This window comes from Gymnodraco acuticeps, unplaced genomic scaffold (genome assembly GCF_902827175.1).
Source record: "Gymnodraco acuticeps unplaced genomic scaffold, fGymAcu1.1, whole genome shotgun sequence".
In the NCBI taxonomy this organism is placed as follows: Eukaryota; Metazoa; Chordata; class Actinopteri; order Perciformes; family Bathydraconidae; genus Gymnodraco; species Gymnodraco acuticeps.
The window spans coordinates 2,464,927-2,609,105 of NW_022990214.1; the positions used below are offsets into that span (position 1 = coordinate 2,464,927).

At 41.3% G+C, this 144,179-nt stretch overlaps 6 protein-coding genes across 12 annotated transcripts; 2 read left to right on the forward strand and 4 right to left on the reverse strand.

Annotated features, from left to right (window-relative positions):
* Nucleotides 1–820: 820 nt before the first annotated feature.
* Nucleotides 821–9,094, forward strand: kiaa2013 (KIAA2013 ortholog). 2 transcript variants are annotated; one of them, XM_034218495.1, is made up of 4 exons: nt 821–1,476; nt 2,753–3,439; nt 5,037–5,890; nt 7,488–9,094. In XM_034218495.1, exons 1-4 carry the CDS (start codon nt 1,206–1,208, stop codon nt 7,536–7,538), a joined length of 1,863 nt encoding a protein of 620 aa, XP_034074386.1. In that variant the 5' UTR covers nt 821–1,205; the 3' UTR covers nt 7,539–9,094. The 2 variants fall into 2 exon arrangements, with proteins under 2 accessions (XP_034074386.1, XP_034074385.1); XM_034218494.1 differs by having other exon boundaries at nt 822–1,476; nt 7,485–9,094.
* Nucleotides 9,095–13,684: 4,590 nt separating this feature from the next.
* On the reverse strand, nt 13,685–22,066 carry LOC117547691 (polyhomeotic-like protein 2). 3 transcript variants are annotated; one of them, XM_034218463.1, is made up of 7 exons: nt 21,850–22,066; nt 19,564–19,719; nt 18,823–18,901; nt 18,331–18,442; nt 16,108–16,234; nt 15,758–15,959; nt 13,685–14,809 (listed from the first exon to the last, which is right to left on the reverse strand). In XM_034218463.1, exons 2-7 carry the CDS (start codon nt 19,696–19,698, stop codon nt 14,655–14,657), a joined length of 810 nt encoding a protein of 269 aa, XP_034074354.1. In that variant the 5' UTR covers nt 19,699–19,719; nt 21,850–22,066; the 3' UTR covers nt 13,685–14,654. The 3 variants fall into 3 exon arrangements, with proteins under 3 accessions (XP_034074354.1, XP_034074355.1, XP_034074356.1); XM_034218464.1 differs by having other exon boundaries at nt 21,731–22,066; XM_034218465.1 differs by having other exon boundaries at nt 14,780–14,904.
* On the forward strand, nt 22,022–39,944 carry LOC117547690 (atrial natriuretic peptide receptor 1-like). The gene is made up of 9 exons (XM_034218462.1): nt 22,022–22,151; nt 23,736–23,999; nt 25,035–26,165; nt 37,043–37,177; nt 37,452–37,626; nt 37,786–37,884; nt 38,156–38,247; nt 38,545–38,685; nt 39,618–39,944. The coding sequence occupies exons 3-9, from the start codon at nt 25,704–25,706 to the stop codon at nt 39,801–39,803; spliced, it is 1,290 nt and encodes a 429-aa protein (XP_034074353.1). The 5' UTR covers nt 22,022–22,151; nt 23,736–23,999; nt 25,035–25,703; the 3' UTR covers nt 39,804–39,944.
* A 1,510-nt stretch (nt 39,945–41,454) lies between these two features.
* stk38a (serine/threonine kinase 38a) lies at nt 41,455–71,401 on the reverse strand. 2 transcript variants are annotated; one of them, XM_034218460.1, is made up of 14 exons: nt 71,284–71,401; nt 61,940–62,077; nt 60,025–60,076; nt 59,714–59,836; nt 58,157–58,240; nt 56,214–56,337; nt 49,475–49,629; nt 48,583–48,700; nt 48,367–48,428; nt 44,355–44,472; nt 44,146–44,269; nt 43,870–43,965; nt 42,969–43,063; nt 41,455–42,890 (listed from the first exon to the last, which is right to left on the reverse strand). In XM_034218460.1, exons 2-14 carry the CDS (start codon nt 62,068–62,070, stop codon nt 42,754–42,756), a joined length of 1,419 nt encoding a protein of 472 aa, XP_034074351.1. In that variant the 5' UTR covers nt 62,071–62,077; nt 71,284–71,401; the 3' UTR covers nt 41,455–42,753. The 2 variants fall into 2 exon arrangements, with proteins under 2 accessions (XP_034074351.1, XP_034074352.1); XM_034218461.1 differs by lacking the exon at nt 71,284–71,401 and adding an exon at nt 70,766–71,033.
* A 3,539-nt stretch (nt 71,402–74,940) lies between these two features.
* On the reverse strand, nt 74,941–110,264 carry LOC117547692 (DENN domain-containing protein 2D-like). 3 transcript variants are annotated; one of them, XM_034218466.1, is made up of 16 exons: nt 110,006–110,264; nt 102,462–102,525; nt 102,252–102,338; nt 102,012–102,071; nt 90,220–90,315; nt 83,800–83,972; nt 83,090–83,202; nt 82,925–82,994; nt 82,754–82,831; nt 81,539–81,679; nt 79,274–79,422; nt 77,719–77,890; nt 77,581–77,631; nt 77,393–77,474; nt 77,058–77,303; nt 74,941–75,877 (listed from the first exon to the last, which is right to left on the reverse strand). In XM_034218466.1, exons 1-16 carry the CDS (start codon nt 110,027–110,029, stop codon nt 75,810–75,812), a joined length of 1,674 nt encoding a protein of 557 aa, XP_034074357.1. In that variant the 5' UTR covers nt 110,030–110,264; the 3' UTR covers nt 74,941–75,809. The 3 variants fall into 3 exon arrangements, with proteins under 3 accessions (XP_034074357.1, XP_034074358.1, XP_034074359.1); XM_034218467.1 differs by lacking the exon at nt 110,006–110,264 and adding an exon at nt 98,393–98,673; XM_034218468.1 differs by lacking the exons at nt 102,012–102,071; nt 102,252–102,338; nt 102,462–102,525; nt 110,006–110,264 and adding an exon at nt 100,249–100,710.
* Nucleotides 110,265–116,656: 6,392 nt separating this feature from the next.
* On the reverse strand, nt 116,657–117,055 carry LOC117547707 (surfeit locus protein 6 homolog). Its single transcript, XM_034218487.1, has one exon. The coding sequence runs from the start codon at nt 117,053–117,055 to the stop codon at nt 116,657–116,659; it is 399 nt and encodes a 132-aa protein (XP_034074378.1).
* Between the last annotated feature and the right edge of the window lie 27,124 nt (nt 117,056–144,179).

The following is a 144,179-nucleotide window of genomic DNA, read 5'->3' on the forward strand; positions in this document are numbered from 1 at the left end:
TCCTTTATTAGTATAAAAGTGCTTCGTTAATAGTTCTAACGCTCGAAGTGGAGTCGAAAGAGATTAGTTTTACAGGCGATGACGTCACCTTTGCGCGTCCCCGCGAACAGGGCTTCAATCCACGGCAGGGCTTCAACCTACGGCATAACACCGGCATTTCCTGTTTCTGCTGGAGAGAGGGGAGGCCGTCCCAAAGATTGCTGCTGTATTTACTCCCTCCATCTGACAGGAGGGAGCCTCGTTGAGCTGCGAGTGTGGCTACAGACGGCGTTCACTCCGTCACGGAGGGGTAGGGTCGAGGGAGTGGTTTGAGATTGGGCCTTCCTTACAGAGCCCCTCCTCCAACACACACAAACTCACACATGACCAATGAGGCCAATGTTTCTGAAATAAATTACATACCCCACCTTTAAAGTACCGAAATTGTACAGTACTTGGGTAAATATACTTAGTTACTTTCCCCGCTGGAGAGGGGTAAGTAAAGTAACCCAAGTATGACAAGCTAGATTTGTTTGGGATTGCTGTTAGTAATGAAAGGTGCTTTAAAAATCGAATTTATTATTATTATTATTATTATTATTAATTCATACTACGGAAGCCTCGTTATAAGAGGTTTGAAAGCATTTTCATAAAACGAATAATAAGGAATACAATCGTATAATCAATATATCGTATAATGATATATATATTTGTAAGTTGAATACATAAAATATTAATTAGAATAAATACTAAAAAGTGTTTATACAATCTTTGTTTCCTTGACAATGTACTTTGTTAATTTAAATAAATCAACGTACAGTACATATATGATTTTGCGACATTTCCGGTCCTTGCTGTGTCGTGTTGCTTTACGACAGTTGTGACAAACCAGAAGAGTTATTTAGGAAGTCTATGATGTTTTCAACCTGAATGCTGTCGAGAAACCAAATGGCCTGAGAAACAACAACTGGACGAATATCATACACACCCGTTGAAGGATATGGCAATAACCACGATGCCAGAAATAATAACACATTCTATATAGTTTTCCTTCTCAACGCTAGCTAGCTAAGCTACATTAGCCAAAACCAGCCTTCATCCTGTGGAGCCACCACAGAGTCCATCGGATCAACATGTTTTGAACCTAATTCGATGTGACAGCCTAACATTTCTGGGTGCCTTCTTCTGACGCTGACTCCTATCTGGGCTCCTGCCATTTGAACACCATGTGGCTGCAGCAGAGACTGAAGGGGCTCCCGGGCTTGTTGTCCAGCAGCTGGGCGAGGAGGCTCCTCATCGGGCTGCTGCTCTTCCTCATTTTCTACTGGTACCTGGGAGCGGAGCGCAGGTGGAGCTTCTTCAGCGGCTCGGCCATGCCCGGCGGGGCAGCCGGACAGTGCCTCCTGGCCGAGATCCACCGGTGGAAGTCCCTGGTGGAGCGGGGAGAGGGGATCTACAGCACGCCTCAGGAACAGCTGGATACTCCTTTTGTGTCAGGTAACCAAGGGTTCAAAGGCTTTATTAATGTCATTATGCAAAGGAGCGACAGTGGAGATATGCAATGGAAAGTCACAAGCTCCTCCAACAATGCAACATCAATATATATTAGTCATAAAAACAAACAACAAATAGTGCAAGAAGAAACAGAGTAGAAATAAAATAGTTAAAGTGAATGTTGCTAGACTATTGTGCAAGTAATGCATGAGAAGTTAACTATAAGCAAGTCAAATAGAATAAGATGAGCTAATAATAGAATGTGAAATGCTGTACAGTGAAATACAATAGTGCTTATTGTTATAATAGATACATATGTGAGATGCAAACAGATGGATGAAGGCAGAGATCAGGAGTTCAGCAGTCTGATGGCCTGGGGTCAAACTGGCCCTTATGGTGGGATGGAGTGAGTACATTTACTCAAGTACTGTACTTAAGTACGATTTCTGGTAATTGTACTTAACTTGAGTCTTTTTATTAATGCATTATTCTTTTCAAACAATCATCTAATGCAAAATATAGATACACTTTGTCATAGACTGAAAACTCATCTCTTTCGACTCCACTTCGAGCGATAGAACTATTAACAAAGCACTTATATACTAATAAAGGACTGGATTACCTATAGCCAGTTGAGTAGCACTTGAAATGTTTGGCTCTATGAAACCTGATGTACTTATATGATTCTGTTTTCTTCAAGGTTGTGTCTTCCTGGTCGAATGTACTTATTGTAAGTCGCTTTGGATAAAAGCGTCAGCTAAATGCAATGTAATGTAATGTAATGTAATGTACTGATAGGTTCAGATATCCAGCAGCAGTATATCACGTATTTCAAACTAGCTGCACCTTTACCAGCTGTGATGAACGCATGCATCAATAATCATAATCAAGTATTTCAATATAAAGTACATGTATATTTAAATACATATACTTTAAGTATATGTTGATGCTAATACTGTTGTACGTTTACCTAAGTAAGATGTTGAATGACCTTTACTTGTAGCTGAGTACTTTTACAATGTAGTAGTTCTACTTTGACTGAAGTTAAATATCCAAGTTCTTCTTCCAATTCATTTGAAAAGACTTGTATTGGTTTTGAAAGCTCTTAATGGTCTCGGACCTAGCGGATTAGCTTGTGACCTATGAGCCCTCTAGACCTAGAACCCTCAGGTCTTCTGGTGCTAGCCTTTGAATGAAAGGATGCTTGTATTTGCAAATGAAGCTTTGTGTATGAATAGTGCTATATGAATCAAGTTTGATCTGTTTTCCACCTCTGCAGGTAACGGCCACATTCTCCTTGACATTGACTCTAACAAGCTGTGGGTGGCGCTGTCCTCCCAGCCCGGCTCGGCTCCGGTCCACCAGACTGAATACTCTCCCAGAGTCAACGTGCATCTGGAGGGGAACCGGGCCGAGGTGCAGGCCACCATGCTGTGGTTCCGGAAAGGAGCCGTGCTGTCGGTCCGCTGCGCCTCACCAACCGAATCGCAGTCAGCCCGGGACTGCGTCTCCATCAGAGAGGAGTTCGTCGCGCACAGGAGCAGACCCAACGTCTTTCTGCAGCGAATCCACATCAACAACCCATCTGACAGGACCGTGTCTCTGGACGTTTCCTCTGACAACCTGCCCTCTGGGAGCAAGTTCTCCACCAGTGTGGAGAAACTGGAGGACAGAGAGATCATGCTCTCCTCCGGCAGGGTGCCTGTGGAGAACAACCGCATGGTGCTAGTGGTGGTGGTCACCAAGAAGCTGAGCAGCAGGATCCAGGTCCCCGCTAAGGTAGAGCACACGGAAAACATCTTGTCTGTGGTTTGGACCTCGGAGCCGATCGAGACGTCTATGCTGGAGGAGACCTTCAGCGCCCTCAGAGAGGGAGCCAAGAAGGAGCTGGGGGAGCTGCTGAGGGCCAGCCTGGAGGAGCTGGTGGTGGATCACCAGCAGGCCTGGATGGACCTCTTCATCTCAGGTGAGCAGGGGTTTCACCTAACTGTAACTTTCTATTATTGCTTTCAACTAACCTAATACAGTTATGTGAAATCTGTTGACAGGATACATTTAATTACCAAAAACCTACATACAGTATCACAATATAAATGTGAGGAAGAACATTCAAAAACGTAAAACAGTCTCAGAAAGTAATCGTCTAATTGGCTAAAACATACCAATACACAGATGTGTACTTTTGAAGTTCATAATGAGAGGGAGGGAGGGAGGGAGGGAGGGAGGGAGGGAGGGAGGGAGGGAGGGAGGGAGGGAGGGAGGGAGGGAGGGAGGGAGGGAGGGAGGAGGGAGGGAGGGAGGGAGGGAGGGAGGGTGGGTGGGTGGGTGGGTTAATCATTGTGACACAGCCTGTTGTGTCTGTTGAACAGGCTAAGCAGGCTATTAAGCACGGTCCCTCAGATCCACCGCAGCCGGACTCCTCTCCATTCCCACATCCACACTCTGCAGCTTTGGGGACAGAGCCTTCTCAGTGGCAGCTCCTAGGCTCTGGACTTCCCTCCCCCAAGATCTCCGTGACTCTGAGTCCCTCTCAGTCTTTCAGTCCCGCCTCAAAACACATCTTTTCAACTCTGTCTACCCATAAGCCCCCCCCCCCCCTCTCAATCAACTTCCTCTTGACTGCCTTTTGATTTTTTACTTACTTGTTTGCCTCCCCTCCCTCATTCTGTAAAGCGTCTTTGAGTTGTGAAAAGCGCTATATAAATCAAATGCATTATTATTATTATTATTAGCCACATTCAGAATGTATATAACACCACCTCACTTTACCACAGCTTGAGGGATTCACTAAACAATGGTTAGCTCACTAGTTATCTTTCAAAGATAAGAATAATTCTTACATGTCAAATGTTATTCAAACACAAGCATCCTGACGAGACCCGTTACTTAAATGCATGCATCCAAATTGGCTTCATTTCAATTCTCTCTCACAGATGGAGGTCGTCAACGTTAAATGAGTCTACATTAGTTTACATTAAAGAGTGCAATATCTGGGTTTTTTACTGCACATATTTTATTCCATTCTATTTGAATGTAAATACTGCTATATATGTTTTTACTATATTTTTTAATGTCATTATAGTTTTCTTAAAATAGTTCTCTATCTGTGTTTTACATTTGAGTTTCACTTGATGTCTGCACCACGACATCAAGTGAAACTCCTCGTACGTGTCGACCTACCTGGTAACAAACAAATGAATAACAATAAAGAACATTATTAAAGACAAGTAATACAAACCAAACAGAAAGGGTTAGATCAAAACATAAACTTGAATAATGCCACCACCCAAATGAACCCATATTTAAAGCCAAATGAAAAAGATACATCTTCATTTACTTTAAAAAATCCAAGGGAGTGTGCTGTTCTAAGATCTGAGGAGAGGACACAGGAATTACTGTATGTACTTCTAAAGCTTTGTGAACGATAATCACGTTGAAAGCTCTGGAAAAGGTATCAAGTAGACGTAGACCCTGAGTTCTGACAACTCTTTCAAACCAACCTCAAGAATACTTTATAAGGACATGCCAGGTGTTTGTAAAGGTCTGCCTCTTTGTTCCCTCAGGTGTTGAAATGAGGAAGATCACAGACTCCCACACCCCGTCGAGCCGCACGGTGAACACCACCCTGTACTACATCCTGTCCTCCTCCCCGGCCCCCCTCCTGGACCGCAGGCTGAGCGGAGAGGAGCGCGTCCGCCTGGAGTCCAGCCTGAACTACGCCGACCACTGCTTCAGCGGCCACGCCACCATGCACGCAGAGAACCTGTGGCCGGAGAGGGTGAGCAGCGCGGCGCAGATCCTGCAGCTGGTCACGCTGTGGACCCTCACGCTGCAGAAGAGGGGCTGCAAGGTGCTGGTGGCGGCCGGGGCCCACGGCAACATGCAGGCCATGGCGCTCAGCTTCGGGGGCCTCCAGTTCACAGAGAACCACCTCCAGTTCCAGGCCGACCCGGACGTGCTGCACAACAGCTACGCCCTGAGGGGGATCCACTACAACCAGGACCTGATCAGCCTGGCGGTGCTGCTGGACGCCGAGGGGAAGCCCTTCCTCCACGTGTCGGTGAAGCAGCAGGAGCAGCCGGTGAAGCTGTACGCCTGCGAGGCCGGCTGCCTCAACGAGCCCGTGGAGCTGACCTCCGAGGTCAAAGGTCACACCTTCCCCGTGATGGTGACGCAGCCCATCACCCCCCTGCTGTACATCTCCACAGACCTGCGCCATCTGCAGGACCTCCGCCACACCCTGCACCTCAAGGCCATCCTGGCCCACGAGGAGCACATGGCCAACAGGTACCCCGGCCTGCCCTTCCTCTTCTGGTTCAGCGTGGCCTCGCTCATAACGCTCTTCCACCTCTTCCTCTTCAAGCTCATATACAACGAGTACTGTGGGCCGGGAGCCAAGCCCCTCTTCAGGAGCAAGGTATAACCAGCTAACTGGAAGCAGAAGAACTGCAAACTGATCCTTTCTTGTTTTGATTTGTGGTGGCAAAGATTTCCTCTCGCTCTCTCGGCGCTCTCTCTGTGGGTTGGTCTCAGTTTTCTCTGAGTGAACTTTATTTCCCCATCTCACAGGTACCTGTCTGGGGTGGGTTGGCATACTCGCCTTACCCCCTCTCTAAAGTGATTCTTCAGTTTGTGTTCCGTGTCCAAGGAGGTGATCACTGGAGCTGTTGCCTCTAACAGACTGTGAGCAGCACCATTAGAATAGCACCCTTCATTCAAGAAGTCTCATTTGACTCTCTGCTCTGTTTCCACATCTTAGCGCCTTCGACTCGCCCTGGTGGGACGTTCGGCATGTGTTGAGTGCATTGGAAGAAAACAAGCACAAGTTAGGAGCTTACTGTTGAACTGTATTCAAAGTTATTTCAGATTGTTCGGACTGTACCAATGTTTTTGCATTTATTATAAATCACAAATATTATACTTTAGTGGAGGAACCTTTTAGTAAGTGCAATAAGGTAGTCGATGTTCAGATGTCTTCTCCATTGCTTTTGATTCCTTGTTTGGGTAATTAAGTTGACAACGCTTTTATTTGAGTTAGTAGGTGTCAGACAATTCAGGTCAATCTTGCACATACATAATGTAAAGATACCCTGTTTATTTAAGCACCTTTTTAATAGTTCTATGGAGCAATATAGTGCAGCCACATACAGTATAGCCATGTGTTTGCATCTGTTGCATCACGACCGCTAAGCTAAAGGCGGCTAATGTTCAGCGTGATGACATTTAGTCTCATTCAGACACTTGTTGGCTGTTTCTGACGTCACACAGAAGCTCTGGGGCATTCACTGACACGGCTGATGTCGTTGAACTAAACGTGGTCAAATGCTAACTCATTTCCATTTGGAAGGACTCATTCCCGCACCACTCTATAATGTGCCAAGAAAGATTGCCCGCCAATGTGATGAAATGTGTCCTGCAGAGAGACATTGTGTGTTCCACCCCAAGGACACACGCTTGAATTGAGATGAGGAACAGTGACGGGAAAGTTCCACAGGGTACCTTTTGACTTTGGAACAGGAGGAGCTTTATTGTGATGCAGGGAAAAAGAATGCATTGTGAAACCTTTAACCTAAAACACACGACTGGTTCTCATTAAAGTGCCATGTGACTTGTACTAACTGAGCCTTAACATTGGTATGGTCCTGCCAGATGATTCTTTAAGAGAAAACAGCTTGGATTGAATTGTCACAGCTCGGCAGAAACATCTCTTACTACAACAGTTATATAGTGGAAAGTTCTTCCTGTGGGGGGGGGGGGGGGGGGGGGGTGCTCTCTGATCAGCCTGGTCTGTGTGCTTACCTTGTCTCTTCCATCCCTTTGTTCCCTGCGGTTTCACCATGTTTTCTATTGATTCACTCAATTAAATTAACAAGAAATCTCTGGGTTGGCTTTGGCTCTTCACTCTTTAACCTGTCACCTCAGCATGTGTGTGTTTCTCCTCTGCAGTGTGGATGGGGGGGGGGGGGGGGGGTAGTACTGTCAGTGGTTCTAATGCTCCGCTCTGACTCCAGCAGGTGGCCAACAGGACTGAGGAAGTCTGCTCTGACACCAAGAGTGCTGTTTGAAGTGCAGTCCAGTGTCTGTGCTTCCCCTGAGGCAGCATGCCAGATAATAACATGGCGCTCTGTAACATCATTTGCTCTTCCTGGTGGAAGTCAGGTAAAGACTCCTAACAACAGAGAGGTCTCTCCTAAGTGATCTGCTGTGAGGCGTGCAGGGTAAAAGTGGCGCCTACATAACATTCAATGATCTGCTCCTTATTTCTTTTCAATAACAGTTTACAAAATCACCCAAAAATGCCCAACACAAGTACGCATTGAAATGCTCGTTTGGCCGAACAACAGTCCAAAACAGCACATTTAAGGGACCGGAACTAGACAGGGTTTTGCATATGGAAACTGTTGGCATAAATAATCCATAGATGATAACAAAGCAGCATTAAAGATAATATTTGTACAGCAAGATGTGACTGCATTCCTCACCCATCAAGCCGTGTGGTTTCTCCTTTTAAAGCCAGTGATCACTTCTTTGACATCAGGGTCCAGATGCATGCTGAGAAGCAGACATGTGTTGTTTGCAGCTGCTGCAAGTGAGGCAATCATTTCTTACTACGTCACTCCACATTGTCCTTAGCCAGTCAAACAACCAAGGGCTCAAGGGACACCACTAGAGGTTTGTACCACTGATAGGACAGCTGATGCTTCTGGGTAATACAAAACAACAAACTCATCTGACATTCTCAATTCACACACAAAGCTTTAAAAGTGCACAATATGGCTCGAACTGTAAGAAACATTATCTTCCTCCTCGTCAGTGTGCTGCTGTGTGTAACACTTGTTTCTAAATCCTGTAACATGTTCTTTAAACTGATCTCATACCTGTCAGCCATGTCACATCATGCGTCAATTGACTTTCTCCTACTGCTGCAGTCATCAAGAACATCGGCCATGTTTTGAAGGAGACCTGGTTTGTCACAGCTTCACGTTTTGAAGTTAGTTTCTTTCGGCTACATTGTACACAGCAAAGTCCTTCTTAGACATACCAGTAGTGCCAGATCACTCAGTTTGACTGGTGAAGAAACTCAAGCTAATCAGCAAGTTCTATTGTCAAACATATGAGAAAATAAAAGTAGTCAAATGTTTGGGATTCTTTGATCCCCAAAAAAAGCCTGCTCTTCTGTTGTTTTGCTTAAATCTAGCATTAATGGCTGCTCTTGGGTGTTACTGTTCTTTTGGGCTCTGAGATTCTTATGAGACACCCAGTGTATTTGATTATACAAAGTAGTTCTAAACAAAGACCTTTTTTAAATACCAATGACACAAATAACGTTAGCGACTGTTCACAAGTCGATGGGGATTATTGACATGTCAGTGTTTATGATTTACACGTTTTCTGATTCAAGTTTTTCCTTTTAAGTGTGTGGGTTTTATCCAGTGTCTTTATTTCATGTGAACTACTGAGTGTGTTTGAATTCATTAATTTAATAAGCCATTTCATGGCTATAAGCACAATTTGAATGGTCGTGTGAAATTGAGGCAAAAGATATTTAAGATGATTTTACGTTGGGGAGAATAAATCAGTGGATGAATGTGAAAACAATAAATAATTGTGTTCAAAATCATTTCATATTTTTCCTTATGTTTTTATTCTGTTAGAAATAATCAATTTAAAGCTGTAAGACTTTGATATGAACACGTGTAAAGTGAAAAGGATCACTAGGGTTTTAGTATTTAGAAAGAATATATATCATTTTTGAAGGATACAATTGTTCAACTGCATCACAACTAAAGAAACCAGCTTTTAAAACATTGTAAACAAATGAAATGACACCTTTGCTCACAACAGCATTTTCAAATCATATTATAAACGCTCTTTCCAGTGAACTACATTTTTTTTTATTTTTCCCACAAACAGATCTTGGACATTTTTAAACAACCTGTTGGGGTCATTATAGTGAAATAGCATGTATTTTTCGGCCAAAAGTAGTATGGTTTGGAATACAACTTTTCAAATGTAATATTAAGTGCAGTAAGATACCAAGTCCTATTTACTTTGACCCCTTCATGGGGTCCTCAGCTGCAACATGTTTCTGGTGACACTGGACTTTGGAAACATAAAAATATCCATAGCTTAAACATTCTCCAATTATTATCTCAAGCCTGACTCATACTTCTGCATCACCATAGGCACTTCCTGTATGCACACTCTGTAATATCACTGCTGCTACTAATGGAAGTGTGGCACATTGTCAGATAGTGAAAACATAGTGAATGACTTCAGACAACGTCCACACACACTATCAATACAATAATGCTGCATCTTTGTATGTGTTCACGTTGTCCTGTTCAGAGACCCACACGCATTCATTAACAGTTTTACAGTGTTTATACGATTTATGTCCAAAACTTAGTGGAATCATTCATATCTTTTTTCAGAAAAATGCTATTTATTACACAAAATCAACTGACCATTTAATCAAGCCGTTCCTCACAAGTCTGCTGGGTCTCCTGATGCCCTGTACAGAGGCCCAGGACCCCCTATAAGAATGCAAGAAGAGACAGATCTGCTTTGGTCTTACATCAATCTGCCTTGTTAACACATCTTTGTAATGTTTAAGTTAAGTTTGAGTCAATAAATATTAAACCAGTGTCATCAGACAGCTGTTGAGGAGTTACGTTTACAGTGTGCTTCCAGCCACTTCCTGTCTCAACATGCAATCTGGAGATATTGGGTGTTTCTCAATGTCGAGTAGGCTTGCTTGGTAGCACAGCAAGAATATTTCCTGGCATTCGGAAAACGAAGAGTGGAACAGGCGAGCAAGTGTGCAGGTGTGCGTCATATGAGAGGCCCCGCCTTACATCTTCCGCCACAGCTTTGGGGAAATTGGTCCGTGCGCAAAGCATTGTGGGGATTTTAAGACCGCGGAGTCTACACTCCGCCTGCAGCCTCGAAATTTCTCGCTACGAAGTACGCCGGGCTCGGTAGAATTCCAAGTATGCTGGACATTGGAACAGTCCTTCGGCGGCACTCGATGACGTAGTATGCTTGAAATAGTGGCTCTGGAGCAGCTTTACTCGACATTGAGAAACACCCAGAGAAACACCCAATATCCGCGTTCACACCGCAGCACTTTTCCCACTTTAGTTTATGAGAACTCTTTAGTTCTCATCAGGGGCGGATCTAGACACATATTCATGAGGTGGCAGGAGATTTTGAGGGGTGGCATCCCCTGACAGAAGTATATGCTGATTTAAATCGCAATCATATCAATCAATTAGGGGTGTAACGGTACCCGTACTGAAATTATTCGGTACGGGCCCTTTCGATTCGGTACACGTGTGTACCGAACGAATATAGCGTTAAACGTAAAAAATTGAGAACATGAACAACTTTCTGGAAGTAATCTCAGGTATATATATCATAGAGCGACCAAGTCATTTCATTGGACGAGAGGCATACTATGAGAGCTGGTCACAGGGATGCGTTCAAATGTAGTCAGTAATTTGAGGAACTGTCGAAATGGCGAACGCAGATAAAGTTGAGCTCGAAAATCCTCCAGCATCATTGAAGTCTCCGGTTTGGGAACATTTTGGTTTCGCAGTTACGTACAAGGATGACGGACAAAGACAGGTGGACCGAACCAAAGCTGCTTGTCGGCATTGTTCAACTAACATTGGTTACGCGGCTGGCAATACATCACACTCATTTGAAAAGGCATCACCCGAATGTGAATATCACCGGTACCAAAAGAAAAAGACTGAAGTGCAAACCCAACTCCCACTACCATTTAAGCCTCCACCACTCGCAGAGAGTTCAGACCGAGCCAAAGCTATTACAAACGCCAAATGTCCTTATGTTGCCATGTTAGCAAAGCGCTACCTGGCTGTATCTGCTGCCACTGTCCCTAGAGAGGGTGTTCTCCACAGCAGGAGACATTGTTAGTGCAAGCAGATCTGCCATTTCAGCAAGCAATGTGGACAAGTTCATCTTTCTTTAAACAACATGAAAATAGAATGAAAAGCAAGTCCTAATGTCAAGCTGGCTGCTTAGGTACTAGTACAGTTCAAATACAGATTATTTCAGTTCATCGAAATGCTGCACCTTAATGTTTATTTTACTATATTTTGTATTTATTTGAATACATTAGTCACAGTTTAATAATAATTTAAAAAAAATATTTAATGTTTTGTGATAATTTTTTCTGCTGTACCGAAAACGTAACGAACCGAACCGTGACCTAAAAACCGAGGTAGGCCTACGTACCGAACCGAAATGTTTGTGAACCGTTACACCCCTACAATCAATGTTAACTTGGAAAGCCACAATATTAATATTTTAACTCAATCACATAGGTGATATTATTGTGGCACATCAGTAAAGCCTTATAAGGTGGCAGACGTAATTTAATGAATTTTAACTGAACAATAACTGAATGAGTTTGTTTCACTCTTAGACCAGCAGGGGTACCAAATCTATGCAGACTGCTGCAATAAGTACATTAATTAACTGTCTCATCGATGTTTGTCTGAATGAATATGATACTATTAACAATCATATTATTCCTATCAGCTGTCAATCACTGTTAATAAATAATAATAATAGATTTAATTTGTTAGCGTTTTTACAGGTGCTCAAAGACACTTTACAGATATAGTGAAGAACTGTTATGATTCACATATTCATTTATTATTGAATAAACTATATTTTTTGGAGGAGTTAATGATTAATGTTCATCAAGATGCTTGCTCACCCTCCTTCAAATTTGAAAACAAGTAATTATATCATTATTGATATACAGTTACAACCTTGACTTTACATCAGAAAGAACAAATATTAAAGAAGTGACTAACTGCATCAGTTAGGGTTAAAAAACGTGTATTCAGCTAAAACATCGCTGCAGTTATTATCCAGTGGAAGGTCCTTACCTACTGGCCTAGTTCAATCAAAGTGGTTACTTTCTGTTGGCTGGGCAGTGTAGTTTTACACACCGTCTTATTTTACTTTCTCAGGACTTAAAACTGTTTTTTGGGGGCAGACCCCCTCAAAGAAAACAATATATACACGCATACAAGGTCATCATCTTAACAGTTTGTTATTCTCATCGAGTCATCCGTGAGCAGAGCATCAAGTTGGCATGTCTATTACAGCTGAATGCGGCGATTACTATTTTGTTCAGCAAAACGCCTCACAAACGTATTAAGATCAACAGCTGTAGTGCGTTTTGATTCCATGCTGAGTACAGCCAAACTGACAGTCTCTTCTCTGTCATTGTAGACCGCAACTACCTCATTCCTTCAGTGCTTTGGTCCGAAAGGCTTCTCGTTTTGCGCCGTCCCCTGGTTCAAGTGAATTCGCCACCAATCATATTTCCACTCTCGCGCCAGGACCGGGGGAGGGGTTACATGACGTGCATCTTGTGCTGCATTCACTTGCACTCGGACATTAGAGACTTTCTCTCATAAATGTCCGATGAGCCACAACTTTTCTTTCAAAACAAAGATGCCAACTGGGGTGGCAAGGCTATTGTTTAGGGTGGCAGTTGCCACCCCATGCCACCCGGTAGATCCGCCCCTGGTTCTCATGAACTAAGTACAGATCGCGTTCACACCGGGATAAATTCCTGGGGAAGGATAACGGCCCGTCTACACTACAGGCATCAAAAAATCTTGAAGCTGGGCATGTCTGAAGCTTGGCGATTTTTTGCGAGCAACGCGACCAACAACCAATCACATGAATCTCCCGCCCCCGACATACAAAGCAATAGCAATGTTAAAACGAAGTAAACTGGATATACAATCCCCAAACAGGCGAAAACCTACCAGTTTCACCCACTGCCTCTGCCACCTCCCTCCATGCCTGGTTCCTCCGGTTTGTATCCCGGTAAATAGTTCTGGTCGGAAAGAACCGGGTGATTTACTACCGTAATTTCTCGTTTGGAATATGAGGAAATGAACTGCGGTCTGGCTCTGGGAATTGCAACAACGGGATTTGATTGGCTGACGCCAGCTTCGAGCCTCAAAAGTTGAACATTGTTCAACTTTTGACGCCGATAGACGCTCGCGATGCTTGCAACGCCTTGCCATGCTACCCACAATGCAGTTCGGCGAAGTTTGAAAATATCCTACGTCACCCCATTCAAATGAATGGGCGAAGCGTTGAAAGCATTTGTTGACGCCTGTAGTGTAGACGGGCCAGGCAAATGAAGCCACTGACGTCACTTCTTCTTCTTCGGGTTTACTGGCAGGCCACAAACAACTTCACGGCGTATACTGCCGCCCGAAGTCCCCGGCCGGAAGTCCCCGGAGTTGGAGACTGGCACAGTCCCCAACTCCGGAAGCCTTCCGAGTAAATCGCCAGAACGCCGACACCTCTTCATCACTCCACTGCTCCCATGTTTTATTTTGTGTTGCCATAAGTTAGTCTCTGCGTTTGTGCGCTGGGCTAATGCTAATAATGCTAATGCGCGGACAATAAAATGGCGGATTCACAACATTTTTTGGGAGTTTTACGGGGCGTGGTTTGCATTCCGCCCAACCAATCAGACATAGGAGCCTTTTTCTCCCACGAAAGTCCCTGCTCTCTAGCAGGGGTAAAAGGGGGTAAAAAAGGTTCTGATGAACTCATTTTAGTTCCGGCTCTTTTTGGTGTGAACGTGACATTTCTGAACTAAAGTGGGAAAAGTACCGCGGTGTGAACGCGGCTATAGTATGTGACCCTGATCCAGGACTGTCAAGCTGCAGCGCCATCTCCTGGGAGTCTTTCTCCATTTTCTTTTCCTTCTGTTTTGTGTTGCCGAGTGAATGAAATGACGAGCGTTTTAGAACATAGCAGTGCAGAGCAAGTCCTGGATCAGAACCACAGGTGGGAGGCTCTGCACAGGATTCACATAACATCCACCTTGTGAGGAAGAATGTTAGCCTTGAACGGCACAGATCTGAAATATTCACAGTCACGCTCCTTTGTGAAATCCTAGAGGAGCTGCTAACCTTAAAAAAACATGATGAAAACAATATGTTCTCAATAAAACACTTAGACACAGCCTACCTAACATTCACACTATGGGCTCAAGTTTTCCAGAAGGAGCTATGAGTTGTGAAGGAGTATCAAAAAGTCCCAGCTGATGTCAGAACGTCCATCAAACTAATGTGGCACCACAGCTCTGTCAACGTGTGTTAGATGGGCTACGAGTCTTTGAGCGTGCTGATCTGGGCGTAGATCTTCAGTGCGGGCCCCAGTTTGATGTTCATGGTGGCCATGAGGTGGTCCTCCTTCAGCAGCAGCAGGGCCTGCCCATCGATCTCCTGAGAGCGGAACTCCTCAGCCACCTGCAGACAGTCTGCACACACACAGTCAGAACACACACAGCAACACACAGTCAGAACACACACAGCAACACACAGTCAGAACACACAGTCAGCACACACACACAGTCTGCACACACACAGTAACACACACAGTCAGAACACACAGTCAGCACACACAGTCAGCACACACACAGCAACACACAGTCAGAACACACACAGTCTGCACTCTTACTGACTCATCAGAACCACCATCATGGTGTGTGAAGCCCCAGAAGGCCACACAAGCACAATTTATAACAGAACCTTAAACGGATCAAATCCAGAGTAAGATAACAAAAAACAATGATAATTTTATTTCTGAAATTTGAATTGAGTGAATAGATCAATCCTTCCCATATAAATTGATCATAATAATGTTCAGATGTTGAGAATGCTCTAAGTGACATCACTACAGTATGTAACACTCACGTTTCTATTGGCTAGCGCTCTAACACATTGTACGTGATAGGCTAAGGGGCAAGACATCTCTAAGCTGTTGACCAATCACTACAGAGCCGTCCAGCTAACCAATCAGAGCAGACTGGGCTCTGGTTTCAGACAGAGGGTGAAAAGAGGTGCTGCAGGCAGTATGAGGAAAATAAAGAGCTTTCTGAACATTAAAGCATGGAGACATGTCACAGGAGAAATACTGATAGGAAGCTGAAGAAGAAGAATATGTCCTAGTAATTAATGAATTTGGCAAAGGATTTTCTTAATGTATAGTCATCCCCCACTGCTGCGATGACAAAATAATGAAAATACTGATTGAATTCCTTTATATTAGAATCGTTAGGTTTGTCCCTGCCCTCTCAACTCTCTTTTTAACAGACACTCTCACAAATGAATGAAATGAAACTCTGCTGATGGAAATAGAATCCATATGTAAAGTATTCCTAATGAGACACAGTCCAACAGATCAGTAAGAGCAGAGGCAGCCCCACCTGGCAGAGAGGACATGAACTCGTACACCTCGTCTATGTTCCACTGGCCGGGGTCAGAGGGCAGGAAGCAGAAGGGCTGCGTGGCTGACGGGGGGGACGGGGGTCTCTTGTACCCAGGCAGGTCTGAGCATTGGCTGGACTGTCCCTGAGCGGGGTGGAGCGACTGGCCGGTGGAGGGAGAGGCAGCAGCAGCAGCAGGCTTCTGCACAGAGGGGAACACATCTGTCAAACACTGCCTCTGACAGGAGGAGAGCTGCACGTCACATTCAGAACACTAACTGGATGGACTTCAATGAACCGCACGAAACAACATCATTTATTAGTAATACAAAGTCAAAGTGTTGCCTCGCCTTCTTCTTGGGCTCCAGGCTGCAGTGATTCAGCTCTCCGCTCAGCGCTCTCTGCTTCTTCATGTTCTCCAGGGTGGCTTTCCGGTTTGGGAAGAGACCCACTCTCTTTGTGCATCCCACATTGTAGCTGCATACAAAGTGAACATTAGAGTTATTATCAACATGTTAATCATTGTATATTTTCACAATTGTTTCTCCAGAAGGTTAGGGTTGGGTATCGTTTGGATATCCGATTTCGGCTCTGCTTATCGATTTAGGTTATCATTGATTCTAGATTTGAGCTTTTTGAGGAGGTAAAAATAAGTTACAAAACCTACAATAATAATCTTCCATTGTTTTTGCAATCACAAGCAATCGGCTGAGCAGCATAAGAACCTGCAGTCCTTTCGGACCGTTCTCCTGTCCTCTCAAGTCTTACAAATTCTGCCATAGGGTCGAGACAAGACACAAAGTAATTGTATCGCTATGCCGACAGCCTGTCCAAAGAGCGCACCGTTGCTAAGAAACCGAGAAGCTGAAAAGAAATTAAACTTTCTGCGTTAGGTACCGGGCAATTGGATTTTTGACCCTATCCCTGATAGACCAATACAAATATTATTTACCTATTAGGAATGAATTTATACTGACTATGCAATAACACTGCAATGGGCATTACACACTTTTCAATGTATTCGTTTTATTACACGCTACTACTTAAATGCGACAGACTTTTAAACCACTGTTGAGTGATAACTGTGCTATATACTTTTTACACTTTATTAATCACTGGCTGCGACCTCATCACTTCTATATGTTCCCTTATTAATTTGTTATATTATTTTATCAACAGATTCTGATTCATTATTGACCAAAAAGTCATGTGCATCTTAAAGTGTAAAAGCGACCGTCATATTACAAGTGCTAGGAAATAGTTTTTCTACTGGCATAGAATCCATAAAATATCACGAAAGACCATGACACTCAGGATATTACATCTAAATAAATGAATATACTTTATAATCAGGTGATGGTGTTGGTTGCAGAATGTCCTGAGCAGCATCCTTGAAGCTTGAAAAGCAGGCTTTAAATGAGGAGGTGAGCTCCATCACTAACTGTTCTCCCTCCTGTCTCTATCTCATCAGCAAGCATCAATGTACAAAACATTCAGGAAGTAGCTTCTCCTTTTATCTGATGCTGGTTTTAAAGGAGATGTCATTTTATTTACAAAATAACTCAATTCAAGTGGAGAAACTTTGGATTCATGCGGGCGGTGATGAGAGACAGAGAGCTTGACAACAGAGTCTGGCAAAAATAAAGACAAAAGACAGACAGGAAGTCAACACTAAAGGGATGAGCTCATACAGTGAGGCAGTGTTTACAGACTGGTTCATGGAAAACAAAATGGAAACACTTTTAGACTTACAAGGCTGAAAACCACCATCTGCTCTGCGGTCATTTGATGCATGTCTTCAAAAAGAGATTTGTTTCTAGTTTGTTCTACTACATAAAATACATCAGTAAATACTCCACTGGTGAATGACACTTCTATGTGTCATAGAAACGGCGTTGTTAACAAGTGACTAGATGAGACTAAATGTCAACATGCCGAACATTAGCCGCGTTTAGCTTAGCGCTGACCGTAATGTCCGTTGATAGCGTCACGTTAGCTTTTCACTTTTGGTGATTGCATGTACGCAAATAAAAAGTCATTAAAGCTGTTTTAATATGCGGAGATTATCCTGCTGAACAAAACGTGTAAGTATTATAAATGGGTGTTATATGAATATTCCAAAATCCAATGGGAAAATCCCATTGCCTACATCTCGTTCTCTACGTTCTCTTGACAGTGACTGTTTGACTCGTTAACTAAAACCTTTCTAGGGTTTGATCTCTGGTAGTAGCTTCTACCAAAGATCAAAGAAAACATGTTTTTAATGTCATATTACAGTGTGGTTGTGCAATGAACAACCTGGTTCACAGGTTCCTCAAAATATAAGACATAAAACACATTAAAAAAAACACAATAATAGTAGTGCACGCTCAGGAGTTCAGCATGGTCAACTTTTTTACTTATTTTGTTAATATTATTAATATCTACTTTTTTTTAACTTAATCTGCACTCTGTTGTAATACCGTAACTTTCCCCGTTGTGGGAGCAATAAAGGAATTGTGATTCGGATCAGTTTAAACTCAGTTGGTGCAGATAGATTCTCACCCAGGAGCATCTTCCCTGCTGGGCCTTACCGTTTGGCGCACACATTGGAACAGAACCTCTTGGACCTTTTGAAGACGTAGGAGAAATCCACCCTGCCACACAGCTCACAGGTCAGCATGGGCTCCTGCTGGGCCTTCAGCTCTGAGGGGAGACACACACCGTCAACCACAACATCAACAGGAACACTGGCGATGCAGAATGAGCCTGGATTATTTGATATTCAAAGCTATTTTAAGAACAAGTGCTAAAAGCCAGACTTGTGAAAGTGAAGCTTATTGACAGCTAAAGGTGAAGCCCTCACATTAATTCATTGTGTGAGCGATATGTCTCACTTCCTCAGATTTATAAGAAAAGAATGTGGATGTCAATAGGATTTTTAGAAGAGGAATTTCATTTGAGAAACAATGATGTGTTGCAATTATCACAATATAAATCATACATTTATCATCCTCTCTGTCCTCAGTAGAATGTATGAAACACTTCAGCATGTTGCTATTGCTCTGAGAACTTTCAAACGTTACCCTTTGGTGAGAGGAGGTCCATCTTTGAGTCTGCAGTGTGTCTCCTCAGGCTCTCCACTGAGAAAGAGGGACGCTCCACCTGCAGACAGGACATTAAACATGCCATTACTGTTGCTGAAAAAGCCTGAAATGAATCCCAGGAAACTACAAGAACACATATACAATTATGGACAGTTTAAACGGTTCTTTTGTTATATTTGAGCTCAGTGGTTAGAGCTGACCATATGCAGTGTCCACTGACAAGCAAACATTTCAGTCATCTCCTCTGTCTCCCACTTACAACGTTTCCTCTGTAATAAAGGCACTGTCTGGCTCAAAAGAACCTTTACAAAATATTTTCTCAGAAAGATAAATAATAATTTTTGATAAATGACAGTAAACATAAAAAGAAAGGGTTGGGGGGCAAAATTGTTGGCATGACTGCAACTTGTAAGGGAGATCAAGAAAAGGGTATAACATGTATTGCGATGTGTAATGATGTTCGGTGTCCTGACTAAACTTCATGGTTCATGGAAACTAAAACAGGAAAGGTTTTGTCCCTAGTTTCTACATGTAATAACACTGCACTGCACTCACCAAGTTACTAGCTCAGGTCTGGGAATCATACGTCAAACAGAAAGCTTCGAACAAATCACCTTCAGTGAATAGTCGATATGGCCAGTGTATTTAGGAGCAGTCCACTCCCATGTTCCTTATGGGCCATGTTCTGTGTGTGTTTTAGGGCTCTGGAGCGGTACTCACAGGGAACGGCTCGGCCCCCTCCTGGATGACGAAGCCCTCTATCAGGTGGGTGAGGATGTGGCACCTCATGAGAGCCTGGGCTGCTCTGCTCTCTCGGCTGCTGTTGCTGTTAGTGTTTCCATTCCCAGAGGTCATGACTGGAGCGCAGCCTCTGACCTGTGAACACAAGCAGCATGGAAGCTCAGCCTGGGACCTGGAGCCTCACATCAATGCACAAACCATGCAACTCATACAAACGTGGCAATATCGCATTATTAGTATTATTTATTAAGAGTTCTCCTTAATAACCAATTCCAAATTGAGCAGATATAATGCAGCCTTTTAAAAAAGAAAATGTCCTATTGTTTATTTGTTTACTATGTGGGGATGTAGAGAGTGGCTCACAATGTGCCACTCAGATCTTTGACTTGGTGTTAAAATACTCCACTACAAGCTATCCCGTAAGAGCATTTTTGGAAATGCTGTGTAGATTAGTAACACAGTACTGCATTATACCATATCAGCATATATGTGTTATGTTTACAATGTTACTGTGAGTGCTAAATACATTTATTGGAATACAAAGTACAATATTCACCTGTAGTGGAGTATAAGTAGCATTAAATGGAAGTACATAAGTAAAGTACAAATAAGTCAAAAAAGGACTTAAGTACAATACTTGAGTAAATGTACTTAGTTACTTTCCATCATTGGTTTTGAGTAGTATGTTATGACTTCTTGCAATAACCATAAATGGGCAGATCTCAGATTGAAGTCTGGCGGACAGTCTACCCACAGTGACTGTACTATTTTTTTTACTTTTAAGTAAAAGTACTGCATTCGAGTAGCATTAAAAAAGTATTAGAATCCAAATATAGTTAAAGTACCAAAGTAAAAGTAGCCATTATGCAAAATGGCACATTTAAGCACAATATATATATTTTAAGTATTGTATTATAATTATTGATACAATAATCCCTTAATCACTTCAATGTTGCACTTTGTAAAGGTGGGGTTCATTTGAATTACTTTGTATATTACTTGGTAGCTTAACCTATAATAGTATATCAATATGTATTAAGTGTTTAAATTGTGCATTTATAATCTAAATGTGCAACATTGTTAGTTACTAAATCTGTGAAATAAATGTAGTTGAGTATAAAGTGTAACATTTGCCTATATATGTAGTGGAGTAAAAGTAGGGTAAAGCCCTCAAGGAAAGTACAAGTACAATACTTGAGTAAATGTACTTCCACCACTGTTTACTACCTGCCATACACATGATCTGGAATCAAATAAATAGCACTATTTCTTATCAGGTTGTCTGGCAGTGAGTTATAATTGAGTTATTAAGAGCAGGTAAACACAAAGCTTTTCCCGGTTTAAAAGCATTCCGTTTTTATGTATATGAGATTAAGTTAGGGCTATGCACACCAGAGGTGGGAGAAGTATTCAGATCTTGTACTTGAGTAAAAGTACCAGAGTACACGTAGGAATACTCTGTTACAAGTAAAAGTCCTGCAATGCAAATGTTCCTCAAGTAAAAGTAGAAAAAGTATTCTCATCAAAATATAGTGAAAGTAGCGACAGTAAAAGTAGTCGTTGTGCAGATTGGTCCATTTCAGAATAATATATATGATATGTTTTATAATGATTGATCATGAAAGTGTTCTCAAAGCTGGTGAAGGTGCAGCTAGTTTGAATGACTTTGTATACTGCAGGGTAGCTGGTGGATTTACTCCAGGTGGAACTAAAGTCTGATTTAACACTTGATTAGATTTTATATTTCTATCTGTAAAGTAACTAAAGGTATTACATACATGTAGTGGAGAAAAAGTACACTTTTCACCTCTGAATTGGAGTAGAGTAGAATTACAAAGTAGCAAAACATTGAAATACTCAAGTAAAGTACAAGAACCACAAAGTCGTACTCAAGTACACTACTTGAGTAAATGTACTTCGTTACTTTACACCTATGATTCTGTCCAAATCTGCCTCAGTATATCAAATACTGCTAATATCCTTTTGGTAAACTCACAGCCTGCCTAGAATCAAAGCACTGCTTCCCAGTGTGAACGTTAGGGGTTTGCTGGTTGTATTGTGAATGAATTAAAGTATTCTGCATTAAAGCCCGCGTTTTTCAAGCCCTTTTAAAAAACAGATATACACTTTGGAGAAGTTAGCTTACTTTAACAGTCTAACAGACTTCTGAATTGAGTTAGAGAGCAGGCGCCGGGCTCGGAAACAATGGTAAGAGAAGAGGAGCTCTTTGTTTAACGGCTCCAAACAACGCTTTCATTCACTCACACTCCCGCGAGGAGCCGCTCCGCCACTTGTAGCCCGGACACACCGGGAGCAACACACCGGGAGCCGCTCAGCGAGCCGGACCGTGGAGCCAGCCGGTTCCCTCAGACACTGGAAGTTACAAGCGGTTCATATCCTCACTGTGTTTGGTTTTCTCATGTTCTCTTGTTCAGCAGCAGACACAACAATCCCCCGGCTGCGCGCGTGCTCAACGACAAACCCCGAGAGATTCACGTGAAGGACTTCCGGCAACAACCTTTAAAATTAAAGCCTCCACACACTAGTGTAAATACCCGGGATACAAAGTCAGTAAAGTGCGCATTTGTCCGTGCAACAATGTCTCCTGCAGTTTCATACATGTATTCAAATATCTTAAAATGTTACTTTACTGGACATTTCAAGGGCTTTAAGTTTAGAAAATGCACATCAGAATGTATTAGTGTTGTCCAAGTGACACTCTGAGGTGATACAAACTAAATAAAAAATACATTTGTGGCAACAGGCCTTTTCCTTTTAATTTAATCTGAATTTGAAGAGTATTTAACTCAGATATTTTAGTTTGAAGGGCTTTCATTTTAAAATGTCACATCAGATAGTCCTGACATTGCCTGAAAGACACAGGTGTTCTAACCTACTATCACTCTGAGGTGAACATATTCTGTGGCAACAGGTCTCTCTTTAAGTCTTTTTGGAAAATTATCTAAAAAGACATTTAATAAGACATTTTAAAGAGCTTTTTTCACATCAGAATGTGCTGATATGTGTCACTCTGAGGTGGTCTGTTTTCAATCTGAAGAGAAACCAGGACCAGGCAATAGGCTGTTTCCTTTAATGATACTCTGGAACTGCATTAAAAGACACTTTAAGGGCTTACATTTTAATTTTAAAAAGAAAATTATGTTAGTCTCTCTGTGATACTCAAAGTGATCTACTGTCAATCTGAAGTTATATCAGTTTTAGTTTATTTATGTACCTGTATGTTTTCATTTAAATATATTCATTTTAGGTGTCTTTTCAAATGAATGTGAAATTACCATATCCATAGTTATATCCAAATCAAGATTTAACATAGAAACACTATTTTAATGCATCTTAAAAAACACAACTCAAACAATGTCAACCATTGATAATTATTGAATTTCATTACATTAAAGGTGGGGTATGTAAGTTTGAGAAACCGGCTCGAGATACACTTTTTGTTATATTCCATGGAATGCTCTTAACATCCCGATAGCAATGGATATCTGAAGTGCTTTGACAAAAAATCCATTACAAAATGTCATCTGTGGAAGCCGTAGCGCTGTAAAAAGCACGACCAATCATCTGAGCCGGCCCGGCTAAAATAACTGGATGGCCTACCTGCCTGTCAGCCTTCCATCTGTGCACAAACTTATCTCGTGCCCTCATTGGTCATGTGCGCGTTCGTGTGTGTTGGAGGAGGGACTCTGTGAGGAAGTGGCAGATTTGTTCCGGCTGTGTATTTTCAAATTCTAGCGCACTCGAGCTTGTTTCTCCAAAATTACCTACCCCACCTTTAATTATGACCAGAATAATTAGAGCATGTTGAATGTATTGCATACAATGAAGGCTGCAGATTAGCAGAACATCACTATTTTCCTGAGGATTATACTTTCAAAATAAGAACACATTACAAATACTGAATCAACTATAAGAGGTTAGAAGCTTAAATGATTGTAATATAAAACAATGCCATGTCAACAAATGAGAGTCAGTTTAAACAAAGTAACGTTGAATGTGAACCGTTTGATTTTAGGCAATCATTTCCTGGCCCATTCAAAGCTCAGCTAATCAATGAACACTTGTTAAAACTTGGTTAAAACCGACAAATACATATTTTAGTGATTGTTAACAAGGCTTTTATTTTGAAGGATTCTACCGGGAGAGAAGCAGATGCTGCCGCGGACTTGGCGGCAGGGACCTCCAGCAGCGGGACTCTCCTCTCAGTGCCTGTCCTGGCGGCCCGCTGAGAGGCTGCTCTCAGACCGGCTCATGTCCTCGCTGGCCTTGATGAAGAAGGAGTGTCTCCGGTCTGGGACCCTGTCCTCCGCCTCCCTGAAGAGAAGGTTCCTGAAGAAGAGGAGGGTCGCTCCGGGGGCGCAGCAGGACGCGGACAGGGACTGCCAGCTGTGCAGGTGAGACGCTAAAAAGTTAGAATTTACTGGAATAAAAACTAATCAACCTGATATTATAGTGATGCATTTGTTGGTACCGATTATCACTCTTTTTGATCGTTTTTAAAAGGAAACATTATCATAACGGGTCCCTAGAAAGTACTATTTCTCAATTTTGTTAAAAATAACTATTTTGTATTTCTGTCAATACATCTACTGTCGACTGATTAGCTGACTAATCATTTGTTTAATTATTAATGATAATTTCTATAAACAAATAAAAAGATAGCAAGCTCTTCAAACGATGTAACCTGTGGTTCCATGTGTATGGAAGTAGGGACTAGCCTAAGGGTCATGTCCGCTTTAACATAAATAATACTGACCATAGTTGGATTTGCTAATCCTGGGCTTTCATTTTTCTGAAGCACACATGAGATGCAGTTCAGTTCAACTTAAATTAATAATTTATGAATCAATAAACTCTGGTTGACTTTCAAAAAAATATTAAATGAATCCACAATCCAAATATCACTATTCTGATTAGGTCAACTATCAAAATAACGTTTAATAATGTATTCCCTAAATAAAGCGGCAGAAATAAAAATATAAAATATTTAATAAAATAATGTGCAAAATAAAGAAAAACATTAGGCCCTCCGCAATCTAACCGATTTGTCTACAAACATTTCTCTCATCTATTTAAAGCCTGGCCAACCACAGTTTGAGCCTGATGCTACAAAAAGGTGCCCATTAACAAAACATGTACGCCTATACAATAAATTATAGATTACATAAGTATCTTTACAGTTCTACATGTTATATTTCATAAATCATACACCAGATATTCTCATCATAAGTTTAAAGCAAAAAGCCTTTTTTTTTTTTTTTTAAACTAAATGTTTCCCTCTGAAGATATAATGTCTTTGACTTAAAAAATGAACCTGCCCATTTATGTGAGGGTTTGCCTGAACTGTCCACCTGTAGCCCAAAATGTATGACATCTGCAGTTGTGCGGCCTTTCCCATGAATTCACCAGTTGTATTCCTGTTTTCCCAGGTGCTCCATATTCTCCCGTTCAGGTGGTAGTCGCACTGTTCGCCGGATTTTGACAGCCTGCGTCCTCTCTTTCCTGGCCCTGCTTGGCTCTGTGTCCATGGATCTCAGCTCCAAGTTCGACCTGCTGCACACAACGGAGGCCGCTTATGAAGAGCTCACTTCATGCAGGACAATAGCCATCCTGCAACTCGTCCGTAAGCTCCAAAAGACAAGAGGTTTATTCACCAAAGACATGGGCAATGAGACATTGGAGCCAAGTTTTTCCGAGGTAGTGTTTCCTATGTTGGATCATCTCTGTGGTGAAATGATGGATCACAGGAACGGCCGTGGGCTTCTTTGCAGTGTTGAGTTGGCTGAATTTTGCCAGGAGATAACGTGGAGTGTTCAAGGACTTCTAAATGCTTCCTTGGATACAAACGGCACAAGTGCAAATGGTACTTCTGTTTACTCCGTGGCCATTGGAAGACTTCTTGACATCTGGGGTACGGTAGAAGAAACTTTTGTCCAAGTCAAACAGGATTCCAACTGGGGAGATGTTCTGTCTGCAAGACTTTTGGTAAAATTCATAGAGCTCAACTACCAGTTGATGGACTTCCCCACATAGCAACTTACCCTGACTTCCAGAACGAGTGGACTTATGTCCTAGGCTACCTTGGCTTTGCCAGGGTTATGACGGGACATCTTAACGACTGCTGGTTACAGAACATAAACTCAAGCCAGCGTGTAAAAACGAATGATATATTTGACACAAGTCGGTGGCAGATCTCTGGAGACGGATCAGAGCTTCTGTCCGGGTCTCACATCGGGATTCAGTCTCTGACAAACACTCAGCAGTGCTTGTTTGATCGTGCGGGGCCGGCTTTGAGGCTGGAGTCTCGATCCATGTCTTCAGGTCTCAGCATGAAGGTCTGCCTGCTGGCCATAGCCTGCCTCATCTACCCGGTGGTGCTGTTCTCATTCAAGCAGATGACCGAGTGGATTCAGAACTACGCCCAGAGCTTGAAGGAGAGGACGGAGGACCTGAAGCGCCAGAGGCAGCGGGCGGAGGACCTGCTGCACCAGATGCTGCCCAAGTCAGTCGCCAAGCAGCTCCGCCAGAATAAACATGTTGAAGCCGAGAGTTACGAAAAGGTTGGTGGAATCAGAAAGAGTGATTTAACTTCTGTTTCTCTCAACGTGGTGTAGAATGGTACAAGTAGACATTCACCAGGAGGGTTATATGATAGACCAGGGGTATTCAACTAATGTCTAACTTGCTTTATGAATTAATGTGATATATATTGAAGTAGCTGCAGCTTTCTCAACGTCTGCATGTAATCAACAACTGACTGCCAATCAAATAGAGAAAGTACAATTCAAAAACAACTATTTATTGTCAATTAACATTGCACTATACAGATATACAGTAAATACTGTGGATATGTATAATGTTCCTCTCGGGCTGCATTTACAAATAAAATAGCTTTTGAAAATATGTGCATCTTAAAAGTGCTTAATTTTAGATAAATAAAATAAAGTGTAGCAGCAGCTTGAGTTTCCCTTTTTCTTTGTTAACCGTTTCACATCATGACTTAACAGTTTCAGACGATTATCGAACAATATCAGTCTTTACACATCATAACAATTGAACAGTTTTAAAGTTTCTCTTTCTCTCCCTCTTATATTGCAGTCCCTCACTCACTTTGTTTTGTTCAGTGCGAGAATTGAGCTGGAGCTTGTCCTGCCAGGAGTTTAGATCTGGGCTGAAATGGTGTCAGGGCCATTCTCATTCACATGCAGGTGCTCATTGGTTAGCCTCGGTTAGCCTGCCCTGGAACGATATTTAGTTTTAATTTTGATCCTGGTGGACTGATCATATTGGGCTCTGAGACTGCTAATTTTTTGTGACCTCAGTTCTGACTTGAGAGGGAATGTTTGGACAAACATTTTGTGTTTTGTCTCATAGTGGCGTTTTGGCACTTTTAATGAGCGCCACGGTCTCTGAACAAATGAGACACACTGGCTCTGTGCTCCCAGTGGGAAGGATGAACATGAATGAGTCCACTCAGGGTTGAAAGCTCTGTTCTCACTGTCCACTTTCCTCTTCTTGGAGAGCGCCATGTGTAATTATCTGTCTCTCCCAGTCTGCCGCTAACACGCCTGTTCACTCTCCTCTCCGCTTCTCTCTGCCTGTATCGCTAATTATTCTCTTCACTCACTTTCCTCTCCGCTTCTCTCTGCCGCGCTCTCGTCTCTTCTTCTGTGTTTCTCTCCCTGTATCGCTCACTCGTCTCTTTCGCCCCCTGTCGGCAGCGGTTACAATTACGGAGTCCCCTAGGGACATGGAGAAGGAAAAAAAATTGGATCCGGACCGCGGTCCGCCTGTTGCCGACCCCTGTGATAGATGATTGAAAGTGCCCAAACAATGAAATAGACCATGGTGCTACTCGCTGGACTGTCATGGGTCTTGTCCTTCGGAAATAAATCAGCTATTTTGGAAAGGTTAAATCCTCCTAAGCTATTTAACAAATCTAGTTGGATACATTTGAGATTACAGTTGAATATGCAAATTCAAATTTTCGATTTCTAGTGATTAGTTGTTGAAAAGACAATGAATGGGGATTACGTTGTTGTCTGGTTCATGTGAACAATAGACAATAGCTTAGGGGTGACAATGCTTTGTTAAATTCCAGACCAGTATCCCGGTTGATAAGGAACAGATGTTTACTTGCAGGGTCTTTGGAAGAGGTCAGGTAGGCAGCCTGGGTTGGCAAAGATGACTCAATGCTGACTATGAAACAGGATTGGTTATTACTTTGATCCCAGGACATGCAGGGTACATCTGGGCTGGGGGTGAGGGTGAATGAGGATGTCGCCCTTTGCCTTTATCTCACACTTTGGCCATGCACTTATCCAAAGCTGTCTCGGGCAGTATTACTGAGCAGCACTGTGTTCCAAAGGTTTGAATTTAAGGCACTTGATTGGAGTCAAAGAATTGGCATTTTAGACATGAACTAATGACAAAAATACTCGTTTTTCCTTTACAGTAATGACTAGAGACTTCACTTAAACGTGTCCTTTTGACTTGGAATGACACAACACAACACTAAGCCCTTGACAAACAATTACAAATGTGTTGACAAAGAATCGGCTTCTTGACAAAACATGTACAGTATCCTGCTGCTACTGCAGCCACCAATTACGTTACAGAAAACAGATGATACCCATCATTTGGATCAGACCGCCTGGTGGTGTGATTTTTACAAATAAGAGACGGTTCCCCTAATCTGCCAGCTGATAACAATTAAGTTGCATTATTTGTGGTGAACAGTGCATAATATCTTGTTTAGGATCTGATAAACAGTGTCGTTAGTACTTTACCTGGGAATTGTTGGTTGGACTTGACTGAGGACTTCATAACTTAAAGGTCCCACGTCATGCTTTTCTGGTTATTACCCGTCCCCTTGTGTGTTATGTAGCTTTTTCTGCATGTAAATGGTCTGCAATGTCACAAACCCTCAAAGTACACCCTAGAGCAGGGGTGCCCAACCTTTTTTGAACCGAGAGCTACTTTTAAAGTTGCCAGTCTGCCGAGATCTACCAGTCCAAATAGAGAGGCGTAGCCATTACTGACAGCCTACTACCAGGTAAATACACACTTCTACTTGTATAAAACTGACCTTTGTACGATTAATACTTCATAAAATACTGCAGGTCCTTTTTCTTACCTCTTTCTAATCTACACACATACAAGTATTCAACTGAAGTTACACAACAGTGTTGTTGATACAGAGTTGGAGTTTATTCATACGTCACTACAGTGGGTAATGTTTTCAAGAAACATTGAACAGTGCTGCCACATATGATACTGGAAAAAAAGAAAAGACTCTGAACCCTTTCTTTGCCATTATATAAAAATAGTGTTGCTACAAAAGTATACATTAGGCTTACTAATAAGACAACTCAGATCTGAAGCTACAGGAATCTGCTGCCAAAGTGCAATAAAAAAGACAAAATTAATAGAATCAAATCCTTTTTTTGTTGCATTTTAGTCGATTATAAAAAGAAATGCCTTTTAAAATAGGATGCAAGCAACACTAGTTTCTTAACCTGAATTGATAATAGACTATAATCAATTTAAGTTTGCATTCTTATACCATTTTGTACAATAATTATAATGAATAAGTTCAAACAAACTAAAACTTACAGCAGATTAATAACGGTATCTAACTTGAGTTTTTATTATATCAAAAACCTGTTGAAATGCTACTGTTATTTTTACTGTCCCCAAAAAGCTCATCGGCAGCCTCCAGGAAAGCTTCTTTCATAACTTCGCCGTCTTTGAAAGACTTCATGTGTTTCGCAAGAACGTGACTGGCACGATAAGATGCTATGGTAGCAGCCTTGCTCTTGTTGTTGGGCCTGGTGGAAATGGACTGCTGTGCATTTAGCTGTCCTTTCAGGCCCCTCCCCTTTTGGGAGCGTAGGGCAGAATTAGGAGGGAATTCCGTCTCGTAGCGTTTGTGCACTGTTTTGAAATGCCGCTCCTAAATGACCCTTCTTCGATAAAGCCACGCTCGCATTGCAGATGAGACAGATGGACTTTGAATTGGAATAGATACAAAAATAATCATCCTCCCACTCGGAGTGAGAATTATATATGTTTTGCTTCTGCCATAATTGCGGTATTGTGTGTGTGCGGACTGTCATTCCTGTTGACACTAGTGATGTGTCGGTCGCGAACGAGCCGGCTCTAAGAGCCGGCTCTTTTAAGTGAACGACGGGAGCCGGTGTTATGCCGTAGGTTGAAGCCTATTTCTTAAAACCTTCTCTGTTGTTTAAGTGTCTGATAACCACGAATAGTAAGCAATGATATAACAGTAATGATAACACATGATCATGTCAGACACTGTGTTATTTTCAATCAAGCCTAAAAGATAATGTGTTCAAACTGGCTTCACTCACTTGAATTGCTCCTTTGAATATCATTTTTATATATCCCTACTATGTTTGTATTGTAATACCACTCCTATTTTTTTAAAATTGTATTTTAAGGTGACATTGAATGCTTTGAAAGGTGCCCTAAAATAAAGTGTATTATTGGTGTCAATAGGGAAGATCTGCACTGTTCTCATACAAAACATGTTCAGAGCAGGTATTTCTCCTGCCGGATTTGGAACCCCCCCCCCCCTATATCTTTTCTCCAGGATAGTCACAACTTCACCAAAATCACACTGGTGCTTGCTGTTCCCCTCTAGTTTATGCTCACAAAAGCATTTCACTCTGGGCCCACCAGTGTGATTTTGGTGAGTCTGTGACTATCCTGGAGAAAGATAAAGGGGGGGTTCCAAATCCGGCAGCACCAACACCTGATCTGCCGGATTTGGAAGCCCCTCTTTAGTTTTTCACCTGCAGGGCCCAGAGTGAAATGCTTTGGTGAGCATAAACTAGAGGGGAACAGCAAGCACCATTGTGATTTTGGTGAGTCTGTGACTATCCTGGCCAAAATTACAGGGGGCGCTTCAAAATCCGGCAGCTCTAGCATATATAAGATATAGGGGGGGTTCCAAATCCGGCAGGAGAAATACCTGCTCTGAACATGTTATGTAGAGAACAGTGCAGATATTCCCTATTGACACCAATAATACACTTTATTTTAGGGCACCTTTCAAAGCATTCAATGTCACCTTAAAATACAATTTAAAAAAAAAAATATGAGTGGCATTACAATACAAACATGTGTTGAGTAGGGATATATAAAAATGACATTCAAAGGAGCAATTAAAGTGAGTGAAGCCAGATTACACATGATCTTTTAGGCTTGATTGAAAATAACACAGTGTCTGTCATGATCATGTGATATAATTACTGTTATATCATTGCTTACTATTCGTGGTTATCAGACACTTAAACAACAGAGAAGGTTTTAAGAAATAGGACTATTGACAAATCACATATTATCCTGTCATTGTCTGTTCTGTGGAGGAACATAGCAGAGTGGGACTGCACTCAAAAACGGAAGTTTGTTCCAATACGAAGATTGTGACTATCTGAAAAGTGTCCTTAAAACGAGTCTCCTTGCAATTGTATGCACATTATTTATTCAGCCGTTTGCTGTTTAATCTGATGGGAAATATATCATTCAAAAGAGAGAGAAAAGCTTTTTAAACTAGACGAACACTCAATACAGGCGATGACGTCACGTTTGCGCGTCCCCGCGAACAGTGCTTCAATCTACGGCAAGGCTTCAATCTACGGCATAACACCGGCTCTCGCCCGCGAACGAGCCGTTTTTTTTTTTTTTTGCGGAGGGATCTAGATCGGCTTGAAGGCACATTATGCAATGTGCACATTATCCCGCTTATTACATGGCCACATTCTCAACAAAGTAACGACATAACTCCCAATATTAATTGAAATGCTTTTATGGATTTAGAAAATGATTTTATTGATTTAAAAAATAATTTAATGTATTGATTTAAATTGACATGCATCCGCTAAGAAAAGTAGTCCGTTGTTACTGTTTGAAGTAACGTAGCAACAGCAGGAACTGCTTCGATAGTGTTTTTGAGGAGCTTTTTGATTACAGATTTGAAAACATTGTTGCTTGCTTTAAAAGTAGCACAATTCATTATGTCAAACCTTGGAAAGTATCTAGATATCCCTGCCCTAATGCCAAAGGAACTGCACACTGAATATGTGTCGCCGTTTGATGTCTATGTCTGGACCGCTGCGTAAAAAGGAGGGTTTCTGCCCCATTACTTCTCTTCTTACTTCTTTAAGAATAAAACACGGAGGACGGAGATCTCTTTTTCTCCCCCTCTTCTGACAGCCCAGCAGCTGATCTCAAAGCACGCTCCCCTCTCCTGCAGGGGGGCGTGGTCAGCTGCAGCTCACAGAATCAGCCCCCTGCCAAAAACAGCGCTGGATGGAGCAAATAGAGCGAAATGAGGCATGGCTAAAATGCAGGATCTTTTTGGTCTATATAGTCTATATTTTTGTATATAAAAAAAGATATTTATATACTTTATATACTTTATATAGGTCGTTACAGTAACCCCTTATCTGTTTTGTGTAGCGTGGTTCTACAAGCAAATCAGTGCATTCATTGGGTGGTATCAGAGAGTTACAAGGGTCTGTAAATGCAATGAAAACAATTGGCCACAGCAAATCATTTATATTAAACATGTAATTTTTACTTTTGAATACTTCAGTACAAAGGATGTATTGAATAATTTAAGTGATATATGTGTACACATATAAATCATTAGTCAAAACAGAGCTACATTTGATTTAATTAAAAGGTATAATATGTGGTAAACTGAAGAGCCGTTTGGGAGCCGAAAGAGCCGGCTCTTCTTGGTGAGCCGAGCCAAATGATCCGGCTCACCAAGAAGAGCCGGAATTCCCATCACTAGTTGACACTTGACACGAACAACGTTAGCGAACTAGTGCACACTGCCCACTGCACCAGCCACGCCCCGACACATGGGGTCACGTCGGCCAATCACAAAGCTTTGATGCGTTCAAGTGCATTATTCTGGCACAGGAAGATTATGTTACAGGACATTAACGATAAAACAGAATATTGTTGTTCTATTTTTAGACACATCTCTCGATCGACTGGGAATCTCCCCGCGATCGACCGGTCGATCGCGATCGACTGGTCGGGCACCCCTGATCTAGAGAGTAAAACTCTAACACAGAGAAGCAGAGATGTTCACAAGTCTTTTTTTGCAAGTCCAAGTCAAGTCTCAAGTCTTTGGTCACGAGTCCAAGTCAAGTCTCAAGTCTTTGTGGGGTGAGACTTGATCAAGTCTCAAGTCTTTGGTCATGAGTCCAAGTCAAGTCTCAAGTCTTTGTGGGGTGAGACTTGATCAAGTCTCAAGTCTTTGGTCACGAGTCCAAGTCATGTCTCAAGTCTCTAAAAAATAAAAGTCTCATGTCTCTTCTGGTTGTAATAAGCCTTCTTTTGTCTGCTGCTATCCAGTCTGTTAAGAATACTGCACAGCTATATCTAAGAAATTCAAAGCATTTACTGTATTATTATCACTCCTATATCTATTAGCATACAGTATCAGTACTGATTAGTTGTTTGTTATATGATCACTTTAAACAGGCTATTGCAATGCAATATGAGGAAAAACATCACACTTTAGCTAAATGCAAACAACTTATAAGCAAAACACTTCAGAATCAGAAATCAGTATCACAAATACTTTATTAATCCCCCGCAGGGAAACTGTGTTAAAAGTACTTAAAAGTAAACATTTGTTCTGTGCCATTTGCAACTAAAAAACTATTGCTGCAATAGTATCTGAAATATACTGAACTGGTGATATTAAAACATGACATGTTCCAAAAGAGATATCTACCATTAACACCATTTACCAGCCAAATGCAGGTAAATCATGCAAGTGGCTGGTACTGTATGTTGCACGCACCAGCCACAAATAACAATGGCAATCTATTGAGTGGCTGGTAACATTTCAACATTCACTAGGCTAGCCATTTGGCCAGTGGACAAAAATGTTAAAATTTGACCTCTGCAACCGTATTGTTTAATTACACTGGGTCTCTAATGACATATTTTAAGTCTACTATAAATAAACATATTCCTCTATCCTCTCACTCAAACCCAGTGTAATGGTAACCTGATAAACCTGTAACATTAACGTTACGTGGTCAACAATAAACCTGTAACCTGCCTATAAACCGACAGATGTATGTATGTATGTAACTATGTATTTTTCTACGTTTAACGTTAGCCAGTAGATGGTGGCAGCGGAACGTAATGATTAACGTTACCGTTACCGACCTTTTTTATGTCATGTCAAGAGTTGGATGTCAACGCCACTCAACGCAAACAAGTGTGACAAGCAAACATTCACTCATCTTTTCAAATATTCAGTTACAAAGCTAGTAGCAAGCTAAGTTAACATTACATAGCTGATGCTGAGCTAAACATGTTTGCTAACCGTCCATATGCGTTAATGTGACTGACCTCTCCGGGTGAGTTTTCAAGTGCCTGATGAAATTTGACGTTGTTGCACCAGCATCCTTGATTTTAATATTGCAGACTTTGTAGTGTGCGCTCCTTTTGTTGGTGCCGCCGGCGTTTTGTTCGAAGTTTTTATAGTTGAACCTAATTACAAGCGGTACAGCTGCAGGTGTGCGGCCGGTCGCCATGGTGTTACCATGATGTTAATGTTAAAGGTGGGGTAGGTAAGTTTGAGAAACCGGCTCGAGATACACTTTTTGTTATATTCCATGGAATGCTCTTAACATCCCGATAGCCGGCCCGGCTAAAATAACTGGATGGCCTACCTGCCTGTCAGCCTCCATCTGGGCACAAACTTATCTCGTGCCCTCATTGGTCATGTGCGCGTTCGTGTGTGTTGGAGGAGGGGCTCTGTGAGGAAGTGGCAGATTTTCTCCGGTTGTGTATTTTCAAATTCTAGCGATCTCGAGCCGGTTTCTCAAACTTACCTACCCCACCTTTAATACGCCAAAAATAGAAAACACAATGATTGTTCACGAGTCCCAAAACACGAGTCCAAGTCGAGTCCGAAGTCTTTTGAGCAGGAGTCCAAGTCAAGTCTGAAGTCTCTGTGTGTGCGACTTAAGTGCGACTCGAGACCGAGTCACAAACTCGAGTCCCCATCTCTGCAGAGAAGACCTGACTATGCTGCCCCAGAACGCCTCGTTGGAGATTTCTCTTTTTCCATTGTTTATTTCTTGGGTATAGTGACGTATTTCGGGTATAGTGACGTATTTCGGCTATAGTGATGTAACGTGACCAATTTGCGGAGCCGTTACGTTTGGACCAATCCGCGGACTTCCTCACACACACACACACACTCGGCGGGACGTTGCGAGCCTCGCTGCTGCGAGGAGCGGGACACTGTGAGCTGGCTCACTGGTGTGGGGTCGGCGAGACACCGCGGAACTCAGCCTGGGCACGCACACAAACTCCCAGCCAGGCTGCGGGTGTTTGTGTGTTTCGGGCTAGGTTTCGCTGTCTCACAGACGGCCACTGGGCTCACAGGGAGGGGGGCAGGAGCTCCAACAAGCTGTTTAGGACAGAGAGTGAATACACATACTATACAGAGATGCTGTATGAGAAACCAATGTGGGTTTGGAAAATTGCACAATATAAATCTATTCTAGTAGACCTCAACAATGGAATTATGATCAGTAGAAATGGCCATGTCATGGGACCTGATTTGTCTTTGAATTTGTGTTTAATTTGGAACTTGACTTTGACCTGTTGCTCTCTACTTGGGACTTTTATTTCTTTTTTTTTACATTGCGATAAACAATACGATATTACTTAATGATCAGATCAAGTCTGAAATTTGACTTGCAACACAGCAGGTCCATTTGCAACATTAACAAGGGCAGATATTAAGACACAATACAAGAAAAACAAACACTTACTGAGAGAAACATGCTCAAAGACCCTTGAGGGTGCATTTGACCTGGGATATGTAGCTCTGTATTTACTGTGAGGATTGACTGGTTTACAAAGGAGAGCTTCAGTCTGACCTCATTAAAACGAAGGACCCTGTATCTCCGATTAGATGGTAACAGTTCATATTCACTGTTTAGAACATGGTTTGGGTCGGAGACGATGTTGTTGGACAGCCTCACTGCAGGTTATTATGGTATGCTGATACATAAAGACTCTGACAGGGTTGACCAACAATCTTTGAGCAGATATTCAGCTGTTGGAGCAGTTTACATTTTAAAGCAGTTGATAGACATAAAGATGTAAAGAACAATATTAGAATGTGTCGACTCGCCCCAAAAGACCTGAGGCGGCAGAGAAAATAAATTCTTTGTTTTGTCCTTTTGCACAGATAATCAATCTGGTCTTTCCATCACAGAAGATGGTCAATCATTACACCCAAGTATTTGTATGAAAGTATCTGCTTGACTTTTTCAGTATGAATTACAATGGAACCTTGATATGGAACATCCCCCCCAAAACGATTTTTAAAAGACAACTGCTCAATTTATTCATGTTACCTTCAATAGCCATGGAACAAGGCTCAACAAAAGCAAATATAGACAAACCTTAAAGGCAGAATGACTGGGACTTGTGGGTTTGTCAACGATGACCAACAAACTATGTTTTACCTTTAAGAGTAACAGTCTTTAGGAGACGGATAACACAAAAACCTTTTCCCTTCATACTCCTCACCATCCACTTCTAACATTCAACCAAACACATTCAGAGGTTGTAATGATGCGGGTGGAGCTGCAGGAGGCTACCTCTGGAAGATCTGCACTCGTGATAAATGAAGGTGTGTGTTGGCTGCCTTTGTTGCTATTGTTGGCGTAATTACCTATAATTGCCCTGTTCCATATTCATCAGGAGATAAAACAAGTTATTCTGGGGAAAATTGCGTCTGGCTTATAGAAGGGGTTTGAAGCAGCTGGGGCTGCATGGGAGGGGTGGGGTGGGGGGGGGTGCTGTTAATACAGCACAGGACCATAAGCTCATCTTTAACCGGAAATGGAAAGAAAATATAAGTTCTTCTTCTTTTTCCACTACACAGAAAACTATAGCATGATGGCTGATCCCTGATGAGGCTCTAACACTTGTCAATCAGGGGGGGGGGGGGGGCTCTCACATGAGTTAAAAGATGCCAATTATTGTTGAAGGGTCTGTATGGTTAGGACAAAGTGAGGCTGAAACTCAATAAGGAGATTTGTGTATGATTCATTCCGAACATAACATTTAAGTTTCTTTAAGGATTTTTTGAATGCAGAGCTTTCACTTATAAAGGTATATTTTTCCAATGCTGTATTATCACTTTTACATAACTAACAGCAGTGTTACCTCTATGACAGAGAAAGATGTGGATTAAACTTTGTATTTGTAGCATGTGGTTTCAGTTTTACAGAGGTGTTTGTGTTATAAAGCCTATGATTTATTGTAGGACTGTTGCGGTAGACTATATTATTTGTATACTGTTCTGTCCAGCAGACTGATGGAGTCACCTCTCTCCATTTTGGTCCAGGTGACTATTTTTTTCTCGGACATCGTGGGCTTCACCTCCATCTCTGCGTCCTGCGCTCCTCTGCAGGTGGTGGAGATGCTCAACAACCTCTACATGTGCTTCGACACGCGCATCGACTCCTACAACGTCTACAAGGTGCAATGAAATGTTGTTGGCCTTATGATGCTTTTATTGGCTTTTCCCATTCCTGTAGTGATCTACAGGTTTTTAGGGTTAGGGTTAGAAAGAGGAAAATCCCTGTGTATCTGTGGACTTGTGCAACTGATATCTGACATTTGTCTCCACTCAGACAACAATACAAACCCATTCTACCACTTACCGGACCAACTTACTGTGCTGTTTATGCTCTTTGCTTTAAATGTTTAAACTGGAAGCACATGAAAGCTAGTATAAACATCATAACGTACAGGTGGAGACCATTGGGGATGCGTACATGGTGGTGAGCGGTCTGCCGGAGAGGAACGGGGACAGACACGCTGATGAGATCGCCAAGATGGCGCTGGACCTGGTGGCCGCCGTCAGGCAGGTCTCCATCCCTCACATGCCCAACGAGAGGCTGCAGCTGAGAGCCGGCATCCACACAGGTGAGGTAGCTCTGAGGAGAACTGTCAGAACCACAGGGTCGTTTCTGATCCGCCTTGTGGGGAGGGCACCAGGTCCCTTAGGGCATTACAATGACAAGGTTACCATCAGTTAGGGTTGAGCGTCCTGCAGAGTGAAGCAGCTGTCTCCTGGCTCTGCAGGTCCCTGCGTGGCGGGGATCGTGGGCTACAAGATGCCCAGATACTGTCTGTTTGGAGATACCGTCAACACGGCGTCCAGGATGGAGTCCACCAGCCTGCGTACGTGTCCCTTCACACACAGCACACACATCTGAAACACAGTGGTCTCACAAAACAGTTGTTCTGTGAACTTCAAGTCCTGCTGGAGCTTCACCTCTGATGGTTATTGTTGTGCTGGCATTCAAAAAAGATTGTATATTTCTACAATTGTACTACAAGTCACTAGATATCAGACTTTTTGTAAAATAGTGATAGTGCTGGCAAACATGGCTTGTTTGACTTTGGCCACACATCAGTTGTGTTTCAAAGTGTGTTGTTGTTTGTGTGTCAGCTCAGAAAATCCACGCCAGCTCAGAAACCTACCTGGCTCTGATCAAAGACAACGCGTACGAGCTGCAGCTGAGAGGAGAGATCGAGGTGAAGGTAAAAGATCCCAGCCGTGGTTAAATGGTCAAAGATATGAACTTGATTTCTAATTATCAGGGTCATTTAACAGTCTTCCATTCTGAAAACGCCATTATCTTTTACAAGTTGCTGTATTTTATTATTGCTATTCTTTTTACAAGGCATGTGGAATAATCTTTCTTTTTGATTTCCTCTGATGTTTCTCCAAATAATGTTTTATTTAGAGAAATACCAAAACGTGTTGATATTTCTCTTAGAGCGTCTTCCCTAAGAGTTCTCACTAACTGACAAATTGTTTTGTCCCTCCTCCTGCAGGGTAAAGGCAAAATGAACACCTACTGGCTGGTGGGCCATAAGAACTACAGCGTGCAGAACGACAGTCTGGTGTGCCACTGGAACCCCGGCATGGCCCGCAAGAAGAAGGCGGCGGCCGGCAGCCACGCCTCTGTGGGCGACGTGAGTTTACCCTGCTGGGGGGGGTCTCTCTCCTGCTCCGGGAGCTGATTCCCTCCAGTATTTGACACTTATGGCCTTTGTTACTTTTCTGTTCTTCAGTTATACTGTTTGCTCAGTCGGATGTAAAATAGCTTCGGTCTTGTTTTTCTTTATTTTTTCTGATTCATTTTCTGCATTGTCCCTTCTCTATTGTATTTACATATATAAATGTGTTAATTTACATCTAACTATGTAAATCAGAGGAATCTTTATTGTTGGTGTTCTTGACATTTATTGTCACATGGGTGTTAAAGTTATTACTACTTTCCAGCCTGTAAATATTGATATGAAGTTGTAATAATCATTAGGACGCTTTTTTTAAAGTTTAAATATTACAAACACATTCAATAGATAATGTGAGCTTCTGTGCAATTATAACAATTATAATAATAATCATACATTTCATTTATAAAATGTTTTTCAAGACACAAAATGACGCTTTACTAAAGTCACAGTGCTAAAAGAAAAACAGACAATGTACCATTCAGATTGGCGGAGTTATGCCATGGGGGTTCCAAGGGAAAAGCAAGTTTGAAGAGGTGGGATTTGAGGGCTTGTTTGAAAGTGGTTGACTGTTCCTATTCACACACACGGTGTTTATGCTCCAGGACAGTTCTGTCTGCAAATGTTAACAACAAAGAAGTCTTTCTCAGCACAACTATAGCAACACACCTATTGCTCAACTAAGCTAGTGTTAACAATTTAGACGCAGAATACACTCGTCATGGATCAAATCATCTTTAACCTACTTTTCCTCAGCCTCTCGGGTGACTAGCTCCACCCAGTGACACTCTGCAGACTTTGTCTGTCTTTCTTTTTAATTGACCAGCAGCAATATGGAAACTTGTAGAACATTGATGTTATCTTATGTCATTAACCTCCCTCTGTGCCAGTCCTCAGTGACGGTGCAGAGCCTCGGTGCCACCACCCCCGTTTCCATCCCCCCCTCAGTGTTGGAGCAGCCCCCCCCAGCCCTGAGCGTGGCGGCTCAGATGGAGCCTGACGGAGGAAGCAGCGGGACCCTGGGCTCCATGATGGGGGGGCTGCAGGGGGGGGAGCAGAGCCCCCTGCCCAGCTGAGTCAGAAAGACCCTCCTGATCTCAAAGCTTTAGTGTTTGGGATGAGTAGTGATGATGTAAAGCATGTGCGTGTTATGCTGTATTTGAACATGTGTACCACAAACTGTCCAATAAAGCTACTACAAAACATCCTGCAGTTAGTTACTGTCATTTGTTGGTGTTATATGTCATTTACAATAACTCTTTTTATTTGTATTTGGCTAGTTTAATGTTTACACATTAGCAGTAGTGCTACGTTAAGTTATACCGTTTAATTCATTTGTATTATCTGTTTGTGTATTTCTTATGTATTCTTTCACTTATTCAGCGGTTGGAGTAATTCATTGTATTTTAACCATCAATGAATGGCTCTTTGATTTGACCTTTGTTTTCCTTTGAGCGTACTTTTAACAAGCACGCAAGCAATGTTGCAATGTCTGTTTTCTAACATGGTGCAGCCCTAATGTGTGCACTGTAGCAGTGAAAGCATTGCTCTGTTTCATTACATGTGAATACAATCAAAATGTCTGGTCACTTACACCAGTGAATAATCCTGATAAATAATGGTGCTCTCAATATTATCAAAAATAATCGTGATGATCATTTTTGGCAGGATAATGTGTACATTTCTTTAGCAAGATTGCAAGGAAAGGTCATTTTGAAAAGTAATGGAAAGGCTTTGATATCTGAAAGGGTGTGTGTATATTGCAATATTGTAAATGAATTTAATGTAACTATTAAAAAGACGTTTCTTTTCATATAACCCCGACACGTTTCTAAGGAGGACACGACACAGTAAGTGCAGAGCAATTCATTGTCAAATAGCAGAAAACTATACAACAGCCACGCGCTAAAAAGTGGTTTAAATAATGTTCACCCAGCTTCCCATAATCCCTCACTTCAGGCTCTCAGATCACATGACTACATGAGCAGAGCATACACACAATGGCGCATCACTTGTAGAAAAACACACACACCAATCCAACATTATTTTACCGATCACATCCTCACCCACACAGGGTGACATCATCAGTCATCCCATGTGCTCTATTGCTTTAAGAGGACCCATCTGCTGCTGTGAGACATGCAGAGCAGGTACAAATAGTGACCCCCCCCCCCCCCCCCCGCCATAGAAAAAAGCCCATTGCATGCTTTTCTGAAATGCGCTTCCAACACACACACACACACACACAAGTCCATTCCTGCCCGTGAAAGTCCCGATCATAAACACCGACTCTTAAAGATCTATTTTAAAAAAGAGATACTTTCAGTCATTTTAATAAAACAGTAAATCTCTAAATATGGCGATGAAACTCAATATTTGTTATGAAAAAAAAAGTTTTACTTAATTAAATAAAAAAGTAATTGTATTAGGTTAGTTGGATATTAGGTTGATATTTTTTCTTTCAACCTAATATTATTGCTTTCAACTAACATCATACAATTAAGTCTAATCTGTTGACAAAATGAATTTAAAGTCAACCTCTAAATGTTTTGTGTATAGACATATTTATAAATGTTACTACAGTCAATGGTTACACATACAATTTGACCTCTTAATAAATCAAAATTCTGAGTCAAGATTAAGATTAAAATAAATATTTGAAGGCAAATTTAGCAACCTATATTAACTTACATTTATAAAAAGGCCTGTCATAATTTTGACTGAATCTAAAATTAAGATTCTTTAGGTCAATAAAAGTTAAAAAAAAAAATGTTATCCTCGCTAATTCTCTTTTTTGTTGAAAGTGTTTTTTGCTAACATTCTTGAGTCTCATTTCTGGGTGGTAACGGGCTTCCATATTTCTACCTCATGTGCCAGGACACTTATAAAAAAGAAAAAGATATATTGTATGGTCCAGGCTACATTCACACAAACAGCATTGTGGAATTATTGTGGCAAAATAAAACATTTTGTCCATAAAATCTTCATTTACATTCATTTGAAATGACAGCATTTTGGATATTGTGTTCGCTGGAAGATGTTTAGCCCTGTGCTTCCATTTAAAAAGTCCCTGTCCGGCTGCAGCGACTCGGCTGTACACGTGTGCATCATTCTGTATTCTGCTAAAGAGTCACACAGCTGCTAAGTCTACAAGAGTTGCATTGGTTTCAGAGTGCGTGGGATGTTTTGTTTCATGATGACGGAGGCTTCCCTCCCTGGTGAGACTTTGCATCATATTCAAGGCGTTTCAACAGTAACATCACTCTTCCAGTCCAACACACACATTCATGATCTGTAGGTTCATTAAAGAGCTGGAGCAAACATCTCGTAAGGTGCTAAAGGTATTCAACATAAGCGGTGAACATGTAACAAGACTCTTGTGTTTGTTCCACAAAATGCATCACTCATATATTCACACATTTCAACGAGCACAATATGCACCTAAAAAGTAAAAATACATTTCTAAGAAGAAGTTAGGTGATAGAGAGATGAAGCAGACACATCATTCAGCTCAGTCTTTGGTTAGGTGAGAAGCCAGCAGCACTTTAGAGAAGCCTCAGAAACATTTGGACAGGATCCCTGAAGAGCACCTGATTCACTTCAAGTGGCGAAGAGTCAACAGAGAAAGGGCCAAGGGGAGAGGGGAGAGGGGGTCTGGTTTGGAAGCCCTTGGTAGGTCAAACTGCTGGTTTACAGAGGGAATGTGATGGATGCTGGTGACGGCAGGGAGAACATCCACTGCATCCACTGGTGGAGAGTCAGTTCAGTCTTCACGCGTGAGCAGGAAGCGGAAGGTACCCTCGGAAGCATCGGAGAAAGTGAAGACCTGCGGAAAGGAAGGCGGCGGCTCCTGCAAAGCAGCGGATGAAACGGAGTCCCTTTATTATTCGCAGAGTGCTGGGACTCCTCAGTCAGGTAACAGAAAACAGAGTTCTCCCTCCAGGGCCGAAGCTCCTCTCACAGCAGAGGGGGGGGCGACTCTTTCAGGTTCCGTGGTGGTGTGGGTCTGCAGCCTGCTGGAGGCCTTCATCTCTTCCCTGACTTCATGTAGGACGGGATAGCCCCTCGGGCGGTCAGGCCTTCGAAGCGTTTGTAGGTGTAGTTGATGAAGACCCAGTCCTTGTTCTTCAGGTCGGCCTCCGTCTGGTTGGACACCGGAGCGACTGGGGGGAGAAGATGCTTTAACTTATTGCAGACGTCACAACAGAGGAGCAGACTGTGCAACAGAAAGAGCAGCGTACCTGTTGGGGTGAGGATATCTGAATCAGGGAACTCATCAAAGTTGGAGGTGTCGTCGATGCTTTTGATCTCGATGGGGATGGCAGCAGGTCTCTCTCTGAAGAGGCGGAGGTGATGTGAGAAAGGTGAGTGGGACAATCACCAAAGAGAAATCATGCATTGGAGAAGTGAGGGAGCTGGTGAGGATCATGTTTGCCTGGAAACGGTTAACCAGGTTCCAAAGCAGCTGATTTGGAACCTGGGTGGCAGTTCCTATTGTCACTTGAGATAAAGCTGCTATTTCTGGCAAGCAGCTCAGGCAGTTTAAGCAAGCAATACGAGCATTGCAAAAATAATTCTGAATCAATATTTAGTATGTAGCCGTGTAGTTGAAGGGCCCTGCTCACCCTGTCGTGTTATTTTCTAATGAATGGCTGCTAGCTACACTTTATCCTTCACTTGATTGTCCCGAATAATGCAACATTTTCTCGAGCTGAGAGTTGAGCACATATCTATACCAAGGTCTTCTGAAAACCCTGAGGTTACCAACTGAACCAGAAGTCAAACGTTTGTTTCTGATTAATACATTGAGCACATTCCACAAAAGTTGAAAATAAAAGCACCCCGATAGAACGGCAGTCTGTCCCCCTTCGATTTTTGTACACTGAATTATATTTTTATTATTATATTTATACAACATTGTACATTTAGAAAAACTGGTATCAAGGTAAATGTATTGTTTGCAATAATGGCCACCACTACTGATGAAAAGTAGTGGTTTAAATACATGTTGTTGCACTTTGAGAACCTACTGAAGTCAGACTCTGTACAGACACAACTCCAAGCTACAACATCTCTAAGATAAAGAAAATATTTGAAATGTCTCCTTGTGATAACTGTCCTTGACCATGTAAAAGCCCCCACCTGATATGGTCGTAGTCCACCCCCTCAAAGAAGGGGTTGGACTTGATGTCCTCCACCCCCACAGCACCGATCCTGTGCTCCTCCTCACAGCAGAACCTGAGAACAACACACGTCACATTAATATCACACAACTCATAACTCGGAGCAAACCTTTCAGGTGCCCTTCGACATGTTGAAGAAATAAAACGCCCTCATTGTCATTATACAATACTAATAGATACTGATATGTGTTATTAATGCACAGTGAGAGAGAGAGATGAACACAGGAGATCTTGCCTGAGGATCAGATCTTTGGCCTTCTCTGATATAGGCACTTCTGGAGGAAAAGTTAGCGTCTCTCTCCAGTTCATCACTTTCCTGTACGTCTCCTGAGGCGTCTCTGAGCAGAAGGGGGGGTAACCTGCACACAGGGAGGACAGCAGAATCACCAACTGTCCCTTTCAACCACATCAGCCTGAGGGTAAACAAGCTCGAGACAGCCTTACCTATCAACATCTCATACATGATGACACCCAGGCTCCACCAATCACAGAGCTTGTTGTATCCATTCTGCATGAAGACCTCTGGGGCGATGTAGTCGGGGGTTCCCACTGTGGAGAACGCCTACGAAAGGGACGGGAAACAACAGTTGGACTATTAAAAGCTGTTTGCTCTGAGCTAAAAGATGAAGATAAAATCATTTATCCAATCTGACCCTAACTTCAAAAAGGGGCCGTTTTATTCATTTTGGGGTTTTCCCTCTCCTGTAGTGTGTTCTATAGGTTTTAGTGCATGTAAATGGTCTGCAAAGGATACAATCCCTGTGACACTCGCGCCTCTATTGGCTAGCGCTCCAACACATTGTACGTGATAGATGATGTCCTGCCCATGGATGATAATAACTGGATACAGCGTGGGAGGCGGGGCCTCATTCATTCCTATGAGAGCTGCTCATTAGCGCATGATGATAAAATGGCCCAACTTTTGAGAGAGCGAAACGTCACAGATTACCCAGCATGCCTGAGAAGTACCCGTATGTGCACTCATAGCGCATGCGCAACTTTAAAATGCTCGTTCACATCAAGCACGTCAATTTGCGTACACGTAACAGCACCGCGCGTTCATGACAGCATGGTAATGGTTTGTTGTTATCATGGATTTTATATGAACGAGGCGGCAGTTAGCAGCTAGCGGCTAGCTAGTCATTATGCTAATGTACACATCAATCGTTATGTACTTATATTACGCTGTAACAGGATCTAGTGATATCCAACAGAGCTTCATTTAGCATGAAATAATTATTGCACTGTATTTATATAATAATATATACTTATATAATAAGTAATATTAACTTTATTTAATACAACATTTACGGTACAAGATTTAATCATACAGCCCATGTAGTATGATAATGAATTATAGCAAATATATCCATGATTACAGCTCCGTGGGGTGGCAGTAAGACGATATGGGTCCGTTCTTATTGTGCATCCATGGGTAAAGATAAACGCAACTCACATTGGTTTCTCATACAGCATCTCTGTAAACTACGTGTATTCACTGAATTTCACTCTCTGCCTTTAACGGCTCGTTATAGCTCCAATAGCTCCAGCCCCACCCTCCCTGTGAGCACAGTGTGCTCTGATTGGTCGGGGTCGGGACACGTAACATGAACGTGCCGGGCGGCACGGTCCCGTGGGTTAGATGCGCGTTCATAACGCAGAGGGAAATAACTCTCAGAATAACGTTATTAGCACATTTTTACAACTTGAGGAACGAATGTTTTTAATAAGGGCTATACAAGTGTTCATACTGGGTAGTTTATTTAGTTTAAAAAAAATTATCCAACGAGTTACAAACCACTCTTTCCCCATGTAAGTCAATGGGAAAAAGTGTTTCCGGGCCTGGCAACCAAACGGAAGTGTAGTACCGCCGTTTGGCCAGCACGAATATTTTCATCAGACTCCGGCGCACTTCCTGGGGGCTTGGTCCTGCCCCTTAGCCTAAGCGGTTGACCAATCACAACAGAGCCGGCCAGCTAACCAATCAGAGCAGACTGGGCTCTGGTTTCAGACAGAGGGTGAAAAGAGCTTTTTGAACATTAAAGCATGGAGACATGTCACAGTAGAAGCTCTACATACTGATATACACCTGAACATCAGCAGGAGAGGACTCTTTAAAGTAGAGACACTACATACTGATATACACCTGAACATCAGCAGGAGAGGACTCTTTAAAGTAGAGACACTACATACTGATATACACCTGAACATCAGCAGGAGAGGACTCTTTAAAGTAGAGACACTACATACTGATATACACCTGAACATCAGCAGGAGAGGACACTTTAAAGTAGAGACACTACATACTGATATACACCTGAACATCAGCAGGAGAGGACTCTTTAAAGTAGAGACACTACATACTGATATACACCTGAACATCAGCAGGAGAGGACTCTTTAAAGTAGAGACACTACATACTGATATACACCTGAACATCAGCAGGAGAGGACTCTTTAAAGTAGAGACACTACATACTGATATACACCTGAACATCAGCAGGAGAGGACTCTTTAAAGTAGAGACACTACATACTGATATACACCTGAACACCAGCAGGAGAGGACTCTTTAAAGTAGAGACACTACATACTGATATACACCTGAACATCAGCAGGAGAGGACTCTTTAAAGTAGAGGCTCTACATACTGATATACACCTGAACATCAGCAGGAGAGGACTCTTTAAAGTAGAGACACTACATACTGATATACACCTGAACATCAGCAGGAGAGGACTCTTTAAAGTAGAGACACTACATACTGATATACACCTGAACATCAGCAGGAGAGGACTCTTTAAAGTAGAGACACTACATACTGATATACACCTGAACATCAGCAGGAGAGGACTCTTTAAAGTAGAGACACTACATACTGATATACACCTGAACATCAGCAGGAGAGGACTCTTTAAAGTAGAGACACTACATACTGATATACACCTGAACATCAGCAGGAGAGGACTCTTTAAAGTAGAGACACTACATACTGATATACACCTGAACATCAGCAGGAGAGGACTCTTTAAAGTAGAGACACTACATACTGATATACACCTGAACATCAGCAGGAGAGGACTCTTTAAAGTAGAGACACTAAATACTGATATACACCTGAACATCAGCAGGAGAGGACTCTTTAAAGTAGAGACACTACATACTGATATACACCTGAACATCAGCAGGAGAGGACTCTTTAAAGTAGAGACACTACATACTGATATACACCTGAACATCAGCAGGAGAGGACTCTTTAAAGTAGAGACACTACATACTGATATACACCTGAACATCAGCAGGAGAGGACTCTTTAAAGTAGAGACACTACATACTAGGGGTGTAACGGTATCCGTATTCGTCCCGTACCGTCACGGTTCGGCACACGCAGTCACACGACGAATACGCCTTTTTTTTACGAGTGGGAAAAAAGTCTGTCATTCAGGGCAGTATCCACTACACTATATATAATCCAGGGGGCGGTATTGCGCCTAAAAGCTGTTTGCCAGCCGCCCTTAAACAACAAATGAAGAACAAGAAGAAACACAACAACAAAACGAACAAAATACAAGAAGAAAAGTTAGTATGACGATTTCAGATAACACACAGGAGCTAGAACCCACCTGCTTCTTTTAAATCAGCTGTGTGGGAACATTTCAGGTTTCCTGTGGACTACAATAACGGTGGAGTACGAGTGGTGGATCGGACGAGTGGTGGATTGGACGAGGACGGTGTGTCGGCGTTGTTCTACAGCGGTGCGGTATGCTAATGGTAACACACGCCAAACATGCTAAATCATATCAGAAGGCATCACCCAGATTTGCCAATCACCGGAGCCTGGCAAAAGACAACAGCAGTTCAACAGCTGATCCCTGCTGTTTTTAAGAAGCCAAGAGACATGAGAGCTGAGAGACCAAAATAAATAACGGAAGCTTTTGGCATATGTTTTTCAACGACTTTGCGCTCTTGAAACACTTTCTTATTATTTATGATGTCATATTTTCAAGACATTCTTTTTAGTTTTACAGCTTGATGAAACCTTTTTGTTTGTCAGCCATTATAGATAATATGGCCATCTGAGTGTACTGTGTATGGTTTGTTTTTAACTGTTTAATACAGTTAATTATTCAAAAAAGAGTTCTTTATTTTTAAACTGAAACTTGCACTACTGTTCAATCATAAATAACAACAAACCTGGAATTATGCATTTGGGACTTTTTTTTGCTTTTTCTTGTTGTACCGAACCCGTACCGAACCGTGACCTCCAAACCGAGGTACGGACCGAACCGTGACTTATGTGAACCGTTACACCCCTACTACATACTGATATGAATGGACCTGAACATCAGCAGGATATGCCCTCTATAAATTGAGCTGTGTTTTTCATTTGAGTCATACATAATTAAAGGCCGGTGCCAAACTGCTGTCGAGTGTAATGACATCTGTGCTCAGACCTACCAGCTGCCTTCTGTTCCTCTTCCACGTCTCTGCTTTCCTCTTGGAGTTCATGTTCTGGAAGGCTGAGGACAGAGAGCGCTGATGCAGTGAACAGGCTAACATGTGGTGCCAGCTATTTCAAATACTTTTTTATTATGTAAAAAATAGAATAAACACATATTGATAAAAAGATAAACAAATGTGCTAGAGATGAGATCAGTGGAAGGTGTGCCCTACTTTGTTTACTGAGGTCGCTGGCGCTGGGCAGGCTGTGGTTCAGGTTCTTGTAGAACTCTGTGCGGTGCGCTCTCTTCAGTCCGGTGCACAGCCCAAAGTCTGACAGCTTCACGTGACCCTGAGAACACAACACACACTGTTAGAGCTGCTGTACACTGCGAGGGTTAAACAGTATGGCCGCCCTGACTCTCATTCATCTCTGTGAGGAGCAAAGTATTCATATCATAAAGAGCTCATTTAAATGTTCTGTGTTTGCTAGCGGTTCACAATAATGGCCAGAATGATAAGAATTATTTAGATGTATAAAGATTCTTCATCACAATTATGAATCGATTTTGTGAAAACAATGTATTGCACTTTAAATAAATGTAGCACTGATTTATTTTTCATATAAGAAAAAAAGATTGCAATATTGCTATTTCTGCAATATGTATTGTGATATAAGATAAATAAAGTATTATTTAGGAACGATGGATCCAATTTAAAGTTAAACACAGCGACCTGGTGCATTTTAAGAGTGAAATAATAGAGTTGGAGAGAAATAATGAGGCTAGATTAAGTCAATGTTGTGCTCTAATCATAATCACATTTGTTCAAAGGAATTATACATAAGGTCACACTCTCAAAAGTGTGGTAAACTAGAAGCTTCGTGTTTCAACACGGGTCGGGTGGCCGTTTGCCCACACCGCCTCAGAGAATGATCGCATTTTTAAATTGGATCCATTTTGCAGCACTTTTGTATGCTAGACTTAGGAGGGTAAAAAAGCTGATATGTTTTCATAAAGGGTTTTGAAATGCCCTTAAGTTCACAACACCAACTCATGGGAAACTGCCGTAAAGTAAGTGTAATAAAAAGCTGAATATGGTGTATGATGATGATGGAAGGCCTCACCCTGGAGTCCAGCAGCAGGTTGTCTGGTTTGATGTCTCTGTGGATGAAGCCCAGCTGGTGGATGGAGTCGATGGCCAGCACCGTCTCAGCGATGTAGAACTGAGTGGCCTCTTCTGTCAGAGTGTCCTTCTTCATCAGCAGGGTCATCATGTCTCCTGCAGAACAACAGCACACACAGCAGGATGTCAGAGGCATGGACACAACGGACAGACCCTGCCGTCTGACTCACTTTACACTTTAATACTGGACGTATATGTTTATATATGTATTTTTTCTTTTAATGTTTATTTTAAATGCCATTTTCTTAATGTCTTTCATTTTTTGTAAAGCACTTTGAATTGCCTTGTGTTGAAAAGTGCTATATAAATAAACTTGCCTTGCCTTGCTTTTAAAAAACATGCTAATCGATGCTTTTATTACATATAGGCTGGATTACTGCAATCCCCTATTATCAAGCTGCCCCACCACATCCATCCAAAATCTTCAACTGGTACAAAATGCTGCAGCCTAGGGATGCACCATAGACTGTATATATAAAGGGGTGCACCGATACATCGGTGAGACATCGGCATTGGGATTTTTCCGCCATCCGTAAATAAGGTATATACAGTAAAACATCGGTATCGGCAAAATTGTTACTCCAAACATCGGCGGACATTTTTTATATCGGTGCATAAAAGGAAAAAAGGACCATAGCACTGCAATTTTAGCAGCTCTACAGTGGTTTCTTCTTCTTCTTCTTCTTACTTTCAAATCACTAAACGAACAGTCAGGCATCATTGTACCTGACAGATGTTTGAATCCACTACTGCCCCTCTAGAACAGTGCTTCTCAAAGTGTGGTCCGCGGACCACTGGTGGTCCGTGAGCGCCCCCTAGTGGTCCGTGAGTATATTGGTAACATTTCACATTTGAAATAAATAAATAAATTTAAGTTTTCCGCACTCTCGCGGGAATATCTCCGCAATGGAACGAGCTTAAGTTTCACTTTCTATTGCATGATAAAGCCCAGGGCAACACCTTCGTCACACATGTTGTCACTTGTTTGTACCATTTTCAGGCGATTTAGAATCTGTTCTAGAAAAACGATGTGTTTTGGGATATTTGTAGCGTTAGGTGGTCCGCGAGTGTTTTTTTATTGGTTAAGTGGTCCTTGGTATGAAAAAGTTTGAGAAACACTGCTCTAGAACACTACGCTCCCAGGGTGCAGGTCTGTTAATGGTGCCCGGAGTCTGCAAAATTCTTAAGTTTTTACTTTTAAGGGTGCGCTCAAGACCTTCCTTTTTAACTATGCTTTTACTGGAGCTGGTTTCAGATTATTCCTTATGTTCGTCCTCCTGGTTCTTACATTTTATGGTATTTCATTTGATTGTTTCATTGGATTTTTTGTTGTCTTTTGTTGCATCTTAATTCATTCTATTTTACACTCTATCTCAGCATGCGGCTCTTTGCCTAGTTTTATGCGGCTCTTCAGTTCATATCGAATTTTATATGTGTGAGTTTGGGGGAGAGACACTGACTCCTGACTAGTGTTGCACGGTGTACCGATACTTGAAAGGTAAACCGCGATACCCTGCCGTTAAAAACGTTACGATTCCTCCGTTTCATTAGTATCGGTACTTTAAGAATGACGGGGAAAAGTACTCCGGTGAGAAAGCGCCGTTTTAATAAGAGCCGTGTGTGTTCAGCGCTGTGCTTCCACTCCCTGCACTGCAGCCGTGCCTGCAGTCCCTCCCCTCTCAAGCACGTTCTAAGTGCCTCCCCTCTCTCGTGCACTCGCTAGCTGCCAGAGCTTAAAAGTTTGTGTTATGGTTATAGTACTGGTGTGAAATAAAGCACAATAATTACATCTAAGACTGTTTACCTTTTTTAAAGAAAAGTATCGAAAAAGAATCGGAATCGCAATTCTTGACTTGGTATCGAAACCAAAATGTTGGTATCGTGACAACACTACTCCTAACAATTAAACCTGATATTTAGTAGGTCTGTTAAGTATTGAATGCTGATAATTCTGACGTCATTTGGCCGGTCAAAGTTGTTTGGGCTCGGATAAAATCACTCCGTTACTTTCGTCCCGTGTTACTTTCGTCCCGGCTCTCCCTACGTGTGTATGTGTGGTGTCGGGCAGGGGCGGACTGGGGGGAAAAAGTGGCCCGGGGATTAATTGACAGACAGGCCCACTTAATGCGCGGCATGTATCGGCCGGCCGGCAACAAAAGTATGTTACTTAACAAAAAACCCTATGCATTTTATGTTATTTTGGACCATTATTCATATAGTAATCACATTACCTGAGCCCTTGAGTTGCCTAGAGCAAAATAGTTACAGCATATATTTATCAAATCAAATCAAGTTTTATTTATATAGCACATTTATAAACGATTTTTGGTCGATCCAAAGTGCTGTACATATAATAAAATTAGCCTACAGTAGAGACACTTTACAGCAAATACAACAACACAGATTGTTCAGATTATCAGTATGAGAAAAACGACACCCTCTATCCTTAGACTTTAGTGATTTTAATGTTAACAGATCATTGATGCAATAACATTTGGACCCAATTTGCCTGACTTGACACATGGAATAAAACATGGACGTAGGAAGCATCCTCAATGTGGGTGAGACAATTTAACAGGGAGTGTGGGCAGGTGATGGACCTCACCTCCTCTAGGGGGGTCCGGTGGCATGCTCCCCCGGGAAGATTTTTTTTTTTAAATGTTGAAGTTAAATGCATCAATCTGGTGCACTTTGAGAGCAAAATTAGGGACTAAATCTATGGATACATCTCTCAACACCCATATGAACAGATTTACTTTTTCTTTCAACATTTATTTGAACAGCAAGTGGAGGCAAAAGTGACTGCACCCAAAACAATAAACCTGCTAGCTAACTAGCGTAAACTCAGTAACAGAATGTGGGCAACACGTTCTTCTCCACAGCCGCGCGACCTCTGAGTCAGACGTCACTTCCCCCTTTTCTATCCTACGGGTACAGCCACTCCCCCTGAACCCCGTTTCCCTGCCAAAAAAAAAGGGAGTGGCCGGAACACTGCAAATTTGGGCCGGTAGGATTTAGGCAAAAAAAAAATAAAAAATTTATTTTTATTTTTTTGGCCCTCCGGCCCACGCACAGCACCGGCCCACCGGGAAAACTCCCGGTATTCCCAATGGCCAGTCCGCCCCTGGTGTCGGGTGTCAGTATGAGAGGATGACAGCGCGTCTAATTTTGATGTGGCCCAAGAGCCAATCACAATAATACCTGCGATGCAGTGAACCAATTTGAGGGGGGGAAACCTATCGTTGATTAAACACTATCCAGTGTTTCCCCTACCATTGTCTTGAAGGGGCGCTGCGCCCCGCCAACGGAGCCCCGCCAACGGAGCCCCGCCAACGGAGCCCCGCCAACGGAGCCCCGCCAACGGAGCCCCCCCTGAAATTCAAGGTGTTTAAAAAAAAAATATATATGATTTTTTTTTCTTCAATATACCGTATATATAGCACCAAATTGCAAATAATCTATGACTACTGTCACTTTTCACATTGAACATGTGCTCTTTTATTAAATAAACTAAACGCTTTCATTTGAAGTTGTGGGTTTAGTGTTTTTGACCCTAAGAAACACTGATGCATTAATCAATAACAATAATCCACAGCTCCTCTCTCTGCTCCAGAGGATTTAAAAAATATATATCCCAATGCCACAAAAACGCATCAGTGACGTGGTTGAAATCTTGTCTCCAGAAAACAAAAAACTGAAACAAGCGGTATCAGTGACTGTGTGTTTGATGTGGCTCTTTGCAGTAACATAGAACAAATGTGGCTCTTAACCTCTGACTGGTTGGCCACCCCTGCTCCATCTTATCTTTTCATTATTTTCCTGTAATTTTATGTTTCTGTAAAATCCACCGAGAATGTGCAAAGGGGAGTCTCCCTCCGCAGCCGGTTGGCGTAGTTTTGGCACAAAAACAGCAGCCCCGCCCCGTCTGTGCACACGGAGTCCGACTCTGGAAAAGCTTCACAAGTACGTCGGTACGCAAAGGCACGTAGTGACACAAGTGACGGTACGCATTTCAGATTTTTGCCGCACATGCCTACCTGCGTATCAGTTATGTGCACCCCTGGTTATATTATATTGCTGTGAAAATATAACTGGATTTATTCAAGTTCTCATTAGTGTTAATTTCGTCAGCTATTTTTTTATTTAGTTTTAGTCTAAGTCCTGTGTTAAATTTCCTTTTTAGTTTTAGTCATATTTAGTCACCTTCATCCTGTTTTTATTTAGTCCAGTTTTAGTCGACTAAAAGTCTGAGCATTTTAGTCATATTTTAGTCAAAGAAAACTAATTATTTTAGTCTACTTTTTGTCAATGAAAACAGTTGAGTCTTTTTTTAGTCATCAGATTATATAGAACATTTCAGTCAAACTAGTCTAGCCAAAACCAATCATTTGTCATTTTAGTCAAACGTATTTCACAATAAGATTATATCTTGTCCTTATTTGATGAAAAACACAGGTTGAATGATTAAGAATGCAGCTTTGCAGAGAGTATCTGGTCAGGTGTGTGGTGTTTTTACCAGCTGTGTTATGGCCACATTGCTTCCCTTCTGATGAAACAATGCATTCGCTTTTTTTCTCCGCCTCATTGTAGCGAAAATGGGCCCAAATATCACATCGTTTCTTTCTCCCAAGCAGTGGTGGCTTTAGACTTTTTCGTTGTCAGTCATTTTGACGGACAGGATCGTAACATTTCCGTCATAATCCATTATTATCCGTCGAGTGCACAATTTATCACTCACTCGCGCTGACGGGGGGGTATTCGGTTAACGCGACCACTGCTCCCAAGCCCTGTTGTTGCCATTTTATTTTCTGTTGAATAAGGTTAGTTAGACCATGAGTTAGACCCGAGTCTTCCTGACAGTTCATATTGTGCCGCTGCCCGGTGTAATTCAAATCTACCGCCGCGCGCAGCACAGACACACAGCTGCCGCCCTGCCGCAGCACCGGAAATGGAACTGCTGGGAGAAAAACTGACTATCAGAGATGTAACGTTATCTTTGATAATATTTCGTCTCCTCATTTTTCGTCAACGAAAGTAAAGAGAGATTTTGGCATAGTTTTTATTTAGTAAACTACATTTTCGTCTCGTCACTTTTCGTCAACGATATTGCATGATGATTTCGTTACAGTTATTGTTTACTGCCGTCGGTGCCGTCTCGTCATCGTCTCGTTTTCGTCATGGAAAAAAAGGTCGTTGACGAACATATTTCGTCATAGTTTTAGTCAACGAAATTAACACTAGTTCTCATCAAAAACTACATTTGAAACAGAATATGGTATAATTCATGTTGGCCCAATACTATTTTTTATAATAATATAAATTATCAAATAAAGTCAACATTTCACAGTCTTTACTGAGCTGTGTGGTTTGTTCAACTTTTAAAAGATGTTTGAATGGTGATATACACAGTGATAGATGTTAAGGACTAACGTTTATAATAAATACATCTGTATTGATTTTAAGATATTTTAATAGTTCATACAATCATACGGATTGGGATCATTTGTATTAATGTGGACCGGAGGGAGAGGGTGACGAGCAGAAGTTTCACTTTCCTTTTTTATTTCAATTCCAACTTTGGTCCTGAAGAATATGTTTCTCTGTTGTCCACGTTCATAAAGCATACAGCAACAGCATCAGAGCACGGTGCAGAGTCTCTAGATGAGTTTACAGTAGTCCCTCGTTCTTATTAAACATCCATGTTGTAGTCCGCTGTATAGAAAACTGTAGTTTCCATAGTTTCCCCACAGCAGCAGACGCACATTCATGACGTCCGCTGGCGCATCAGAAACACGTGGGATAGTGAAAGTGCAGTCGATTCTCTAAAGTACCGCGGTCTCTTCTCCTAAGTCCTTTTGAATTATCCTATCCACTATCCCTTAACCCCGTGACGTTTCACTCAGAGGTCAAGGAATAGGAGATAGGGTTAGAACTTAGGAGCTGATTTTTGGATTATCGGAACGCAACCCTGGTATTTAGTCAAGCTGGGCTGCTGCCAACTGGCTGCTAACAGCTAACATTAAAGCTGCAAAGCCGTTGTGTCCTTGGGCAAGACATTTCACCTGAATTTGCGCCTGTGGGTATTGTCCACAGTACATGACCATTACATGTATGTCTGATATGTATGTGTGATGTGTATCTGTAAAGCGCTTTGGGTCATGGAAAAAGCGCTATAATAAATATAAGGAATTATTATTATTATTAACTAGTTCTACTCGTGCCAATTAAAACACAGATCTGTTGTTGACAACGTAGCTTTATCAGGGTCAATCCTGGACGTTTTCATTTGAGTTATATAGCGTCCTTTCAGATTGTGACACTAAGCACTGTCTAGGCACGGTTTATGCTGGAGTTTCCAAGCACGGATCCCCAGTACCTGCGATACTGTAAAGAAAAGAGTAACTTCGTATTTTCAGTGACATCAACTTGGTATGTGAGAATTGGCTCTTCTGACATTCCTACTTGAGGAAAGGGCCCAGAATCACTGTTTAGTTTTTCAGATAGTTTTATCTAATTATCGTACTTATCTTCATGGGGGAGTGGAAACTAACATTAGTTCCTCCAGTTGGAAAATTCATCAAACGATGAGTTAAAAATAATGATTAGACGTTGACGATCTAACCTGGTTGGAAGTCACTTTTGTGTTAGCAATGTCAGTGGTCTGAGTCAAGGCGTCATACCTCCAGGCAGGAACTCCATGATGAGGTAGAGGTTCATCTTATCCTGGAAGCTGTAGAACATCTTCACCACCCACAGGCTGTCTGCCTCTACCAGAATGTCCCTCTCAGCACGAATATGACCAACCTGAAGACAGAGAGCAGGGTATATGCAGGAATCCTGAAGTCAAATTTAATACCTTTTAAGACCCTTTCCATACATTTTAAGACCTCATCGCCACTTCCAGTTCTAACCGGTTACATTGGTGACACACTTTACCTCACATTTACTATATACAGTATGGATTGTAAGATAGCACAACTAAACAGCTTGTGATAGAAAAAAGCACAAGAGAATGAATTGTGTGACTAACCCAATGCAAGGTTTATTAGAAAAAGAAACCATTAGATTTAGGCATTGTTCCCAAGAGATAAAACTAAAAACGATATATATGTTAAAGGTCCCATGTCATGCTTTTCCGGTTATTACCCGTCCCCTTGTTGTTATGAAGGTTTTTATGCATGTAAACGGTTTGCAGAGTCAAAACCCTCAAAGTACACCATGTAGCGAATAAAACTCTAACACAGAAAATACCTCCCCAAAACGACTCATTGGTGAAACGTCATCATCCATTTGATTCTTCCGGGTACGAGATTACGTACCCGGAACTAAATGGACCAATCCGTGGAGCCGTTACGTTAAGCCCCCGCCGATTGGTCCAAATTGACACACACACACACACACACACACACACACACACACACACACACACACACACACACACACACACACACACACACCACACACACACACACACACACACACCACGACACACACACACACACACACACACACACACCACACACACCACACACACACACACACACACACACACACACACACACACACACACACACACACACACACACACACACACACACACACACACACACACACACACACACACACACACACACACACACACACACACACACACACACACACACACACAACACACACACACACACACACACACACACACACACACACACACACACACACACACACACACACACACACACACACACACACACACACACACACACACAGTGTCTCTGCAGACCCATTCTCACAGCGTTTATCAACCTTTTTCTGACTCAATATCAAGCCACACTTATTGTTTTTACTTCGGCTGTGAGTTTGTGTGTGCTCAGGATGAGTTTGGCTGTGTTTCGCTGTGTATCGCTAAACAAGGAAACAACACCTCCACGGAGTTTAGCGCGATTCACAACATCCCGACCAATCAGAGCACACTGTGCTCACAGGGAGGGTGGGGCTGGAGCTATTGGAGCTACAACGAGCCGTTAAAGGCAGAGAGTGAAATTCAGTGAATACACGTAGTTTACAGAGATGCTGTTTGAGAAACCAATGTGAGTTTGGAAAATTGCACAATATAAATCTATTCTAGTAGACCTCAACAATGGAATTATGATCAGTGGAAATGGCCATGACATGTCTCCTTTAACACTTTTCTCGTTCTTAATATAGACTATATTTAGGGTCGATATGTGTTGACTTTACTTTAAAATAGCAGATCACTGTGACCGGATATAGTTCGGCTTAGTGAACGTGTGTCTCTTCCTTGGAGGAGCAGCATCGGCCGGACTCCGCTGCTCCTCCGCGCAGAGACTCTGCAGCGGTGCGTGTCAGCGACTTGCAGTCAGGGGAGGCAACGTGTTGTTGCAGTAAATTAAAGGGTGTTTCATGTTGCCGTTGCTGTGGACCTTCTTAATACCTTGGAAAATGCCGTTTAATAATTTTGAATAGCCTTAATTTTCGCTAAATTGTTTTATCAACTTTTAATACTTTTGAAGACCCCGCGGACCCCCTGGAGAGGGACACTCACAGGGTCAAATATGTCGTCTGATGCAGCAGCAGCATCCTGTCACACAGAGTTCTGCCTCACCTGTTCCTTCTCCAGCATGTCTGCTTTGCGGAGGATCTTCATTGCATAAACATGACCGGTGTCTTTCTTCTGCACCAGACGAACCTGGAGGCCAAAAGGACAATGTTAACCAAAAAACTCACAGAAAGTTGATCAAAGGAAAAAGAACCTGTTAAAAAGTAGTATTGTAAACAGATTAATGTAATAAGAAAAGGGTGTTTGTGACCTGCTCCATCAAAATCAGTCGCATTGACCCAAAGACACATTTTGAGTTGTATACACTGTTGGAAAGAGGAGATTCCTAGCTTTCTAATGATATCAGGATTGTTTTTGCACTCCAAATATTAAGCAAAATATGTCCCATATGACTGTCACCGAGTCATCATTTTGAGAAAAAGGCCTTCAAAGTTTTCTCTTCTCTGGAATCCATCGATCTGATTGATTATTAGCAAATGATCAAAATACTACCGAGGGAAGATATTTTCGTTTGGATTACTGGTCTGGGGGGAAGCTCGCGAGTGTGTGTGTGTGTACGTGTGTTTGTTTGTGTAATTTTGCATTTGTGTGTATTGTGTTTGTTTCCCGGGGAAAACACTCACGAGAAACACCGGCTGTTGTTATGCCTGCTGTGACGTAACATTACATGTTACTTGTTAGACGCTTTTATCCAAAGCGACTTACATACTCAATACTGTGGGCAATCCCCACAGGAGCCATTTGGGGTGAAGTGTCTTTCCCAGGGACACAACAACATGCTGACTGCAGTGGGGTTTGAACCTCTGACCCCCTGATCAGAACACCAACGCACTGCGCCACACGCCTCCCACTGTGACGTTAAGTTACTCCGTTCTCCGCTTGTAATTATGCTGAAGCTTCAAAGTTGTATTTATCATCTGAATTTGCCGAAACAAGTTTAATATTCTGAAAGCCAAGACTTTGTTGAATTGAAATCAGATGAAAACAAACTGTAACGGACCCTGCCGTGTTATCTATGATTACTATACGCCTTGCATTCCTAATTTCAGCCGGAGGGAGGGGGGCGGCGCTACGGAACAGCAGATTGGCGAGGGAGAGGTGCCTGTCTTCATCCCTTTACAAGCTTCACAAATGTATTTATCGTGTGATTTTGGAAATAAAAGCTTCATATTCTGAAAGCCAAGACTTTGTTTATTTAAAATTTTAAAAAACACTCAAACCCCGAAAAACTATTTATTTACGTAAATCCACGTTTATTCTGAAATGAGCCGTTGCGACTTCCGACTGATTTCGATAGAGCGCGTCACATATGTGCATTTCAGACACAGGATGTACGGAGCAGCAGACAGAAATAATTATTTCATTACAGCTGTCTGTCACTTAGGAGGCAGAGTGCTATTATACACCAAGGGAAGCCATGCTACTCATATCAGTCAGACTCAAGAATGATCTTCCTGGTAATATTAACCCAATGCCGACAACACACATTATAATATATAGATAACATTTGTTTTCCTCTTTGTGATCCAAGAGTTTGATCTTTAATGCTTTCAAAACGCACACAGGAATCATGTTCTAAATATTTATGTAAAATATGTTTACCTCTCCAAAAGCTCCTCGGCCAATCACCTTCAGGGACTCAAAGTCCTCTAGACCCAGTCGAGTGCGTTTCAGCCGCAAAAACTCGGTCTCTTTCCTCGCATGCTGAGAGCGCCGGATACGTTTCTGCAGAGCAAAGGTCATGTCAAATAGAAAATGATATAAAGAATATTTTTGCACAGGTGACAGTTCAAACACCTACAGCTGTGGTCCAGCAGATCTAAAACTCTTAACACTATGACAGGAGAGAACAAATGATGTTGTACAGCCACAAAGCATGCTGGGAAAAAAGTGCACGTGTGTTTGTCACTCACCTCTTCATCTGCCAAGCCTTCCTGATCCATCACTTTCTCCAGCTTCTGCTGCCTAAAGAGATAATATGACACACATTAGAACATCCCATCATATTAGAGGGCCCTGCTACGGATGCTTCTGACACTATACACGTTTCATTGTTAAACTCAGAGATATCCGATACATATCAGTCAAAAGGATGAATTGTAATACTTGAATCACTAGACATATAATTAAACTCAAACAAGATTTTTTCTATTGATTTAATTTAATTATTACATTTCATCATTATCTCAGAAAGACAATTCACATTTCTAACAGTACGGCTGTTATAAGCTCGGGGTCTAGAGTTTGAACTCTTGCCAGTGAGCCGGTTTTAATGTTAAGCTTTTAAAGTTATCATTTAGAGATTTCCCTCTATGACCCTCAAACCCACATCTGTACGAACTAAACTATTGTGTCATCATCTTAAAAAAAACGTTAGCCACTTATCTGCTCCAGACATGAGTATACTCTGATGAAACTTGTCACAACAGGAAGTGGTCTTGTCTCATCACAATTCTGACACAAGCCACCCCCCCCCACCCCACAATGAAATGTTTATATTGTGTGTGTTGCTGCGGTGCCAGTCAGCTCAGGCTTGATCATTTGGATACTCTAACCCTACAAATGGATCAAAATAGCAGGTATAAATCTGATGGCCCCTTTGAACATTGCAATACATCTATTTAAACCGGCCTAAATCCACGGGGGTGGGTGCTATAACGGTTTGCCCCATAATTGACTTTGCAACACTGTTGTTACTGTGATAAAAGAACGTTTTGCTTCTAGCACCCACACAAGGGCGAACTACTTTCCACAATTCCCCGTGAACTGCGTTAACATAATAGATGGGCTGTACTGTCGGTGTTTGCCAAGAAGCGCAAACACTAGGTTTGGGAACCGAAACTCGGTTCCAGATGAGAACCGATAAGAAAATGCTGGGTATCGGGTACCTATACAAAATACACAATTTCGGTTCTGCTTAATGGTTCCTCAACGCGGTAGACCCTGTATTCCACCGGGTCCGTCTGCGCCGCGGTGACCCGGTGGAATACAGGGTCAGGGCGGACTGGCCATCTGTGTTCTGGAGAACCACGGAACAGCCGGTCGTCAGCGGGCCGGCTCGGTTTGCTGACGGCCGGCACCGCCCTTAGTTTTTTTTAACGGCATCATGTAGGTTGCGCCGACAGGCGACAGAGGTCCACAGTTGCCCCGCAGCGAGGCTCCCCCCGTAGACAGTTCACGAGCTCAGTCACTTCATAACACCAAAGATGGGTCGCGGTAAACGCTCTAAAGTGAGGCTCCACCACACTGAGAAAGAAAAGGACAAGGCACAATGCTATGCCTGTGGCAAGTTAATAGCTTGCCACAGGCAAAGCTCAGCTATTGTGTAATACATTTGGATTGCATGTATTTTTTTTTATTTGTAAAAATGTCAGGGTTAGGGTTAAAGCTTAAAAGAATAAAGATATTTTTGTTATCTAAACGTTTGACCTCTTTCTTTTACAATTTTGGAATCGAAACGGGGAATCGATAAGAACCGGAATCGATAAGCAGAATCGGAATCGATACATTTCAGACGATACCCATCCCTAGTCAACACGCCACGTTACGCCAAGATTAAGGATACAAATCGTAATGATAAACTATACAGAGTCTATGATCCAGATAGACTGTGTATAGTTTATCGTTACGATTTTGATCAGCTTTCAGTTGTCCCTATAGATTTAAACTTGGTGTAATTCCCATTTTGGCTTGTTGTGGCATGTCAGATCACAATTGATGGGGCACCTCTATTTAACTAACTATTATTCATATTATTCATTTATGCAAAAGTTCATTGTGCAGCCACAGGAGAAAGACTTGTGTAAATGTGAAAATGGTGGGTCTTACCTCATCTCCCGCTCCTCGTGCTGGGCGATGAGGTTACTGTAGAAGTTCTCCAGGGTCACTTTGGCCATAGTGACGCGCTCCTTCGTGTGGTTACTCATGGAGGAGCACGAGCTGGGGCTAGTCATTGCCATGCTTTACCTGGAGAAATACACAGACGATAGGTGAGCGGATAGCATGCGTGCGGTAAATCACAACCCTGGTCAGACACGCTGTGGAAGCACACATCCAATCAGGAGGTTGCCACACAGCCAGGAAAAAAACACTGCACCACAGAGTGAGAAGGAGGGCCTTAAAGAGCAGCAGGATAGGCTGTCATGCTCAGATGCTAAAACCCTTAGCTGGACGCTCAAAGATTTGAAGTATGAAATGACATGACAGTTGGCCCTGAAAAAGAGGAAGGAAAGCAGCTGCCTCTGCTGTCTGAGAAAAGCAATGTTGATAACATTGTGCAGTTATGAAGAAATAATGAGGAAATCGGATTTGTGCAAGCACTGAAGGTGGAGTCCCTCTGTGAGATAGCTAGGGTTTGCGGCACAATATGTGTCTAATACTAATGCAGATTAATGGCAGTTAAACAAGCATAATCATGAACATAAATACTTCAGGTACAAGTATCAAGTCACTCGTTTGACAAATGTGTATTTTGCAATAGTGAAATGAATAGAAATGCTAAAAATAACTGCACAATGGGAGCATTTAGACCTGCAGCCTGTGCAGTTTTCCACATTTGGAGAGTCCCTTGTGAATATGGAGCCAACCCATTTGTAACTCAGTAACAGATTGTTGACTGGCCGAAACATGTAACTACTGGAATACATTTTGAATTGTATTCCTGCTTCAGGCGCCTGGGCAGGGTTGGAAGTCTTCCCAAAATGTAAAAGGTACACCCTTCGTAAGGTTGCTGGCGTGACTTCATGTTAAAGCGTCAGACCTCCCTGCCTCGCTTCAGTGAGCAGAGGCATCTTTGAGGAGGGGAACTCAAAAGGTTGGTACACCCTCATTAGAATGGAACAGATTTCATAGTAGTATCTCGCCAAACGGAGAACTTGAAATGCTTGTTCAGATATGATGAGCTGAAAAGGCATTACGTTGTTAATACAAATGTAACTCAATGGAAAGCGTGTTGAAAAACCTGTGTTTTTACTCTCCCTGAATAACACCTTCAGCAAATATTTGTATGAGTTGATCAATAGTCAAATGTATTTGCAGTGGTGTATTCTAGTAGACGACATTTACTCAAGTATTGTACTTAAAGGTAAGTTTGAGAAACCGGCTCGAGATACACTTTTTGTTATATTCCATGGAATGCTCTTAACATCCCGATAGCAATGAATATCTGAAGTGCTTTGACAAAAAATCCATAAAAACATGTCATCTGTGGAAGCCGTAGCGCTGTAAAAAGCACGACCAATCATGTTAGCCGGCCCGGCTGAAATAACTGGATGGCCTACCTGCCTGTCAGCCTTCCATCTGGGCACAAACTGATCTCGTGCCCTCATTGGTCATGTGCGCGTTCGTGTGTGTTGGAGGAGAGGCTCTGTAAGGAAGTGGCAGATTTTCTCCGGTCGTGTATTTTCAAATTCTAGCGATCTCGAGCCGGTTTCTCAAACTTACATACCCCACCTTTAAGGACGATTTTGGGGTACTGTTACTTTACTTGCGTATTTTTATTTGATGCTTCTTTATACGTACGTCTACTCCACTACAATTTGGAAGCCGATATTGTACCCTTTACTACACCACAATTATTTGACAGAATTAGTTTACAGAGTCACGTTATTGGCTAAAACAAAAATGTAAATAAACGAATAAACAGACATATGATATATTTGATTTATCATTTTAAATAACTATATTATAGGTTAAAGATATTCAGCAGCAGTCTATAAAGTAAATACAAGTGGCTTCACCTTTTACCGGCTGTGATGATTAATATAATATCAATAAACATAATCCCTTCATTTAACATATATGATCCTAAAATGGGATATTAGCAAGATAAGCAATTTTACTTTTGGTACTTTAAGTATATTTTGATGCTAATACGTTTGTACTTTTATTTAAGTAACCTTTATAATGCAGGATTTTAGCAGACTATTTGTACACTGTAATATTTCTACTTTCACTTAACCCTCCGGTATCACTGTGGACGTTTTTGTCCATATGGGTCATTTTTCACTTTTCATTTTGCAATAACTTTGGTTGTGTTGGTGCAAATGGCCTGATTTTTTGTAACAAGGCTATTTTCTCGATCTATTTTGGAATTCCAATTTTTCAAATCGGTCTTTAATTCACTGTGTAACAAATCGACTACGCAAATTAGTCATTCGAGACAAAAATGTCCACTGCAAAAGACTTTGATAAAAACATTATATTAAAAGGTTTTTTTCACAACTTTTTTGGGGTCAATCTTTAAAGCAACTTACGCCCTAATAGAAAATACCAAAAATGTAATCATTTTCAGGATTTTAACCCTTTAAATGCCATTTTGAATACATGAAACCGCTGTTTTTTTTCATGATGAAAACAGAGAAAATTAGTTATTTTCCAAAAAATACATATCTGAGGACTGGCTCTTTTTTTTTTATAACAGTCTTGGATATGTCAAAGATTAGCAACAAAATGGATTTTTTTGCATTATTAGCTTTTGCACAAAATCAGATTGAACAAAAAAGTTACAAATTAGTCATTCGGGACAAAAAACTGCTCTAAAATGACAACAGATTAATATTTTTTAAAACTTTTTGGGGTTAAATCTTTCAATCAACTTCAGTCCTGATCAAAAATACCAAATGTTAACTTATGTTCATAATTTTAACCCTTTAACTGCCAGTTTGAAAACATAAATTTGCGTTTTCTATGAAAAACTTGCACAAAAAGGCAGTTATTTTCCATATAATGAATGTTGGGGGGGGGTCGGCTTTTTTTTATTATTATCACAGTCTTGGATATGTCAAAGATTAGCAACAACATTGATTTTGGTGGATAATTAGTTTTTGCACAGAATCAGATTAAACAAAAAAGTCACACATTAGCCACTCGCGGACAAAAATGTCCCATCCACTCCCATTATAACCACATCTTTTGATCTCTCCGCCATACCGGTATAAAATCATGCATTTTGTAATGTCAGGGTTTTATATTGGAGGAAAATAGTTCAATTTGTCCTTTTTACTGTAAAAACCAGATGTGACATTTTACCATTGAATTACATGCTTGTCATTTCTTGGTTTCTTTGCCTGTTGTATAATGGGGCCCTGAGAGCCATTGGAATACATGTCTGCAACTAATATGATGTAGGTGTGTTGGTATGGATGTGGAAGAGTGGTATCAGCTGAGAAATGTGTGTGTGTGTGTGTCTGGATGTACAGTGTGTGTGTACAGTGTGTGTGTACAGAGACAACAATATACAGTAGATTTGGTTTACAGCAAGTCGCAGTTTTCGCCTCATATCTTTCTTTCTTTTTCTCTCACTCCCAAACTCATACACACTCTTACATATGAAACCTCCTTATACTGTGTGTGAGTGATTATGTGTGAGAATGAGACAGGACTAAGTGTGCTCTCATGAAGTTTTGTTTTTCATTTGTGCTGTTTCATGTGTCTTTGAGGTAAACAGATGTATGATCTTGACCCAGCTTGACCTCGATGTTTTGAATTGTTTGAACTTCAAAGTCCTTTGATAATGTCTCTTTAGCAAACAGACATACACAGCCATACATACACTCCTTGAAGTAAATAAAAACACCTGGCTGCAAAGCCAAAGCTTCAAATATGTGTAGTTTGGCTGGATGGTCATTTCATTCCTGTGATACGCAACAAGCAGTAAGATGAAGAGGAGCTTCTCTGTGGGACAAGAGGTATCTGCTCATGCAGCCCCTAACTTCAGCTGCAGGACTCATCGTCTGAAACAGAAACACCCTGAGAAGGAGAATCTGGTGTGGATCTGAACTGTGCTTGAAAGGAGTCAGTACAAAGATAAAACACTTTTTTGCCAAACATGAGAAGGAGAATCTGATGTGGAGTTTGTAGTGGAGTCTGATCCTTCTTCGTCTGACCCTTCCCCTGAAAGTGGAGAGGACACAGAGGATCCCATCCCGTAGCTGCGCTACATTCCTCTGCACTATCCTATCCGGAGGATCGTGTCCATCGTGGCAGTGGGTGTCCATCAAAACATTTTCAAATCTGGTTTCCCTCTCACGAGGAACGCTGCGCTATATTCCTGCTGCCAGAGGTTTGGTTTCAGGTCCCACGCGTTATGCCATTACGAGTGGCATAAATAAGAATTCATGATGTGGAATCCTTCTTTGATTTATTCTTTACCCCTGAGATCATCAGCAGTATTGTTGACATGATACACCTGCATGGGGGACGTTTGGTGGCAAACTGGAAGGATGTTGATGCCACAGATGTTTGAGCAAACATTGGATAGGATAGTGCAGAGGAATGTAGCGCAGCTACGGGATGGGATCCTCTGTGTCCTCTCCACTTTCAGGGGAAGGGTCAGACAAAGAACGATCAGACTCCACCACAAACATCTGATTATTTCTCTAAGCATGGCTTCACGCGGCGGCGCAACGAATATTCTTGTTACTCCTGTGGCAATCTCTGGTGCTATCATCCCCTTTGTGGTGTGATTGAGGAGGAGATCACTAAGCACTTTTGTGAACATCAGGCTTTTTTCATCCAAAAGGTTTTGTAGTCCTTCATATATCTCAATCTGATCACCATCGTGTTGTTCCTCAGCAGTTCCTCAGCAGCTCCTCTGCAGCTCCTCAACCTCCTCAGCAAAGGACCTCATCGATTCCTCTGTATCAACGTGGGATTCGGGTCAGAATTGTTCCTTCTTCTCTGCCCCCATCTGATAAATGAACTGTTTGGCAAACTGTTTGGCAAAAAAGTGTTTTATCCTTGTGCTGACTCCTTTCAAGCAAGGTTCAGATCCACACCAGATTCTCCTTCTCAGCGTGTTTCTGTTTCAGAGGATGAGTCCTGCAGCTGAAGTTACGGGCTGCATGAGACCTCTTACGGCCCGTCCACACAGCAGCTTTGAACAAATCTTGAAAATCTTGGAGCTGGGCGTGTCTGACAGCTTGGGGATTTTTTGCGAGCAACACGACCAACAACCAATCACATGAATCTCCCGCCCCCGACATACAAAGCAAAAAAAACCGGGGATTTTATGCGAGCAATATATATATATATATATATATATATATATATAAATAACTCAATAACTCAATAACTAATAAATATATATAACTATATATATATATAAACTCCCCAAACAGGCGAAAACCTACCAGTTTCACCCACTGTCTCTGCCTCCTCCCTCCATGCCTGGTTCCTCAGGTTTGTATCCCGGTAAATAGTCTGGTCGGAAAGAACCGGGTGATTTGCTACCGTAATTTCTCGTTTGGAATATGAGGAAATTAACTGCGGTCTGGCTCTCCCAGCTTGCACGCGGTTTGATTGGCTAGCGCTTCTACTGTCAGATTTGCATAAACGGGATTTGATTGGCTGACGCTTCCAGCTCAGCTTCAAAAGTTGAACATTGCTAAACTTTTGAATCCTGAACATCCTGGAAATCCTGGAAATCTTCGCTTCGCTCCCCCACAATGCAGTTCGGCGACAAGCGAGGAAAAGTGACGTCATCCCCATTCAAAGTCAATGGGCAGAGAAGCGTTGGAAGCGGTGGAAGAATCGTCTAAAGCTGCTGTGTGGACGGGCCGTTATCCCACAGAGAAGCTCCTCTTCATCTTACTGCTTGTTGCGTATCACAGGAATGAAATGACGATCCAGCCAAACTACACATATTTGAAGCTTTGGCTTTGCAGCCAGGTGTTTTTATTTACTTCAAGGAGTATATGTATGGCTGTGTATGTCTGTTTGCTAAAGAGACATTATCAAAGGACTTTGAAGTTCCAAACAATTCAAAACATCGAGGTCAAGCTGGGTCAAGATCATACATCTGTTTACCTCAAAGACACATGAAACAGCACAAATGAAAAACAAAACTTCATGAGAGCACTTACGGCCCGTCCACACACAGGCATGAAAAAAATCTTGAAGCTGGGCGTGTCTGAAGCTTGGCGATTTTTTGAGAGCAACACGACCAACAACCAATCACATGAATCTCCCGCCCCCGACATACAAAGCAATAGCAATGTTAAAACGAAGTAAACTGGATATAAAATCCCCAAACAGGCGAAAACCTACCAGTTTCACCCACTGTCCTCTGCCTCCTCCCTCCATGCCTGGTTCCTCCGGTTTGTATCCCGGTAAATAGTTCTGGTCGGAAAGAACCGGGTGATTTGCTACCGTAATTTCTCGTTTGGAATATGAGGAAATGAACTGCGGTCTGGCTCTCCCAGCTTGCACGCGGTTTGATTGGCTAGCGCTTGTACTGGCAGGATTTGCATAAACAGGATTTGATTGGCTGATGCCAGCTTCGAAAGCATCGGGAGCATCAAAAGTTGAACATTGCTCAACTTTTGATGCTCACGATGCTTGCAAAGCCACGCTCCGCTCCCCACAATTCAGTTCGGCGAAGATTCAAAATCTTCTACGTCACCCCATTCAAGTGAATGGGCGAAGCTTTGAAAGATTTTTTTCATGCCTGTGTGTGGACGGGCCGTTACTCCCGTCTCATTCTCACACACAATCACTCACACACATACAAGGTATAAGGAGGTTTAATATGCAAGAGTGTGTATGAGTTTGGGAATGAGGGAGTGAGAGAAAGATATGAGGCGAAAACTGCGACTTGCTGTAAACCAAATCTACTGTATATTGTTGTCTCCACACACACACACACACACACACACACACACACACACACACACACACACACACACACACACACACACACACACACACACACACACACACACACACACACACACACACACACACACACACACACACACACACACACACACACACACACACACACACACACACACACACACACACACACACACACACACACACACACACACACACACACACACACACACACACACACACACACATATTAGTTGCAGACATGTATTCCAATGGCTCTCAGGGCCCCATTATACAACAGGCAAAGAAACCAAGAAATGACAAGCATGTAATTCAATGGTAAAATGTCACATCTGGTTTTTACAGTAAAAAGGACAAATTGAACTATTTTCCTCCAATATAAAACCCTGACATTACAAAATGCATGATTTTATACCGGTATGGCGGAGAGATCAAAAGATGTGGTTATAATGGGAGTGGATGGGACATTTTTGTCCGCGAGTGGCTAATGTGTGAGTTTTTTGTTTAATCTGATTCTGTGCAAAAACTAATTATCCACCAAAATCAATGTTGTTGCTAATCTTTGACATATCCAAGACTGTGATAAAAAAAAAAAGCCGACCCCCCCCAACATTCATTATATGGAAAATAACTGCCTTTTTGTGCATGTTTTTCATAGAAAACGCAAATTCATGTTTTCAAACTGGCAGTTCAAGGGTTAAAATTATGAACATAATTTAACATTTGGTATTTTTGATCAGGACTGAAGTTGATTGAAAGATTTAACCCCAAAAAGTTTTAAAAAATATTAATCTGTTGTCATTTTAGAGCAGTTTTTGGAAGTGGACATTTTTGTCCCGAATGACTAATTTGTAACTTTTTTGTTCAATCTGATTTTGTGCAAAAACTAATAATCAACCAAAATCAATGTTGTTGCTAATCTTTGACATATCCAAGACTGTGATAAAAAAAAAGCCGACCCCCCCCAACATTTATTATATGGAAAATAACTGCCTTTTTGTGCATGTTTTTCATAGAAAACGCAAATTCATGTTTTCAAACTGGCAGTTCAAGGGTTAAAATCCTGAACATAATTTAACATTTGGTATTTTTGATCAGGAATGAAGTTGATTGAAAGATTTAACCCCAAAAAGTTTTAAAAAATATTAATCTGTTGTCATTTTAGAGCAGTTTTTGGAAGTGGACATTTTTGTCCCGAATGACTAATTTGTAACTTTTTTGTTCAATCTGATTTTGTGCAAAAGCTAATAATGCAAAAAAATCCATTTTGTTGCTAATCTTTGACATATCCAAGACTGTTATAAAAAAAAAAAGAGCCAGTCCTCAGATATGTATTTTTTGGAAAATAACTAATTTTCTCTGTTTTCATCATGAAAAAAAACAGCGGTTTCATGTATTCAAAATGGCATTTAAAGGGTTAAAATCCTGAAAATGATTACATTTTTTGTATTTTCTGTTAGGGCGGAAGTTGCTTTAAAGTTTGAACCCAATAAAGTTGTGAAAAAAACCTTTTAATATAATGTTTTTATCAAAGTCTTTTGCAGTGGACATTTGTGTCTCGAATGACTAATTTGCGTAGTCCAATCGAATGATACCGGAGGGTTAAGTTAAATATCTGAGTACTCCTTATACCACTGTGTATTTGGGTTTGGAACAAAACGGTTTTAAAAAAGCTCATCTATATTCGGACAATGACAGTAAGTTAAGCTGGTAGAGTTGCTATTTTAATCAGACAGTGAAACGCTATTGGAATCGCTATTTATCTAACATTTACAAAATAATAATGGCAATATTAGAAAATGTAACGTCAAGTGTAATATCGCCTGAAGATACAGTTGTAATTTACACAGAATGTAATCGTTTGGTGTGTTTCTCTTGTCAAAAACAGACTGCCCTGGCAAGTGTCAACAACACGGAGCTAGCTCCCCAAGTAGTTAGTTTCGGTTGCAACGTAGCCATACGTGACATAAACTTACGTTACCTTAAGATATAAGATAATATAGAGAAACACCAACTTACCTTAACGTAACTTTGATTCAAATATAGTTTAGAATATTAGTTTCGATTTTTCTTTAACCCTTAGCCTCATAAACAAATGCTTTACCCTGCTATATTAGTTAGCTTGCTAGTTAGCCATTAAAGTTCCTGGCTGCGTCAAGTTACGCAGAGAGAGTATCAACTACACCGGATATGCGTTTCAAAATAAAACTGTCATTTATAAGAATGACTGTTTCGTCGCATTTTCGTTATTTTGAGTTTTATTTTGAAAACCTAAACTAGAAAATCTATATTTCCTTTTGCACGTACTTTACAACTTGAAGTTACCCAAAGCGAATAGCTAAGGGAAAGTTAGCAAGTAAACGTTAGCCACTTCTCTGCTAAAATAGCTTGAGTCCTTTGTTTTTAAACTGAACGTCATATAAAAGAGCAAGTTAGCAGATCATTTAGTAAGATAATAAACTAAAGAAAACGTTCAACATATTGTCTTCTAGTGCTTTAATCCTGTATGTTTTTATAGTTGGTCTTTGTTCACTTACCTTGGTCGAAGGTGCGGTATCTGCCGTCTCTTCCTCTGCTCTGCCGAGGGTTGCGTCACCATCAGTTTGAACTCAGTGTGACACCTAGTGGACAATCCTCCTCCTCCTCCTCCTCCTCCTCAGGTTTAGCCATGGATGTATAATAAGAACAGCAGCTTGCATTAGTGTTACGCTACTGCCATCTTCAGGAGTTGGTTGACTCCTCAGTGTGCGGTATGTCCGTTTCCTCATCAGTCCTGTTCTCCTTTTAAACCTAACCTTTTTATTTCTTCCATCATATCATTTCCCTATAATACGTATTTCCTGCGACACATGCCCTAAGATTTGTGGTAACTAACATTTTTCACTCAAAACGGCAGAATTCTTCCCTATAATCAGAGGTCCAAGAACTTGCAAGAAGTACACAGATTATTTACTTGAGGAAAAGTAGCAATACTACAGTGTAAAAATACTCTGATACCAGTCAAAATCCTGCATTCAAATGTGTACTTCAAAAGTATCACCATATACTTCAAGTACCAAACGTAAAAATACGCAGTATATATGATATTCTGTACACGCAAAAAGCTAAAACAAAGGGCCGGCTGTCACAAAACAGACATATCTAGAGACCTCAAAAACTACGCTAGCGACGAGGCCTTTAACCTAGAACTGGAGAGCCTGGACTGGTCAGATGAGCTCAGTGGTACACAAGTTGAAGAAACATGGCTTGGTTTCAAAAACAAATTCTCTGCAATACTCAATGATTTGGCCCCCCTAAGAACAACCAGGGTAAAAAATCGCGCTGAGCCGTGGATGCACTCCGGCATACTGACCGCCATGAAAACCAGAGACAAAAAATGCTCTGAGTTTCATAAAAGTCAGTCAATGCTTTCCAAAAGCACGAGCAGTGAACTCCAGGCCCACGTGACTGAACTAAAAATTGAAAGAAACAGACTAAGAAATGACGTAAGCTCCATGATCAAAACTGCCAAAAAGAATTTCATCAATGTCAAAACTGAGGAAAACAAAAATAAACCCCGTGAACTTTGGAAATTACTCAATAACAAGCTTGGCTGCAGTAAAAAACTCAAAACGAGATTTTCTAACTTAAACATAAAGACAAATAACAGGCTCATCACAGACAAACTGGATGTGGCCAAGTACTTGACATTTTTTTTCACAAACATAGCCACAACTCTTGTAAATAAATTACCCTCCCACTCAGGGCTTTTTGGAGTAGATCACATCATGACCTACTACAAAAACCTAGGGGTACGCAAAGATGATTTCAGTCTAGCAAGGGTAACAACAGCAGAGGTACTCATTAAACTGAGCGCCCTCCAACCTAACAAGACCACTGGCCACGACAATATCCCCTCCAAATTCCTCAGAGACACAGCAACCGCCATCTCACCAGTCATAGCTCACATAATTAACCTCTCCATAAAACAGGGAAAAGTACCCAAAGACTTCAAAATTGCAGAAAAAGGGCAGCAAATTGGACCCAGGCAACTACCGCCCTGTTTCTAAACTTACCTCCATCTCGAAAGTCATGGAAAAAATAGTATATGAACAGGTCGAAAAGTACCTCGCGGAAAAGAAACTAATCTATGAATTTCAATCTGGCTTTAGAACATCCCACTCCACTGACACATGCCTTCTTTATTTGAGCGACCACATCAAACAAGAGGTGGACGAGGGCAAATACTGCGGCATGGTGATGCTGGACCTACAAAAGGCTTTCGACACTGTCAATCACCCCATTCTGATTGACAAGCTAAAAGCAATTGGTTTTGATAAACTATCGGTGAGCTGGATGCAATCCTACCTGGAGGGGAGAGAACAGATGGTGGAGGTAAACGGTACTCTTTCCCCCCCCCCCTCCCAGTGAGCTGTGGTGTTCTACAAGGAAGCATATTAGGTCCGTTACTGTTCCTAATTTATGTAAATGACATGTCATCAGCATGTGACTGCAACTTGTTCCTGTTCGCGGACGACTCAGCCCTGCTAGTCTCTGACAGGAACAGGTTGCAGGTTGAAAAAACCCTCAGCTACGAGCTCGGCAGAATCTGCACCTGGCTCACCGATAATAAATTATCATTACACCTGGGTAAAACAGAGTCCATTCTCTTCGGTTCGAAACATAATCTCAGCAAATCCGACGACTTCTCAGTTGCAGTGGGCGACATTATTGTCACAAGTAAGAAGGAAATTACATACCTAGGATCTATCCTTGAGGCAAACCTCTCCTGTGACAAAATGGCATCCAATGTAATAAAAAAAAGTCAATCAAAGAACTAGATTCCTATACCGGATCTCCTCTCTGGTAAACAAAAACACCCTGAAAACTCTGGCAGGAGCACTCATTCAAGGGTACTATGACTATGCTTGCACGTCATGGTACCATAGCACCTCCAAGGCGCTAAAAATAAAACTTCAAACATCGCAAAATAAACTGGTCAGACTACTGCTTGAGCTTTCATCTAGAACCCACCTCACCTCTGCCCACTTTGACAACCTAGGATGGCTTAGAGTAGACGACAGAGTACAGCTACTTGCAATGGGCCTGGTCTACAAGATCCACTACACCTCTATGGTACCCATGTACATGTCAAAATTCTTCCCAAAGGTCAAGGAATACCATGATCATAACACCAGAGGGAGCTCCACAAATCATGTGAAACCCAGATTTGGCACAAAAAAGGGGGAATACACGTTTCGCAATTATGCCACATCAAGGAGGAACGCTCTTCCCACAACTGTAAAGGAAAGTAAAACTATACTTACCTTCAAAACCTCTCTTAAAGAGCACCTTCGGGGGAGAGCATTGCAAAACTGGCCCCGATAATGGTACAAATCTCAACCTGTCGTTCAATGGACAGCTTCCCCCCCCCCATCTATGTATATACTCGCATTTTAGACTCTGTTACTAACTGTATATCTGTAGACTTGGTATGTCTTAAATGTCCGGTTAGGATGTATTAGAACAAAATCTAAAATGAAAATTGTAAATAAGCAATCTGTATGTAAAAAAACACCTGTATGTAAATTGTAAATAAGCCATCTGTATGTCAAATATGTCTTATATGTCTTAAATGATATGATGAATTGGAAATGGGGGACCCTGGTGTAAACAAGACGAAAGTCTTTCTTTGGTCTGCATCCCCTTAACAATTGTATGTTTTGAGCTGTACTGTACTGTACCCAATATACAAGCTGTTAATAAACTTTTCAATCAATCAATCAGTCAGTAAGATATTATGATGAGAGGAACATATAAACACTAGATATGTATTTAAGTTATTTAACAATAATAGTGTATGTAAACGTAAGTCTCGATTTATATTTTAACCTAAATCAGCAAAGAAACTAGTAACTTAATATTTAAAATAAATGTATTGGAGTCAAGAGTACAACATTTGCCAACAAAATGTAGTGGAGTAAAGGAATACAGTAGTAGAATTTGAAAATACTTTATTACTTTAGGTTACAATACAACACTGCCTATGTGAATGTGAAGATTACTCCCAGTCATGATAACCTCCACTTATTTATTCCCTCCTTCATTTCTCCCAAAACCAACTGTGCAGCAAATATGACAAGTGTTTGTTGTGAGAAAATGTTGAAGCATCATAGGTAATAACTGTTCTAATTCATCAAAAAATATATTCCATGTTTTATGATATATTTGTTTTTAATAGTTTACTGTACAAAATCTATAGGACAAAAATACAGTGTGCATAACCCTATAGCACCAACGCAGGATGCTACATGGACCAAACTGCAGGCTATGGCAACAGGCGTAGCAGTTGTATGATAATAATAATGATAATAATAATAACATAAAAGCATTCATAATAAATGACACACATTCATAAAGAAACTTTCAAAAACAAAGCTTACAAAGAGCTTCTGTTTTGTCATGTTTCTCTTGGAAAATGTTTCTGAAATATTCTTCAATCAGTAACTTATTAATTTATTGAGGGAGGCCCCGGTTATTATTAAGAATGAGAAACTAAGCCTGCATAGAGACACCTTAATAACTACATGTTGTCCTTGATTGTTTGTATTGTATTTTGTCATACATACCCAACTAAATTGCATAGATTATAGACACTGTTTATATATGTTTAGTAAGCGAACTGGAATGAACTGCTCTGATCAATTTCTGCATTTCTGTTCATAGAAAGTAAGGATGTTTAATTATGTGTCAGTCAGAAAGAAAGACGTGTTCAACAAACACAACCTTCTTCTAGTCATTGAGGCCAAAGATTGAGACTGTAGATGCGTGGACTTAAAAAACTAGTCTTTATTTGAAATGATTTCCTGCTGATCAGCGTCGGACTGCGGCCACAGGCTGAGAACACGAGGAACTGCAGTCTCTCATTCTGCCAGTGTTTCACAGATAGCAGCAACATAGCCATACAGTAATTCACACATTGTTTAAAACCACACTGACACAGGACATAAAACACACAGTGCAACTTTCACATCTGACATTTCCTATCAACTCCCCTATGTACACCCGGCCCCCCCGCCCAGAGCTAGTGTTTCTTTGCCTTCTCCTTTTTCTTCTTCTCCTGGTATTCGAGGATCTTTTTGTTAAATATTCCTAAAGGGCAAATGACAGGAGCTGGAGTTAGTGCACTGTAAATACATTTCAGCTAGACGACTCAGTAACACGATGGTCAATTATGTGCATGCTATGAGTAGAAGAGAGTGTACCGGAAATGTAAATCACTATATACAATTACAGTGGAGTGGATTTGATGTAGCTGATAGTGTGTGATGCACCTTATTGTTGCTAATCCTGTAGTGTTTTTGAGATTACAGAGGAGAACAACTGTGACATGTATTCTTGTGTGTGGTGCAACCTCATTGCAGAACCATGTAGGATTTCCAAACTCCTGAAGACTTAGCCCGGCTTCATAAAAAAAAATTGAGGCAGCCCTTATTTCGTCATATGGCCCCACCCAAGTTGTGTGTCAATCACAACGTTGACTTTGGAAGGTCCCCTCACAGAGAGACAGAAACATGTCTTCTTTCCAAGCTGTTTTGCCCTCATTTGTTTTCCAGATGTGAGCAGAACTCTCTTTGTGCATGGCATTGTGGGACAATAGTCTACACCACGAGCACACTCAAATGTGGAAGGCCTGGGGAGTTATAGATTACATGTAACGGTATTACATAATCAGGTAAAAAACTAAAGTTAACTGCATTCCCTAAAGATGTAATCAGATTACTGTTGCATTTCAATTACAATGTTAGTCAAACCTAAAAAGATCAGATGTTCTCTCTTCTCTGTGAGCTGTAATGTTCTGTAGGCTAATACTTGAAGTGTGAATCTATACGCCTACATCTGCTTTATGGTTTCACTTTCTGAATATGCTTCATGAAAGTCAGCTTTTCCTATCAATACAATGATAGACTTGATGTCTTCTTTTCTAAGGTCAAATTGTTCTGTCTTACATAATACTACACTTCAGTATAAAAACATCTTATTCTTGTATTTATTTGCATTGCATCTGATATTGATGATATCCAAAAATAAAGTAATCAGGTTACAATACCCCTGTTTTGATTAGGTTACTGATTACATTATTGTTCAACACTTTTTTACTGGTCTGATACATAACTACTGAACTGATTCTGGATGAAACTGGGCTGCAAGAGATGCAGTGAGGCTTACGCCTGCACCCAGCACAAACATGTGATTCACGTGTGTGTGTGTGTGTGTGTGTGTGTGTGTGTGTGTGTGTGTGTGTGTGTGTGTGTGTGTGTGTGTGTGTCACCTTGCTGCGGTCCAGGCTGCTGCTGCTCCACCTCCTGGATGAACAGGTCGAACATCTGCGTCTGGAGGAACAACTTGACGAAGTGTCGTGTAGTTTTGGAATCGATGGCCTTGTAGAAGCTTCTCTTTTCAAACACCCCTGGCCCCCCGCCGCGACTGTGTTTCACGTAGGATCTGAAGTGGCCCACTGTTTTCACAAAGAAGAGCAGGAAGGCTTCCGACACCACCCGGTTCAACTCCTCCACCGCTGAAGCAAAGCACAAAAAACATTCGGGGATGATGGAGCCATCACTCTGTTTCTAACTGATACACCTGTGTTTGATTTCTGTCACTCACTTGATGCTTTTTGTCTGGCACCAAGAGCCTCTAGGATTTCACTTTTGAGCTTCGGGGGCAGAATAGAGCTTTCATCACCAACCTGGAAAAGGAAGGTAATACACAAATGTTTGAACTTTTACTAAATGGTTGTTTCTTGTGAATTTGCAAAGAAATGGCCACTAAAAGCTGATTTTCTAGACACTTACTGAAGCAATGAAGGTTTCCTTTTTATTGTCAGACAAGTCGACCACCAGCAGCTGTCACAGAGAGAATGAGAATGAATCTTTTTGCAATTGAAGTAACACTTTGATTATTAAAAACGTTTCTTCTCCATGTGAACTCACATCAGTCTGGTCGGTGACCAGGTCCAGCAGATGCTTCTGGACTCCCAGCAGGTAGGGGGTGGGGGCCATCACCACGTCGATCAGGATCTCAGGAACAATGGAGATCATGGTGTGCTGCCAGGTGAAGGGGTACAGGAGGGCTGCCACAGCATGTATGATTTGTGATAATGTGCTGCAGAGAGATCAGGTCATACATTCAGTCAATAACATGAGGGGGGCTTTTAATGCCATATCAGAAAATCACCTTTCAAGCCTCTCAACTCTTTGAGGAGCATTTTTTACCTATTGACATGCACTAATGGAGAGGTGTCAGAAGGAAGGGGCTGCCAGGCTGGCGCTCAGGAGCAGTTGGGGGTTCAGTGCCTTGCTCAAGGGCACCTGGTTAGTACCAGTCCACATGCTGTGTTTTGGTCCAATGGCAAATTGAACCGGTGACCCCTCGGTTCCCAAGACAAGTCCCTAAAGACTGAGCTCCTGCCGCCCCGATACAGACACGTTTCTGTTATATGCTAATGAATATTGACAGGGGTTGGTTTACTTTATGACATAATTGATATTTAATACGATATAAATTGTAGACATTTGTTATTTGAAATATCTAATTTAAAACATGATGAATTGTGTATTTTTTACTCCGTTTTATAATCAATGAACTACCTTTTCATGCTTTGTGTTAAGTAAATGGATTTATTATTATATTTTGTTATGAGAGGTCAATATGGAGAGGCCAGAGCTATACTCCTTTTCCTCATGTGTCCTTATAAGGGCATGAACACAGAGCTCAGATGAGCTCCCGGTTGAGCGGTTACACAGTTTTTCGAACCACACTTTTTCTTAGTATCAGTCATTTTGTTGAAGCATTTCATTTTATTTTGTAGTTATAGCCAGCTATTGGGGCTGTTGTATATGATATAGTTTGCATTCAAATTAAACGTTGCTTATTTAATAAACCGGATTCTCTTCTCTTTTGTTTGGACTGCAATATAGCATCATAACTGGAGACTCAAGGCAGGCTTCGTGTTTGGAGTTTGGATTGCCTCGATAGTACATTTGTGACTCATCATAATCTTTGTAAACAGATATCTGTATGCAACATTCTGGTGTCCGTGTGCAGTCGGAGTAATTACTGACCAATCATGTTCTATTGGGTTTTGGTTGAATGCAGGTAAAGAGTCTTTGTGGAGAGCAACTGCATTCTGGGAACACATTGGCTATTGCTTGACAATGCTTTGTTCCTCCTTTTTTAAAAGATATTTTCAGGCAGTATCAGTTCCTTAATTTAAGAGACAGCGTTTAAAGATAGAAGCAAGTTATCAGTCCTAGGCCAGATTCAAACCCCAGACTTCTGAATGAGGACTGAGCCCCAGTACGAGGGCCTTGTTTGTTTTTCATGATTTAGAAATAAGCTGGTAAACGGACAACAATCTGGTTGTACAATTCGTCTCTCAGCTTGTACTCCAGTCCTGCGTCTAAAGTGTCTCGAGAGCTGGACTTTCGGTATGATTGATGAATTGATAATGTCCTCGTGGAATCTACATCTATGAGTGTGTAGTACCCCAGTTCCTCAGCGATGAAAACGATCCGTCTCTCCAGGACGGCGGCAGCGAACACCAGCAGCACCTCCTCGTCTGTCAGGCAGTCGAAGAGCGTGGCGAAGTTGACGTGCTCCAGCCAGGAGTCCAGTGGGCGCGTCAGACTGATGATCTGGGGGAGAGTCACATCTGTCACACACATGCAAACATCACCCACCACCTCCAACTCTGAGGGTGCTCACTTAGCCCTGAAATAAGGGTTAAAATGCAGCTATCGCTTTTCATCATTATCATAATATGAATGCCTTCGTGAAGACAGCCAGAGTGTGTCCTTCCTCCGGCCTGAGGGACGCCCAACGAAAACACAGCAGCATCAGTGACAGCTGGAGATATTGGAATGCGGCCCGATGGGGGAGGTGTGAGGTTTCAGCTCTGAGCTAAAAGTTAGGTAATGCAGGACAGGTCCAGACACCACCACAGAAGCACATCCACATGGAGGATCTCACTCCTACATTCTCACTTTACATTACATTACATGTCACTTGGTAGACACTTTTATCCAAAGCGACTTACATACTCAATACTGAGGGCAATCTCCACAGGAGAATTTGGGGTGAAGAGTCTCAGGGACACAACGACATGCTGACTGCAGTGGGGTTTGAACCTGTGACCCCTGATCCGAACACCAACGCACAACCCACTGCACCACACGCCTCCCTACGCCACTTTTAAAGAGCATGTTCACATTTTAACTACATTTTTACAATTTTCAGAGAAATTGAGTCTGTTTACATGAACATTCATAAACTGTTTAAGATCTATTTTTTACTACCGTTTATGTATTTCAACATTTAAAGACCAATTTCCGAAACTCAGATAAGCTCTTAAACCCCGTTCATGAGAGCCTGCATATGCTAGGTGGAGTACTGCCAAAGAAACCTGACACTGGTGCATATGCACACCTCACCTCGGTTACTGAGCACCGCCGAACACCTGAGCGTGTGGATTAAGCAGGTGACGTCACAGAGTGTGAGGAGAGAAAAATAACAGGTCGCTGTTTTTCTATCACAGATGTATGCATGCACTAAGCAGGACACTCGTATTGATCCTGTGCTGCAGGAATTACTAATAAAACCCAGAAACGAGTCAGCATTTTACCACTTCCTGTTCCCTCGTCTCAAAGTCACTGTTTTCTTTTACGGGTTTTTGGATGGATGTCTGAAATAAGGTCTGTAGTAACACAAGCTGAAGAGATTTTGTTCTACCACATCAAATATGTCAGGAAACACCCCACACGCAAATGTCTGAAGCTTTTATCTTTATCTTTCATTAATGGAGTGGCGCAGTGGGCTGTGCGTTGATCATCAGATCAAGGGGGCGTTGGGGAACTCCAGTTCGAAATCTTAATTTCTGGCTGAATCACGTTAGATTCTGTTTTGAATGTATAGGTTTTATGGAAATATACTTATTTTATAATACCTCTATTCCCTTAGTAATAGAATAGGTAATAGCCTTGGAATAATCACGTAATCACCATTACCAAGAGAAGTGTTTGTGTTTCTGTTTGTGGGGTGAAGATCTGGAACAATGTGAGTGAGGAGCTAAAGGGATGTCCAAACATCAAACTATTCAACAAGAGGTATAAAGACACAATTCTCACAAGGTACAGGGAGGACACTGCTAAACCATAACTGTTTGTATTCTATTTATGAATTTGTGTTTGTATGAATTTGTGTATGTACATATGTATATATATATATATAAATATATAGAGACCATTCTCCTAACTTGCCTGTATATATTATATGAATGATTATATAAATTATTCAAGGTTAAAGTATACATTGATATTGTATGTTAACATATATTAAGATGTAAAAAGAAAAAAAAAAGTTTTAAAAAAAGGGAGAAGGAGTCGGATTAAATAAGTGTAAACTTCTTCCGACCCCTTTTCGGACGTGTAATTAAAGCTAAAGCTTTGTTGTTTATTGTTATCAGACAATGATACTACAGATTATTCAATTATTAATTAAATATTTCGTTTTGTTATTGCATTCATTTGTATAGTACTGTATCATGTCTGTATCATCTTTTGTTTCATTTGTATTTTCTTTGGTTTTACACGCTCGAAAAAAATAATAAACTAAACTAAACTATTACCAATTGTAATATAAAATACAGGTCAAAAAGGAACATTTAATTCCTTAATATGTACATACATTTTTTTTCACCTTTCACTCGGGTGCAAAAAAAGGGTAAAAAGGGGAGGGGGGGGGTGTTTGTCTGACCTCAGTGCCCGACTCTGGAATGAAGCTCTTAATCTCCACAGTGTGTCCTGGGGCTGGGAAGGGAGCCTCCCTCAGCTTCTGCATGAACGGGTAGATCATGGCTGTGGAGATCTGCCGCCGCTTCTCCACCTCCTCTAATATCTACACACACACACACACACACACACACACACACACACACACACACACACACACACACCACACACACACACACACACACACACACACAACACACACACACACACACACACACACACACCCACACACACACACACACACACACACACACACACACACACACACCACACACACACACACACACACACACACACACACACACACACACACACACACACACACACACACACACACACACACACACACACACACACACACACACACACACACACACACACACACACACACACACACACACACACACACACACACACACACACACACACACACACACACACACACACACACACACACACACACACACACACACAGTATTGTATTATTGTATGAGAGAGGTTCCAGGTTGAATTGAGGCGAATATTTGTAATGTTCAGAGGATGTTGTGTTTAATATTCATGAGAATATTTGTCATTGTTCAAATGATAATAAACATTTGCATAAAGCATATTTGTCCACTCATATGTTGATAAGAGTATTAAAAACTTGAAAAAGATTCCTCTAAGGTACATTTAGAACAGATCAAAAATGTGCGATTAATTTGCGATTAATCGCGATTAACTATGGACAATCATGCGATTAAATATTTTAATCGACTGACAGACCTAATATATATATATATATATATATATATATATATATATATACACATTGTATATATATAGCTTATCTGGTTGTCCCATTTCACATGTCTCCATTATGACTTATCATGGTGCTTATATTTTTACTTCAACTTGTAAATGAATACGTTGGTGATGATTCCACTACGTAGTTTGGCAAGTTGCCATATCCCAAAGTCTTAATAAGAAGTACTGAAGCCGTCACTATATGCAACTGTTGATGAAGGGCAGAACACTGCAAACACACTATTCAGAATGAAAAGGCTAGGCCACGAGTACAATACACCAAGTTTCCTGTTTAGATGACAGCTTTTATTATATATATTTTGGAAAGTCAGAATGTCTAAAGAGAAGCACAGTTGAACGATTTCCCAGCTTATGAATGTTCATTTGAACGCACCTTGGAGAAGAGGCCAAAACAAGCCAGGGTGCTGATGATGCAGTAAGCCTCCGGGGGGCGGGCTCCTCTCCCTCCGGGCTGCGAGTGGAAGCAGAGGATATTTAGTGAACACTGGAGAATGAGATACAGAAGATGGAGACACAGGAGAGAAACCTTCACGGGCTCACTGACCAGTAACCTCCTGCAGTATCCATTCCTCCTGCTGCCGTCAATCTCCGTCAGAACGAAGGAGAACGTCTCACTGGAACACACAGAGAGCGACCATGAACAATGACCTGAAACATGGATACATGTGATCACGGTGAAAAAACGTAGACGGGGGGGTGGGAGCTGTACCTGGGGTATTCTGTCAGAGGAGCCCAGTTGATGCCCTCTGGGAAACAGAAGAGAGTGATGGCCTTCAGTGTCTTCTCCTCCTCCTCCTTCTGGTATTTAGCCATCCCATCTTTCTGAAAGTACAAAACCACACCTCTGTTCTTTAACACATAATATACTTTCTTTGTTGCACTGATAGTTTACAAACTACTCAATATCTCCACTCTGCCTACAATATACCATAGTAACAGACCTCCTCTCGGCATGATTTATGTGAGATGAATTATGATGCTGACCACTGTGAAAACTATGTGGGCTGAACAATCATGAACCACAGGTCAAAATGACAACATTTTGCATGAGTAGAAGCAAAGCACACATTCAAATAAACTCTACGGAGATAAGTGATTGATTTTTATTAGATATTGTTTCTGAAAATGTTGTTTTTATTTTAGGAAACTCTGTACTATATCATGTTACATTTAAGAAGAGTATGTTCATTTGGAACTTTTAAAAAATAAGCCATGTCCTTTGCAGGGGACACAAGGGCATTTTCCATCTCATTTTCAACCATCTTCCATACTTGAGAGAACTGAGTAAATACTTAACTCATCAGATGATATTACAATGTAATATCATCTGATGAGTTAAGTATTATTACATTGAATGAAAATGCTTTACTTGTATCATCATAAACTCATCAGGCCTCTGTGTTCCACCCTCAGACTGACCTTGGGGAACTGGTAGGTGATCTGAGGTTCGTAGCTGCTGCCGTCTTTGGTCTTCTTGAGGCTGACCACCACCAGGTACTCGAAGAAGTACTGCCCACTGACGTAGCGGTGCTGCCGGGACGAGTTTTCAGCCGCCGGGCCCGGCAGCTCTGGAGGCTCAGAGTCTTTGAATCCTGCACAGAATGAAGAAAGACATTGTGCTTCAGCATGCAGGGTACCACTGCGATCCAGGTGGAGAGGTTTGCAGCGCCATGTACCACTGCACGCTGTGACGGTTCACTCCCTGCCGTGGAGATTAGAAAGGTTATGATTGACGGAAATTAACAAAAACACCCTAAAACAAGACAATAAAGAACTATAGTTTATCTTCAATGAAGGGAAGAAACACTACTCTTCCACTTACAGCCATTAAGTGGTTATATATCCCTTTAAATTATCTCTACAACTTAAGTCATAACATCCAACATGTTGGTCTAAATCAGGGGTCGGCAACCCGCGCCCTCTGCTCTGGCTCCCTTGAGCTTAGACAAAAATAAGAAGGAAATAAAATAAAAGTATTTGTAGGACTATTTACATTTTGTTGCACGGTTGAAAATGTTTTGTATCTTGTACTTTGAGGTGATACTGTGACAAACAAAAAATAAAAAAAATGGTTTTAATTAGGTCAACTAAAATATGCGTCACATCCTGCTGCGGTCCCGCGCGAGCGTCTTTTGCCACCGCTCACGAAGTTGCTGCCGGAGCCTGAGAAACTCCACCGGCGGTCATACGATGGCTTAAGATGCCCTCACGAATGGCCCGATGTTGCTACGATCACAGCCGAATTTGAACATTTCCTTTATCGTGTGTCCATCGGGTTGTTTTATTGCACAACAAAATCATGTAAATATATGATGTAAATAACCCAATTTGTGTTCTGTGAAACTAAAAAGGATATAATATATTATTTTGAAGGACAGTTGACAGGAAGTTGTTGTTGTTATGGAAACAACAGTACGGAGAAAACGTAATATTTTCTACATATAAAGACGGATAAAGTAAAGAACAAAGTCTGAAGATATCAGTACAGTATCATAGTACTGTAACACAATTGTTTTTGGTACTTTCATTGCAGTTGTATGTCTTAAATGTAATGTAAATGTTGCCTTCGTGTGTGGTTCGGGGCCATCTTCGTGCGAAATTCACAATTCCATATTTGTGTGTCCATCGGGTGTCAATTTCGGGACAGTGTGACAGGGGCTTAAATGATAACTAAGGCAAACAATGAAAAAGAAAAAAAGAGCATTAACTGTTTGATTTAATCGTCTAACTGCCATAACTGTCAACCAGTCTGTATGGATGCTCATAGAAAGTGCTTATGAAGTGTAATATAACCATGTGGTTGTTAGAATGAAATGAATACTATAATAAGGTCATATTTGGAAAGCCTTTAAGGAGCCATAGGCTGATTTCTATATATCCACTATGCTGAATGTTGAATAAAGTGATGTTATATGTATCCTCTCTGTAGATGGAACCTCTCCTTCTGTTAATAGAGTTGTTTACAGAGTAAATGTTTGCCTCCAGGCCCAGACGTCTCTCCTGCTTTGTGCAGTCTCCTTCACTGCCGGCCTGTTCACGTGTTGGCTGCTGCATTCCTCTCTTTTTGTCTAAAATAAAAGCACAGCAGCGGGGTTTTTCTTCTCAGGCTGGCAGCTTTGTGTGTGTGTGAGTCCTGCTGCTGCCACTCCCCCCACACTCACAGGACATGCACAAATACTCAGTTAGCTGGTGTTTAATGATGGTCAGAAGGCGTGGTTTGCCTCCAGTTGAAAAACCTGTTCCTCCAAATTGAGTGTTGTGTGGTAGCTAATACTCAGCTGAGGAAAAAAATAATATGGTAAAAACTATACAGCAGCAACCATTGACTTTTGCTAACGCTGCTGTTTTAACCACTGCCTGTAAAGAAAATAAACTTATTTTTGTTGATAGTTAATCTGCAATGCGTGCTGTAAACAACTTGTGCTTAACTGCCACTCAACGTTAAGGTGCTTCCAGGGGGAGAACATGTTGGAGGCAGGGGGCCGGCAGAGGAACTGAACAGGGGTCTTCCACCTGACATAAACCTATCTCGTCTTTGCAGGAATGAAAGCCTGTTCAGCTGTGTCCACTCTGTTCTTCAGAACCCTGAGATGACTTGCTTGTCATACATACGAGCCCTATGGTCCTCAGCAGCAGGATTTAAAATAATTGCTAAAGTCCGCCAAAATAAAATGGGTTTTATCCACTGCAGTCGCACACTTTGGAACACCCTACGAGGGAATATTAGAGAGGCAAACTCATGATGCATAAAGGTTTTAACTTCTAACTCAATTGGTGGGGACGGGGAGTTATTATACCCTGCAAGAGGAATCTGTATCGTTCCTGACTCAAACAGCGTCCCTACATAGTCATGTCATTGATATATACTTTGTATATAGGTGATTAAAGTTATTTGAGCTAAGCCTAAAAATGTACAATGTTCACACCTACAGCATGTCCGATCCTTTTAACACAAGTTGTTTTACTGTCCAAAAGTAGGTGTTTAGGAGGGCAATGCTTAATCAATGAACGCTGATTAAGATATGTACAGTGTTGTAAAATAATCTCTACAGTGTGATCACTCAGCCAATAGCAGACCCCGGAGGATATCAACACTTCTTGCTGTGTCTAAAATAACTCCTTATTTTATTTGTGGAAAACCATATTTACTGACCAACATTTGATTTTGTTTTGCTCTGTGGTAACCCCATTTGTGTAGACAAATGGATTTCACATTCATTAGAGGCAGAAATGGCCTTCATGCAGTCAGTGATGATGCAAAGATTCATTCTGAGGTCTTCTGAATTCTCTAGTTACTGGTCACTGTTAAACACAGAGTGTCTGTTCTACAGGAAATAACTTCAGACACAGCCCAGTCTTTGATAAAACAACATAAAGACTAATCTGTAACCTAATCTGAGTATCAATATATAACGTTATGTAACCTGATTACTTTACGTTGCTTTTGGATTACCTCAATGTCTGAATAATGTAACCTTAGGAAAGAAGAAACTAAGACATTTAGTTTGAAAAACGTGCCCTCTGCTGAGAGATTTTATTCAACCTGCCTTTCATTAAGCATATTCAGTCATGTTTTTGTGTCCGATTACGTAATCCCATTTCATGTAGTGAGTTATTCCCCAAGCCTGCAAGTACAATCTTATATGAAAAACAGCTGTATATTACATCAAGACAAACACAATTAGTGACGGAGCATATTGAGTCAGTCAATACAAAACGTCTCTGGGAAATATATTTCCAGATATCACCTACTCGAAGAGAGGAGAGGAAAGTGTGCTGTGATTGGTCTCTGAGTAAAGCTTCTTCACAGCCTACTTCCTGTTCTGATCGTTTCTGCTATCATTAAGACTCTATATTTATAGCGGTGGTGGAATGTAACTAAGTACATTTACTCAAGTACTGAACTTGAGTACAATTTTGGTACTTGTACTTGCAAAGTAACTTTTACTCCTCTACTTACTTAGAGTAAGGTAACTCTATTTTTCAGCAGCTACTTTGCATATGAAAATATCAACACAAGATCGAATGACACTAATAAATGATGATGTATTATTATAGGTTAAGCTACCCAGTAGTACATCAAGTCATTCAAATGAGCTTCACCAGATGCAACATTAAAGTGGTGAAAACATGAATCCATCAATAACTCAAATACAATAGTTTAAAAAATATGACTCTGAAATTAGCAAAACTGCATAGTGATTACTTTTACTTGACAAGCTTTAAATATATTTCGATGGCGATACTTTTACTTTGAATGCAGGACTTTTGAACACTGTGGTATTGCTATTCTTACTCAAGTAACATATCTTCCTCCACCTCTGGCTGTTTGTATCCGTCATGACACACGCTGATTACAAAAAGTTCCGTACAAAAATGTCCTAGTAAACTGCACAAACTAAGATACACATTCAATATTGTCATACAGATGTTAACATTTGAAGGTTACGTTGTATATTTATGTTTTTATTTAGGATGATATATAGCTGTGTCCAGTCGGAAAAACACGTTCATTTGATTGAGAAGATTTGTATATAGACAGGGTGTCTGAATAAAAAACTAGAAGATGTTGACAAAAATGGCCACTGAAGAATGTTTTTATTTGATTCTTGTTTCTATTTTTATGTTCTGTTGACATGAATGTTGAAACCATCATGGTCAATGAATGATGCGCCTCATCCCTGAAGTATTTTGCTTAGTTTATGTGACTTTTTGTTAACTTGAATCAGGCTAAAAACAACAGTAGGAAGTAGGAACTCAGTGCATGTTATGTATAGTGATTGGTGGTGATTCAATGATAAATCAGGTTTATTTCACACTGGCTGTTTCCCATCATTTTGTGGCTGTATGGTTCATGCTTTATCTGAGCAGCAGGAGCTTTACAAACAACTCTGATCTCTACATGATCATTTCAAAAAGCTTGTCTCTGAGTCTGCCTCAAAGTATGCACAGTATGAACCTGCCTGGCCGGCCGGTTGGTTTGTTTACATGTGTGATGCTGTGGATAGTTCTATATCATATAGGCTTCGCTGCGCCTATACTCATAGAAGCTGGGTTACAGTACGTAACCCAGCTTCTATGTAGTGTGTGTTTGTGCTAGAGAAGTAGCTGCAAAACTAAATAAAATAGTTCATGTCTGAGAGTTTCAAAATAGCTAGAGTAGAATGTTTATTAGTTTTTATTATTAGACGGCTTAGTTGAATACTTGATTCTGCAGTCATATGAATCCACAGAAAGAAGTCCGACCAGTGGCAGTGTTTAAAGACTGGTTCATGGAAAAGAGAAACAGAAAACCTTGATCAGTGCTGCCGTCATTTTAAGTTACGTTGCTGACGCCACATTCACATTTGTTGATACGCAGTGGAGCGCACTATTCTTTTCACAATACATTTTTTTATAAATTAAAGGTGGGGTAGGTCATTTTGGAGAAACCAGCTCGAGTGCGCTAGAATTTGAAAATACACAGCCGGAAGAAATCTGCTACTTCCTTACAGAGCCCCTCCTCCAACACACACGAACGTGCACATGACCAATGAGGGCACGAGATAAGTTTGTGCACAGATGGAAGGCTGACAGGCAGGTAGGCCATCCAGTTACTTTAGCCGGGCCGGCTCAGATGATTGGTCGTGCTTTTTACAGTACCACGGCTTCCACAGATACATTTTTGTATGGATTTGTTGTCAAAGCACTTAAGATATCCATTGCTATCGGGATGTTAAGAGCATTCCATGGAATATAACAACAAGTGCATCTCGAGCCGGTTTCTCAAACTTACCTACCCCACCTTTAAGTCATTTTAAACCAATTTTCTGAAGCAAGACGTTGGTTTATTTAGTATGTAGGGTCATGTTCATCCTGTCTGTTGTTTTTTCATTAATGTCCGCCATGCTGCACATTAACCCTTACTTAACTAACACTACCTCTGGATGGTAGAGACTCCAGCAGTTGACAGTTTCTCTGTGTACTCTTATCTACCACTGTATTTGTGGATCATAGTGGGTCAGGGAAAATGTAAAACCAGAAGCTATTTTAGAAAGTGTTTTACTTGTTGTTATCGCCTTTATTCCTGCAGGGAGAGCTGATCGTTTGGCACACCGGCCTCCACCTGACAGCTGACTTTGGGGATGTGAAACAGAGTCTGCAGGACCACACTGTGGGTAAGTTCTGCAAATGCATTTTCTATAGTAACACAGCTGGGATCACTTTTCTGTGGGCGGATCTATTTCATAAGTCTGGCATCAACAGTAAGTGTTAAAGGAATTAAGTCTAATTTAATATAGTATAAGTTTGATACTCAGAATAATAACTTGGGAGTGGAGGTGCGTCTTGCTCGTTGGTAATACAATCTGTAGAAACTTCCTTTGTTTGTAGCACAGGTGCGTTCTTTCCATTTTGTTTTTCACTGACAACAAAAACAAACTGTAAGCGACTCCAAAAACCATTGCCCTTCCGGTGTGACAACAATTCAGATTTTCTGACCTATATACCTGATCCTAGGATATTCCCACAGTGACACCCAATATGCACACAGAGAATAACACAGTGAGTGCAGGAACACTGACAGTTTCCTGACAGTCATCGTCCTGTTGTTAGTGCGTCTGCCTCCATGCTTCCTACTCTGTACTGTGGTGCGAATGACTACGGTTAACCATCAAAATCAAACAGCTTGTGGCACGATAAAGGGAATTGAGGAGCTAAATGAAAAATGCTCCAGCAGTTCTCTGATCACAGCAACTGTCTCTTCAGTATATGCTAGACACTCCAGTTTCTGTTCTGACTTGGCACTAAGGTAACAGTGAAGAAGAAGTACAGGGGATTATTTTCTAATGTAACACTCACCATCTCTTTTGTGTCTGCGGAAGGACGACCACATGGCACTTAACCTCTTGAGGGCCCCCGGTCGTCCAGCCTCATCTTCACCTGACGGGATGGCAGCTGCAGAAAGAGAAGCAGAAGCTGCTCAATAATAACATTAGAACAACATTCACTTCCTCTGAGCGTTTAAAGGCCAAGCCTCGTAATATTAATGTTTTTATTTCTGCTCAGGTTGGAGTAAAGCGACCTGAGTTCAAATGATGCAGCCAGCATCCTGATCAAACATGGAGTAGTGGAATTTGCTGCAGAAATAAGAATTTCCGATGTTTATATTGGTCATCAGACTCGAACAGGTGCTCTCCTCTTCAAGTCGTTAAGACTTATGAGACGTAAAATGGCAAATACTATAATGAACCCTTTATTTGACTATCCAATGCAACATGTTTAAAGAAAATATACTCACAGTCAAAAGAAAATAGAATGATTGAGAATGGAAACACTGTTACCCCAACTGCTGTACCTATTGTTTCTCAGAAACATCAATGATGATATTACCTTTGGGCTGCTCACCCAGGAAAAAAAGAATAACACATTTTATCACGTAACTTAACAGATCTTCCACAGACTACCTCTGACATTTAAAAAACATGCTTGCTAAATGCTGTACATGCATCACAACAAAAATAATAATGTAATGTTCTCTTGGTTTCAACTTGTACTTTCAACCAAAGAGGGGTGTAACACACATGTAGGGTTTAGGAAGAGACAGCTGATAAATCCAGCACTCCTCCTCTCTGTAATATGAGTTTGTTTTCCATCACAAATGAAGAGAATCAATGAACAAGATGTATAAGGTGCAACATAACATTGAACAACTTCCTACGTTAAAATAAGAGTTTATTTATCTGCTAAAGCCCCTCTTACCTGTGGGGTTCCCCAAGGCTCTATCCTGGGCCCCATCCTCTTTTTACTGCCCCTAGGTTCAATTCTCATTAAACACAATATTCCCTTCCACTGCTACGCCAACGATGTACAGATCTATCTGCCTCTCAAAGCCAATGTCAAACACTCACTACAGCAGTTGATGGACTGCTTGATAAAGATCAAATCCTGGCTGAGCAAAAACGTCCTCACCCTCAACGAGAGCAAGACCGAGGTCATCTTTTTTGGACCCCGACCTCCAGCCTCTCCGGTTGATATTCTGGGCTCCCTCAATAAAAACATCCTCTCCTCTGTCATGAACCTTGGAGTGACCTTCAATAGCGCTTTTAAATTCGACAAGCAGGTCAGCACCGTAGTCAAGACCAGCTTTTTTTTAAAAATAAGACTATTGGCCAAGACCAAGTAGTTTTTATCTTTTAAAGACCTATAACGGGTTATTAATGCCTTTGTTACCTCAAGACTGGACTATTGCAACGCTCTGTATGTGGGTATGGACCAGGCCTCAATTAGACGCCTGCAGCTAGTCCAAAACGCAGCTGCACGTCTTCTGACTGGCCACAAAAAGCGTGACCACATCACCCAAATTCTGGCCTCACTACACTGGCTTCCAGTCCGGTTCAGAATTGATTTTAAAATCCTTTTATTTGTATTTAAAGCACTAAATGGGCTGGCTCCGGCTTATTTAGCAGAACTCCTCCATCGCTACACCCCAGGCAGAGCCTTAAGGTCGGCTGACCAGCTGCTGCTGATAGTGCCCAAGACCAGGCTCAAAACCCAAGGTCACCGAGCCTTCGCAGCAGCTGGCCCCAGGCTCTGGAACACTCTGCCCCTCCATGTGAGGTCGGCCCAGACACTAGGGTTTTTTAAATCGACACTAAAAACACACTTCTTCTCCCTGGCCTTCTAGTCAGAGCGGAGAGTGACACCTGACTATTCCCTGTGTTTTTGCTTTTTATATTTCTGTTGTAAATTATCGGCTTTTATTGTGATTGTAGTAATGTGTTTTTATTACATGTACAGCACTTTGGCTCGACCAAAAATCGCTTTTAAATGTACTATATAAATAAAACTTGATTTGATATTTATGATTTTCCTAGTACCTAAAAGTCGGATTTTATTATCTGATTTGTACTAGTGACATATAGGTGCCATGGAAAACCCTTCTTAACAAGAGTATTAATAGGTGTATGTTTTTCTTCATTTGAATAAAAGAGGCCCTTTTTTGCTTTTTGTGGTTTTCCCTCTCCTGTAGTGTGTTCTAAAGGTTTTCGTGCATGTAAACAGTTGAAGGCTGAAATCCCTGGGAGTCTCTCTCCCCCCGCCTGAAACGGTTTCCATTGGCCTCCTTTGTTTACTTCTATAACATAGTGACATCACTATATAACACTTGCTATTCTATTGGCTAGTGCTCCAACACATTATACGTGATAGGCTAAGGGGCGGGACATTTCTCGACACATTTCCAAGCAGTTAACCAATCACAATAGAGCCGGCCAGCTAACCAATCAGAGCAGACTGGGCTCTGGTTTCAGACAGAGGGTGAAAAGAAGTGCTGCAGCACAGGCAGTAAGAGAAAAATAAAGAGCTTTCTGTGTTATGATTCTGTTTAGTTTTGTTTTTGTTGTGTGCTTTTTTGTGTTTTTTCCTGTCTCACCCCTCTCTTCTCTGTGTTCCTCTGCAGGGCTGGCGTGTGACAGGGAGTTGGCTGGCTCCTCCCAGTAGCAGACGAGGCACACCTGTTTTCACTCACCTCTTCACCTGTAGATATAAAAGCCCGGTCCTCATGCCACTTCCCTGCCAGATAATTCCTTTGTGTTTCGACTCTCCGGTGTGTCTCGCTGCTCTCCTCGTCTTTTGGATTTATTGTGTGGATTTTTGCCTCCTGTCCCTGACGACTCAGTGCCAGCCAACTTCCTGACTCCACTGCCGTATTTTTCTGTTCTTCTGCTTGAATAAAGTTTTTTGTTTTTTACCATCTCTCTCCAGCCGTTTGCTTTGGGGTCCAAAATTCTATAGGCCGTAACATTTTGAACATTAAAGCATGGAGACATGTCCCAGTAGAGACACTAAATACTGATATACACCTGAACATCAGCAGGAGAGGACTCTTTAAAGTAGAGACACTACATACTGATATACACCTGAACATCAGCAGGAGAGGACTCTTTAAAGTAGAGACACTACATACTGATATACACCTGAACATCAGCAGGAGAGGACTCTTTAAAGTAGAGACACTAAATACTGATATACACCTGAACATCAGCAGGAGAGGACTCTTTAAAGTAGAGACACTACATACTGATATACACCTGAACATCAGCAGGAGAGGACTCTTTAAAGTAGAGACACTACATACTGATATACACCTGATGTTCAGCAGGAGAGGACTCTTTAAAGTAGAGACACTACATACTGATATACACCTGAACATCAGCAGGAGAGGACTCTTTAAAGTAGAGACACTACATACTGATATACACCTGAACATCAGCAGGAGAGGACTCTTTAAAGTAGAGACACTACATACTGATATACACCTGAACATCAGCAGGAGAGGACTCTTTAAAGTAGAGACACTACATACTGATATACACCTGATCATCAGCAGGAGAGGACTATTTAAAGTAGAGACACTACATACTGATATACACCTGAACATCAACAGGAGAGGACTCTTTAAAGTAGAGACACTACATACTGATATACACCTGAACATCAGCAGGAGAGGACTCTTTAAAGTAGAGACACTACATACTGATATACACCTGAACATCAGCAGGAGAGGACTCTTTAAAGTAGAGACACTACATACTGATATACACCTGAACATCAGCAGGAGAGGACTCTTTAAAGTAGAGACACTACATACTGATATACACCTGAACATCAACAGGAGAGGACTCTTTAAAGTAGAGACACTACATACTGATATACACCTGAACATCAGCAGGAGAGGACTCTTTAAAGTAGAGACACTACATACTGATATACACCTGAACATCAGCAGGAGAGGACTCTTTAAAGTAGAGACACTACATACTGATATACACCTGAACATCAGCAGGAGAGGACTCTTTAAAGTAGAGACACTACAAACTGATACACACCTGAACATGAGCAGGAGAGGACTCTTTAAAGTAGAGACACTACATACTGATATACACCTGAACATGAGCAGGAGAGGACTCTTTAAAGTAGAGACACTACATACTGATATACACCTGAAAATGAGAAGTATAGGGCCTCTTTAAGTTTACATCTGTAATAAGAAGACATTGTGACTATTAGAGCTGCCCCCAAATAGTTGGCTAAACTTTAGTCGGCCCAAACAATACCTAGCTGTTTTAACCGCTGATGGACGGACCGCTGCGTCCATGCGGTGCGTTGTGACTCTCACACATTTTCCGCGTATAAGATTTTATTAATATTTTATAGGTTCATTATTACAGCTTTATTTTATATTATATATGTAGAACAACGTAACATATTATTATATTATAATAACTTTCTTCTCAGCTCTTGAAACTGAAACCATTTTGTGAGAAAACTTTTATAAATAATATTCATAATCATAATTTATCATAAACATGCAACGATTAGTCGACTAACAATATTTTTGCCTGCATTGACAACTATTGGTCGACTAACAAATCTTTAGTCGAGGGCAGCACTAGTGACTTTACAGTGCAATACTACAGTAACTTCACTTTCTACTACTATGCTCCGTAAAAGAAAATGTCCCAACAATTTGGTTTATTACATGTATAAATATATGTATTATGTATATGTACAACCCTCATCAACAACGCAGGACTTCCCTAATAATCCTCTGTGGTTACTGATACTACATTATTACTATTATTACAGTGCTGAATCATTTGTTTACTTGAGACTCTGAGGAAAGAATGTTCATACTGCTGCATTCAGGTGCTGTGGGAAAAAACTGCTTCGTAAAGACAAATTCTGTCAAGCTTTTAAATATTCAGCATTAGAAAAAAAGCGTTTAAATACTCAAAAAGTGCAATTCATGTTGCGCATCAGTGTATTTGAATAAAATATAATATGTTTTTATATAATTATCTAATATGCTATATAATGTATATTATATATTTAATAAACTATTTGAAGAACTTTTTTTATCTCAACTTTGTAAACCTTGAATTTTTAGAAACACATCGACAGACCTGTATTCTTCTATTCATTTTAGCCCATAGAAACGATTGTCGTATCGTGGGAAATTATACTGTGTCAATTGTATTTTCATGTTAAATAAAGTATGTAAGTATTAAGTTATAGGATCTTATAGGATTTCCATGAGCGTGTATGGAGAGATGGAGGAGGAAGACGTGCAACACATCTACCCCGCCAGAAGAACAGTCCACTAGCTGTTAGCTTAGCATAAACACTGCAAACGGAGTGTGTCTGTCCAAAGATAACAAAATACACCTACCAACACCTCTAAAGCTCACTAAATAAAACAATATATCTAATTTGTTAAATATAAACAAACAAATGAAAAATTGGCTTCGGAGGGGGCCGTGTCCTGGACGGTTTCTTGGCACCAGGCAACCTCATGGTGACAACAAGACTTGGGGGAAATGACTGGTCTTCTGAGAAAGCAAATTTGGGTATTTCCCACAATCTATTGGACTATTCTTTTAAGTCTTCCTGTCTGAAATTAATTCATTTCCCCTTCATCTGTTTGAACTAGACATTTTCGCTAAAGACCCAATGTTTGCAAAAAAACGCACTTTCTGTTGGATATTTTTAAATACACTTTTGAAAGGTTTTGGAAGTCTTTATTGAGGTCTTTATTTCGTTACGAGGGCGGCTCCATTTTCACAATCAAATCTAAAAACTAAAGTCATTTGGGCAAGTGTGCAAACAAACATTGCATTCCTACTTTGTAGAACAGAATGTAACAAATAAAGAGAAAGATATACATTTACCAAATTGTTTCTTAGCATTATAAGAATAAATACTTATTATAAGAATAAAACATTTGTAAATCTTTGAAATGCAGAAACAAAATCAAAAAGGAAGAAACATTCCAGTTGTATACTAACAGAGAATTGAGTTAAACAGATTGGCCCGTTTTTACAAACACAAGATGCAGATATCTGAGTCAGTATCAGCCTGATACGGACACACACAGTTCAGGGTAAATATGGGTTGAAGGTGTGTCCTCATCATGGACAATATTAGATCCTGTTGAAAGTGTTGAACTGTGTTAAAGGGAAGGTCGCCACACAGACACTGGAGCTCTGATCACAACTGAATCACAAACTGCATCTGTGTGTTTGTCACTTCAATGGGTGGTTCGCTGTCAGACATGTTGTCACATTTATGATCTACTTCATCTGTGTGTTTTAGTTCACAAACTGAGCAGATACTGTTCAGTACATGAAGAATATGTTGAACTTAATGCATCCAAGATGACATACAACTGGAGTAGACAATAAGCAGACATTTCCCAGGTTTCACTTTCAGTCTGGCTCTGCTCCCTGGGTCCTGATAACCTTTTACTGAAGTCAAAGTCTGCCATGTGAATCCTCTGTACAAGTACCAGGTGTTTGACCTGTGTCAATAGCAATGGCAATGTTTCTCCACCCAGCAATTTGCAGTTGCACAACATTTGCAGTTGCGCAACATTTGCACTCAGTCAACTTTCAAATAACATATGCAACTTTATTAGATTGTAGAGTCAGGTTTGACTCTTTTACTCGTTTCTGTTCAGACTCCATGCTACTGCCTAGCTGTGCTACTGCAGATCACCTGCGATGGGGGTGTAAATACAAGTTGTTTAAAAAGCCTCGCATGCCCTGAGGCTTGTGAACATGTTACAACACCATGCTTTCAATTCTAAAAGAAAAGGGATGGCGCAGTCACCAAGGACTAACTAAAACTGCTTCAATCCTGGTCATTTTCACTCTGAAAACCTGCAGATTTCAAATGTCATTGTATATGTTTATGTATATGTCCAGGTATATCTAAAAATAGCAGTTCTTGGCTTTTAAATCTTTCAACAGTGATCATTGTCTGTGTCAGCATAGCAGCACATTCCTGGCTCAGCCTGCCATGAAGAGGCTCACATGCTCTGCTGTGAAAGCTCTTCCACCTCCAACATGAAAGGCGGCTTGGTGTTTCTGACTGTTCCAAAATGACAAAGAAGCAAAACACATATTTTAAGTTATCAAACCACTAATTATAAATGGATTTATAGATAATAATAATAATAATAATAATATATAGCTTAGCTGATGGAATAGGATATCAAGATTTATTTTGTGTAGATTGGCACATGCTGAAGTCTGTTCACTTGAAAAGCCAAAAATCTGGCTTTGGCAGTGGTGGGAAAAGTATCCATATACTTTACTTGAGTAAAAGTACTAATACAACACTGTAGAAATTCTCAATTTCAAGTAAAAGTACTGCATAGAGAATTAAGTTAAAATATTTAATTACGATTAGGAAAATGTACTCGCAACGTTTTTGTGGTAAGTATTTTGTGTCAAAATCTGAATTTATAAAGTAACTAGTAAATTAATCTGTAAAATAAATAATACAATATAATAACTACAAAATTGGCATCCAAAATGTAGTAGAGAAGAATTATAAGGTAGTATAAAATGAAAACAGTCGGGTAAGTACCTCAAATGTGTACTTAAGTACAGTACTTGAGTAAATGTACTTAGTTACTTTCGACCACAGGGATTTGGACTGTCACAGTAGCACATACTACAATCTTTTTTTAGCTGAACGGGATTCAAAAATATCTTGAAATTCCAATATCCGCCTTGTGCCAAATCTGTCCATAGAAAACATTGATTTCATGTTGTTATGTTTGAAGTAGCACAAAACCAAGCAGTTATTCAATTCGTCATGTTTGTATTTCACCACGCTGAACTTTATTCCACTTTAGTGCTCCATATTAGGCTTTCAACTACAAAAACATGCAGTGGGGCCGTCAGTTCAGCAGCAGAGCAAACTTGGTCTGTTGACATGGAGCGCTCCAACCTGACACTAGAACCCGCTCGAGACCCTACGCTCGAGACATGTCAGCATCGTTCCGACAGGTAGCCTACATTGGCCCGCGCGAGTCAGTAAACATTAAACAACACGTTTAAAAGTGACGCAATACTTTTTGTTAAACTTATTTAGTGTTTTAAATGTGGATATCACATACTGGCTTCACCCTAACGTTACGCAGATAAACTGAGTGATAGTGGATCCTCGGCTGTGTCATACTCACTCCATCTGCTCTGGAGGTTCTTCGGCCCCTGACCCTTCCTTCTCCTGGTTACCGTTTCACTCATGGCTGCTTCACCCCACAGACAGCCCGTCCACCTCTCAGCTGGTTCTGTCGGAACACTCTCTACCACAGCAGCGGCACTTTATCGCGTCCATTACCGCACACAAACCGCATCCTGGTCGCTCCCCGCCGGCTGTGACTGCTCTGTCTGCTGGGACAAGCCGAGCGGTGCTTTCTGTGGTGCGTTCAAGTCAGCTCCGAAAAACCGCTCATTGTATTCCCTAAACGGTTGGATATTATATTCAGAGGTGGATGAAGTACACAGTTCCTTTACTCAAGTACAAGTATTAATTCCACATTGTAAATATAATCAGTTATAATCAATAGTCTTTCATTTAAAATATTATTAAAGTGAAACTATTAAGGGGAACAAATATTAAAAGTATTGAAAGCAAAAGTACTCATTCAAAAACTCCTGAGTGACTGAAATAAAAGTACCTTACATTACAGGTCCCTTGTTAGACGCTTTTATCCAAAGAGACTTTCAGTACTGTGGGTAATCCCAACAGGAGCAAAGTGGGGCGAAGTGTCTTGCCCAGGGACACAACCACATGCTGAGTGCAGCAGGGAATGAACCAGTGCTCCACTGATCCGAAGATCATCCCACTATTCCACTGAGCCACAGCCTCCCAAGTAGATATGCTATCATAAATAATAATTTCCAAAAATCATTTATTTTGTTTATATATATTTATTTATTTATGTATATATTTGTTTCTTAATGTTAAAAGAGGTGCTTTCGGTTTGAGGCATACAATCTTATTGTTGTGGATGAACTACAGTGTTAGTTTTATTAGATCTTAGCGTTGCATTTGACACTGTTGACCACAACATATTACTAGACCGCACGAACGCACGCACGCACGCACGCACGCACACATGCACGCACGCACCCCCCTCGCACCCCCCCTCACACACCCACACACACACACACACACACACACACACACACACACACACACCACACACACACACACACACACACACACACACACACACACACTGTAATGGTGTCTTTACAGGTCTCACTAAAATATTATATTAGAACGCTTTAGCTGACTCAGAACGCTGCTGCTTCCTCACTAACACTAAGAAAGTGGATCACATCACTCCAGTTTCTCAAAGAATTGATTTAAAAATCCTGCTGCTGGTTTATAAAGCATTGAATGGTCTAGTGGCCAAAATACATTTCTGGCCTCCTGCTAAAGGATCCAGAACTCTCCGGTCTTCTGGGACTGGTCTGCTTTCTGTCCCCAGAGTCAGAACTAAACATGGTAAAGCAGCGTTCAGTTATTATGCTCCAAATATCTGGAACAAACTCCCAGAAACCTGCAGGTCCGCTGCAACTCTGACTACTTTTAAATCCAGGCTGAAGACTTTTCTTTTTGCCGCTTCTTTTAATTGAACTATTCATATCTCACACTGCACTGTAACTTTTATTCATGTATTTTGTATGTTTATTGTATTATGCCAAATGTCATTTTATAATGTGTTTCCACTGCACTATTTTCTTAATGCTCTTAATGTCTTTCTTTTTTGTAAAGCACTTTGAATTGCCTTGTTTTGAAAGGTGCTCTATAAATAAACTTGCCTTGCCTTGCCTCGCCTTGCCTTGTTTAGTTTATACTTTAAGTAAAAACATGAGTTTGAATGGACAAATCAAGTAATTTAAGCGGTCAGATAATGAAAATGGAATTACAAATTTATTATTTCCCTCTGAAATGTAGTGTAGTAGAAATAGAAGGTGGCATGAAATTACCCAAGTAAAGTACCTCAAAATTAGTAAGTGTACTTACATTCAATCTCTGATTATATTTGTTCAACCTCTTTTGTCTGTAAGGGAAGATCTTCTTCAATAGGCTTTAACGAAATCAAGTAAGTCACATATCAAGATAAAACAACGAAAATACGCCATGGAGGTTCAACAGGTCAACTTCAACAGAGTCTGTTGTAACCAGCTGTAATCCTGAACATCCAGCACAGTGACTAAAACTGGTTGAGTCAGTTCAGTCCAGAATAGCTTTAACCTTAATGAGAACCTGTTCATCGTCAGGAGCTGACTCATGCTTACTTTAATGACTTTTCATCCACTTTTACAAGACTGTTAAACAGGTCGAGACTCCTGGAAAAGACTGTTTATGATTCTAGTAGCCTACTTTCAACTGGAACAAGTACTCAGATCTTATACTTAAGTAAAAGTAAAGTAGCCTACCAGTAAACAGAGTAAGCATTTACTTCATGTTTTTTAAATCGGGCCCTATTTTGCTTATTTTCAGGTTCATATTGTGTTTTGTGTCTCTACATGTCGAATATTTGCTTCGCTCTAATCGCTTTTATCGCATCACTCTAATGCTGCGTTCAGACCGGACGCGATGCAATGTTTGGGACGGCGTGATTACATGTAAAGTCAATGCAGAGACGCGATCAGACGCGAATTCGCTCCTACGGTGCGCATGAAGCGGTGGATGCGGCGTGAATCACGCGATTGAGGCGATTGAAGGGGGCCGCGTCAAACGCGAGAGTTCAATTTTTCACCGCGGCTGCCAGCCGCGTTGAAAAATTCGAGCGACTAGAGAACTCGAGCGACTAGAGCGATGCGATAGGAGGAGCGTTTAGAGCGAAGCGAATATTCGCATCGCGTCCGGTCTGAACGCAGCATAAGCACTCGAGTTTCACCGCGGCTGTCAACTGTGTTTACTCGCATCATTCAAACAAGAAGCGCTACAACTACAACCAAATGAACATATTTTACCGTGATTTAATTGTAATACACGTTTCAAAATGATGCCGAAGTAACAACATACTGATACCGGTTAGTAAAAACCATGAATTCATGCTTTGACAAGTCTGCAGACAGACGGCAGGCAAAAAACCTTTTGAAATGTGTGTTTTCTGAATGGAGATCGGATCGATCAGGCTAAGCTAACGTTGTATATGCTCCACACTCATAACAACGGCCTACAGACATACATAAACCAGCGACTGTATTCGCCATGACACAGACAGTCTGTGGTTTGTACTTGTTTAACTTTTGTCTAGTTTCTGAACAGATATGAGGAGCTGTGATCTCTGTGTGCTAACAGCTAACGGCTGATGTTTTGGTTTTCTGGTTCAACGTCAGTGACGGCAGGCTGAGATCCTCACCGCTGATTAGCTACCGCGAGATCGCGTCACGGGAATTTGGCGCTCGAGTTGATACAATTGAACTCGAGCGGTTGTCGTGGCCCCCTCCAATTGCCTCAATCGCGCCGCGGCATTCGCATCAACTGCTTCATGCACGCCACCGGAGCGAATTCGCGTCTGTCCGTGTCTCTGAATTGACTTTACATGTAATCAGGTGAGGGGGGGTTGTGTGGGAGAGAAACTCCCTCTGGAGGGAACACAGGGATTTTAGCCTTTGCAGACCATTTACATGCACAGAAACCTATAGAACACACTACAGGAGAGGGGAAAACCCCAATAGGCAGAATAGGGCCTCTTTAAGATTTGTAGGAGACTTGCTTGTGACTTGGACACGTGTGACATATATCCACTTCTGCAGATCTGCTATCCTTCATACCTGTCTCGTTCTCCTGGTCCTCGGTACAGTGGAGCTTTGAGGCCTCATCTTGGTCTGACTCTAGGATTAGAAATAAAAAAGAATTAAATGTCTACAAGTTTTAACTTCTAATCTTCGGCCAGTTGGTGCTTTTCATGGGGAAACAAATGAATGTTTATTTTATTGTATGAGAATGTCTATGGTTTTTGGCAGATTGTAACAATAGTGAACTGTAAGGAATTATGACAGTATATTGTATACCCTTTCTCGAGGTCTCCCGTACTGATGAAAAAGACATCAACCCTCTCTGCCGAGTGAATCCTCCCTCTTCATTACTGTGGTGCCTTTCTGCAGAAATTCACATTGATATTGTGATGCATTATCAACAAAATAAAGGCTAAATGACAAGCAGGAATTGTCTTTATTTAAATCAAGACATTTGACATCACTTGTATCGCATGATTCACTTACTTTTAATACGCATAGATGAGAAGCTGAAACTCCTTGAGTTTGGAGGCAGCTGCGTCTCCAAATGCTGAGAGAAAGAGGAATAAAGATGGGTTTAAATAAATATAGAACTAAGAATAAATGTGTACCATCAATTAATGGTTTAAAAATATATAATAACAATTTTTGAAAAAGCATGTCAGTATCTGAACAGCTACTGGTCATGCAAGTTGGATATATATATATCACATGATTCCTGAAGATGATTCATCTAGTGCTACTGTTGCGTCACAATTTTCCCTTTTAAACCAACATCGCTTCATTGACCCCTATTTGCTCATTGTCAGGTTTCATATTAGTATTTACTGTCTCTATGGTCACATGTCTCCATGCTTTAATGTTCAAAGAGCTCTTTATTTTTCTCATACTGCCTGTGCTGCAGCAACTATTTTCACCCTCTGTCTGAAACCAGAGCCCAGTCTGCTCTGATTGGTTAGCTGGCCAGCTCTGTTGTGAGCCCCTCTGGAGGGACATATAGCTGTCATGAAGTTATGTACAGAAGATGAATCCTGATGTTTAACACTACATTTCAAATGAAAGTAACCTAGATATTACTGTTGCTAAAAATCTTCCAGCCACCAGCGGAAGAACTGATCACTCTGCAGATGCATCTTTAATCAGATGGCAATTGTTTGACTCAAATACTGTACTTTTTTTGCTGTGTCAGAGTCTGGGTATGTGTATCCTGATCACCAAACATAACTAATACAAGCAAATAGAAACCATTTCCTCACTACCATTAGTGACTGGTGTCGGTGTGTTGATGCAGGTTTCAGTCAGTCGGGCTGCTGACCCTTGTTTGAATATTTAACTGGAGGAGGCTCATACGGCATGAACTGTAAGCTACATGAGCCTTAATGCTTCTGCATGGGAAGACAGAGGTACTATTTATAGCCAACCAAAATGACAGGACATGATGATGCCCTCTGGGAAAACTCTCGAGCAATATAAACCACCAGTGTACAATTGGAATGCATCAAGGCGGGGTAGGAGTGGAGCACAACATAAAGAAAAGCATCTTCTAATATCAGTAAGTTATTTAAAGTTGATAAACAATGTCTGTTTGATTTTGCCATGAGTGGAATTATTTGCATTTTGAGAAAGTTATGGGTTTAATGTCTTGTACACAAAACTAAAGCCAAAAGTAAAATGATAGATTCCACTGTACAGTGACGGAGACTCATTGTCATATCCTCACAGCGGATATAATTTACAATCACAATATATTCAATTACCAAAAGAAAAATGGCCCATTTCAGAATCATGACTATACTGTATTAAATGACCGGATTATGATTATTGATGCATTAATGTGTTCACCACAGCTGGTTATGGTGGAGCTAATGTTATATACTGCTGCTGAATATTTTAACATAACATTTATATCAATGTTTATTTATTAGTTGAGTTATAGTTAGTATAAGCCAATAATCTAAATTAAACTGACAAAACACTTACAATTATGAAACAGACTAACTGTGCCAACAGGGACATATTATTGTCCCCTGGTTTCCGTTGTGTTTTGAGCTTCCTGCAGCATTTTGTGTTTGCAACATTTCGATCAGGCAGCACTTTCAGTGAATATTTTCTAAATGCTGTGCATGGGGTGTGGAGTTGGTGAACATGTTTCTTAATTTGCATGTGTTTTGGCACATTAGTTTTTTATATATTCACATCCTTTTTAAAACTGCAACACGTTCCTCCCAATGGAAGTGTTTTGGGCTGTTGTAGCGTATTTGCCCCTGTCGGCCACCATACAGTATATATCAGGTTATTATTTAGCACAAAACATCTAGCCAGGCTCTGTAAGAAATATAAAAAACCCAAACCAACAGCTCTGAAGCTTTCGGATCAACATATCAGTACACAAACTGAAGTGTAAAAAGGGAGATGTACATAATGGAACGATGGGTTACGTATTGTAACATTAGTTCTATAAGCACAGGTGGAGCCCTCTACTGGACGCCCTGTCGTCCTACAACATCGACCAAGAGATAAAACCTTATGAAGGGGCCTGGCGTAGACCAAGACGCCGCCGGCGCCGTGCATATGTCCTCCACACTCACGCCGTTGAACAAGGCTGTTGACACAGCCATACCACGTGTAGGTTGTGCACGGACCCCAGTGGGGAAGGCTCTCCCCGCCTGTCCGTAGGCATGTGAAATGCAATCGCAGAGCCATCCTGTCAGGCGTTTCTTGGACAGAGCTTTACCGGCCACACCATCCCCAAAGCACACAAACAGCTGTTCAGTGTGCCTAATGTAAGCCTGCGCCCTACATAACATGCCAGCGTACAAACTGGGCAGAGGAGGTGAAATGTTGCCTCCCTGTCCCCAGTATGGGGCGGAAGACTAAACGGTATGGCCCTCGAGGAGGGGTTCGGTCTGAGTGTCGCCCCGCTACGGTCACCCCGAATCAAAAGGCAACTCGGGTACACCGACAGAGCGGTCAGCTCGCACACTCTCTTGGCCGAAGTCAAGGCAAGCAGCAAAGCTGTTTTCATTGATAGCGCCTTCAGGGAGGAGAGCTCCAGAGGCTCAAATGGTTCTGTGACCAAAGCCTCGAGCACCTGTGACCAGAGCCTCGTACACCTCGCTCTCGATGGGGGCGTACACCTCGCTCTCGATGGGGGCGCACCTCTCTCTCTGGATGGGGGCGTACCCCTCGCTTTCGATGAGGGCTGCATTGAGCAAAATCCCCAGATACCCCACCTGCTGGTGAGGTATGGGACTGCTCTTCTTCCAATTGACCGCAAACCCCCAACTTGGTGTAAGATCAATTGGGCTGTGTGGAACATCTGCCCATTCCCTGCACCTGGCCATGACTATGAGGTCGTTGAGATAAAATAAAACCTGTGGCCACACATTTGCTGAACGTGCGTGGGGACAGGGAGTAGCCGAACGATAGTCTGTTGTACCCGTAGGCTATCCCCTGGAAGGCAAAAACGCAAATACTTCCTGTGTTTTGGCTTTCTAGCTATTTCAACATGAAAGTAAGCGTCCCTCAGGTCGATGGTTTGTGAACCAATTGCCCGGCTGTACCAGTTCCAGTAACTGTAGGAATCCAAACCACTTCGTCCTGTAACAGGCTGTGGTGGATTCCGCCCTTGCTGCCTGGACAGTCTGTATAACTTTGTCAGACAGTCCACCCCTTCTCAGCTTGTCCCTCTCAGGAGCCAAGCCTGGAGAGGTTGGCCCAGAGTGGGTAATGCCCCTATTGCACCTGCGGTGGAAAGGCAGAATGGATGGACCGGACACTGAGACTGGGTTACTCACTCCAGAACTGGAGTGAGTAACCCAGTCTCAGTGTCCTGTCCATCCATTCTGCCAGTACACAGCTGAGCTTCCATTGCCCATAAAACTGTGTTAGGGGACACGCAAGCAGCTGTGGAGCGGCAGCTAAGAAGCTGTGGTACTCAATTCATGTGATTGGTTGTGGGTCGAGTTTCAGACACGGCAAGCTTCAACGCACGCCGCTGTGTGGACGGGCCGTTATACCAGACGAGGTGTGTTTTTTGACAACCACACGCCGGCTATAGTGTCCCTGAACCCGCACAGTGCTTCGACAGCACTTTCTGTGGTTCATTACACTCACGTGCGCGTGCCCACCTGCTGCTTCCTTTACTGGAGTTTTCAGCGGGAGTGGCGAGTGTGCTCACAATAGCGCTGCTTTTTAAATGCTGCGTGACCGAGGCTATCGATCCAAAGAGCCCCTCCGTAGACACTGGGGCTCCCAAGAGATCATACTTTTCACTTGTTTTTTTCGAATGCTTTTCTGGTCAGGTGTTGTCTCGCTCGCTGAAGAGAAAAGGATGACAGTCAGGAGGCGTAGCAGCCTTATACTGTGAGCCTGCGCGCGCATTCAGGTAGGCTCGGAGTCACCCTGATTGGCCGGCTACGTTTATACTACTTCAGTGTGGGAACGCTCGCGTATCATTGATGAGAGTAGTACCCATAGAGTCCAGTAGAGGGTGGAGCCTGTGTGAGATAGAACTACACTCAACATGTCAACAAAGCAAACTATCTACTGTCACCTGCATTTTATCTCCTAAGCAGTGCTGAACATTTCATTTTTAGGGACCTCCCAATGGAGAAAAGACAGTGGCAAACAAAACAAACTCCTTGCAACCCAACCACCAAACTAAAGGAACATCACCATATGAATGAGACACTATGATCAGATAAACCCCTCACACATATGCGGCTTTCACACCAGCGCTTTAAAGTTTTCCCTTTCTAGCTCCGAGCGGGAGCTTTTCTGGTTCAGCTCCGGTTTCCCTTTTCTGCTCCCGCTCTGTTCACACCGCCCAGAGCTGCCGCTGCTGCGTCATGACGTCATCGTTTGCGTGCCTGCTTCATAAAATCCAAACCGCGCGGAAATCCCTCACATCGACAACAACAACAATGGCCGATTGTATTGAAGCGCCGTTCGCTTTGGTTATCCTCTTACGAAACGAAATGGAAGGCATCGGACGACTTTACAAGGGACGACTTTACTTGGAACTTTACAAACATCACATGCGAAATGCAAGACTTTGTGGTCTTCAGCATCTACTTCCAGCATACTTCCCCTGCCCCTGCCCCCGCCTCGACGTAAGCGACGCCGCCTCTTAGCTCCGAAGCTCTTGCCTCTAGACCGAGAGGCGGCGCCTCTGCGGTATGAACAGGAAAAAACTGTACTTTTCAGGCTCCAGCACCGAGCCGGAGCTGAAAACGCGTTGATGTGAAAGGGGCAATAGAGGCTGAAAAGGAAATCTGGAGCCTCTAAATCTCTTTCTGCAGCCTCTGGCTGGTGACCGCTGGAGTGCTACAGAGTGCTTCAGACTTGTGCACACTCGTTCTTCCTCTGGTTTATCATTCACTTCAAAGAGCAGATGGCTGCCGTAGTCACCACGCCTGCAGGCACACACACACGCGCGCACACGCGCGCACACACGCGCACACCCACACGCACACACACAGCATCACATTTATGACTGTGTGTTTGTTTAGCTAGTAAGGTCACGTTACTGTACCTATTTATGGCCTTCCTAAGTCAAACATTTTCTTACAAACTAATTATTTTTTTAATTGAGTCTTAAAATGTGAACTTTTCACCTGTTCGATTCTGCATTCTTCAGCACTTCAGTTAATATTAAACAAGGTTGGGAGGTTTTTTTTAATGTAATACACTTCAATTACCTGTGAAAAAATGTAATGAGTAACTGAACCTGAGTCACAATATAAAAGTAATGTAACCTGATTACTTTCCATCACGTTTGGATTACCTCAATATTAAATGCAATGCAAATAAATAAAAGAGAAAAGACAACAATGTAAACAGTAAATAAAGAAACAAATGTTTAGTTGTATTTTAGTTTTTCTTAAGACAAACCTGTTTTTTGCACACACACACACACACACACACACACACACACACACACACACACACACACACACACACACACACACACACACACACACACACACACACACACACACACACACACACACACACACACACACACACACTGCATTTGCAGGCAGTAGTCTCTAGATTTACAGTGAAAGTAAAGTTTAAAAACATCTTAAATCAAATCTGACAAACAGAAAATACTCTTGTAGTTTAATACAGACAGTAGATGGTGACATTTCATCGAGTGAAAGCATTATTGGAACAGTAGGCCATGATGATGAAGGGAAGATCAGCTCTGGTTTCACTCAACACTTGTTTCACTTTGTGTTTTGATACTCATGAAGTGTTTTAATGTTTGCATGTGCTTTGTAATATATCATTCTTTATATTACAATTGATCTTAACATTGGAATCCTGTTAGTAATCCCCAATTTGTCTACAGTAACCTGATTACATCTTTTTGATTTAACCTTTGTTGTAACATGCTTGTGTAATCCTGTTACATGTAATCAATTACTCCCCAGGCCTGATATCAATCAACCACCATACGCTCTACTAAATGCATGACTTTAAACACATTGTTTACATTGTTGTATTGGTCTTGTCAGATTAATAAGTAAAACACCTGAGTAGTTCTCCCACCCCTGACCCAGGACCCAGACCCTCAGCTCCACTAAGGTTTCATTATTACAGATTTGGGTGGAAGTGTGTTCTGTAACACTGAAAGCACCATAGGTTGAAGAAGTATGCAGATCATTTACTTACTTTCATGAATTCAAAACCATAAAAGTACCCAGGCCTCTTTCATATATTAACAGATCATCACTGACACATTAGCTTTTGAGTTTGAGCAGCATTTCTGCGTTCAGTTAAATATGACATTACTGTACATGTGACCTGTTGGACACTTTATCCTTTTATGACTTACATACATTCAGTACTGTGGGAAATCCCCACAGGAGCAAAGTGGGGTGAAGTGTCTTGCCCAGGGACATAATGACATGCTGACTGCAGCGGGGATTGAACCAGTGCTCCTCTGATCACCGCACTATCTCACTGAGCCACTCCCATTCCATATCAGTGTAAAATGCAAAAACATCCAAACAGACTTTTATATATAACGGAATCCTGTAAACCCTATTCTTGACCGCAGTAAAACATTTCAGTTTTATTTTTATACAAATGTTTAAAAAGCTTTCTGATAAGTGTCTGTATTCACCCTGCACCTGCTGTGAGCTCCAGCAATACACCAAGTTATTGAAACATACATACCCCTGTTGAATTGTAAAGTAATCAAACCTTGTTATTGTTAGAGTACATAGGTCACTTTTTTCACTTTAAAAAAGCACCCCCCTCCCCCCCTTGGTATACTTGCTTAGTTTCGCCTTAGTTCCTGCTGGGTCTCTATGGGAACATGATTATGTCATTTTGATACCATAGACACTAAATTATTGAGCCTAAGTACAACAAATATGGAATTACAATAGCCTGAGATTGCTGTTGGACAAAACCTCAGATGACACTAAATACATAAAAATGCATGTATGCTTTTGGAAAATGTGTAACAGTACCTTGTGTATCTCTTCAACCAGATCATACACATGTAGACTATTCCATCTGATCTTTCAACTTGTGAATTAAAGCAATGTCACCTTCAACTTCCAATGAATGAGTCTCCCCAGAAACTCTTTTGATCCTGTGTGCAGGAAGTTTTAATCTGATTGTAGAGGTTTCTGATATTTTGTGATTTCATGTCTCTCTGCACATGATTACCATCAGGTATAAAAAGATCTTTGCCCTACATCAACATGTAAATGGTGTAACATCATTTCCACCACAGGAAGTAAAAGTGAAGTTGTTCACACCAAAGTTCTCTATTCCTCCTGTCATGTGATGTTTACAGGAAATGTAAGTCTCAGATGTTTACCAACCGTATTTTACTATGAAATTATCTAAATTGCCACTGACTGTGTTCCGCCTTCATTCATGATACTTTCGAGATACTGATATATCAATAAATCACATGTGAAAGGAGCTTAATAATGACGAGTTAATCACAGATGAGCCTTGAAGTGAAAACACAAAGAGCATGTGTTATGGAGGGACACACTCACCTGTTGCTGTGACGTCTTCTCCATTTGTCTCAGCAGATTAAAGGAGCGTAGTCATCCACTGGATCTATTTCTACTGTTAAGATTTAAACCTAACTTTGGTTTTTACCAATAAATACCAGCTGGAAATATCCTGTTCTGCAGCCTGTGGCAGTGTTTTTATTATTGACGATGAAGCAGCAAGTGCTTGCATGAACAGGAAGTGTTCTTGAGTTGAGTGCGGTTGACGGACTTCAGTCACAGGCTGGGATATCCTCTTTCAGTGCTGAACCAAAGTACAGTGACGTGTGACGTGTGTGAGTGTGTGTGTGTGTGTGTGTGTGTGTGTGTGTGTGTGTGTGTTACAGTAAAACCTGTTCCTTTGCCTTTGGAACCGGCATGGATAACGATTCATTTTTGTGGTATCACATTACACACCTCTGCTTGTGTTAGAAGTCAAACTAAAGGTCACAGAAAGTAAAACGAAAGAGGAATACAAAAAGAACATATCTGTTTGGAAAAATACAAAAGACTGCATCAACTTTAATCCCTCTTTAGACTGTCCATTGTGAGAGTATATAGTTGTGTAATGCTGATTTAATACTCTTTTAATGAGTAATGGCCAGGTCATACCAGAGAGTGGCAAACATCCATAAGTTATACACTCCTCTCAGGGTTAGCTAAAGCCCCTTAAGAAAAATTAAAGATATTGGGCTAAATAAAAATAAATAAAAATGGAACAGAGCTTGCTGGCTAACCATTGACCAGCAAGCAAAAGGAAGTGCATTAAACTTGCTTTATCTTTCATATCCAGCAGGGGGCGACTCCACTGGTTGTAAAACATGTCCAGTTCTAAAGAAGTCAATGAGAAAACGACCCTATTTATCATTTAATGTTTTACCTTATAGTAAACATTAAGTAAAGTTTGTCCTGAAAGTTAACATTTATTTTTCAAAAAAGCATTATAATAATAATCAGGGATGCAAACTCATCAGGTATGAAAAAGGTCACAAGGATCCGAGCCCCCCGACCCCACGGAATATCGGCTTTAAAAAATATAAATGTAAGAATAACAGAGGATTTTAGCAGTCAGAACAACTAAAGCAGCAGTGTTAATAATAAAAGAAACGCCAAAGAGTCACATCTAGAAATATATAAAAGCATTTATTTTAATTGTGTAGCAGTCAGTTTATCATTTTGGCAGCACTGTTGATCATTTTGAAAATGTATTTTCTTGCCTCTGTGCAAGGCTTAGTCTTTCTATCTGTATAGCCACTGGTGTAAAGTAACTAAATTCATAAACTCAAGTAATATACTTGGGTACAATTTTGAGATACTTGTACTTTATTTAAGTATTTCAATGTTTTGCTACTTTGTTCTTCTTCTCCTCTACAGCTCAGAGGTACATGGTGTACTTCTACTCCACTACATGTATTTAATACCTTTAGTTACTTTACAGATGTGGATGAATGATGGTAAATATAATCAAGTGTTGAATCAGACTGTAGTTCCACCTGGAGTAAATCCACCAGCTACCCTGCAGTATACAAAGTCATTCAAACTAGCTGCACCTTCACCAGCTTTGAGAACACTTTCATGATCAATCATTATAAAACATATCATATATATTATTCTGAAATGGACCAATCTGCACAACGACTACTTTCACTGTCGCTACTTTCACTATATTTTGATGAGAATACTTTTCCACTTTTACTTGAGGAACATTTTGAATGCAGGACTTTTACTTGTAACAGAGTATTCCTACACTCTGGTACTTCTACTTTTACTCAAGTACAAGATCTGAGTACTTCTCCCACCTCTGGATCTAGATGATAGGAAATGAGCATCAAATAAGCCATAACTTGCCAAAGTGCTAATATTGTTTGAACTTTGAACAATATGTTAAACCAAAAATGAACTATTTTAAGCTTGATACTGTAAACTGATCAAATAAAGTGTCAGTGTTTACTGAGTTGGGTGGTGTTTCCGACATGTTTGAATGGTGAACTGTACCGTTATAGATGTGTAGGCCTAACAAGTAATGCATATATTGTATGAAGTATTATTTACCCAAATAGTTTCATATAATCATACAAACTGGAATTGGTTGATTAATTTATTTTAAAAATGTAGTTTAAAGAAATGTTAACCATGGTCTATTTGTCCGTAACCCCATTATGTTTTTCACTGAGGTTAATGATAAGTGGTTAGTAAAAGAGATGGGATCAGATGTTTTGATTATCTTTTACAGATTGTATTTCAAAGAAAGCTCCTATTAAACGAGCTGATACATTAATGCATGAAAACTAACAATCAGATCATATGTTATATCTGAAATGGTTAGTTTTGAAAAATTACTACATTTACTTTGATACTTTAAAACATTTGATGGAAATACATTTTTATCATTTGAATTGAGGAACATGTTGGATGTAGGACTTTTACTTGTGACAAAGTCAACTATCAACTACCAAAATAAAGATAAAAAAGCACAACAAAACATGTTGGAAGCATTAGGAAATGTACAACCCAGTTTTTACATTTAGATAAGATGTCAGTTACCAACTGATGATGTCCTGCGTGATACTGTTAGTCATCGGGTATACAATGCTGCATCAGTACATACTGTATTGTGATGAACATGAAAGACTTTGTGCTAAAGCCTCATACTTAGTGAAAAAGTCTACATAGAAAAGCTATGACATCAAAGATAGGGACTATATGACTACTGATGGTTATTGAAGCAGCACTTATCTATCATACAAGCAATCTCACCACAACAATTAATAAGAACAAAGCTTGACTTAATAGGAATATTTTACAGAATGCCTTTTATTAGACACTTAAAGAGGAAGGGTTCCCTTCCCTACAATAGGTTAGTTGATTCAATTAAAATGACGCATTAAGAACCGGTTATCCTATTATCAAATATGGGGCTGTGTGTGTGTTGTGTAAGTGTGATGTTAACATAATCAGAGCTGCTATTATTGGACCTATAATTCAGGTTTCAAAACTCCTCACATTAGCAAATGATGTTAGGGGTTCCTATGTTTGACTTCAGTGAGTCCTCCGAGCCCTGAAGCTGCAGGAGACCAGCTTCAACACATTCATACACTCCTTGCATACATTATACAGTATGCAAGAGTCAGTGGGATAAAGTAACTAAGTACATTTACTCAAGTAGTGTACTCAAGTGTTAAATCAGACTTTAGTTCCACCTGGAGTAAATCCACCAGCTACCCTGCAGTATACAAAGTCATTCAAACTCGCTGCACCTTTACCAGCTTTGAGAACACTTTCATGATCAATCATTATAAAACATATCATATATATTATTCTGAAATGGACCAATCTGCACAATGACTACTTTTACTTTTGATACTTTAACTATATTTTGATGCCAATACTTTGGTACTTTTAATTGAGTAACATTTTGGATGCAGGACTTTTACTTGTAAGAGTTTGCCTACACTATTCTACTTTTAAGTGCAAGACATGTGTAATTTCCACCTCTGGTAAGAGTGCATTCACCCCCAATATCTGTACTTATCAAGCTGCTCTTTGTCTCCTCATCTCCTTTGTGTTGTTGCACAATTGGAATGAATATGACAATGGAACAGTAGATTGTGATTGTGTTTGTTGGGGACACTGTGGAGATAATCAGGATGTAAACACAGATGATTAGTGAGTGAGACAGCGTATCATCTTTATTTGTTTATTCAGCAGTTTTAGTCTTTGACTTTTCTTTTATCTGCTGCTTGCATAACTCCTGCCAGACTTCTCTATAAAAGGGAGTGGAATAGAGTAGACGGCTTGACTTCACAAGTAGTAACTTCTATAGTTCACGGTCAGGTTCAGACAACGCTCTTCTTTACACTAACTTTCCATCTCAGAAATATCCCTCGTTCTTGGAGAGTAACAGATTACATGTAACGGGATAAGGTCATTAGAAACTATATTTACTTAAAATTCAAGACAAAAAAGACATACTGTTATCAGGTTACTATAACATTTATAATAATTGGTGATGTTAAGATTAAAAAATAAAGACGAAATTAGTTCAAAAAAGCTTTCACTGGTTTAACTTGCTTTATGGTTTTCACTTTCTTTGCTTCATTTGTTCTGTTTTTAATTCAGCAGGTGAACTTATATGTTCATAAAATAGTATGTGTGAGCTTAACTGTGTGTATTAAACTAAAACGGAGCATTTCCTGTCAGCTCAGATTGTATTTCTGCTTTTTTAAACTGTAGTATGTGCTCATGCAGGACCGCCGTTTGCCGACAGGCAAGGCAGGCAACGACAACCTGAAACCCCTTTTAATTTACTGCAATGACATGTCGGGAAACCCTCTAGTGGGCCCCATGTATAGAGCGCCGTCAAAAGCTGTTTCCTGACCTATCCTATCAGAGGTCAATAGGTCCGGAACCCGCTACGGGGGGGGGGGGGGGGGGGGGGGGGGGGGGGGGTGGTGCTGTCAGTAGTGCTTGATGTGTTGGGTGGCATGTCTCTTCTGCCTGGGGCCCCCAGAGTGTCTTGGGGCGCCACTGTGCTCATGTGTTTCAGTGTTGGTGTATTGGCTACGGTCTGAATATGCTTCATGAAAGGCAGCTTTTCCTGTCGATAAAATCATTTTGATCCTTCATATCTTGCTTTCTTTTTCCTGCTCACCTACAAAGCCTTAACCAAGCTGGCCCCTCCCTATCACTCTGACCCCTTCCACCGTCAAATCATCAGATTGATTGATTTTGTCATAAAATATTCAAAATACTCTACAGCCCATGTGTTTGCGTTGTAAAAGTACCACACTCCTTCCAGTCCTCAGATTTATTGTCTGAATTCTCAGAGCTTTTATCATGTTTGATAAAGATAAAGTAATCATATAGGTTACCTCCCTGTCCACATAGACTTTGATAAAGACGGTTCTATTGCCTCTACTGTATCTATTTTTATATTTGAGTGGACCGGCGGTGGTGGTTGATGTTTCAGTTTTTCATCTGACATATTGGCCCAGAATATTTGTGTTGTACCATTGTTGTGCTGCTTACCTGTTGTGGTGCAACCCAGTCTCACGGCATTTCGTGTTATAGTCACGACATTTAATCTATTGATTCGTGTTCACCAACACGATTTTCCCCTTTTTTTTCGTGTCACACAGAACGATTTTAAAAGCAATGTATTTCTATTGGTAGTATGTTTCGTGCCTGTAGCACGTATTTTTGTCCGTTCGGGTAGTGGAAGACCGGAAGCTGTGGGGTTCATAAAAACATGTTCTTACTCAATATCAAGCCACGATTATTGTTTTTATTTTAAATCGTATAATGTCGGACTTTTCTTGTCGTCTGTGAGGAAAATAAATGGCTCAGAGCCTCAGAATACTGAAATCTGTATTTTTTTAAATATTTTTTTCCTTCTAATTTGTTATTCTTTTCTAAATAACTCACTGTTATTTATTCACCAATAACACACAATTATCCTTGTTTTTATTTATTTGTTTAATTCCATAATCTCGGGCTTTTTTGGCGTCCGTCAGGAACTGAATTTCAAAATAAAAATAACCGGAAACAGACGTAGGGACATTTCGAGCATCATTGCGATACACAGCCGCTGAACTGATTACCCAAGATCCTCAGCTATGGTTTAAGCTCGCTGATTGGATGTTTTAGCCGCAATGCATGTAGGGATATGGTGCTAATGCGATATCAAATCCGAAAAACATTTCTGAGTTTAGGATGGCTGAAGACACTACACTACCCATAATCCCCAGCTATCGTTTAGGACTACTGTCCCCGTGATTAATCTTCAAGCTCTGGGATTGGATGTTGGAGTGGCAGTGCGCCAAGGTTACGCCGAGCGTCAAACAGCTGTTTGAAATAGAACGAAACCACGCCAGACTATCCAAAACTGGAATCGAACGCCCCCCCAGAACTACACATGCTGGTTATTGTGTTTCGCAAAATGTTCTATGGGACGTCTTTACTGAACGTTTTCGTTTTCCCCACAATTAGAAGTTGCCAGTATTAAACACATTGGTGTTATCAAATGTAAAACATATAATTAATAAATGGGTGAAAATCGCTTGTGTCCATAATGCGCAGCATTAATAAACACCCACATGACAGCTCATTGTTACTTTGTAATTCTACTCCACTACAATTCAGAGGTTAACCTGGTATTTTTACTCCACTACATTTATTGTAGTTACTTTGCAGATTCTGATTAATGATGTGAAATATAAACAACCCTTAAATCAAACTTTAGTTACACCTGAGTAAAATTCAGGGAAGGTGATTGTCAAGTGCCAACAATCAGGAGAGATATTTGATAGTTGGTGCTTGAGAAGACTAAACGTTTATCTGCAATTGACATGAATGGAAACGAGTAATAAAGTATATTCATTACTTTATATACACCCGGTGCAGCTAAACCCCGACACCAATTGTTCAAAAATAATATTGCACTATACGTATAACTTAAATAAACTGACACACCAACAACACCCATAAAATGGCTCCTACACACCGGCCCCTAATTGGCTTTAGTATGAAAACAAAACAATTACAAATAAAGAATAAAGGAGCTATGTAAAATACAAATGGTGTGTTCTATGTGTTGGTATTTAATTATTAATAATGTTTTTCAGTTTCCTTTCTTCTCCCTTATTTTAAGGGTCATCAGTCTTTGCTGTCCTTTATTTTGAGTCCTTCGGCCTTGTAGAGCACGTTGGTCCACTTGATCTTGTTCTCCATTTCTTTGTCCTTTTCCTCCACCGTCTCCACCTTGTTGAAGATGAGGGCCGTTACATCTCTTTTGTTAGCAGCGGGGGCGGGCTCAGGTTCTTTCTTGATCTCCACTGGCGCTTCTTGGCTATTCTCTTCAGCTAGTTTCTTCTTCAGGATAAACTCTTTCCTCCTCCTCTTGCGCTCCCGTTCTATCTTTCGTTTTGCCAGCACGGCCTCAGAGAGTGCGTTCTTCGGAGTTCCCTGTCCTCTGGACTCCTCGATTTTTTCATGAAGTCTCTTGCGTTTCAGGCTTTGGATACGCTGTTCAGCGATGCATCGGTTATTTGGCATGCTGAGATTTTCTTGTCTAAATGGTAAGTCTAGGCCTCCTCGATCTCACTGCAGCTTTCGACACCGTCGATCACGGCATCCTCCTCCATCGTCTGCACTCCACCATCGGACTCTCTGACTCTCCCCTTGACTGGTTCAGATCATACCTCACCGGGAGAACAGAGTACGTCTCCTTGGGCGAGGCAGAGTCGGGTACCCACAACGTCACCTGTGGTGTCCCTCAAGGATCAGTTCTCGGCCCCACCCTCTTCACACTCTACATGCTTGGCTCTATCATCAGCCGACATGGAGTATCATTTCATTGCTACGCTGATGACACCCAACTGTACCTCAGGATCAACCCTACCTCCTCTGCAGCCCTGCCTTCACCCACACTCACTGCCTGCCTGGAGGAGATACAGGCGTGGATGAAGCAAAACTTCCTGAAACTCAACAGCTCCAAGACCGAAGCCATTATAGTTGGCACCCCACACCAGGTTCGGTCATCCACCATCACCACCATCACCTTCTCCGGCTAGGACATTACCCTCTCCTCAATAGTCACCAACCTGGGTGTTAAAATGGACGCCCATCTGACCTTTGAGGCCCACATTAAACAGCTGTGCAAGAACTCCTTTTATCACCTCAGGAACATCGCCAAACTCCGCCCCACACTCACTCTGTCTGACGCCGAAAAGCTGGTCCACGCCTTTGTCTCCTCCAGGCTGGACTACTGCAATGCACTCCTCATCGGGATCCCCAACAAAAGCATCCAGAAGCTCCAATACATTCAGAACAGCGCTGCTAGGATCCTGATGAGGGTGCGCAAATATGATCACATCACCCCCCATCCTTAAAGCACTACACTGGCTACCCGTGGAACTGAGGATCGAATTCAAGTTCTCCGTCCTCACCCACCAGTGTGTCCATGGAACTACCCCTCCCTACCTCAAGGAACTCCTCACCCCCCATACCTCCTTGCGGACCACCCGCTCCAGCAACTCCAACTTCCTCAAACCCCCCAGGACTAAGCTCCGTACTATGGGAGACCGGGCCTTCTGCTCGGCTGCTCCCAGTCTGTGGAACGCTCTCTCCGACCAAATGAGAGCACCACAGACCGTGGAGGCTTTTAAAAAAGGCCTCAAAACCCATCTCTTCAAAAGAGCCTTTGCCTAGACCTTTTTATCACCCTTTTATTTATTTTTTATTGCTTTTTATTAATTCTACCGTGTTGTGTAATGTTTATTGATACTGTTCATGCTCACTACTTGTAGCACTTCGGGATTTGAAATCAAATATGAAGTGCTTTATAAATGGAACCCATTATTAGGCAGTAGTGTCCATCTGACATTGTTGCAGAGTGATTCATAATGTTCAGGAATTGTTTGTCTTCTCTGGACATTTCCTCTGTTTCCTTGCTTGTATTTTCATTGAAATCATGATTGTATTGTTTGACCAATGGCTCCTCTAGGTGTACAATGGATGTCCGATTGACAGCAGCAGCAGGGTGGCCATTAGCATCTCTGCTGTCCTTGCTTCCTTTTAGGGGACCATAGAAGACCCACCCCAGTAGGGTCTTTGCAGCGTACGGTCCTTCTCCTTGGCTATTGATCAGCTCCCAAGGTTCCAATACCTTAGGAGAATTTGTCCCAATGAGTAGGTCAATGCCAGAAGCAATTTCATTCATTTTGATGACCTTTAAGTAAGGCAATTTTTCCAGATCTTCTTGTAGAGGAATATTGTGCTTGGAAACAGGCATGGTTTTATGTATGAAGACATCGGTTTGTTGAATGAAATTGTCTTCGTCCAGACTCGATATTTCCAAACCTGAGATATGATGACTAGACACAATTTTTTTCTGATTCATTGTCTTTAGGAGAATGTTAGTCCTTTGTCCTGTAAGGTTTAGCCTCCTCATTAAACTTTCTGTGGAAAAGGTAGATGAACTTCCATGGTCCAGAAATGCACAAGTTTGTAACACTTTTTCCCCTTTGTGGCTCTTTACTTGTACTGGTACAATGGAGAAGATGGAGTTATCACCGGCCCCAATGTGCCCACATGTATGAGGTGAGATGACACTATTACTTTCCATTGGCTTCCCATTCTGTTTTGTGTGTTCCGCTTCCTCTCTTTTGCCTTTTTGTTCAATGTGGAGTATTTCAGGATGACTTTGATTGCACACATAACATGTCAAACGACTGTGGCAGTGTTTGCTCATGTGTCCTATTTTTAGGCATCCAAAACACACCCCTTTTCCTTTCAAGAAGTCCATTCTTTCTCTGTGTGTTTTCTTCAGGATGTGTGGACACTGCTCCAATGAGTGATCACTTCTTCTGCAGAACAAACACAAATGTAGGGAGTTGGTGGTTGATGGAGGTATTTTCATTCCATTCGTTGTTACATGTTCTAGCACTGGTGTTCTTGGGCAGGTAATAATTGTTGCAAAACGACTTCCTCTTAGGCTTGGTTTTCCCTTTGAAAAGGTAGAGATAACAGTTTTGATAGCTGCAGTTGGTTTATCATCCTGGATGCTTCCAAACAGAGGATCTGACAGTATCTTCACTTGCCTCTCTATGAAGCTAACAAGGTCAGGAAATGTAGCTCGATGCCCACGCTCTTCCTGTAGCTGACATGCTCTATTCCTCCACTTGTCTCTGAGTTTGTAGGGTAGTTTCTGAAGTATTTGTTTCATGTTTGAAACAACATTCATTTCATCCATATAGGGGAGATGTTCCATTGCATTGCAACAACCTCTTAGGAACAAAGAGAAGGTTTACAGTGCTTTCACATCTTCGGCTTTGATCATTGTACAGGTAAATGCTTTGTTCATACATGCAGTGGCGATCTTGTGTTCATTACCAAAGTGTTCTTTAAGCAGCTGTTTTGCCCTTTGATAACCTTGAGCTGGAGGCAGATGTTGGCAGCTGCACACTAGGTCCTGTGGTTGTCCTCTAGTGTATTGCTCTAGGTAATGCAGGCAGTCACTTTCATCATCAGTTTTCCGCTCTCCTCTTTCAAATGCACAGATGAAAGCTTCAAACTGCAATGGGTCACCATCATAAACAGGAATGTCTCTTGGAGGTAAAGTAGAAGTGAGATGTTGTTGAGCTAGCATAGCAGTGATGTCATTTTGCCTCTGGATTAGGTTATAGATGTCACCTTGATTACCATTGTTGATTACAGGTGGTGTGATGTCAACATGTCCCTGCACATGTGTCTGTATACTTTGTCTGGGAATAGAGGTTTGGGCTTGATGAGGCGGGAATTCAGTTGCATGTAGATTAAATCTTGCTGTAGGGTTTCTGAAGTAAGAGCTCATCCCATCTGATGCTCTAGAGGTGTGTCTTGATCCCATGCTGAGCAAGTTTAGCCTGGCATTGGCTTCTGCCAGTTTAGTTTGTAAATCCAATTGTTCCTTCTTTCGTTTCACCTGTTGTTCTTGTTGTTTCAACTGTTGTTTCAACTGTTGTTTCAATTGTTCCCCTTGTTGTTTCAACTGCTCCCTTTGTACATCAAGCTCATGTTGAATATCCAGTGCTGCAGCCCTCTCGATTAAAGCCGCCCTGTCTGCCTGGGCTTTAATTCGAGCAGAAGAGGTAGATGATGCATGGGATGAACCAGTTTTGTGTTTTGACTGAGGGTGTGATGCCTTTGAAATGCTGTCATCAGGTCTGATGTCATCTGAGCTGACACTTTGTTCTATGGCACTTCCCACAATAGAGTGTGTGATTGCCTGTCCACTCTCAGATAACCACACATTTGCATCTTGTATAAATCCATCAAATATATGCATCTTTTCATATGCATATATGGCAGTTGAAGGTCAGTTAATGATTTGTGAGTTGCCTTTAATTCATCACACAACCTCATAAAGTTAACTAATTGTAACTGTATTTCCTTTGCATTGTCTTTATAGTTCATAAGCTCTTTCAGTCTTCCCATTAAATTCTTTACTTGTTTGTAGCTGAAGTTTCTTGCTTTTCGACAGTTTACAATGAACAATTCCAATCCTTTGGCAGTGTGAGTGATAATCCTTTTTTCTCTCACAGATTGTAGTCCAACAGCGCCATCTTGTGACGTGACGTCAGATTTCACAGACATGATTAATGTTCACTGTTCCTTTAAATTTCGATTCCACTTAATGTAATGGCAATTTCCTGTTCCTATGTCCTATACTTTTTTGCCATTACTTCACAGAAGGGCGGAAGAGTGATCCAGACGCAGACACAAACAGATGACTTTCCGGTCCTTTGTTGCAGTTTATAATGAGGTTTATTCAGGGTTACATACCAGGGTTTAATTGTACAGTTTAGTTGTTGTGTGGTGAGCATCTGCCGGGCTGGTGGAATCGGTATGCTCTCTCCTTCTGTGTCCCCTCTCTCCTGTCACCTATGACCTCTTTATATACACCCGGTGCAGCTAAACCCCAACACCAAGTGTTCAAAAATAATATTGCACTATACGTATAACTTAAATAAACTGACACACCAACAACACCCATAAAATGGCTCCACAATTCATATGTATAATATCAGTTAAAACAAGTGCTTCAACATAGTTAACAGGCTTAATATTTATCTTTTGATAACCCAAAGCTTGTTTATTATTTAAAATAAGTCCTTAATCTAAAGTATTATTTAATATTTAAATAAAGGTTAATTCGTTTTTCTGTTTTGCACATCCTCATATTAATATCTGTGTACATCCTGCACTAAACTGTTTTATTGTAGAGATCACTTATAGTATCTTCTTGATTGTTTATATTCTATATTTCTATCACAGACCTTCTACTTTCCCCCTATGAAAGTATGTACTCTTAATATTTTTTTCATCAAATATAACACATAAAAACAATAATTCAATAACGTGCTTTAACCACTAGGCGGTGCACACAAGGTACACACAGCCATAATAACTTTGTATTATTAGTGTAGGACACTTATGTATGTACAACATCTGAAGATGTGTAGTTTTATTCATGCTTTCACATAATTTTACAGCATATTGCTATATTATTTCAGACTCAGTATTTACATTCTTATATTCAAAGAAAATCAGTAATATCTTTAAAAACTACAAGTCCTTTTATATCAGCTGTGCACCGTTATGGTGTAAATATAACCTATCTATGAATTAGATCAAATACTTGATACTGCAAGGAGACCTATTGTGTGGGTGACTGCTCAGAAGGGGCATAAAGCGAGACTTGCAGGTCCCCACCAACCCGTTCACTTATCTAACAGATTTTCTCAACTCAACGAGACACCCGCTGAGAAGCCAATTCTGGTTATTGGTAGCTCTATTATGAGACACGTGAATTCAGAGACCAAAGCCTCCACAGTCACATGCATTCCGGGGCCATAGTGGGCGACGTTAAGGCGCATCTTAAACTGCTGGCTAAAAATAAACGTAAATACAGTAGGATTGTTATCCACGTCGGTGGTAATGATGTTCGTTTACGCCAATCAGAATGCACCAAACTTAATGTGGAGTCGGTGTGTAGTTATGCTAAAACAATGTCGGACACCGTCATCTTCTCTGGTCCCCTCCCCAATCTGATCAATGATGACATGTATAGCCGCATGTCATCATTTCAGCGCTGGTTGTCTTGGTGGTGCCCAGCAAACAATGTGGGCTTCGTAAATAATTGGACAGCCTTCTGGGGAAAACCTGGTCTGATTAAGAGAGACGGCATTCATCCTACTTTGGAAGGTGCAGATCTCATTTCGGCAAACATTTCAGGGCTTTGTGGACGTAATCCATGACAAAGTGGAGTTGAGACCAGGAGGCGGAGTCGCAGTTTTATATGTTTCTCTGCGCTCTCTCCAATAAAATACCCAATATTAACGGTGTGTGCGTCTGCCCAAGGACAATTTAAAGTAAAACCTGATAGATGTGTCACACATAATAACTTAAAAGTAAATGTAACAACTACTACAGTGCAACAAAACAGGAATATTAAATGTGGTCTCTTAAACATAAGATCTCTAGTATCTAAAGCAATATTGGTAAATGATTTAATATCAGATTATAATATTGATATATGCTGTCTCACTGAAACTTGGTTGAGACATGAAGAATATGTCAGCATAAATGAGGCCACTCCACCCAGCCATATCAATACTCATATTGCCCGAGGCACGGGCCGAGGAGGTGGAGTTGCAGCAATCTTTGACTCAAGTTTACTTATCAATACTAAACCAAAATTAAATTATACCTCCTTTGAAAGCCTTGTTTTTAGTCTTACGCATCCGACCTGGAAAACTTTGCAGCCAATCTTATTTGTTACCGTGTACCGTCCACCAGGTCCTTATTCAGAATTCTCTGAGTTTTTATCAACTTTAATAATAATAATAATGCATTTTATTTATATAGCGCTTTTCACAACTCAAAGACGCTTTACAGTATGAGGGAGGGTAGACAAATAAGGACAGGCAAACAAGTAAGTATATTAAAATACAAAATAAATAGAAAGGCAGTCAGGAGGCCTAGCCCGTCCCGGGAGTGTGGAACGTAGCCACAGACCTACTCCTTACCTCCAACCAATTCAGGTTCCAGTGGGGACCTCTCTCCTTGCGTGTGCCTCTCCACCTCTGTTTCCTACTTCTTACCCTTTTCCCTCAACCTATCCTAAGGGAGTGCATGTATTGTTGGAGCAAGGAGTGGTCTGAAACCCACCTCGGCTCCGCGTGTTCGTTGATGAGCTGGGTTAAATCATAAAAGGAAGGAATTCAAAAGCACCAGGATACAGGGTTAAACAATAATCTATTTTAATGGTAATAGAACAATACAATACTCTTTAAAGGGGGTACCCCCTGCTCTGGTCCCAGTGCCGGGAGATCCCATCATCTTGACGCAGGAGGAAAATAGACCTGACACACAGACACAACAGGAGATATGTAAGAACAACAGGAGGGGTTGTGTTGGATGCTCCTCCTTAGCTATTTGTTATTGGCGATTTCACTTCTGGGCGAGCTAGCCAGTGAGTTGGCAGTTCTCCATTGGCCAGTTTCACTTCTGGGCGAAACCCTAGGCAATGAGTCAGCAGTTGTTGATTCCATCTGTTTCGCCCCCTCTCCTTACAGTGTGTGTGTCTCTCTGCCCTCAGGCAGTCCCCCAACAATAATTTGGAGTCATGACAGAACGCACACTCATTCCATAGACTTCCTTCTCTGCTCCCCCTCCCCCATCAGTTTAACCCACACACAGTCTCACATACTCTTGGCCTCTTTTAAGATATGTCTAAAATATAGTTGTTTATAGTTGGCCAATACAAGCAATACATGTAAATTACCTTAATATTAATAATAACGAGGAAAACATTACCTCTGCTCTCAAGCAGTCCTCTAGAAATGCTTCGGAAATAGTAACGCACACTCATTTTTACCATGCAGCATTCCAGAGATCAGAGCTGTCTAAATAAAGATATCCCCTGCTCACATCTTACTTCCAAATACAAAGGTTTTACTTCTCATATTTCCAGCTTCTTGTTACACAGACTGCCATTATTGATACAAAGTAATTAAACACATACATATAGAACTCTACCAGCATGTTTAAGCCAACCACTCCACAATGTTGTATCAATTTAGTACCCACACATGAAAGAATAAAACAGAGAGAAATCGGCCACAGGATCAGTTAACTAACCAAAGTTAACCGTTCCTGCAGCCTAAAGCCATCCCTGAACTTCCTCTCACCTTGAAGTTATCTTACTTGGAATGAATACATTTATTGATAATTCAGGCCAACTCTTGTCTCCAGGCCTCTTTATGAGCCTTGTAGGAAAGGAATCATTAACTAACAAGACTTTAACTGCATTATATCTGAGGAAGATCTCTCTTGGAGTTCCCCTGTTAATTTCAAAAACCATTGATGATTAACAAAGAGACTCATGGGCCTCTCTTGATAGCTGGAAACTGAAACAAGACTTTCTGAAAAATACTTAACGGGTAATCCTTTCACTCAGAAAAGACTATTGCGCTAATCTACTTTTACTAAAAAGGGGACATTGTTTCAGGAATATATAAAAAACCTCTCTATAAGTAAGAGGAAAAAAAATGTACTTTGTCCATTCAAATTTAACACACTTCTTATATATATCAGGTGACATAATAAAATGAATATACCAGAAATACGCTGTATTAAACTTTCTGCTGTAACACTTTACTTCAGTATGTAGACACGTTAGTTTAGCTGCTATAGGCTTGGACTGTTGGGGGGGCACCTTACTCCATCTTTCTGGCTGTTTTTACCTGTGTACTCTCATGTTCCGATGAACCCAGCTTCCCCCAAATCTCTTTTTTTGTGTCTATATCTACGCCGGGATCCTGAGTCGAGGCTAATCCTGTTGCTGTGGTCCTGTGTCCTGGATCCTCTATCCTGAGCACTGGATCTGAGTCCTGGACTTCGAGTTTTGGCTGAACCTGTCTCTGCGGTCCTGCCTGACTCTCACGATACTACTTCCCTGATGGCTCCCACAAGATTACTGACATCCTCATGGATTCATCTTCTTATTATAGACACATGCATTTCCAAACATTTGGACTACCTATGTTGTTGTGAAGCTGACAATTGAGCGGCCCGACCAAGCAAGGAGGCAGAGGCAGAACGTCCAAATACAACCCGGTGTGGGCATTTATTAAATCATGAACACATGACACACAGCCTCAATCCTGCTGAACATGTGCACACCGTCACCAACCACAGGGATCTCCCACACACTACCAGCCTCCAAACAGACAGGGCAACAGGGACTAAATACACACACTAATCAGCAATTAGACACAGGTGGGGGGGGGGAGGAGACAACACAGGGCACCAGGTGCACACAACAGCCAGAGACATGGGGAAAGGGAACACTTTTGACATAAAACCAGCAAACAGAGACAGACAAACTAAAACACATACACACATTACCTACATTTCGCCACCAACAAAGCTACACAATCCGTAACGGAGGCCGAGATCTATGGCCCCAGAGATCACCTCCGTTACATTTCCTTACCCCTCTCCCCCGGAAGCACAGTGTCTTGAAAACCTTGGCTTCCCTGCAAGGATTCTGCTTCCCCTTGTGCAGCATGGTTTCCTCAGGGGGGGGGGGGGGGCGTGAAGTCAGAAGGAAGCTTCCCTTTCTTCCTTTTGGCGATCCGATTCTTCCTCTCCAGCTGAGCGGGGTCCGCCCGGAACTGCTGCCGCTGCATCAGAGTGGCTATCTGCCCCTTCATGCTAATGAGCTCCCTCTGGCGCTCCTCCTTCTTCTCCGTGCTGCGATGCAGGTGACGCTGTAGGCTGCTGTTGACCTTCTCCAGCTTCCTAGCTGCCGCTCGCTCCAGCTTCGATTTTCTTTCTCCTTTCTGGCCTTCTGAGCCGTGAGCTCTGCCTGTCGCTGTCTCTGTCTCTCCAGCTCCTCCAGCAGCTGACACTCCACTAAGCGCATCTCCTCTGTCTGCTCTCGCATCAATTTCCGGTTCTCCGCCAGGATCTTTGATGCCCCAACAGCAGAGTTAGTGCCTGTCGAGCCTTTAGCCAATCGGCCGTCTTGCCTCCGGAGTCTCCGCTCCTCTTCCATCATGGATTCCCGTTCTTGTACCCGTGCGAACTGCTGCTCACCGGCTGCAGGAGTGACCTCATCATCTCCCTCAGTTCCTCCATTACTCTCACCTCCTCACTTGGTCAATCCCACTTCTGACACCAATTGTGAAGCTGACAATTGAGCGGCCCGACCAAGCAAGGAGGCAGAGGCAGAACGTCCAAATACAACCCAGTGTGGGCATTTATTCATTTATTAACTCATGAACACATGACACACAGCCTCAATCCTGCTGAACATGTGCACACCGTCACCAACCACAGCGATCTCACACACACTACCAGCCTCCAAACAGAAAGGGCAACAGGGACTAAATACACACACTAATCAGCAATTAGACACAGGTGGGGGGGGGGGGGGGGGGGAGGAGACAACACAGGGCACCAGGTGGACACAATCAACAGCCACAGACATGGGGAAAGGGAACACTTTTGACATAAAACCAGCAAACAGACAAACTAAAACACATACAGATGCACACACCTACATTTCGCCACCAACAAAGCTACACAATCCGTAACGGAGGCCGAGATCTATGGCCCCAGAGATCACCTCAGTTACAGTTGTAAATGTATTATTTTTTCGATTTACACACGGCATCTATTGCACGTCTGTCCGTCCTGGGAGAGGGATCCCTCCTCTGTTGCTCTCCCTGAGGTTTCTCCCATGTTCCCCTTTAAACTGTGGGTTTTCTCTGGAAGTTTTTCCTTGTACGATGTGAGGGTCTAAGGACAGAGGGTATTGTATTGTCATACTGATATTCTGTACAAATTGTGAAGACCACTGAGACAAATGTAACATTTGTGATATTGGGCTATATAAATAAACATTGATTGATTGATTGAAGAGAAATTGAAGATGTTGTTTAATTGTTGATATATTTATGATCCACGTCAAGTATTCAGTTTCGGCGGCATTTCTTCCAGTTTGTCCAAAGGTCTTCTCATCAGGGCTCGATAAATAAAGAACTACGGCAGATCTGTATTATGTAATGCAGCTGAACCGTGTATTACAATGCCGTTATGTGATGACTTTCAAAGAGAAAAGCAAAAACACTCGGAATAAAGTATTATTTTCTTTTAAAATAAAAGGTTTTCGGATTTGATATGGCATTAACACCATATCCCTACATGCATTGCGGCTAAAATATCCAATCAGTGAGCTTAAACCATAGCTGAGGATCTTGGGTAATCAGTTCAGTGGCTGTGTATCACAATGATGCTCGAAATGTCCCTTATAGGCCTACGTCTGTTTCCGGTTATTTTTATTTTGAAATTCAGTTCCTCACAGATGACAACAAAAGTCCGACATTATACGATTTAAAATAAAAACAATAATCGTGGCTTGATATTGAGTAAGAACATGTTTTTATGAACCACACAGCTTCCGGTCTTCCAAGACCCGAACGGACAAAAAGATGTGCTGCAGGCACGAAACATACTACCAATAGAAATACATTGCTTTTAAAATCGTTCTGTGTGACACGAAAAAAAGGGGAAAATCGCGTTGGTGAACACGAATCAATAGATTAGATGTCGTGACTATAACACGAAATGCCGTGAGACTGGGTTGTGTGGTGATGTGTCAAGACCCCAGATAAGGACATAAGCACCTGTATGACTGGCAGCTTTTTATCGTAAACACAGGCAAAACTTTATTTTACTCGGCCCAAAAAGGAATTATTTAAGAAAAACTATACGGATATAAGGTACACTCACTCTGGTTGGCATTGCCTTGGCTTCTGTAAGGAATCGGGGCGTTCTCTAACTCCCACATCAAACCATCTTCATGAATTGGCTTCTTTCATCAACGTAACCCTCTCTGTATGACACATCCTTTTACAAAACGATGCAGAACAAACTAGCATTTGTCACTTTTAGGCTGGATTTTTTAAACGTCAGATTATCAGGCTATTCCAGAAAACCCCTGAGGACCCTCCGGTTGATTCAGAATGCTGTGGCACAAGTGCTGACAAGAACTAGGAACAAGATCTCCCATTTGAGCTGCTCTGCACTGGCTACTGGAAACATCCAGAATAGATTAAACATCCTATATAGCTGGGGCTGGACAGTACCTCACATGTTATATAGCTGATACTTTTATGGAAAACTACTTATGGCGCATTTCCACTATACGGCGGCCTCGCTCGGTATAGTACTTTATGGCGTACTTTATGGCGCATTCCCATTACAGTTTAGGAACTGGGGTAGTATCTATATTAAGGCAGTGTAGGCGGAGCCGTGACATAATCTTCAATGAGAACCCCAGAAAAACAACATCAGCCGTTAGCTGTTAGCACTGAGAGCTCACAGCTCTTCATATCTGTTCAGAAACTAGACAAAAGTTAAACAAGTACAAACCACAGACTGTCTGTGTCATGGCGAATACAGTCGCTGGTTTATTTATGTCTGTATAGGCCGTTGTTGTGAGTGTGGACGGTCAGAACCAGTTAGCTTAGCCAATCTCCATTCACAAAACACGCATTTTAAAAGGTTTTTCGCCTGCTGTCTGTCTGCAGACTTGTCAAAGCATTAATTCATGGTTTTTACTAACCGGTATCAGTACGTTGTTACTTCGGCATCATTTTGAAACGTGCATTACAATTAAATCACGGTAAAAAAAAATCCCACACCACGCCGCTCCTCCGCTCACTTCACTGGCCTCCAGTACCATGCTGTGAATGGATCTGGCCATTCCTACATCCAGGACATGGTTGAACCATACACCCCAGCACGTGCACTCCGCTCTGCATCGGCCAAACGGCTCGCTGCACCAGCACTGAGAGGGGGACTTCAGTTTCCATCTGCAAAAACACGTCGGTTTGCTATCCTGGCTCCAAAATGGTGGAATGAGCTCCCCATTGACATCAGGACAGCAGAAAGCCTGCACATCTTCCGGCGCAGACTGAAAACTCATCTCTTTCGACTCCACTTCGAGCGATAGAATTACTAACAAAGAATTGCTAACAAAGCACTTATATACTAATAAAGGACTGACTTATCTAAAGCCAGTTGAGTAGCACTTGAAATGTTTTGGCTCTATGAAACCTGATGTACTTATATGATTCTGTTTTCTTCAAGTTTGTATCTTCCTGGTCGAATGCACTTATTGTAAGTCGCTTTGGATAAAAGCGTCAGCTAAATGCAATGTAATGTAATATGTTTATCTTGTTGTAGTTGTAGCCCCCTTGCCAGCGATTCTCTCTCTAGTTTAGCATACTCAGCCCGACTCAGCCTGGTTGTTGGCCCGGAAAGAACATCGATTTTATGGGGCCATACAAACTGTGAAATAGTACCCCGCTAGCCTACGCTAAGTGGAAACGCAACCAAAAACGGGCCGGGCACGGCTCGGCACGCTTAAAGCGAGCTCTGCGCTGTAGTGGAAATGTGCCATTATATTCAGGGCTGCACATAACTGGTGCGCAGGTGCGCATGCGCACCTCCGCCAAAAAAAGAGCACCGTGTCATTTGAAAAAAGGCACATTTGCGTACCAACATTGAGAGAGAGAGAGAGAGAGGGAGAGAGAGAAGAGAGAGAAGGGAGAATAGAAAAGAGAGAAGAGAGAAGAGAGAAGAGAGAAGAGAGAGATAAATATATTTGCGAGTTGCATATGAACCTATGATATGAACTCAGGACCGTAATAGATGTTCGCCTAGGGCGCCAGATCTGTGGAGGCGCTGCGCTGGCAGCTCTGGGAGGGAAAAAAACATTTTTGACCGTAGGTGCTCATCCTAATTTTCGGCCTTGATGTAACAATATTCATAATTAAGTAAATGTAACACCCTTTTCACCCCGGTTACACGTTTCATTTGCCCTTTACGATGGGCGCTGTAAGTGCTGAAAATGGGGGATGTTGGCTTATCTGGCGCCCGCAGCTCACAGCCAAAGCGAGTGAGCGAGGGAGAGAGAAGGGCGCACCGCCCGGTACCGGCGCTGTTGTTATTAGAATCTGGTGCTAGCTGCTCTAACGGAAGAAGAAGATGTTTCTACAATAATGTGGAGGGAGAGTCCTCTCCAGTCAGACTGAGAGGCTGATACTACAGCTCAGTGAGGTAAGGACTGAGTGTTTAGATAGTTCACTTTAGTCTAAGTTCAAACGGTTTGGTCACAATTTATGTAAACACATATTTCCAAGGCACTCCTTTATAATTATTGGCATAAACAGGTTTGAAATCATTCCAATGTATACTATAGGACAGTAACCAAAAATATCCTTTAAAACTGGAGAGATACAAAAAAATGCATAAATACATAAATGTTAAGGTAAAATAAGATATGAATGAACAACACAAATAAAATAAGTTCCATTCATTTGTTATTGGCTATGGTAGGTTATTGGTTATGTTCACATACTTATTTGATTACATCCACTTTTCTAAGATGACAACAGAGACTTTGGACCCAAACCCAGCTGTTGACTTGTGGATGCAAGCAGCTAATCACAGACTCAACCAGAGAGAAAGAAGTAGGCCTACATCATCAGCTACCATGTCTGACAGAGAGGAAGACAGAGAGGAAGACAGTCAGGAGGGTAGTGATGACAGCTTGTAGGATTACTGGTCGTGCTAATGTTGTCTTGTGTTCACCATGTGTGTTGTTGTATTGTAATGATTGTATTGCATTGTCATATTGCCATTAAAGTAGATTATTGTTAACGGTTACTTTGTAGATATGGATTCCTTCCTGTATTATAACCAGCTGGATAGGGACGCGCTGAGATTTGAAAAGCGGCCCAGTTTGCCCTCAAAATCTCTAACAGTGTTCAGTGCCGTGTGTCTGGCAAATAAAGTCAAGACCCCTCAAAAGTTACGGTTTATTTCATTTTAAGGATGAGCACCAAGCAACATCTCCAGGTGCTCCTTTGAGAACCAGGGCAACAAAGTTATGTGCACCCCTGATTATATTCACTTATAGGGGTGTAACGGTATCCGTATTCGTCCCGTACCGTCACGGTTCGGACGTCACGGTTCGGCACACGCAGTCCACGACGAATACGCCTTTTTTTTTACGAGTGGGAAAAAAGTCTGTCATTCAGGGCAGTATCCACTACACTATATATAATCCAGGGGGCGGTATTGCGCCTAAAAGCTGTTTTTCAGCCGCCCTTAAACAACAAATGAAGAACAAGAAGAAACACAAGAACAAAACGAACAAAATACAAGAAGAAGAAAAGTTAGTATGGCGATTTCAGATAACACACAGGAGCTAGAACCCACCTGCTTCTTTTAAATCAGCTGTGTGGGAACATTTCGGGTTCCCTGTGGACTACATTAACGATTAAGTGTGCGAGTGGTGGATCGGACAAGTGGTGGATTGGACGAGGACGGTGTGTCGCCGTTGTTCTACAGCGGTGCGGTATGCTAATGGTAACACACGCCAAACATGCAAAATCATATCAGAAGGCATCACCCAGATTTGCCAATCACCGGAGCCCGGCAAAAGACAACAGCAGTTCAACAGCTGATCCCCGCTGTTTTTAATAAGCCAATAGACATGAAAGCCCAGAGACCAAAATAAATAACGGAAGCTTTTGGCATATGTTTTTCAACGACTTTGCGCTCTTGAAACACTTTCTTATTATTTATGATGTCATATTGTCAAGACATTCTTTTTAGTTTTACAGCTTGATGAAACCTTTTTGTTTGACTTCAGCCATTATAGATAATATGGCCATCTGAGTGTACTGTGTATGGTTTGTTTTTAACTGTTTAATACAGTTAATTATTCAAAATGTCAGAGTTCCTTATTTTTAAACTGAAACTTGCACTACTGTTCAAACATAAATAAAAACAAACCTGTAATTATGCATTTGGGACTTTTTTTTGCTTTTTCTTGTTGTACCGAACCCGTACCGAACAGTGACCCCCAAACCGAGGTACGAACCGAACCGTGACTTCTGTGAACCGTTACACCCCTATTCACTTACATACACCAGAGCAATTTGGGGTTAAGTATCTTGCCTAGGGACATGTTGACTGCAGGGCTGGGATGGGACCTCTGACTCTGACCACTTTCTGAAAGAGCTCTCCGAATGAGATCGACCACATCAGTCGTTTCAGCCAATGCTGAAAAAGATTGTCATTGTCAATTGTTATTGTTATTGTCAATATTCATGTTTTGTCCCCCCTAAAGTCCCAATGTGGCTGTAGTTGTGGAAGCATATGGGTGCTCGGGTTTGGGCACATACGCACAAACATATCTGGATTTGCATCTGGGGAGTGTTCATACTTTTTAGATTTTTCATTTTATTTTATTAGGGCCAGAGTGCCTTTATTTGAGATATAGAGTGAAAGGGGGAGACAGAGGGGAGGACCCTGCATGTAATCATGACCGCATTATGGATCCGAGTGTTCATACTTTTAATTGCCAACTCACCTATAGGTTTACTTTTGATTGAATAGTAGGAATTATAATTGTATTTATTTTTGTAATTCTTATTTTATGTTTGTATAAGTTTTATATATTTATTTTATAGTTTTGTTATTTTTATTATTATTTTATTCAGTCCTGTGTTAGTCGGGGGTCAGTGTATGTTTTGGTCATTGGATTTTCTTTTCACAAATGGGTATTCAAAAACAAAAAACGACTGGATATTTGATTTTTGTTTTAAAATTGAAAAACCAAAATTGAAATACAAGGCGTTTTTCTTTATCATGGTCAAAAAGGGATTTGCTAAACTTAAAAAACGGGATGATTTTCATGTTACACTTCTCAAAACAAAAAATATAACCGGAAACAGAAACAAAAAAACTACAGTTTTTTCATATTCTGTCACCGGAAGTTACCTTACAAAATAAGAGCGCAGATGAGATAAAACATCCGTGTATCTACTGTGGTCACTGTATGTTTTGGTCATTGGATTTTGAATGGATTGGATATCATATATATATATATATCTTAATAAATAATAAAAATAATAAAATTCAATAACGTGCTTTAACCACTAGGTGTCCGGGTCCCTTTCTATCAGCTGTGCACCGTTATGGTGTAAATACAGCCTAGCTACCAATTGGATCAAATATAAAAGTCAGCCAAATTAGTGTTGATACTGCAAGGAGACGTATTGTGTGAAAAGAAATGTAAGATGTTGTTTAACTGCTGATATATTTATGACCCACGTCACGTTTTCAGTTTTGGCGGCAGTTCTTCCTGTTTGTCTAGAAGTCTTCTCATCAGGGGTCTATAAATAGAGAACTACGGCAGATATGTAATATTTAATGCAGCCGAACCGTGTATTACAATGCCGTTATGTGATGACTTTCAAAGAGAAAAGCAAGCACACTCGGAATAAAGTATTATTTTATTTTTAAAAAATGTTTGCGGATTTCACATCGCATAAACACCATATCCCAACGTGCATTGCGGCTAAACCATCCAATCACCGAGCTGAGGATCTTGCCTACGTCTGTTTCCGGTATTGTTTATGACGGATGTATTTTGTTATACACACACATTCCTTCACATTTAAATTTAAATGTCCATTAAAGTATTTCGTGAGGCCTTCTAAAACATTTTAAAATATAACTATGGTTCTAGTTGAAGAGTTTGTAAATTAACATGAACGCAAGATGTTGCCTGGCAACGCAATCGCACAACGTCACGTCCGTTAATTCCACAACGACACACATGGATTAACATCGATTTAATACATTAATGTAGCCTTTGTTTCTGCTAAAAGAGATGTCGACCAGCTGGGGCAACAAGAACATCGGCGAAATCGAGTGTGACTATTAAAAAATAAATCATTATTATATTAATATTGACAATAACAACCGACCGTCGGGGTAGAGGATTCGTTTGGCATTTCCGGGTATTTCTCCACTGGTTGGGCCATGTTAACAATACCGTGTAACTGTCATGTTGGAAGGGACGAAATCGTGACATCTTCACGTCTCCCAGCATGGTAAATCGTGACATGTTCACGTCTTGCCATGATACCGGGTTGGTTGCATGATGGTTAGTCCTTTTGTCCGACTTGCTCTTGCTCTCGACTACATGAGACGTTGAATACTCGCGGGACAAAGACGCCAGCATCCTTGAGAGCGAGGCGGAGCAGTTTCTCTCCACGAGCTGCAGAAGCAAAATGCTTGATGGGAAACGACTCGCTGGTATCTCGAGCTGAGCGCTCATTGGTGGTTTTTACCCCGTGTTGGCATTGAAACTCTCCAATTGGCTCAGCAAATGTTTTGTGCTGTTTTGTGTCAGTTGTACGTCGCCACTTCCATTCACATTTTTCATCATTGTTCCACAATGTTTATCATCATGAAATTAATATCTATATATTGTATACTATACTTGCACTACTTACCGTTTTCATACTTTATATATCTTAGCATATTCATACACACTGTTAATACTGTTCATACTGCTCATAGGCTACTGTGTATATCTAGTAGTGTATTCATACCCCTCACTGTTTATTCATCATTCATTTTATTCTGTAGATTGTGTACATTACTTTTCACTTTACTGCTTTTTTTCCTGGTTAGAAGCTAAACTGCATTTTGGTGTCTCAGTACCTGTAATCTGTGCAATAACAATAAAGTTGAATCTAATCGTGAGCAGGAACAAATGTATTTACTTAGTACATATCTGACATTAACGATTAAACACATTTGTGCATTCTTTATTAATGCAAACCGACTCCGAGAGGAGAGACACCTCTGGAAATCAGAAGAGAGAAACTTGCTCTGTCATAGGCCTACTGGGTCAGGCTACAAGGAAGTGGAGAAGAAAATATCATAAACAGAATACTACAGGATTGCTGGGAATATACAAAGTTCCAGGGGCGTGGGGTTGGCTGGACAAGTAAGGAGAGAACGAGGGCATATGGAGTGGAGACCATAAAGTTTGCCAAAGCAAGCCCATTTAGCAGTGTTCCCCCATGGCTTTCCCCAGAAGCTAATATGTGAGTATCATAGAAAGGAAAAAAGAGTGGCAAATAAATGAAGTGGAAATTAAAACGAGTATGTACCCGAACCCGATTACAATTACCTCAAAATGTATACAGATGGATCTAAGAAGCAAGAATGTGTGGGGATAGGCGTGTATATACCATAATTCAAAATATCAATCTCAAAACGAGTGTCAAATAACTTATCAGTTTATACAGCAGAAATACTCGCAGCAATTATTGGACTACAATGGGTTGAAGAGGTCAGACCTGATAGGGTGGTGATGTACACAGACTCACTATCTGCTTTGGAAAGCATACAGTCCACAATAACTGTTAGAGAAGATTTAATCATTGAACTTAACCATTGCTTAATGAGACTTCAGAGGGGAATATAGATGTGCAGTTATGCTGGGTGCCTGCACATGAGGGGGTTAAAAGGGAACGAGCATGCTGATAAGTTAGCAAAATATGCGTTACAGAAGGACATAGCAATACCAGTTTCACTTGGAAAAGGAGAAGGAAAAGCAATAATTAAGAAGAAGGGTATTGAAATATGGCAGAAAAGGTGGGAGGAAGATCAGAAAGGGAGGAGATACCACAAGTTACAGAAATCAGTCATAATAAAGATCTATACAGAAAGGAACAGACGAGAGAAGATCACCATCAGTAGACTCAGATTGGATCATACAGGATTAAACGGCACAATGTTTATAATGGGAAAAAGCAAAGTCGAAGAATGCAGGGGGTGTGGAGTGAAAGAAAATGTGGTACACGTCATATAACACTGCAACATGTACAAAACAGAGAGGGAAAAACTAAGAGGCAGGAAGGGAGTGGGGCCTGATGGGGATACTGGGAACAGAAGGTGAGGGGGTAAGAGCTACCAGGAAGGCCATTCTTAAGTATTTGAGTGAAACAGGATTGATTGGAGGAATTTAAAACAACGTAAATACAGTGGTATAATTCCACAAGTGGTGATAGGATGATATGGTGATACACACTCTTGTACAGTAGGTGGCGGTATGCACCTTAAAGTTGTTTGCAATCCGCCAAAAACTGAGCGAAGAAGAAGAAGAAGAAGAAGAAGAAGAAGAAGAAGAAGAAGAAGAAGAAGAAGAAGAAGAAGAAGAAGAAGAAGAAGAAGAAGAAGAAGAAGAAGAAGAAGAAGAAGAAGAAGCCGACTCCGAGCTGTCCAACTTCAGGCGAGCTTTTTGAGACCTCCCCCGGCTGCAATCGGCTATTCTCGTCTACTTTCGAGGCGAGCCGCAGCTCATCTCAAACAAGCCTACTGGGTGTTTCTCAATGTCGAGTAAAGCTGGTCCAGAGCCACTATTTCAAGCATACTACGTCATCAAGTGCCGCTGAAGGACTGTTCCAATGTCCAGCATACTTGGAATTCTACCGAGCCCAGCGTACTTCGTAGCGACAAATTTCGAGGCTGCACATGTGTAGACTCCACGGTCTTAAAATCCCCACAATGCTTTGCGCACGGACCAATTTCTCCAAATCTGTGGCGGAAAATGTAAGGCGGGGCCTCTCATATGACGCACGCCTGCACACTTGCTCGCCTGTTCCACTCTTTGTTTTCGGAATGCCAGGAAGTATTCTTGTCTCGCTTCTGAAGCAAGTGACTCGGAAGCAGGGGGGGGGGCAGTGCCCCCCTAACAATGACTTTGGACCCCCCCTGTGGCCCCCCTAAAAATGAAAATAAAAGTTTATGATTAAATGATTTCTTGGCTGACGGAATAGGCTGAACTAACGCTATTTGTCATTCTAGTCGAACCCATTAGAGCAGTGGTTCTCAACTGGTGGGTCGCGTTTGAAGGCCCGATTTTCTAACGCTGTGCATGCAGTCAGCATTGGACTGGAAGTACCGGGGAACATAAACGATTTTGAAAACTTCTGTCACGTAAAATGTCTGTCTCAATAAAACATCTTTGCTGATGTTTTTTCGAGTCTTCTGGCCAATCAGAATCAAGATTGTTGCCGGAAGTCCCCACGGAGAATAACTTTGCTGTAGAACTACTCTTCATACATCCATGGGTACAACTTCAGATACAACTTAACACGTAATGAAATATGACCCCTGGTTGGATGATTGACAGGTCACAGAACAATGCGAGCTATCTACCCTTACCCACAAAGTAATTCACACAGACTCTCTCCTCTTTGCTCTTCTCTCTGTGTGGAGCAGCAAGTTCAGCTGTCAGAACAAAGTGAAAAACAAACAATGGCATCAAATATTATTAATACGTCGGGCAATGTTGTAGTCAAGTCACGAATTCACGAGTCCAAGTTGCTCTCGAGTCACCCCTCTTCGAGTCCGAGTCCAAGTCTGAGTCACCTAGGGAGAGTCGTAGTCGAGTCCGAGTCCAAGTCCGAGTCACCCAAGAAGAGTCCAAGTCAAGTCTGAGTCACAAGTCTTCATGTATTAATCTTCGTGGATATATGTGTTGAAATGTAGCACAATTATTATAGTGAATGTTTAAATTCTATCAATAAAGATTAAGCTCCAGAAAGCACATGGATACTTAACATGCAAAATGACATCATTCTTCATGTTAAGTATCCATGTGCTTTCGTGTTATCGGCTGAATCTTTATTTATTGATTAGATCACGTTACTCTGATGATAGTGTTCAAGACAGCCTATATGTCTGAACTCGATCCTTAGAGTAATGTGTTACGGAGCCTTCTCTTCAATCTTGTTTCCACATAACGAGCATTTTGCGCTGCTCTTTTCCAATGTGGAAGCAGAATGTGTGAAAGCATACAGCACGATGCAGGGTGTGTCTCTAGACATATTCATTTCATTTCAAACCTTTATTTAACCAGATTGGTCCCATTGAGATCATAGATCTCTTTTTCAAGGGAGACCTGCAGATATTTAGACTGGAATAGCGGGGCCCAGTCCGTGAACTCGCCTCGCCGGTGCACACGCCAGGATAGAGGACATCAGACTCCAGAGAAAACTTGCTCGAGTCCGAGTCCAAGTCGGAGCATCAATGTAAAAGTCGAGTCCGTCATCATGGGGGAAAAAAATTCACGAGTCCAAGTCATCGTACGCGAGAATTCACAAGTCCCAGTCCAAGTCATCGTGCACGAGAATTCACGAGTCCAAGTCCGAGTCGTGTCAATCAGTGCGCAAGTCCGAGTCCAGTCCGAGTCGAGTCCGAGTCGAGTCACGAGTCCCCGAAAATCGGCCCTCGAGTCCGAGTCCAGGACTTGAGTACTCCATCTCTGAGGTAGTAATCATTTCTTTATTTTCTTCTCAGAGTGTAGCAGAATGCGTAGTTTAAATGTTAGTATTTCTAAAAATCTCCTAAAAAAACATACACTGACCTGGTCGACTTACGTTGGTTTTAAGTCTTTTTTTTATCACAAAGTTATGTGTTACTTGGTACCTGGGTGGGCTTTTTGGTTTGTGTTGCACTTTTGTGACCTTTTGTGTATGAAGAGCGCTATAATTACAGTTTGGTTTGATTTGTATAATGGTTTATGACTCATTTGAATAGATATCTAAAGCATTGACCGCAATCCTTGAATGCACTTTTAATTCATGTCATTATGTAATTTTATTAATATTCAAAGAAAAAATATTAGAATCTCGACTTCCCAAAAACGTATTTCTCAACTCAAAATGGGTCTCAGGGTCAATGTGACAGAAGATGAGGTTGTGCTGCTGATAGAGGAGCCACACAGCCTGGAGCCGGGCCCCGGAGGGAATCTACAGTTTGACGAGCATTATGTAACAGATTATCTCTGATGTGCTCAGTATCTTACTTTAGACCAGAGACAACAACATGCAGCACTTATATGTGGGACAAGGACTCTGATTAGTCCTTGTCTCTGACCCGTTTGTGGGACCCGTCAGACTGAGAGACTCTGAGTGACGTCCTGACCCGGCTGTCCCTTATCACACCCACAGGATGAGTGACAGGCAGGAACATCATGGAGGAATAGGACAGTGACATAATTACAATGTTTAGATGTTTCCACACACAGATACAAGCATGAGGTTTCCAAACATACGTGACTTTATTTTTATTTTATTTAATCAAACTCAAGATAAGCAGAGGTGGGAAGGAACTACACTGGAAAAACTTGAATATTGACTTTAATTAAATGTAATATGTCAAAAAAATTCAAATAATTGTATTAGGTGAGTTGAAAGCAATAATATTAAGTTTAAATAAAAAAATGTTAGGTCAACCTAATATTATTACTTTCAACTCAACTAATACAATTATCTGAATTTGTTGATATAATATATTTAATTAAAGTCAACGATTTAGTGTTAAATACAATTTTGAGGTACTTGTACTTAAGTATTTCCATGTTATGCTACTTTATACTTCTACTATGGAAATAATGTAATTTTACTTCACTTCATTTATTAAAACAGCTTTAGCTACTTTTAACAAAATGGAAGTCTAAAAATTAAACCAGTGGACTAACTCCTTCAGTCACAATTTTGATGGTGCTAGTGAATTCATTAACATTTTAGGAAATATCTCCGCAATGGAGCGAGTTTAAGTTTAAATTTCGATTGCATGATATAGCCCAGCACAACACCTACCATTTTCAGGCGATTTGTAATCTGTTCTAGAAAAACGATGTGTTTCTTAGGATTTCAAGAAGCATATAGAACAAACAATGGATGTATTTTATGAACATTCATCCATGCTGAAAGTAGATTTGGATGTGTTAGGAGCGAGATAGAGATTATTATGTATTATATGCATCCAATGATGCATTGCATGAAGTCTGTTGATGATCAGAGGCTGTTGTTGGGGCTGCATAAACGTTTTTTTATTTTTGTTTTGTAGGCAGACCATGCAGGCCTCAGAGAGTTAGACTTGGGCCTGTGACCATAGTTTTACTGTATTTTGAAAATCCACAGCGGAGGTTTGTGTCGTAGCTACTATGCGGTGTATTTTGCAGATCTCTCAGTAGCCAACGATCTGTGAGTCTGTTGGCTCAGACATAAACTGCGTAATAAATGTAGCCTGAAAAAAACCTGAGAGCATTTTAAATCGCATTTGAACTAAATCCTTATATAATCTGTAGTTGTATTTGTATTGTTGATTTATTGTGTGAACGAGGCAATGTAGAGAAGGTTAAGTTGTCATTATTAGGCTGTTATGTAGCCTACTGTTGGAGTGGTAAGCAGGCCTATTGTGTTTGGATATTTGTGGAGTTAGGTGGTCCGTGAGTGTTTTTTTATTGGTTAAGTGGTCCTTGGTATGAAAAAGTTTGAGAAACTGCGCTAGTGGATTGTCAACGGGGGGAGCCTCGCTGCGGGGAAATTATACAGATGGCTAGTCCGCCCCTGAAAAATGTCTATGCACAAATTATTATTAATAATAATTTAAAAAAATTGATAAAAAAAAAAAATATTTTATTTAATATTCAATTTTTATTTTGTAACCATCTCGCGACCCCCACTTGGGGTCTCGCGGCCCCCACTTTGGGAACCCCTGTCCTAGAGCACCATTGTGTTATTTTTAACCAAATATCTGTCAGAGCGGCGTGGGGAGTGGTTCCTTATTTTCATCAAAGTAACGGACAGAGAATCACTGTGGTGAAGTTAGTTTTAGGTTGGATATTCGACAGACATTCACGGACCAGCCAGCAGCGTCAGTTTACCCTGCTGCTGGCTGTATTACGATGGGGAGATCTTCTCCGCGAAAGGAGGCTTTCATTTAGGGACCATCAACAAATGACTTTTTAATTACACAAGACAATGATCTTTTTAATAAATTGACAGCTTCCCGATCGTGTGAATGTGAAGCAAATACACTATAGAGCAGTGGTTCCCAACCTGGGGGGCGCTCCCCACTTGGGGGGGTGCCAAAGATCGCAGGGGGGGTCGCCAGGCCTCAGATGACTTGAGGCCAAATATTATATATAGACTTTTTTTTATTTATGTTTTTTACATATAATTGTAAAGCAATACATGATTGTCACTAAAAGCCTTGTCTCTACATTACAATAAAATATAAAAAATAATTGATTAATTAATTTGAATAACAATTCAAGTTAGTAGCAAAAGGCATAAAATATAAAAAATGTATAATTCTTTCTTTAATAGAAATGTTTCTTCTGCCCGTAAAGTGTCCAAACCAGGCTTTTCTGGATAAGCGCATTTTTAAAACATAGTCATTGTCCATGCCGGTTTCAGTTGGATTATTTGTCACAGTTGCTCCAATCAGATCGGTCTCCTCCATTTTGTAGATTATTTACGACTTTTGAATCCACATAAACACATCGGCAAAATCCGGCTTACTTTGATTATGTGTTTTAAACAGTTTAATCCCTTTGTGAATTGTTTCCACTTCCGCGCCGTCCTTTCATTTCTTCATACAGCGGGAATCCAAATGAATGAATCCTGAGTCCAATAACCATCAAAGTCACTCCAATAGTGCTCCTTAATTACGCTTTCATCCTCCTTTAACATAATACTTCACATTCATCTAGTTTGTGACAGTAGTTGTAGCATTTTTGAGAGTTTTAAACTTTAATTACCGCTGTTGCGCGCCCCCCCCCCCTGTGTGTGTGTGTGTGTGTGGGGGGGGGGGGGCGCAACTTCCAACAGGAGTCATTTGGGGGGGCTCTTGGGAAAAAAGATTGGGAACCACTGCTATAGAGCATACATTTGTTGAACACACCTCCTTTTATTGCATTTTAATACTTTAAATACGTTTTATTAATATTTGTATGGGAAAATTAGCATATTGCTTCAATACCTTCCAGGTCATGTGACCTAATCACTCAAAATCAGTGCTGGGTCAAAGAACTACACTTGCTGCATAGGACACACCTCTTTTTATTGTATTTCACCCTCTAAATATTATTATATTAATATTTGTATGGGAACATTTGCATATGTGACCTGCTCCATTGAAATCAGTCGCATTGACCCAAAGACACATTTTGAGTTGTATACACTGTTGGAAAGAGGAGATTCCTAGCTTTCTAATGATATCAGGATTGTTTTTGCACTCCAAATATTAAGCAAAATATGTCCCATATGACTGTCACCGAGTCATCATTTTGAGAAAAAGGCATTCAAAGTTTCCTCTTCTCTGGAATCCATCGATCTGATTGATTATTAGCAAATGATCAAAATACTACGGAGGGAAGATATTTTCGTTTGGATTACTGGTCTGGGGGAAGCTCGCGCGCGTGTGTGTGTGTGTGTGTGTTTGTGTAATTTTGCGTTTGTGAGTATTGTGTTCGTTTCCCGGGGAAAACACTCACGAGAAACACCGGCTGTTGTTATGCCTGCTGTGACGTAAAGTTACTCCGTTCTCTGCTTGTAATTATGCCGTTACAAGCTTCAAAGTTGTATTTATCATCTGAATTTGCCGAAACAAGTTTAATATTCTGAAAGCCAAGACTTTGTTTAATTGAAATCAGATGAAAACAAACTGTAACAGACCCTACCGTGTTATCTATGATTACTATACGCCTTGCATTCATAATTTCAGCCGGAGGGAGGGGGGGGGGCGCTGCGGAACAGCAGAGTGGCGAGTGAGAGCTGTCATCTTCCCTTTACAAGCTTCAAAAATGTATTTATCGTGTGATTTTGGAAATCAAAGTTTCATATTCTGAAAGCCAAGACTTTGCTTGTTTAAAATCAAACAAAACACCCGAACCCCGAAAAACTATTTTTTTACGCAAATCCACGTTTATTTTGAAATGAGCATATTGCTTCAATAACTTCCAGGTCATGTTACCTACAGTAATCACTCAAAATCAGTGCTGGGTCAAATAACTACATAGGACACACCTCTTTTTATTGCATTTTCACCATAGACTGTATCAGGCCTGGCTGCAGGATGGAATGACTGAGGGGGCTGTTCAAAAATCCGAGGGGGCGATTTTTTTTTCACAACAACGAAAAATACTGGCAATGTAATGAATTGACACACCAAGCTTTTTTCCTTCTCACTGCTCTACAATCTCTTTGCTTCTTTATTTTTATTCTGGATTTACCCCTCTCATTCTGTTCTTTTCCTCTGATCTTTAATAATAGATAGTACATTATTAGATGGCTGCACTTTGGTTAACAGACTAACATTGATTTCCTCAATTTATAAATTGATAGGCTCTGTAATTATACCATAACCTTTTCTCCTCTATCCCTTAACAGTAGCCTTTTATTGTGGCCAGCCTAAGGCACACCTGTGCAATAATCATGCTGTCTAATCAGCATCTTGATATGCCACACCTGTGAGGTGGGATGGATTATCTCGGCAAAGGAGAAGTGCTTACTATCACAGATTTTTTCAGATTTGTGAACAATATTTGAGAGAAATGGTTATTTTGTGTTTATAGAAAATGTTTTAGATCTTTGAGTTCATCTCATGAAAAATGGGAGCAAAAACAAAAGTGTTGCATTTATATTTTTGTTCAGTGTAATACATTACTTATTATTATTATTATTATTATTATTATTATTATAGTAAAAGGGCTCGCTTTGGCAAAAACCTGATCCATACAGGCAGCCCTAAATAATAACAAGTAAACATCATGTGTGGTGCTATCTGTAGTTGTCTGTCTTATTTTTTGTTGATTTCATATTGTTTTCACAGTGCTGTGAAAATGAATTTCCCCCTGGGGACAATAAATCTAATCTAATTTAATATTCAA

Bases quoted from the DNA above. Each gene is read 5' to 3' on its own strand.
- kiaa2013 (XM_034218494.1), top strand. From the start codon at position 1,206: ATGTGGCTGCAGCAGAGACTGAAGGGGCTCCCGGGCTTGTTGTCCAGC. The intron at 1,477-2,752 runs GTAACCAAGGGT...CCACCTCTGCAG, and splicing joins GGATACTCCTTTTGTGTCAG to GTAACGGCCACATTCTCCTT. The intron at 3,440-5,036 runs GTGAGCAGGGGT...TTGTTCCCTCAG, and splicing joins GATGGACCTCTTCATCTCAG to GTGTTGAAATGAGGAAGATC.
- LOC117547691 (XM_034218463.1), bottom strand. From the start codon at position 19,698: ATGACCTCTGGGAATGGAAACACTAACAGCAACAGCAGCCGAGAGAGC. The intron at 15,960-16,107 runs GCGAGGCAACAC...CCCTCTGTGCAG, and splicing joins GCCTGGAGCCCAAGAAGAAG to AAGCCTGCTGCTGCTGCTGC. The intron at 14,810-15,757 runs GTGGGGCTGCCT...GTGTGTGTGCAG, and splicing joins GTTCATGTCCTCTCTGCCAG to ACTGTCTGCAGGTGGCTGAG.
- LOC117547690 (XM_034218462.1), top strand. From the start codon at position 25,704: ATGACGGGACATCTTAACGACTGCTGGTTACAGAACATAAACTCAAGC. The intron at 38,248-38,544 runs GTAAAAGATCCC...CTCCTCCTGCAG, and splicing joins GAGGAGAGATCGAGGTGAAG to GGTAAAGGCAAAATGAACAC. The intron at 38,686-39,617 runs GTGAGTTTACCC...CCTCTGTGCCAG, and splicing joins GCCACGCCTCTGTGGGCGAC to TCCTCAGTGACGGTGCAGAG.
- stk38a (XM_034218460.1), bottom strand. From the start codon at position 62,070: ATGGCAATGACTAGCCCCAGCTCGTGCTCCTCCATGAGTAACCACACG. The intron at 56,338-58,156 runs GTGAGGCAGAAC...CTCTGTCTTCAG, and splicing joins ACATGCTGGAGAAGGAACAG to GTTGGTCATATTCGTGCTGA. The intron at 49,630-56,213 runs GTATGACGCCTT...GTTGTTCTGCAG, and splicing joins CATGGAGTTCCTGCCTGGAG to GAGACATGATGACCCTGCTG.
- LOC117547692 (XM_034218466.1), bottom strand. From the start codon at position 110,029: ATGGAGAAGACGTCACAGCAACAG. The intron at 82,832-82,924 runs GTCAGTGAGCCC...TTCCACTCGCAG, and splicing joins GATACTGCAGGAGGTTACTG to CCCGGAGGGAGAGGAGCCCG. The intron at 75,878-77,057 runs GTGACACACACA...TTTGCCCTTTAG, and splicing joins GCAGCCTGGACCGCAGCAAG to GAATATTTAACAAAAAGATC.
- LOC117547707 (XM_034218487.1), bottom strand. From the start codon at position 117,055: ATGCCAAATAACCGATGCATCGCTGAACAGCGTATCCAAAGCCTGAAA.